Source organism: Oncorhynchus kisutch, linkage group LG2, assembly GCF_002021735.2.
Source record: "Oncorhynchus kisutch isolate 150728-3 linkage group LG2, Okis_V2, whole genome shotgun sequence".
NCBI lineage: Eukaryota > Metazoa > Chordata > Actinopteri > Salmoniformes > Salmonidae > Oncorhynchus > Oncorhynchus kisutch.
This window is the reverse complement of record NC_034175.2, coordinates 56,204,067-56,312,732: the sequence shown is the minus strand read 5'-3', so window position 1 is coordinate 56,312,732 and position 108,666 is coordinate 56,204,067. Positions and strand designations below refer to the sequence as shown.

The following is a 108,666-nucleotide window of genomic DNA, read 5'->3' as shown; positions in this document are numbered from 1 at the left end:
TTCTGGAAGAAAACCTGATGGAGTCTGCAAAAGACCTGAGACTGGGACGGAGATTTGTCTTCCAACAAGACAATGATCCAAAACATAAAGCAAAATCTACAATGGAATGGTTCAAAAATAAACATATCCAGGTGTTAGAATGGCCAAGTCAAAGTCCAGACCTGAATCCAATCGAGAATCTGTGGAAAGAACTGAAAACTGCTGTTCACAAATGCTCTCCATCCAACCTCACTGAGCTCGAGCTGTTTTGCAAGGAGGAATGGGAAAAAATGTCAGTCTCTCGATGTGCAAAACTGATAGAGACATACCCCAAGCGACTTACAGCTGTAATCGCAGCAAAAGGTGGCGCTACAAAGTATTAACTTAAGGGGGCTGAATAATTTTGCACGCCCAATTTTTCAGTTTTTGATTTGTTAAAAAAGTTTGAAATATCCAATAAATGTCGTTCCACTTCATGATTGTGTCCCACTTGTTGTTGATTCTTCACAAAAAAATACAGTTTTATCTTTATGTTTGAAGCCTGAAATGTGGCAAAAGGTCGCAAAGTTCAACAATAGACTGCAGTATGAGTGATGTCGCAGTGAAAACACAGAATGAAATGCTCTTATGTTGCAATGAAAAACCTTTCGACTGAGATGAACAAATCATAACAGCCATGTGATTCCAGAGAAATAGAATTCAACCTTGTATTACATCACCTACCTGCCTCCACCCCACACATTCCAGAATCCCACTATTACATCCCCACAGAAGTGAACCAGTCATGTGGCATGTAACATACATAATTCAATACATTTTCCCACAGTCCAGGGCCTAAGCAGCCTGGTCAAACAATACCCAGCATGTCCTATTTCTGGCAGCTAGAGGAACTGTGACGTCGCCACATTGTATAGGCAGCTGTGGCCATGAGAACTAGGGAGCCACTTTAACGATGGCAGCAAGATAAACACGGTTACAGCCTTTAGTACTGTAATGTTGATGGGACAGTTAGACTAACCTAGTTCTTCATCATCGAAGACTACTGTTATATAGTTTATACATTTTGGGCCTGTCTTAGTTGAGTCACGGGGTACATGTAGGGAACTGATCTGTGTAAAGAGCACCAGGATTTGGGACACAGGGACTGCCTGCACACTGACAATTCAGCCATTGTGAATGACATGAGAGGAGCTTGCAAAAATTCTGCTGATATCTGTTGTGGTGGAAGCAATGGGACATGATGCAGGAAAGGGGACAGAACCCAATAAAAATACCAGGGTTGACATCAGTGGTGAAATATTTATCACTGCTTCCATTTCACATGCTCTAATTAACTCATCTGACAGAGCTGGCGGTTGGCGACATTCACAATGTTACTGTGTAGCCTACAACACAGGCCTCTGAGAAAGATGGAGGGTGTTCTTGTAGGTTAATGTTGCTTGTTTTGAGAGGATGTATCGATTCAGGATGATTCAGCCGTTTAGCTCATTTACCATTGTAAATATTGTCTGCACTAAGGCGACAAGACTTCCTTTTCTGTATGACAGACTGTTTGTGTAATGAACACGATAGGAGACAGAGAACTGGTTTCAAGCGCAGGGCGCAGCAGGTGTTTATTTGTAAAGGACCACAGGGGGAGGAAGGTAGCTGGGTCCAGGGGCAGGCAGAAGGTCATACACAAGGGGTCCAAAAGGGCAACAGTACAGGCAGGGAAAAGGCTAGTAACGTAGTCAGGGAGATCAGGCAATTGGTTGCTAACAGGAAATCTGATAGGCTACAGTACAGGCAGGGAATACTCGAAAGGCGTAGTTAGTTTTTGCCTGCCTCACTATCATACACAGGAGGATTACATTACAGGGAAAAACAGCACTCCGCATAGAAGTGTGTCACAAAACAAACAACACCTTATAATAATGGGGTGCAAAGAACTGAACTAAATAGTGCGTGATAATGACATACAGGTGTGCGAACAGGTGATTGAGATCTGGAGAGTGGGCTGCATTCAGGGGATCTATGTGTTTGAGAGTGAGTTGGAAGCAGACGTTACAGTTTGTCATTGTGATAGACTGATATAAAATTGTATTGGTCACATACACATATTTAGCAGATGTTATTGTGGGTGTAGTAAAATGCCCGTGTTCCTAGCTCCAACAGTGCAGTACTATCTAACAATACACACAAATCTAAAAGTAAAGGAAGGGAATTAAGAAATATATAAATATTAGGATGAGCAATGTCAGAGTGGCATTGACCAGAATACAGTATATACATATGAAATTAGTAAAACAGTATGTAAACATTATTAAAGTGACTAGAGTTTCATTATTAAAGTGACCAGTGATGTAATATCTATGTACATAGGGCAGCAGCCTCTAAGGTGCAGGGTTGAGTAACCGGTGGTAGCTGGCTAGTGATGGCTATTTAACAGTCTGATGGCATTGACATAGAAGCTGTTTTTCAGTGTCTCGGTCCCAGCTTTGATGCACCTGTACTGACCTCGCCTTCTGGATGATAGCATGGTGAACAGGCCGTGGCTCGGGGTGGTTGATGTCCTTGATTATGTTTTTGGCCTGGCAGTGATGCGTTGGGCAGACCGCACCACCCTCTGGAGAGCTCAGTGGTTGCCATCCCAGGCGGTGATACAGCCCGGCAGGATGCTCTCAATTGTGCATCTGTAAAAGTGGTCTTAGGGGCCAAGCCGAATTTCTTCAGCCTACTGAGGTTGAAGAGGCGTTGTTACGCCGCCTTCACCACACTGTCTGTGTGGGTGGACCGTTTCAGATTGTCAAATCAAATTTTATTTGTCACATGCGCCGAATACAACAGGTGTACCACCATTTTATTACGTTTGCAATTGCAACAAATAATCTGCTCAGACCCCAACCAAGGAGCATCAAAAGTCGTGCTATAAATTCACAGACAACACAAAGATTCCTTGATGTCCTTCCAGATTCCCTCTGTCTACCCAAGGACGCCAGAGGACAAAAATCAGTTAACCACCTAACTGAGGAACTCAATTTAACCTTGCGCAATACCCTAGATGCAGTTGCACCCCTAAAAACTAAAAACATTTCTCATAAGAAACTAGCTCCCTGGTACACAGAAAATACCCGAGCTCTGAAGCAAGCTTCCAGAAAATTGGAACGGAAATGGCGCCACACCAAACTGGAAGTCTTCCGACTAGCTTGGAAAGACAGTACCGTGCAGTACCGAAGAGCCCTTACTGCTGCTCGATCATCCTATTTTTCTAACTTAATTGAGGAAAATAAGAACAATCCGAAATTCCTTTTCGGACTCTCGCAAAGCTAACTAAAAAGCAGCATTCCCCAAGAGAGGATGGCTTTCACTTTAGCAGTGATAAATTCATGAACTTCTTTGAGGAAAAGATCATGATTATTAGAAAGCAAATTACGGACTCCTCTTTAAATCTGCGTATTCCTTCAAAACTCAGTTGTCCTGAGTCTGCACAACTCTGCCAGGGCCTAGGATCAAGAGAGACGCTCAAGTGTTTTAGTACTATATCTCTTGACACAATGATGAAAATAATCATGGCCTCTAAACCTTAAAGCTGCATACTGGACCCTATTCCAACTAAACTACTGAAAGAGCTGCTTCCTGTGCTTGGCCCTCCTATGTTGAACATAATCAACGGCTCTCTATCCACCGGATGTGTACCAAACTCACTAAAAGTGGCAGTAATAAAGCCTCTCTTGAAAAAGTCAAACCTTGACCCAGAAAATATTTAAAAAACTATTGGCCTATATCGAATCTTCCATTCCTCTCAAAAATGTTAGAAAAGGCTGTTGCGCAGCAACTCACTGCCTTCCTGAAGACAAACAATGTATACGAAATCTGTCTGGTTTTAGACCCCATCATAGCACTGAGACTGCACTTGTGAAGGTGGTAAATTACCTTTTAATGACATCAGACCGAGGCTCTGCATCTGTCCTCGTGCTCCTAGACCTTAATGCTGCTTTTGATACCATCGATCACCACATTCTTTTGGAGAGATTGGAAACCCAAATTGGTCTACACGGACAAGTTCTGGCCTGGTTTAGATCTTATCTGTCGGAAAGAACATCAGTTTGTCTCTGTGAATGGTTTGTCCTCTGACAAATCAACTGTAAATTTCAGTGTTCCTCAAGGTTCCGTTTTAGGACCACTATTGTTTTCACTATATATTTTACCTCTTGGGGATGTCATTCGAAAACACAATGTTAACTTTCACTGCTATGCGGATGACACACAGCTGTACATTTCAATGAAACATGGTGAAGCCCCAAAATTGCCCTCGCTAGAAGCATGTATTTCAGACATAAGGAAGTGGATGGCTGCAAACGTTCTACTTTTAAACTCTGACAAAACAGAGATGCTTGTTCTAGGTCCCAAGAAACAAAAAGATCTTCTGTTGAATCTGACAATTAATCTTAATGGTTGTACAGTCGTCTCAAATAAAACTGTGAAGGACCTCGGCGTTACTCTGGACCCTGATCTCTCTTTTGAAGAACATATCAAGACCATTTCAAGGACAGATTTTTTCTATCTACGTAACATTGCAAAAATCAGAAACTTTCTGTCCAAAAATGATGCAGAAACATTAATCCATGCTTTTGTCACTTCTAGGTTAGACTACTGTAATGCTCTACTTTCCGGCTACCCGGATAAAGCACTAAATAAACTTCAGTTAGTGCTAAATACGGCTGCTAGAATCCTGACTAGAACCAAAAAAATTGATCATATTACTCCAGTGCTAGCCTCCCTACACTGCCTTCCTGTCAAAGCAAGGGCTGATTTCAAGGTTTTACTGCTAACCTACAAAGCATTACATGGGCTTGCTCCTACCTATCTCTCTGATTTGGTCCTGCCGTACATACCTACACGTACGCTGTGGTCACAAGACGCAGGCCTCCTAATTGTCCCTAGAATTTCTAAGCAAACAGCTGGAGGCAGGGCTTTCTCCTATAGAGCTCCATTTTTATGGAACGGTCTGCCTACCCATGTCAGAGATGCAAACTCCGTCTCAACCTTTAAGTCTTTACTGAAGACTCATCTCTTCAGTGGGTCATATGATTGAGTGTAGTCTGGCCCAGGAGAGGGAAGGTGAACGGAAAGGCTCTGGAGCAACGAACCGCCCTTGCTGTCTCTGCCTGGCCGGTTTCCCTCTATCCACTGGGATTCTCTGCCTCTAACCCTATTACAGGGGCTGAGTCACTGGCTTACTGGGGCTCTCATGCCGTCCCTGGAAGGTGTGCGTCACCTGAGTGGGTTGATTCACTGATGTGGTCATCCTGTCTGGGTTGGCGCCCCCCCTTGGGTTGTGCCATGGCAGAGATCTTTGTGGGCTATACTCAGCCTTGTCTCAGGATGGTAAGTTGGTGGTTGAAGATATCCCTCTAGTGGTGTGGGGGCTGTGCTTTGGCAAAGTGGGTGGGGTTATATCCTTCCTGTTTGGCCCTGTCCGGGGGTGTCCTCGGATGGGGCCACAGTGTCCCCTGCCCCCTCCTGTCTCAGCCTCCAGTATTTATGCTGCAGTAGTTTATGTGTCGGGGGGCTAGGGTCAGTTTGTTATATCTGGAGTACTTCTCCTGTCCTATTCGGTGTCCTGTGTGAATTTAATTCTCTCTTTCTTTCTCTCTCTCGGAGGACCTGAGCCCTAGGACCATGCCTCAGGACTACCTGACATGATGACTCCTTGCTGTCCCCAGTCCACCTGGCCATGCTGCTGCTCCAGTTTCAACTGTTCTGCCTTATTATTATTGGACCATGCTGGTCATTTATGAACATTTGAACATCTTGGCCATGTTCACTTATAATCTCCACCCAGCACAGCCAGAAGAGGACTGGCCACCCCACATAGCCTGGTTCCTCTCTAGGTTTCTTCCTAGGTTTTGGCCTTTCTAGGGAGTTTTTCCTAGCCACCGTGCTTCTACACCTGCATTGCTTGCTGTTTGGGGTTTTAGGCTGGGTTTTTGTACAGCACTTTGAGATATCAGCTGATGTACGAAGGGCTATATAAATACATTTGATTTGATTTAGACCTTACAGTGAAATGCTTAATTACAAGGCCATAACCAACCATGCAGTTTTAAGAAAATACAAAAAAAAGTAAAGTAAAAAAAAGTAAGAGTTAAATAAGAAAAACAAATAATTAAAGAGCAGCAGTAAATAACAATAGCGGGGCTATATACCTGTGCAGAGTCAATGTGTAAATGTGCAGGGGCACCAGTGTTGAGGTATTTGTGATAATTATGTACATGCAGGTACGGTTGTTAAAGAGTCTTTGAAGGCAGGTAGGGTTGGCTGGAGTCTTTGACGATTTTTAGGGCCTTCCTCTGACACCGCCTGGTATAGAGGTCCTGGATGGCAGGAAGCTTGGCCCCGGTGATGTACTGGGCCATACGCACTACCCTCTGTAGTGCCTTGCGGTCGGAGGCCGAGCAGTTTCCATACCAGGCAGTGATGCAACCCGTCTGTATGCTCTCTGGTGCAGCTGTAAAATCTTTTGAGGATCTAAGAACCCATGCAAAATCTTTTCAGTCTCATGAGGGGGAATAGGTTTTGTCGTGCCCTCTTCACAACTGTCTTGGTATGCTTAGACCATGTTAGTTTGTTGTTGATGTGGACACCAAGGAACTTGAAGCTCTCAACCTGCTCCACTACAGCCCCGTCGATGAGAATGGGGGAGTGTGATGTGTATGCCGAGTACACCGAGGATCTTGAAGCTCTTCACCTTCTCCACTGCGGTCCTGTTGATGTGGATAGGGGGGTGCTCCCTCTGCTGTCTCCTGAAGTCCACGATCAGCTTTTTGTTGACGTTAAGGGAGAGGTTATTGTCATTGTTGGCAATCAGGCCAACTACTGTTGTGTTATCTGCATTGAAGAGTCGGTGCCTGGTGATCGAGTTGGAGGTGTGGCTTGCCACGCAGTCATGTGTGAACAGGGATGACAGGAGGGGGCTGAGCATGCACCCTTGTGGGGCTCCTGTGTTGCGGATCAGTGTAGTGGAGGTGTTGTTTCCTACCTTCACCACTTGGGGGCGGCCCCTCAGGAAGTCCAAGACCCAGTTGCACAGGGCGAGGTTCAGACCCAGGAGGGCCCTGAGCTTAATGAGGAGCTTGGAGGGAACTATGGTGTTGAAGGCTGGGTTATAGTCAATGAACAGCATTCTTACATAGGTATTCCCCAGATGGGTTAGGGCAGTGTGCAGTGCGATGGTGGTTGCATGGTTTGTGCATCTATTGGGGCGGTATGCAAATTGAAGTGGGTCTAGGGTGTCAGGTAAGGTGGAGGTGAAATTATCCTTAACTAGCCTCTCAAAGCATTTCATGATGACAGAAGTGAGTGCTACAGGGTGATAGTCATTTAGTTAAGTTACCTTTGCTTTCTTGGGTACAGGAACAATGGTGGACATCTTGACGCAATAAGATAAGAGTTAACTGATAAGAGAAAACTGGCCGAAAGCCTAATCTAACAGTCAGCAGAGAGAGAAGAGAGAGAGCACATAAACATATTGTGAGTTACACCTTACCGTAATATAATAAACGGTTTATTGATACATTGTAAACAAAATATAAACACTTTGGTCCCATGTTTCATGAGCTGAAATTAAAGATCCCATACTCACAAAAAGCTTGTTTCTCTCAGATTTTGTGCACAAATGAATTTACATCCCTGTTAGTTAGTATTTCACCTTTGACAAAATAATCCATCCACCTGACAGGTGTGGAATATCAAGAAGCTGATTAAACAGCATGATCATTACACAGGTGCACCTTGTGCTGGGGACAATAAAAGGACACTCTAAAAGGCCACAGATTGACAACTGGCATGCTGACTGCAGGAATGTCCACCAGAGCTCTTGCCAGATAATTTAATGTTAATTTCTCTACCATAAACCACTTCCATCATAGTTTTAGAGAATTTAGCAGTACGTCCAAACGGCCTCACAACCACAGACCGTGTGTATGGCGCTGTGTGGGTGAGCGGTTTGCTAATGTCAACATTGTGAACAGAGTGCCCCATGTGGCGGTGGGGTTATGGTATGGGCAGGCATAAGCTACGGACAACGAACACAATTGCATTTTATCAATGGCAATTTGAATGCACAAAGATACCGTGACGAGATCCTGAGGCCAATTGTTGTGTCATTCATCAGCCGCCATCACCTCATGTTTCAGCATGATAATGCACGGCCCCATGTCGCAAGAATCTGTACACAATGGAAGCTGAAAATGTCCCAGTTCTTCCATGGTCTGCATACTCACCAGACATGTCACCCATTGAGCATGTTTGGGATGCTCTGGATTGACCTGTCCAGTTCCCGCCAATAACAGCAACTTCACACAGCCATTCAAGAGGAGTGGGACAACATTCCACAGGCCACAATCAACAGCCTGATCAGCTCTATGCAAAGGAGGTGTCATGCTCATGAGGAAAATGATAGTCTCACCAGATACTGACTGGTTTTCTGATCCATGTCCCTACATTTTTTAAAAGGTATCTGTGACCAACAAAAGCATATCTGTATTCCCAGGCATGTGAAATCTTTAGATTAAGGACCAATTTATTTATTTCCTTATATGAACTGTAACTTGGTAAAATCTTTGAAGTTGTTGCATGTTGTGTTTATATTATTGTTCATACCTAGTTTAGACCTAATTTAGGTAGGCTATATGCATGGATGGCAGGTAGCCTAGCAGTTAAGTGTGTTTGGCCAGTAACCCGAAAAAGGTCGCTGGTTTGAATCCCCAAGCCGACTAGGTGAACAATCTGGTAATGTGCCCCTGAGCAAGGCACATAACCCTAATTGCGCCTGTAAATCGCTCTGGAAAAAACGTCTGCTAAAATGTAAATGGATGTCGTTTTATGAAGACTTCAAAAAAATGCTTAAAAATACATTATTGTGAGCTAATCAGCATGGCACATAAATTCAGCATGTTTGGATTCATTTATTTTGGGGATAGGGGGAGCAGCGGCTCCCTCTATCTCTCTACTGCCCTCACTCAGGCCCTGACCGATTCAGCTTCCTCTGTTGGTGATGCTTTACAGGGGAGTGAGTGAGAGAGCGACAACAAGAGAGAGGGAGGCAGGGGGAGAATAGAGAAAGCAAGCAGCACTCTGCACTGCCAGCCGCGGTAGCTCAATATGGAGTAACCGCGTAGGCTCGACAACGACGGGAGTACAAAGAACAACCCGCTTTGGATCGAAATTACATTCACAAGGAATAAGGGATCACTTCCAATAATGAGATACGACATTGCATACACACAATCAACTTGAAGGGATTAAAATAGACTTAACAATTTATATTTATTATTGAAAAATGGCGAACGAGTCTCCAGCTAAAAGTCTAGTTGACATAGACCTTGCCTCTTTGCGGGTGAGTGCAATACATCTTATCTGAGGATGTACATTGTTTGCTGTCCAAATCCATTTATTGACGCAACCATGGGCTAAACCAGCGTAAAATGTTTTACAAATGGGATGTGTTGTTCTTGGTAGGATAGGGGGATAATAAATTCCTCTATCTTTCCTTTGTTGGCAATGCACTGGCATGTGAGGCAAATCTGGCGCTACTGCCTAATTGAACGGGTTGTAACGTTGGCCATGATACTATGAAAACCACCCATCTTTAACAAAGTTATTTGATAAATGTTAACCATTTCTTAATTTCATTTTCAGGACCCAGCTGGTATTTTCGAACTGGTGGAAGTGGTCGGCAATGGCACCTATGGACAAGTATACAAGGTTTGTTTGCGTTTCCCAATTCCATATAGGCAATATATAGCCTATTGTAGGCTGTCAGAGACCACCGAAAATAGGCGGAAACTAGCGCAAACATGTATTTTTCTCCCAGTTTGAGAGAAGTGGCAAATAGCCTATAGACGGTTGGACCAGTTGCGGACTGGATTATTACTGCGCTGAGATGTAAGGTATAGCCTAAAGATTTAGGCATGTGCATTTCCTTTTCTTAACGATTTTGTCGTGTGTTTTATTGTGTTAGGACTAACTAACTGCAACCCATCAGATTTAACAAGCCAAACCAGCTCTAATTTGTCTGGCGATCCTTATCATAGGCGCCTGACCGACTTCTCCCCGTGCGCTACTGGGTGTGCACCGTTGCGCATACTGTATTCAGATCCAATGCAGTGATGAGCTATTGACATGCCACTTACAGTCGATTAGCAAAGTATGGGATTCGATGTGGAAGCGATTGTCCCGTGTAGCCCAGTTGGTAGAGCATGGGCAGGGTTGTGGGTTCGATTCCCACGGTGGACCAGTACGAAAAAAAAAGATTAGAATGTATGCACTCACCACTTACTGTAAGTCATTCTGGATAAGCGCGTCAGCTATATGACAAAATGTAAAATTGTGCCGATAGTATCTAGCTACAGCCATCACGTCTCACCGGAGTGGATAGAGCAGACTACATCACATCCTGTTTTGAAGCTGCTGTTATCTGGTAGAACGGAAGGGAGATTGCGAGAATATGTCCAGACCTGTTGTCACCTGATTTATTGGTCACAAATGGTTGCCGATGGAAAATTATTAGACCATGGTCAAGTGTATTGCTTAACTTTTGAACTGCCAATTTGATCCTCACTTGATTTAGCTTGCCTGGCAGTCTATGCAACGGGATAATCCCAAAAGTGCAAACTCAAAGCCAAATCAATTGTACCATATTATTTTTGTTATATTAATATTTACATACGTAAAATACTTTAAAATATATAAAAGCATTTAAAATATGCATTTGATCCGTAACAAATAATCTGTTAAATGAACATTTGGGCAATTGAACCCTCTTCCGAGTGGCGCAGTCTAAGGCACTGCATCTCCGTGCTAGAGGCGTCACTACATAGGCACAGACACATGCATACAAACACATGATAACATACACACTATACACACACGCACACATGTATTTTGCCTTGTAGATATGTGGTAGTGGAGTATGGGCCTGAGGGCACACACTTAGTGTGTTGTAAGTTCTGTAATGAATGTATTGTAATTAAAAAAAAATGGTATAACTGCCTTAGTTTTGCCGGACCCCAGGAAGAGTAGCTGATAATAAATACAAATACTACAGACCCTGTCCAGGATATATCACAACCGCCCGTGATTGGGAGTCCCATAGGGTGGCGCACAATTGGCCCAGCGTTGGCCGGGTTTGGCTGGGGTAGGCCATCATTGTAAATAAGAATTTGTTCTTCATTTATTTATTTATTTGACCTTTATTTAACCAGGTAGGCAAGTTGAACAAGTTCTCACTTACAATTGCGACCTGGCCAAGATAAAGCATAGCAGTTCGACACATACAACAACACAGAGTTACACATGGAGTAAAACAAACATACAGTCAATAATACAGTAGAAAATTAAGTCTATATACAATGTGAGCCAGTGAGGTAAGATGAGGAAGGTAAAGACAAAAAAAGGCCAATGGTGTCGAAGTAAATACAATATAGCAAGTAAAACACTGGAATGGTTGATTGGCAGTGGAAGAATGTGCAAAGTAGAGATAGAAATAATGGGGTGCAAAGGAGCAAAATAAATAAATACAGTAGGGAAAGAGGTAGTTGTTTGGGCTAAATTATAGATGGGCTATGTACAGGTGCAGTAATCTGAGGGAGATAAGTGTTTCCAGTTTCAGAGATTTTTGTAGTTCGTTCCAGTCATTGGCAGCAGAGAACTGGAAGGAGAGGCGGCCAAAGGAAGAATTGGTTTTGGGGGTGACCAGAGAGCTATACCTGCTGGAGCGCGTGCTACAGGTGGGTGCTGCTATGGTGACCAGCGAGCTGAGATAAGGGGGGACTTTACCTAGCAGGGTCTTGTAGATGACCTGGAGCCAGTGGGTTTGGCGACGAGTATGAAGCGAGGGCCAGCCAACGAGATCGTACAGGTCGCAGTGGTGGGTAGTATATGGGGCTTTGGTGACAAAACGGATGGCACTGTGATAGACTGCATCCAATTTATTGAGTAGGGCATTGGAGGCTATTTTGTGAATGACATCGCCGAAGTCGAGGATCGGTTGGATGGTCAGTTTTACAAGGGTATGTTTGGCAGCATGAGTGAAGGATGCTTTGTTGCGAAATAGGAAGCCATTTTTAGATTTAACTTTGGATTGGAGATGTTTAACGTGAGTCTGGAAGGAGAGTTTACATTCTAACCAGACACCTAGGTATTTGTAGTTGTCCACATATTCTAAGTCAGAGCCATCCAGAGTAGTGATGTTGGACAGGCGGGCAGGTGCAGGCAGCGATCGGTTGAAGAGCATGCATTTAGTTTTACTTGTATTTAAGAGCAATTGGAGGCCACGGAAGGAGAGTTGTATGGCATTGAAGCTCACCTGGAGGGTTGTTAACAGTGTCCAAAGAAGGGCCAGAAGTATACAGAATGGTGTCGTCTGCGTCAATGTAAAGGACTGAGTCAATGTCCCTTGGTGGGGTTTGTTATTCACACACAGTGATCAAAGCAGACCTCCATTAGCCCTACATAGCTGTTCAGCAGCAGGGTATGATAAAAACATGTAATAATCATACCAGAGGACATTGAGAGTGGAGATACAGACCGCTCCTTCCTCAGAAGCTTCACATCAAGATGGTCAACATCAAGATGCAACCATGAGTTTTCTGTAGTGTGTCATTATCTTGATTCTGGGTCATTCCAAATGATTTCAGTCACTTTCTGACTGCACCCCTTTTGATTTGAATGAAACCTTTCATACATGTTTGTCCACCACCTTTTCTTTCTTCAAGCGTGTGCAGGCACAACAAACACCTCAGATGATGTAAATAGGGTTTAAGCTACAACATATTTGAACAGCAGATGACTCGTATTTAGATCAAATTAACCCTTTTTTTCTCAACGAAATCATGAAGCAGTTTGACAACCCTGTTTATAAGCTTTAAAATTATATCAAGCTGAAGCGATTATCTTTTTTAGTGATGAAGGGTGGGGTATTCCAAATGGGTCAACTTTGAGCACCTCTATCTCATGAATGTTTTGTCATTCAGGTCCAGAAAGTCACTTTCTGACCACTTCTACCATGGGCAACCATGTATGGAAGGCTTCATTCAAATCAAAAGGGGTGAAATCAGAAGGTGATTGAAATCATATGGAATGACCCTTCTGTCTAAAACCATCCACTTTGCATTTGGGTGTGTGCTGACAGGAAGTATTCCTTTTAGGGACAATAGTCTGGGTAGCCATTTGATTAGGGGTTCAGGAGACTTATGGCTTGGGGGTAGAAGCTGTTTAGAAGTCTCTTGGACCTAGACTTGGCTCTCATGTACCGCTTGCTGTGCAGTAGCAGAGAGAACAGTCTATGATTATGGTGGCTGGAGTCTTTGACAATTTTTCAGGCCTTCCCCTGCCACCGCCTGGTGTAGAGGTCCTGGATTGCAGGAAGCTTGGCCGCATTGATGTACTGGACCCTTTCGCACTATCCTCTGTAGTGCCTTGCGGTCGGAGGCCGAGCAGTTGCCATACAAGACAGTGATGCAACCAGTCAGGATGCTCTCGATGGTGCAGTGGTAGAACCTTTTGAGGATCTGAGGACCCATGCCAAATCTTTTCAGTCTCCTGAGTGGGGAACAGGGTTTGTCGTGCCCTCTTCAAGACTGTCTTGGTGTGCTTGGACCATATTAGTTTGTTGGTGATGTTGACACCAACGACCCAAGGAAATGTTAAATGCTTTTCGACCTGTCCCCAAATGAATATAGTTGGCTCAGAGTTTGTTTTGATATTTCAAACTGCGTGTCCTGATCGTGTCTGGTGTGGGTGAACAAAATCAAAATTAGCGCAATGGCGGTCTGGTCAGCATCTTAGCTCTGGGGAGTGGCACAAACAATTTGCATTTGAGGATGCATAGGCTATATATGTGTTTACTATATATAGCCGGGTGGAGAGAAGTCAAATCATGTTGACTTGTCTGCCAATGTCGTGAAGGCCCTTAAGGCTGCCGATGGATAAAGCCTAATCATTCCTGTGTGTGTGTTTTACTACTATGCAATGCACACTTTGAAGACTGCCTATGCACGTCTTGGTGAGCTAGTAGAGGCCATAGACTGAATAAACTGTTCTGAGTTCCCCTGGTATTGGCGTGTGTCTCTGGAAACAACACAGCATGAAGAATAACTCTATATGCTTTGGGGGTTTAAAAAGCGTAATTTTGCTCTAGCGCATGGTGGGCATGGCAGTAGTGAGACCATGTCATTAACTGGGAGCCTGGCCGTTTAGAAATGCTCTGTAACACAAATTGGCCTTGACTTTTGGAGTTTAACTTCCTTAGGTCTTAGTGAATCATCTCACATGCTGCAAGTTTGGCAGGAATAAACCAAGCTTTTCTTCCATGAACCACATGAATTTAGTGGCTAGGTGTGTGTGTTTGGAGTTTGCACATGTTTTGATCTATGGCTGTGTGTTTGTGTTAGGATCTGCATGTGTATATTCGATTCACAACCCATTTTGATTGGCCATCATACTCAGACTAGCCAATGGCAGCTGTGTGCCTTTGTCGCTGTGTGGACTGCAGCTGTTCAGATGGTAAGAAGGAGAGGGAGAGAAAGAGACATCCTTTAATCAAAGGTGCTTTTGTTTTGAGGGTAAGTCCCTGCAGGAGTTGTAATGGAAAAACAGCATGCATGTCTCACACTATCTGGTCCTAAAAACATCCTACCCACACTGCCAACAGTCAGTCAGCAAGGAAACCTGGCATTCCCTCGTGTGAACCCCTGGGTTCTTAAACGTTTTCAGCATGGGACCCATTGGAAATTCTCCGTTTTCCTGGGACCCAAGCTTACAAAACACGCATCTATACGGAATATCGGTATATTTCATTGCCCTTATGCCCATTAACAAATGCAACATAACAATGAAATGAAATACCCATATAAATAGCTACTCATGTTTCTTTCCCCATCAAAAACACTCTTGCATAGCTGTCTAGGTTGGAACTGTTGCTGTTAAAATACAATAAATCATTTTAATTCTGAACTGGACTAAACTGATTGATCACACCGATTAGACCAGAAAACACACAGTCCTAATGAGAGGTGTGTGACTGGTGGAAGTTTTCAACAAGCAGGTCTATTCTGGGCTCAGTTTTTGACAGTGTAACCCTGAGGTCATGTTCAGCATTGAGTCTGTTACTTTACTTGTTTCTTAAGTATGCCAGAGTTGCATAAAACTGGATCAGAACATCTACTGTTTTCTCAGCCAGGCAGGAGACTGCTGTAGATGAGCAACCCAGAAGTGTGTGAGTGTGTTTGCCTCAAAAAGCAGCTTGCGTCAAACAATGTATTCCAGTTCAGAATAAAAATGATTACTTGTATTTTAACAACAGTTTTTAATTATTTTCATCTTCATCTGTGTTGTTACTTAGGGTAGCACTATCAGTAGCTAGATAGCTTGCCTTGGCTAACATTAGCTAGATAGCTTGCTTTGGCTAACATTAGCTAGATAGCTTGCTTTGGCTAACATTAGCTAGATAGCTTGCTTTGGCTAACATTAGCTAGCTAGCTATTAGCTGTGTACAAGGGGATTGTCTGAAAGAGAAACTCACATTGACTACTATGAGAGATGGTATACTCCCTTATTTCTGCTTGTCATCACCTGTTTAAAATGACAAAAATGCCTTGCTAGCTGACTTACTTTTCCACTGTGGAAGCACTGTTTCCTGAAGCATTCTGCCCTGTTCTGAAAGAATTCCCTGGGTTTACCATCATACTGTGGATGTTTGGTCAGGACCTGTCGTTTTTAATTTGTTCGTTTTGAGAGACTCACTTCCCTGCACAAAACACATTGTTGGCGCTCCTTGTTATTTATCAAAGTTTGTATTAAACCAAGAGAGAGAAACTCATTGCTGTATTTGCGTTTCATGACAATTGAGCTCAGTCAGAACTGGCTAGTTTGAGTCTATTCGATGATGGCGAGTGGGAATGACAAGCCAGTGGCTGAAAGCGCTTCATCTGCTGCTGAACAACAGCACTACAGTGTGTGGGTCGCAGAGTGATCTTCAAGAAAACTGCCCAAAAAAGATCTGGTAAACCGTGAAGCACACGGGCATCTTCCACCCACTCGCGCAGCTGCCAAACTGAGCCGCTGTCAAACTGAGCCGAGACGCCGCTGTCAAACTGAGCCGAGACGCCGCTGTCAAACTGAGCCGAGACGCCGCTGTCAAACTGAGCCGAGACGCCGCTGTCAAACTGAGCCGAGACGCCGCTGTCAAACTGAGCCGAGACGCCGCTGTCAAACTGAGCCGTGACACCGCTGCCAAACTGAGCCGAGACACCACTGCTAAGCAGAGAGCGCACTGAACAGAGAATGCAGTTGCACTTGGCCAAAATCAATTCCAGTAATGAATGAAATAATTATAAATTTACCGCGACCCACCATTTAACAGGTTTGGGTCTCGACCCATACTTTAAAGGCTGGTCTAGTCCATTCTACAACTATAATGGGTTGGCAGCATTTGAATGTCTCCGTTATAATCCATTATTGGTCAACAGTTCAGTTAATTCTAGTTAGTCTGACATGGTTATTTTTAAGGAACTTAGTCATTGTCATCTTTGCTGTAGAGGATGTTGGATGTTAGTCAGACGTGAGGAAGTAGCAAAATGGTGGAAGTCATCCATGTAATGATGAGAAGTAGGCGGCTTGGCCCGCCACAGTGTATACCAGAAGGTAGTTCTCCACACTGTTTGATTCATTGTCATTCTGAGTTTCGATTTTGGACACAGAGAAAGACATCAAATGAGTCCAATTTGTGTGTAGATTATTGTATGCATCGTCAGAGATTCTTGAATTTACTATGCACATACATATGTGCCTCACCCACACCTACGCATAACACACCGTGTATGGCTGCACCTCAAGATCATATCCCGCAGCTATCATTACGTTTACAATGGAAAACTCCAGTTCACATTTTTGGATCATTGCGCAAGGAAGGTTCTGTGTCAGTCTCCATCTTTTCCATTCATTTGAAGCACTTAGGAGTAATTGGCTGAGCTTTCTAATTGAACTGTGGCTTATTTTTTTCTCCGCCTTCTCTCCTCGGGACCAAGGGCTTTTGTTGGGGTCGGGCAGCAGTGCTGTACATCACAGAGGAAATAGTGGCAGAGTAGTTGGATCACTTTACAGATGGGCCAGGGGGATGTTGGCTTGGCTCCGCAGAAGCTGTCAGCTTTAGAGATCTCACCCTCCACCTCCTCCTCCATCTCCCCTAGGTCTACAAGAGATGATAGATAAGGTTGATGAGGGAGAGAGTGAGCCAGGACTAGTAACTGGAGGAACAGGGTTAATGGTCCGTGGTGGGAGGTGTGATACGGTGCAGTACCAACTACAGACTCTTGTCCATGTAGTTTGTAGTGGACGCCTGCACTCCCTTAAAGCAGTCTAAGACTAAAGGTACTATAAACCTGGCAAGAAGCAAGGCCTGATTTTAACCTGATTTTAATTTCCACCCTCTGCTGACTCAAACTATCATCCTTGGTCGTGCCTTTAAAAAAACTGTGAGCTAAAGTGTCAATTAAACACTGGCTTGCCCCTTCTCACAGTAATCTAGTGCTCAACAGTCCATGTTGTTAGCTACAACCTAATTCACTCACTGTTTGTGGTTAACACATAGTTTCCCCTCTATTACCTGCTCAGGTGTAGGTCCTTCATGAACATACCGGCTTTCTATCCAGATGAAGTCACTGCTACTGCATACTGAACCACTGGCTCGACTCGCACTAAACAAGAGTTTAATAGAGGGACTGCTGTACTCCTTTCCGTCCCAGAGCCAGCCCACCCAAGCACAGAGGCTCTGCCTACTGCCTAGCCCCCTGACAGCCTGCTGTGAAAGGTGGAAAAAGCTGTAAACACAAAGAGGTCCACCTCTCTTCTCTTCCTCTGCTCTGGCAGTAGTGGACCATCCCTCACTGTGGAATGCAAGGCCTGGGCAGTGTCCATGAGAATGTAGAAAGGGTACAGGGGTAGAGAAGGGAGGAAAGGGGGAAGACGAAGTGAAATAGAAAGTAAATACGGGAGAACAGGAATGGAGAGAGAGGGGGACAATGAGGTGAAATGGGAGAGGTTGAGTGGAAGGTCATTGGTTTTTGGTCACTGAGCAAATCTAGCCTACTTCACAACCCAGGTTACATGACTCAGTGAGGAAGATGGGGGAAGGGATGGTGGGCATCATGGCTGCAGTAATCCCACAGCAGGTGACGCCACATGCCGAGAAAGAGGGAGATAAATAAATGGAGACAGACAGAAGATGCGGAAGAGAATAGACAAGGTTCTGGAGAGCTACTTGGTAAGGAGCAGGCTTTCAGTCCATCCAGTAACACACACTTGCATTCTAGTTTCATTTTATAGACTGTGGCCTGGCCTTTGGCCCAGCATTGACTGCCCTCAGGTCAGCTGCCTGGCTGGCTGGCCGGCCCATTATCTCGCCATTCATAGCCACATCTAATGAGCAGCTTGTTGGCCTTTTACCCCCTTATTTAGATTTTTACCCCCATCTTGTCCTTTTACCCCTCCCTCTTTTAACTTGTCCCCCTGATTATTAAGATGGCTTTGTTCCTTCCATCTACCCAGCTAGATCTCCTGGCTTACTAGCTAGTGACCCCTCCCCTCGCCCCTCCATGCACCATGCCCACCCACTCCCCCATATAAAGGTCATGATAGGATTATGAAGATGCAGTGAGGCGAGTTGCGACGTGATCAATAAGGGCCAAGCATTGATGTTCGCTCGCGTGCCTCCAACAAAAGACAATTATCTCAAGCACTAGCTGCTTGTTTGTCCTGATCGCCTTCAATGTAATTCATTTCCAAACCATAAGCATCTTTATGTCCCCTGTTCTCTGTGGGTGAGGAGACGGATTGTTACACAAAGCACTTAGTATGTTAATGCTCTGTAATAGAGCGCGCAATGGAATAATACATTCTCAAAATGAGGTAGATAGAGTGCTGTTCTAGCTCCCAGAGACAGTAACAGTACTGATCTTTTCGAGTGTGTTTCTGTGAAAACGCCATTTCCTCTGTGTGGACAGTTCACTGGATAGTTTCTTCACAGAATTAACATTGTGTCTTTAAAAATGTGGCTGCAGCTCTATCCTAGAGAGGATTAGCTAGAGTCCATAGGAAGGAGACCAGTGGATGGCTAAGTATGCTTTGAGTCATAGGTCTAAACAGGCACGCACATACGTCCAAGGGAACCCATGTCACTGTCAGTTCATCATGTCATGTGTTTTCGATGTGTCCTGATAGGCCTCCCGTGTGACACACCACTCATGTCTGTGTGGGGTGGTAGGCTTTAGCTAAGTCAGATGTCTCTCCATCTCTCTTTCTTCCACCCTCGATCTCTCTCCCTCTCTCTGAGACCAGTCTAGATTGATTCTTAATAGAGTGGTCTGTTAGACCCAGAGAGCCTGGCACATTCTGCTATCTATGTCTGACCTCCTCCTGACTGATAAGGCCTCTGTCCCACACCAAAATGGCTGCCGTGGCCGGCCGGCTGCTATCAGCTCAATGTGTAGCAGAAAGACAGAAGCTCTGGAGAAATCCCACAGGGCTACCCTCTGCCTTAGAGCCCAGCTCGGGCATGAATTTTAAGCCCGAGCCCTAGCCATGTCCGTGATGTTCAGGTCCTACCCTACCCAGCCCCGATTGCTTCTGCCAAATTGAAGGCCCTAACCCTGCCCGAAACCCCAAATAACTTCCTTGTTAGTAAATCCATTAGCTGCTTCTATCTGTCTCTCCTTCACTCTGCATGCACTCTGCTCATGGCGACATAGCAACGGCTCCACTTGGGCTTCTCGGCTGCCCTGCTTAATGGTGAGACATTAGAGAGCAGTTAGCTGTTAGCTCATTTCCGTCACTCTGACCAAACTCAAGGAACATTGTTATTTTCTGTGAAATAACCTCTCCTGTCTTATATTTGACAAGGTCAAAGCACTTCTAACAACATTTTATGATCATAGTCAGATATGACTGTACAGTGCAGCAGAGCACAAGTAAATGGCTCAGCTTCAAAATGTTGATGATCAATTTAGTGATACCCGAGCCCTGCCCGTACCCTAGTTAATGAAGAAAAAAATAAACCTTACTCTGCCTTAACCCAATGTATAATGTTTGGGGCCGGGCAGCTGAGGTGGGTTTAGACACAAGGAGATAGTATGGCTGGCCTATGTATTCGGTCCATTAGTGTTGTCAATCAATCACTGTCCGATGAATGGTGATACTAGCACTTTTAGGATGAGAAACATTGTTCTGTGGCTGCTGACTGCATGTCATTCACTAGCTCTTGGATATATATCCTCAGGATCTAGCTCTTGGATATATATATCCTCAGGATCTAGCTCTTGGATATATATCCTCAGGATCTAGCTCTTGGATTGTCAGATCCAAGATTGTCAGCATACCACCCTGCATACCACTGCTGGCTTGCTTCTGAAGCTAAGCAGGGTTGGTCCTGGTCAGTTCCTGGATGGGAGACCAGATGCTGCTGGAAGTGGTGTTGGAGGGCCAGTAGGAGGAACTCTTTCCTCTGGTCTAAAAAAATATCCCAAATCCCCAGGGCAGTGATTGGTGACACTGCCCTGTGTAGGGTGCCGTCTTTCGGATGGGATGTTAAACGGGTGTCCTGACTCTCTGAGGTCATTAAAGATCCCATGGCACTTATCGTAAAAGTAGGGGTGTTAACCCCGGTGTCCTGGCTAAATTCCCAGTCTGGCCCTCAAACCATCACGGTCACCTAATAATCCCCAGTTTACAATTAGCCCATTTATCCCCCTCCTCTCCCCTATAACTGTTCCCCAGGTCGTTGCTGCAAATGAGAACGTGTTCTCAGTCAACTTACCTGGTAAGTTAACGGATAAATAAAAAAAGATGTGTGTGTACTGGTAGCGAAGTCAGGTGCAGGAGAGCAGAGATTTGTGAACAGGCGCACACTTTATTTAGGCAAAAGCGCAAAACAGTTATTAAAAATAAACATCTTCGTAAAAACAAACCAGTCGGGCGCGTCAACAATACACATTTAACACAAACAATCTTACACAAAGACATGATGGGGAACAGCGGAATAAATACATGTAGATTGATTGGGGAATGAAAACCAGGTGTGCAGGGAACAAGACAAAACAAATGGATACATGAAAAATGGAGCGGCAATGGCTAGAAAGCCAGTGACGTCGACCGCCAAACGCCGCCCGAACAAGGAGAGGAGACGACTTTGGCGGAAGTCGTGACATGGATATATATCCTCAGGTTCTAGATCTTGGATATGTATCCTCAGGTACTAGGTCTTGGATATATATCCTCAGGTACTAGCTCTTGGAAGTGTAACTCATTTTCTTGTGTGGGGTTAATGACAGTTGTGGATTGTCTGAGGTTTTAGGGTTTAGCATTCTACTGTATGGGTGGCGATTTGCCATCTGGACTGGGTATAGGGGATATAAGGAGGGGGGTTAGAGGCTGATGCAGTCTATCTGGTCTGTGTGGGCACAAGGATTTAGGGAGATATGGATGAATGTAGCAGAACTTGAATAAAAAAAGAAGACGAATAACAACAGGTGTCCATTGGACTATATACCCCTCTCAGTATTGAGATTGTGTTGTGAATAAGGCTGTATTGCCTGTAGCAGTGTTTCCCCTATATTATAATTTAGCAGTGTTTCCCCTATATTAATGTAGCAGTGTTTCCCCTATATTAATGTAGCAGTGTTTCCTCTATATTAATTTAGCAGTGTTTCCCCTATATTAATTTAGCAGTGTTTCCCCTATAATAATTTAGCAGTGTTTCCCCTATAATAATTTAGCAGTGTTTCCTCTATAATAATTTAGCTGTGTTTCCTCTATATTAATGTAGTAGTGTTTCCCCTATATTAATTTAGCAGTGTTTCCCCTATATTCATTTAGCAGTGTTTGCCCTATATTCATTTAGTAGTGGTTGCCCTATATTAATTTAGCAGTGGTTGTCCTATATTAATTTAGCAGTGGTTGCCCTATATTAATTTAGCAGTGGTTGCCCTATATTAATTTAGCAGTGGTTGCCCTATATTAATTTAGCAGTGGTTGCCCTATATTAATTTAGCAGTGGTTGCCCTATATTAATTTAGCAGTGGTTGCCCTATATTAATGTAGCAGTGTTTCCCCTATATTAATGTAGCAGTGTTTCCCCTATATTAATGTAGCAGTGTTTCCCCTATATTAATGTAGTAATGTTTCCCCTATATTAATATAGTAGTGTTTCCCCTATATTAATGTAGTAGTGTTTCCTCCTATATTAATGTAGCAGTGGTTGCCCCTATATTAATGTAGCAGTGTTGCCCCTATATTAATGTAGCAGTGTTGCCCCTATATTAATGTAGCAGTGTTTCCCCTATATTAATGTAGCAGTGGTTGCCCCTATATTAATGTAGCAGTGGTTGCCCCTATATTAATGTAGCAGTGGTTGCCCCTATATTAATGTAGCAGTGGTTGCCCCTATATTAATGTAGCAGTGGTTGCCCCTATATTAATTTAGTAGTGGTTGCCCTATATTAATTTAGTAGTGGTTGCCCTATATTAATGTAGCAGTGGTTACCCTATATTAATTTAGCAGTGTTTCCCCTATATTAATGTATCAGAGTTTCCCCTATATTAATGTATCAGAGTTTCCCCTATATTAATGTAGCAGTGGTTGACCACTGCTGCTAAATTGTTGCCACCGCAGCAAAAAAACATTATGTAGTTATAAAATATATATATTTATTGCTGCCGAGACATTCTTTTAAATTGATAGTTATTTGGCTCAATGACTCCAAATAAATGGGAACTGCTAGCATGTCATTGCGCTAACGCTAGTAACAATACAATCCTTGACACCACTGCTGAAAAAAATCATATGGGAAACAATGCTGTAGTGTTTCACCCCACAAGTGCTTTGGTTTGTTTTATTTGCATTTTGTATTTACCTGAAAGAGAATCGTGATGGATTGCATAAAAGTTGTATCTCCTGGAAACACATTTCTGACCATGCCCCTATTGTCTTCTATTTTGTTGAACTTAAAATGGATCAGTTTATCAGGTTATTTGTAAATACAAAGTTTAATTTATATTTTATTTAGAAGTTGTCCTTCACATTACCCCCCCCCACACACACACACACACTTTAACATACTTCCATGTGATCTCCATCTGTCCTTGATTCTTATAATGGCTGTTTTCCTTTATTGGGGACAGCCTCTTCCCTTTCAGACCCTTCTCCTCCACAGTCAGGGCCAGGCAGCTGGTTGACAGCCTCTTCCCTTTCAGACCCTTCTCCTCCACAGTCAGGGCCAGGCAGCTGGTTGACAGCCTCTTCCCTTTCAGACCCTTCTCCTCCACAGTCAGGGCCAGGCAGCTGGTTGACAGCCTCTTCCCTTTCAGACCCTTCTCCTCCACAGTCAGGGCCAGGCAGCTGGTTGGACTGACTGGCTGACTGAACGGTTTGACTGACTGACTGACTGAATGACTGTGGGCCTCATTAAGTTTGTTTTCATCTGATTCACAATACTTGAGGTCACCCAGGTCCAGGTGCCCAGGTCACCTGACTAGAACCAATGCCTGTGATTTGAGCAGAGTACCAGAGCACTTCCTCCTGTAGCTGGGCAGACTCTCTAAACACCCGAGAGAACGGGGGCTTCAAACACACATATACACACAAAGATACATCCTCATAGTCTATCTAACACATATATACTCCCACACGCTCTGATCCAGATTCACAGAGTTGAATATTGACACTCTCTCACATGCACTGACTGTACACACATGCTTGTTTGGAGAGATTGACTTGCTCTCTCTCAAACACAGACACACACAGACACTCTCTCCCACACAAACACTTATACAGATAGGACCTACAGATGCACATTTAAATGATTTGAATACACAGAGTAGCACACAGATATAGACAACCAACATGTTTGCTACAGTGGAGGCGGATAGTGAAAGCCTCGTCTCATCGTAGGCGGTAGTTGTGGATGCAGCCGTGGGCATGTTGGCAGGAGAAGGGCAGCCTCTCTTGCCCTTCCTCCTCCTCTTCGCTTCTCTCCTTTGTCTGTACCAACTCTGTGCTCTTAACTGAGACTCATTAGCAAGGTGTTCTACACGCCAGCACTGCCTCTCTCTCCTCTCACCTTTCTCTCTTGCCTCTGTCTCTCTCCTCTCTGCCAGCCAGCCAGCTTGTATACAGAACTGCCTCTCTCTCCTCTCCTCTCTGCCAGCCAGCCAGCTTGTATACAGAACTGCCTCTCTCTCCTCTCCTCTCTGCCAGCCAGCCAACTTGTATACAGAACTGCCTCTCTCTCCTCTCTTCCAGCCAGCCAGCTTGTATACAGAACTGCCTCTCTCTCCTCTCTGCCAGCCAGCCAGCTTGTATACAGAACTGCCTCTCTCTCCTCTCCTCTCTGCCAGCTAGCCAGCTTGTATACAGAACTGCCTCTCTCTCCTCTCCTCTCTGCCAGCCAGCCAGCTTGTATACAGAACTGCCTCTCTCTCCTCTCCTCTCTGCCAGCCAGCCAACTTGTATACAGAACTGCCTCTCTCTCCTCTCTTCCAGCCAGCCAGCTTGTATACAGAACTGCCTCTCTCTCCTCTCTGCCAGCCAGCCAGCTTGTATACAGCACTGGGACTCCCTTCAGAAGGGTGCTGCTGAGGTATTGAACTGAATTCACAAAGACCTCCTTGCTCTCTCCACAAAAGCCTTGCAGTTCCGACTAAGTTCGGCTCAGTTGCACAGGTGGTGGGGGTGTATTGATTGAGGGGGAGTGGGTGGTAGGTTAGGGGGGGTTGTATAGTTGTCATGGCGATGAGTTGCCGTGGTTTGGCTCTGGGTTTGGGCTGAGGATGGCACTGAATTTAAACTCTGGCTTTCTGTCGTGCAGCACTGTTGTCTCTAGCGAGGGATAGTGTGTGTGCACATGATTTTTTTGTGTAAAGGGTCACCTGCTGTTTCCAGTTCCAAACAGATTTTCTATGGAGTGAAAGTCGGGTGTTAACTGACATTTAACTAAGTGGCTCTAACTACCTCTCAACCCCCAACCTCCCCTCCCCCCCAAAACATAAACACACTTTCAGCCCTCACCACATAGCCCAGGGCAGAGGCCAGACAGAGAGCTATGGAGGGCTAGCACCTGCTCCCCTCATCTCTCTGTCTGCAGGTAAGCCCATCAGATGCGTGTCTTGCTCATCCCCTATCAGTTTCATGTGGAGCAGGGCCGTACCCTGAGGACACAGGGAGGTAGAGGAGTTTAGGCAGGTTTTTAAATGCCTGTGCTCAAGGACCAGCTGGCAGAGGATGGGTGGGGAGGAGGGAGCTCTTGGTGGTGTAATAGAGAGAAGATGGACCAGGGTATCATTGGATAGTGGTGTGTTACTGATGGTGAATCCCTAGCTCATCAAGGTGTCCCAAGACTTCTGGCCTGCTGGCTGTTAGTTTTCACCTTTCCCCTCATTCTCTCTCTTATTTTCTTTCTCTTGTATTCTTTCATTTTAAATCTCCCATTTTCCTCCTCTGTTCCTTCTCTCATCCCGACATAGCGGTGGCTGTGTATTAGTTATGTGCCAGGGGGCAGACAGTGGCAGTAACAGACAGTGGTGGGTTAAGGCTGAGGGTGAGTGTCCTGCCCTAAATAACTACTTCTGCACTGTACTCATCTCCGGGGCTGAGACTGGTGTCTGTTGCGTGTGCCTGCGTGCGTGGTTGCCGTATACACACATTTATAGGGCAGACACACTGAAAAGACTGAGACTGACATAGTGCCTTCTGCATGACCAACAAGTCACCATATTATGTGTGCACATACGTTAGGTGCCTCGTGATGTCGCGTGAGAAGGTCACATTGTTTTATCTCGTTGGTACTGAAGTACTGTAAGTAAATGACATGGCCACTTTAGAGAGCTGAACAGTTGAGGCGTTACAAGAAACTGTTTCAATGACCAACTGTGCCAGCTGATGATGCTCATTAGTTCAGGTTCACGTTTTCCATACATACACACGCGCATGTAGGCACGCACAATATCCCACTTACTTATGAGGGAAAAACAGACCCATGATTGCAGAGCTTAAGGTTGGGTCAGGGTCAGAGGTGATATTCAATAACAGTAATGCATTACAGTAAATATTCTGTGCATAACTGGTGTGTGTGTATTTGTTAGAGGTCAACCGATTAATTGCCATGGCCGATTTAATTGGGACCGATTTCAGGTTTTCATAACCATCTGTAAATCGGCCTTTTTGGACACCGATTATGGCCGATTACATTGCAATCCATGAGGAAACTGCATGGCAGGCTGACCACCTGTTACGCGAGTGCAGCGTCAAAAGGACCTTGTGGCAGCAAGGAGCCACGGTAAGTTGCTAGCTAGCGTTAAACTTATCTTATAAAAAACAATCAATCTTCACATAATCACAAGTTAACTACACATGGTTGATAATATTACTAGGTTAACTAGCTTGTCCTGCGTTGCATATAATCAATGTGGTGCCTGTTAATTTATCATCGAATCACAGCCTACTTCAACTTCGCCAAACGGGTGATGATTTAACAAAAGCACAATCGTTGCACAAATGTACCTAACCATAAACATCCACGTCTTTCTTAAAATCAATACACAGAAGTACATATTTTTAAACCTGCATATTTAGTTCAAAGAAATTCATGTTAGCAGGCAATATTAACTAGGGAAATTGTCACTTCTCTTGCGTTCACTGCAAGCAGAGTCAGGGTATATGCAACAGTTTGGGCCGCCTGGCTCGTTGCGAACTGTGTGACCGTAATTGATTTTCCATAATTATGACAAAACATTGAAGGTTGTGTAATGTAACAGCAATTTTTAGATACGGAACGGTTCCGTATTTCACTGAAAGAATAAACGTTTTGGTTTTTAAATGATATTTTCCAGATTTGACCATATTAATAACCAGAGGCTCATATTTCTGTTTTTATTATATTTATTATACATATAATTAAGTCTATGATTTGATATTTGATAAAGCAGTCTGACTGAGAGGTGGTAGGCAGCAGCAGGCTCATAAGCATTCATTCAAACAGCACTTTACTGCATTTGCCAGCAGCTCTTAGCAATGCTTGATGACTTCAAGCCTATCAACTCCCGAGATTAGGCTGGCAATACTAAAGTGCCTATTAGAACATCCAATAGTCAAAGGTATATGAAATGCAAATGGTATAGAGAGAAATAGTTGACTTGTCATAATTCCTGTAATAACTACAACCTAAAACTTCTTAACTGGGAATATTGAACCACCAGGTTTCATATGTTCTGAACAAGGAACTTAAACATTAACTTTTTTACATGGCACTTTTACTTTCTTTCTTCCAACACTGTGTTTTTGCATTATTTACACAAAATTGAACATGTTTCATTATTTATTTGAGACTAAATAGATGTTATTTGTGTATTATGTTAAGTTAAAATAAGTGTTCATTGTTCATTCAGTATTGTTGTAATTGTCATTTATTACATATATATATATATATATATATATATATATAACTCGTCCAATGTAATCGGTATTGGCTTTTTTTGGTCTTCCAATTATCAGTATCGGCGTTGAAAAATCATAATCGGTCGACCTCTAGTATTTGTATTTATTATGGATCCCCACTCTTCCTGGGGTCCCGCAAAATGAAGGAAATGTATGCAATTTTAAAAACACCACATATCTACAGTATTAAATCTGTGTCTGTGTCTGTGCCAATGTTTGTGTTGCTTCACAGTCCCCGCTGTTCCATAAGGTGTATTTTTCTGTTTTATAAATCTAATTTTACTGCTTGCTTCAGTTACTTGATGTGGAATAGAGTTCCATGTAGTCATGGCTCTATGTAGTACTGTGTGCCTCCCATCTCTGTGAAGAGACCTGCATGTATGCATGGGTGTCCGAGCTGTGTGCCAGTATGCATGGGTGTCTGAGCTGTGTGCCAGTAGTTCAGACAGACAGCTCGGTGCATTCAACATGTCAATACCTCTCATAAATAAAAGTAGTGATGAAGTCAATCTCTCCTCCACTTTCAGCCAGGAGAGATTGACATGCATATGATTAATATTAGCTCTCTGTGTACATCCAATGGCCAGCCGTGCTGCCCTGTTGTGAGCTAATTGCAATTTTCCTAAATCCTTTTCTTGTGGCACCACATTATTTATTACAAGATTTAGTTGAGGTTTAGGTTTAGAGTGTTTTGTTCCAAATACAATGCTTTTAGTTTTAGAAATATTTAGGGCTAACTTATTCCTTGTGTGTATGTGTGGTTTGCCCTAGCAACAGTGAGCCCCCTCCTCCTTCCGTGTGTGTGTGTAAGCATTGGATGCATGGAAGATCTATGCACTCATAAAACACTCTCCTTCCCTACCTTTCTCTCCCTTTTTCCCTCCTCCCCTCTTCCTACTCTGTAAATCTCTGACTCTTTCTTTTATTGCCATGGCATCACTCTGCACTGTAATCATTATGTAATTGCTCCCTCTCTCCCACCTTCACCCTCCCCCTTTTTTCTAACACCCCACCAGCCCCTCCATCTGATTAAAACAAGCCATTGACAACCACTGTTGTTTAGTCCCATGGCAACTTGTGAGGCAGGCTGCGATAGCTGCTATATTTGGCGGTTCCCCTGAGTGAAACAAGAAACCGAGCTAGTGAATCCGATGATCTGTATCAGGCCCAGTAGGTAAGGGTTAAGGGCTTCAGTGGTGTTCATAGCAAAGTCTTGGCGAGCTCTGTCTCTCTGTTGTTGTGCACAGTTGCTTTGGGGCAACTTTTGAGCTCTGGCCTCGAACATACAGTGCTTTATAAGGGAGTTTGTTGTTTTTGTACCAGCACTATTCCATTGCTGAGAATCAGGTAACCCCGCTAAAAACCACAGTCATGTAAAATTCCGGTGAGGCAGGAACAGATCATGTTGTGCTGATTTGACTCCTGTCTGCCCACCTGCTGAGTAGTGGCTACTGCTGTCCTCAGAAGTGCCTTCCAACCACCACTCTGTTTTACCCCTCAGCAGTTTCCTTTCCTTCCATACCATTATAATCACATCCAAACTTCTCGCTCCTTGTGGACTGTAGCCCAGGGCAATTTTAGTTTTTTTTTAGGAAGGATTCGTTTTGTTTGTCTGCTGTCATCTCAAGCAAAGCATTCTGGGAGGATAAAGCACAGTGGATGACATCATAATGGAGGAGGGGGAATTGGGGACAGACAGGCTGATGATGAGCGTTGAATGATGATGCAAGGGCGAGGCAAGTTCACCTGAACGGATCTCTACAACAGGAGACCCTACAACATTTCATCAATGCTCAAATCTGTGTTTCTGCAGGGGATTTAATGCTGAGCCCTCAAATCATGATTACACACATATGATCTCTCATAGGCATACACACACAGGGCAGGAGGGCTAGCAGCTTGATGTACAAGTACACCCCCTGAACAGAATGCTAGTCTATCGCAGTGCCTTACCCCAAATCTATCTCCTTAATGCCAAGTAGAGATGCATCAGGTCCCATTCGTACAGCCTTTGCAATGACTCGGCCAAGGATTGAACTCACAACCTACAATCTCAGGGCAGACACTCTAACCACAAGGCCACTGAGTTGGCCACCATTACATACAATGTCATGTATTGCTTTAACACACACACACACACACACACACACACACACACACACACACACACACACACACACACACACACACACACACACACACACACACACACACACACACACACACACACACACACACACACACACACACACACACACACACACACACACACACACACACACACACACACACACACACTGAACGAACCTTTGCACTGTGTGCATGTTTATAGAAGGAAGAACCCAGGGTGGAGTTCTGTTCCAACATTAGGGGTCTGAATAGCAGTCAAAATGCAGTTTGCTATTATTAGCCTTGGAGTTATTATGGTTGGGTGTATGATTATTATGACAATACACATATACATACTTTATCTAAGACAAACAGGTTTCAGCCTTCTCCTGAGTGTATAGCTAACAAAGCACACAAGAGAGTCAGCTTGTTTTGTATGACATTGTGCTTTGACTGTATGCTGTTCTGTAAACGCCCACCTTAGTGAGTGGTACCAGTACAGGACTCTGAGGTACACCCAGGCTGAGGACTTGTTATTGGGTCACTGGCGTCAACTGGCTCTAAGCCCCTGGTCTGGAGGTGGATGTGTGTTGAATGTGTCACCCTCTCACTAAGAGGGCTGGGGTTTGACCCGGTGTCACAACAAGCATTAATATATCCGTGTTGACATGTTGGTATGTGGGGTCATTTTGGAACAGAGAGGGTGGATAAGCTTCACTACCTCCCAATGCTAAGGCTTCAATGGGTGTCACAAGGACCACAGTGCAAACTTTATTTTTTGGTAGAGGACAGGAGCCACACAATTTGGGCTCTCCATGCTATTGCCTGAGCAGAATGCTCAGTCTATTTTATCACAACATCTATGGACCATGTCACATTTGCTGTCTATGCCTGTTCAGTTCTTGGCAAAGAAAGTAAAATCAAACCATTTGGGCTGTCTATACAGCTACTCAGCTTTGGGAGAGAAGCTCTTCTCTGAAGCGGCTCATTGTCAGAAGAGCCACCATGGAGTGACGTGAGGAAGAAAATCTCTGTGAAACAACACCGGGCACTATGTTCTTCTCAAGGACTGTTATCCGATCTCCATTGTATTGTTTCTCACTCGCCACTTTTCTTTACATTTGTTTTTACTGGAGGTTAAAACAGCTCTGTCTTAATTAACTGAGCCTCACCCTTCCCTGTACCAAAGAGACACTCTTTTTGTTACAGCCTGCTGTGAATATGAAACCTCCTCATCACAAGACCTAGATTTAGCCCGGCACTTTGAGGAGGTGATAAAAATGCCTGTGTAAAAAGTTCCAGTGGTTTAGATATCGCCCCCCTCGTTCCCACAAAATGGAGGGTTATGGAGTTGTGAGGCCTGGTCGATCCAAAGGCCCCCGACAGCAGCTTCCTGTCTGGAAGATGTGGAGAAATGACAGAGCAGGATAGATCCTAGAGAGACAGAGTTTGTAATTTGGGTTTCAGAAACTCTTGACTCTCCCTGTCAAGATGCTGTCATGGACTAGGCTAGTGGAGCTCTGTGCTAGTTTTCCTATAGCATCCACTGACACAGGTCCAGAATAGCTCTTCTTTCTTTAGAACACATAGTTATCCAGGCTCCTACCCTTCCTAGCCACTCCTTTAGGAATGACAAGTCCAAAGAACTTCCATGGAGTCATGGAGGGAGGCAAGGAAGCATGAATCCTGATTCGTCATTGTCCGGAGTGTCTACCATACCACCCTCTATATACGATCCTCTGAGATTGGAGCTTGGCATGTGCATTGACATTATGGCTCAGTGCACTTAAAATGATCTGGTATGAGAGGTCTTCTAGGCCCTGGGAGGTTGGTAGTGCGTGTGTGTGCGCAGCACTCTCTCTCTTTACCTGTCCTCTTAACCTTTCCATCACATTACTGCCACTCAATAATGCAAAAACATAAATATATACGTAAGTGATTAGAAATAGTATGGATGTGACCTTCGACCTTCGACCTTCTTACAACAGAGCTAAATCAGGGTTATGAGGTTGGCTTGTTTCCACAGTGATGCAATTCTTGCACTCCGTAGTGCAACTGAAGCCTTATGTTTTATGGGAATGAGAATGTGCACATAGGTAGTCCCCCAACACCGGCGCCAGCACAACCCCAGCACTGGTGTGTGTCCAGTCAGGAAGGTCACTAACACGGCACACACACACGTGTCCAGTCACACATGAATTTACGAATTGCACTGATATTTTACACTATGCGCTCACATGAGAGCTGAATATAGGACCACACACACACACCTCCCCAATGGCTTGATTAAGAACACACATGCTTTCTGGATTAACCCCCATAACCCAATGGAATGGAATGAAAAGAGGAGAAAATACTTCTGTGTCTGCTCTCTCTCTTCAGTGGGCATGTACTGTAGCTCTATTGGATAGTCATTTGAACAGTAATCAGGCCTGTTCTTTTAGAACACAACAGAGGTTAATAATAGAATTCTGTAACAGTTAGGGCCGGCATGAGAATGAGTCAGATGGATGGGCATTTGATTTCCATGGGGGTCGGGTTTTTTCACGGGACCTCCTATGTGTCAGCGCCATCATATCAGATGGCGCCAACAGATGGTCGCCTCGCTTCGTGTTTGTCACGTTCATTGTAAGGAGGAGACCAAGGTGCAGCGTTGTATGCTTACATTCTTCTTTATTATAAGAATGAACACTGAACAAACAAAATAACAAAACGAACCGTGAAGCTAATATGAGTAGTGCAGACAGGCAACTAAACATAGAACAAAAACCCACAAACACAAAAGGGAAAATGGCCACCTAAATATAATCCCCAATCAGAGACAACGATAAACAGTTGCCTCTGATTGGGAACCATATCAGGCCACCGTAGACATATAAAGACCTAGACCTACAAAACCCCTAGACATACAAAAGCCCTAGACAATCCAAAAACTAGCATACCCACCCTCGTTACACCCTGACCTAACTAAAATATATAGAAAACAGATATTAAAGGTCAGAGCGTGACAGTACCCCCACCCCCCCAAAGGTGCGGACTCCCGGCCGCAAACCTGAACCTATAGGGGAGGTTCCAGGTGGGCATCTACCCTCGGTGGCGGCTCCGGTTCTGGATGCAGCCACCCCTCCTTACTCTGATCTCTCCGCCTTTGTAAAACCGGACCGTGGATCATCACTGGAGACCCCGGACTGGGGACCTTCGCTGGAGTGGAGGCCTGGTGCGTGGGACCAGCACTGGTGGTACCGGGCTGGAGACACGCACCTCAGGGCGAGTGCGGGGAGCAGGCACAGGACTTACTTGACTGTGGAGGCGCACTGGAGATCTGGAGCGTAGATCTGGCACAATGCGTCCTGGCTGGATGCTCACCTTAGCCCGGCATGTGCGGGGCTTTAGCACAGGATGCACTGGGCTGTGCAGACGCACCGGAGACACAGTACGTAGAGCCGGTGCAGGATATCCTGGTCCAAGGAGGTGTACTGAAGACCAGGAGTGCTGAGCCGGCACCATCCATCCTGGCTGGATGCCCATTCTAGCCCGGCAAATGCGAGGAGCCGGAATAGAGCGCACCGGGCTTTGAATAAGAACTGGAGACACTGTGCGCATCTCTGCATAACACGGTGCTTGACCAGTCACACTCTCCCCACGGTAAGCACGAGGAGTTGGCTCAGGTCTCCAACCTAACTCAGCCAATCTCCTCGTGTGTCCCCCCAAAGATTTTTTGGGGGCTGCCTCTCGTGCTTGCCTCGTTTGTATTTCTCTTCGTAATATCGCCGTTCCACTTTCGCTGCCTCTATTTCTTCATTCGGAAGGCGATACTCCCCAGCCTGCGTCCAGGGTCCTGCTCCATCCAGGATCTCCTCCCATGTCCATTTCTCCATAAAACGCTGCTCCTCCTTACCACGCTGCTTGGTACTTTTGTGGTGGGTTCTTCTGTCACGTTCGTTGTAAGGAGGAGACCAAGGTGCAGCGTGGTATGCGTACATTCTTTATTATAAGAATGAACACTGAACAAAATAACAAAACGAACTGTGAAGCTAATATGAGTAGTGCAGACAGGCAACTAAACATAGAACAAGAACCCACAAACACAAAAGGGAAAATGGCCACCTAAATATAATCCCCAATCAGAGACAACGATAAACAGCTGCCTCTGATTGGGAACCATATCAGGCCACCATAGACATATAAAGACCTAGACCTACAAAACCGATGGACATACAAAAACCCTAGACAATACAAAAACTAGCATACCCACCCTCGTCACACCCTGACCTAACCAAAATATATAGAAAACAGAGATATTGAAGGTCAGAGCGTGACAGCATTCTTAGGAAACTATGCAGTATTTTTTATTTTTTATGTATTATTTCTTAAATTGTTACCCCAGGAAATCTTAAGTCTTATTACATACAGCCAGGAAGAACTATTGGATATAAGTGCAACGTCAACTTACCAACATTACAACCAGGAATACGACTTTTCCGAAGCAGATCCTCTCTTCGGACCACCACCCAGGACAATGGATCTAATCCCAGCAGCTGACCGAAAACAACGGCGACACAGAAGGGGCAGACGGAGTGGTCTTCTGGTCAGGCTTCGAAAACGGGCACATCTCTCTCCTCTCCCGAGTATACTACAAGCCAATGTCCAGTCTCTTGACAACAAGGTAGACAAAATTCGAGCGAGGGTTGCCTTCCAGAGAGACATCAGAGATTGTAACATTCACTGTTTCACGGAAACATAGCTCTCTCTGGATATGTTGTCGGAATCCGTTCAGCCTCCATGAATCCGTTCAGCATCTCCATGCATCGTGCTGAAAGAGATAAACACCTCTCTGGGAAGATGAAGGGCGGGAGTGTATGTTTTATGATTAACAACTCTTGTTGTAATCATAACAACATACAGGAACTCAAGTCCTTCTGCTCACCCGACCTAGAATTCCTTACAATCAAATGTCGGCCATTCTACCTACCAAGAGAATTCTCATCAGCAATAGTCACAGCTGTGTACATCCCCCCCCCCTTAAGCGAACACCAAGACGGCCCTCAGGGAACTTCACTCGACTCTATGTAAACTGGAAACTATATATCCGGAGGCTGCATTTATTGTAGCTGGGTATTTTAACAAAGAAAATTTGAGAACAATGCTACCTAAATTTTATCAGCAAATTGATTGCATGACACATAGGGCTAATACTCTCGACCACTGCTACTCTAACTTCCACGATGCATACAAAGCCCTCCCCCGCCCTCCCTTCGGCAAAGCTGACCATGACGCAATCTTGCTTGTTCCAGCTTATAGGCAGAAACTCACAGGATGTACCAGTGACGAGAACCATTCAACGCTGGTCTGACCAATCGGAAGCCACGCTCCAAGATTGTTTTGATCACGCGGACTGGAATATGTTCCGATCAGCCTCAGAGGACAATATTGACCAATACGCTGACTCCGTGAGTGCGTTTATAAATAAGTGCATTGGAGACGTTGCACCCACTGTGACCATTAAAACCTAACCTAACCAGAAACCGTGGATGGTTTCACTCCGCAAGGCAATCAAACAAGTGAAATGCCATTACAGGGACAAGGTGAAGTCGCAATTCAACGGCTCAGACAAGAGACTTATGTGGCAGGGTCTACAGAAAATCACGGACTACAAAACAAAAACAGCCACGTCAAGGATACCGACGTCACGCTTCCAGACAAACTTAAACACATTCTTTGCCCGTTTTGAGGATAACACAGTGCCACCGTTGCGGATCGCTAACAAAGACTGCGGCCGCCCCTCTCCTTCTCAGTGGCTGACGTGAGTAAAACATTTAAACTTGTTAATCCTCGCAGGGCTGCTGGCCCAGATGGCATCCCTACCCGCGTCCTCAGAGCATGCGCAGACCAGCTGGCCGGTGCGTTTACAGACATATTTAATAGCTCCCTATCCCAGTCTGTTGTCCCCACATGCTTCAAGATGGCCACCATTGTTCCTGTAGAAGTCAAGAAGCCAAAGATAACTGAACTAAATGACCACCGCCCCGTAGTACTCACTTCTGTCATCATGAAATGCTTTGAGAGGCTCGTCATCACACTGCACACAATCGCCATCACACTGCACACTGCCCTATCCCATCTGGACAAAAATAATACCTACATTTGAAGTCGGAAGTTTATATACACCTTAGCCAAATACATTTAAACCCAGTTTTTCACAATTCCTGACATTTAATCCTAGTAAAAATCCCTGTTTTAGGTCAGTTAGGATCACCACTTTATTTTAAGAATGTGAAATGTCAGAATAATAGTAGAGCTTTTATTTCTTTCATCACATTCTCAGTGGGTCAGAAGTTTACATACACTCAATTAGTATTTGGTAGCATTGCCTTTAAATTGTTTAACTTGGGTCATACGTTTTCGGGTAGCCTTCCACAAGCTTCCCACAATAAGTTAGGTGAATTTTGTCCCATTCCTCCTGACAGAGCTGGTGTAACTGAGTCAGGTTTGTAGGACTCCTTGCTCGCACATGCTTTTTCAGTTCTGCCCACAAATTTTCAATAGGATTGAGGTCAGGGCTTTGTGATGGTCACTCCAATACCTTGACTTTGTTGTCCTTAAGCCATTTTGCCACAACTTTGGAAGTATGCTTGGGGTCATTGTCCATTTGGAAGACCCATTTGTGACCAAGCTTTAACTTCCGTCCTTAACTTCCTGACTGATGTCTTGAGATGTTGCTTCAAAAAATCCACATAATTTTCCTTCCTCATGATGTCATTTATTTTTTGACGTGCACCAGTCCCTCCTGCAGCAAAGCACCCTCACAACATTATCCTGCCGCCCCTGTGCTTCACGGTTGGGATGGTGTTCTTCTGCTTGCAAGCCTCCCACTTTTTCCTCCAAACATAACGATGGTCATTATGGCCAAACAGTTTTATTTTTGTTTCATCAGACCAGAGGACATTTCTCCAAAAAGTACGATCTTTGTCCCCATGTGCAGTTGCAAACTGTAGTCTGGCTTTTTTATGGCGGTTTCGGAGCAGTGGCTTCTTCCTTGCTGAGCGGCTTTTCAGGTTATGTCGATATAGGACTCGTTACTGTGGATATAGATACTTTTGTACTCGTTTCCTCCAGCATCTTCACAAGGTCCTTTGCTGTTGTTCTGGGATTGATTTGCACTTTTCGCACCAAAGTACGTTCATCTCTAGGAGACAGAACGAGTCTCCTTCCTGAGCGGTATGACGGCTGCATGGTCCCATGGTGTTTGTACTTGCGTACTATTGTTTGTGCAGATGAAAGTGGTACCTTCAGGCGTTTGGAAATTGCTCCCAAGGATGATTTTCCCATGATGTCAAGCAAAGAGGCCCCGAGATTGAAAGTAGGCCTTGAAATACATTTCCAAGCTGTTTAAAGGCACAGTAAAATTCTGACCCACTGGACTTGTGATACAGTGAATTATAAGTGAGATAATGTGTCTGTAAACAATTGTTGGAAAAATGACTTGTGTCATGCACAAAGTAGATGTCCTAACCGACTTGCCAAAACTATAATTTGTTAACAATATATTTGGGGAGTGGTTGAAAAATGAGTTTTAATGACTCCAACCTAAGTGTATGTAGACTTCCGACTTCAACTGTATGTAAGAATGCTGTTCATTGTCTACAGCTCAGCATTCAACACCAAAGTACTCTCCAAGCTCATTATCAAGCTGGAGGCCCTGGGTCTCAACCCCTCCCTGTGCAACTGGGTCCTGGAGTATCTGAGGTGGTGAATGTAGGAAACAACATCTCCACCTCTCTGACCCTCAACACTGGGACCCCACAAGGGTGTGTGCTCAGCCCTCTCTTCTACTCCCTGTTCTCCCACGTCTGCATGGCCATGCACCCCCCCAACTCAGTCATCAAGTTTGCAGACGACACAACAGTAGTGGGCTTGATCACCAACAACCACGAGACAGCCTACAGGGAGGAGGTGAGAGCACTCGGAAAGTGAGGTCAGGAAAACAACCTCTCACTCATCGTCAACAAAACAAAGGAGATGATCGTGGAAACAGCAGTGAGCACCCTCTATCCACATCGAAGGGACAGCAGTGGAGAAGGTGGAATGTTTTAAGTTCCTGGGCGTACACATCAGACAAACTGAAATGGTCCACCCACACAGACAGTATGGTGAAGAAGGTGCAACAGTGCCTCTTCAACCTCAGGAGGCTGAAGAAAGTTTCCCCGTTACCCAAAACCCTGACAAACTTTTACAGATACAGCCCGCCAGGATGCTCTAGATTGTGTATCACAGCCTGGTACGGCAACTGCACCGCTCTCAACCGCAAGGCTCTTCAGAGGGTGGTGCGGTCTACACAACGCATCACAAGGACAACAACCACCCGAGCTACTGTCTGTTCACACCGGTATCATCCAGAAGGCGAGGTCAGTACAGGTGAATCAAGGCTGGGACTGAGAGATGATAAAATAGCTATCTCAAGGCTATCAAACTGTCAAATCGTCATCACTAACTCAGTGAGACTGCTGCCTACACTGAGACCCAATCACTGAACACATGTGACTAGCCTACAAACAAATACATGTACGAACAGAGATGGATCCACAGTCCCTTCTCCGTTTTCATGAAAGGGGGGACAATAGACCTCCCCAAATGGGCACTTTTCTACATTTGCAAGCAGCAGGACAGGTACTTCTATGCATGCTCAGGTGTGCACACTCCCTCAACATTATCAAGGCAGAGAAACCTGATACATGCTCATTGATCACATGGAGCACTCCACACAAAAGACAATTAAAACATTTACTAAACTTGTTATTGATGGCTATGAAATAAACCCAAACTGTAGCAGGTTGTGAACTCTGTGAACAATGTTTCCATTCCGAGAATGAAAAAAGAAAATGACTGTCATTAATACATACATTAACAGAAATGTATGTAACCAAATGATGGGGATTAACGGTACGTTTACTACTGGTGACATATGTAATGGGGAGTTGATAAAAAGTAATCAGGGCAAACGGATAACACAATAAAACAATGAATGCACAGGGATTATAGGGAGACAGTTGAGTGCATTCTGGAGAGGGACTCGCCATATCTTAGCCACACACCCACACACCTTCTTCTTGTCTCAACATTTAAAATTATACTCAACACATTACCTTCACACATTTTAGATGCTTTTCACTGACAGCTGCAACTCAATAATCACCTAGGCCTATTGTCATGCGCGCTGCCCAAATTGTGGGCGTACCCAAATAGGCATAAGCCTATCTACAATCAACAGCTAATGATCCTCTGTGGCTAAGCCATGCTCTCTGGTGAAGTATTTTGAATGATTTTATTTAGACAGGATTTAATTTTGGCATAACATCAATTTACTTTATGGGAAGACAGCATCCGAACAGTGCACTATGCACCTGCCAACTTTCCTTTCCAATTCGCAAGTGGCTGAAACCAGAGATCTGTATATAATGATGACATGCTCATGTCTCCACTCCCTAACAATGGGAGTTGTTGTCCCAAAGGCAGAAAGGCAGGCTTATTCTGGACATATTTTTGGCAGAATGAGCCCTCTCGCTTCACCTCTTCTACTCTGCTAAAACTATCACATCTGGAGAAAGCATCCGAGCGAGCAAAACAGCGCCCCTCTGTCTTACTATATGTAACCCATATATCTGATGCTGTCTGGCCAAAAAGAGTATGACATGCCATACTCCAGACAACATCAGATACATGGTCTACACATACTGAGACAGAGGGGTGCTGTTTCACTAGCTCTGATGCTTTATCTGAGATTGATGCGTTTTTCTGTCGACACATGTCTCTGTCAAATAAATGATAAATATTTCAATATTTTATTTGGACGAAGGAGGGTACGGTAGGGCAGGCCAGGCCCCCCAAGGCTTGCCCATAACTCCAGTACTGGTAGCAGTGCTCTTCTTGCTTCACAACCCAGTCAGAGAAACTAGGCCATTGGCTTCTCACAGACAGAAACAAAAAATACCAGGCAGGCAGGCAGGATGAACAGCTGACCCCTATTGGCACACGCATGTAGTCAAACAGAGCTCTGTCAGACAACATACATGCATCAGTGTTGTTTCGTAATGGTTGCCTGTATGACTAGCTGGCTGCACTCTATCCGATGGGGCTTCTGTCCTTGAAATGGTTGATGAGACAGTATGCTCTGTTTGACTACATGCGTGTGCCAATAGTGGTCAGCTGTTCATTCTGCCTGCCTGCCTGGTATTTTTTGTTCTGGGTTGTCTTGTTCTGGGTTGTCTTGCATTTCTAAGCCTATTTATAATGGTCTGGTTTTATTCCATTCCCCCATCTGATGTTGAGGGCAATTGTCACTTCTCATAGCAATAATGCATAATAAAGTCAGAGCTTGGAGAATAAATCATACCAGAAAGCCAGACCTAGCTTCTGCTCTTATTTGCTAAGAGCTAGGCTAGCGCAGCCATTAGCACTCCCCATCAGTTTGAGGGCATAGGGGCTAATAGCTAACACAGACAGCTCCCGCTAATCAAGTTAGCGCTTTCACCTGCCCTCCCCTCTCTGATTAGCCTTTAATATTGGTTCCAGGTTTAAATTAATCTGTTTCTGGCCCCTAAGGGTACAGATTCCATTGCAAAATCAGGTTTCTCTATTCACTCAATTTTTCTCCCTTTCTGTCTTCTCCTTTCTGCTTTTTTTTGTCTCTTTCCTCTTACCTAAATACTCTGCCCCTTCACTGACCCTGACTGTGTTTACCAGTGTGACTTAAACGGTCAGCTGATCTGGTTTGATGTTGGATCAGAGGGCAGTATGGGATGGGAGGAGATAACATGCTCTTTGAGACTATTGTATCATAACCCTTTCCCAGGCACAGGATGTAAATGTTGAACACAATCTTTCTATAGGTGTCTCCAGTGACTCCATAATAGTTTGCCCCTCACTGGATGAGAAGGGGGTATCTGCATCCCAATATGGCGACCGGAGTATGGGTGGGTGTGTCGAAAGGAAAGCATTGGGCATGTGGAAAGGAGTAGGTGAGTCGAAAGTGCTCTGCTATAGGTTAGACATTTTTGTTTGAGTGGTGTTTTTTCTTTAGTTTCTTACGACACAACTCACCGTACGCTGAGCTACCGTTCCGTGAGTTAGGACTTCTGTTTTCAGCCATAGGATGAGTCTAAGTCGTATTTCACTGTTAGTTTTACTAATAATTGTAGAATTTTAGTTATAAAACTGACGATTGTTTATTTTTGATTAAAAGTGTTGATAATGGGTGTACTTGCGTTGTATGGTTGTGCAGCTGTCACCCTGATATTGGCTACTAGGTTGCTACTTTCCATACCGTTGCCGTACATTCCCTCCCCATTGAGTAGTAGACTATGTATGCATCAAGGTGACATCTAGATGGTTATCGATATTAGTTATTTGTTGCGTAGGCTGCTATCCTACTCGAAAATAAAATCATGTAAGAGAAAAAAATGGCCACGTTAGCGACACGATTGTGATACCAAGTAGGAAGCACTTCAAGCTTATCGACTCGTTGTGCAGCTCAATCAGCCACTCAAAACGGTCTTGAGTGGCAACAAATCCGCCCAATTCATTTTCCATACACCCACTCCTTTCGACACACCTACTTGCCCCATACTCTGGTCGCTGTATTGGGCTACCCATACAGGCATTGGATAACAGGAATGCCAACTAGACTCTAATTTGGGGCATAGAGAATAGAGTCAAAGGTCGTAGATTAGTAGAACAGTAGTTGGATGCCCATAGTGGTTTGGGAACGCTATTTGTTCCTTTGACAGTTTGTTGCAGTAATTAGTAAGCACTCTGGACTACGGATCTGATTTGCATCTAGCAGCCGCTTTAGTAGCCATCTTCCTCAGCTTCCAAATCCTCATTGTTTTGTTTCCCAGTGTTAATATAAGAAAGCTTTCCTTTTGAGTCCATTTGTTTTATGAATTATCTCTGATTCCTATCTCTATAATTCACTCATCCCAGATCCACACTCTCTGAATGAGTCTATGAAATAAAATCATAAACATTCCCCGTCTCTCTCTCTCTGGACGAGGTGGATCTGACTGGGCGAGGCGGCGCTCCAGACGATAGCTCTCTTTATTAACATGAATAATAGTGTTGGACAGCGCGGTAATCCTCCTGTGGGCTCAAGGCTTCACCAGGCTTTATTCAAGGGCTCAGGTCTGGCCCAGGGGGAGACTGGGGGGAGAGAGAGCAGCACTGCCCCTGCCTCTCCAGCTCCACCCTTTTGGCTGTTTTCACTGGTGATCCTCCTGCTTCAAAAGAGGAATGTGAGGAGGGGATGGGTGGATGATTGGGGGGGGGGGTCCTCTTTCTGTGTGTGTCTGTCAGTCTGTCTGTAGGCTACACACAATAGAGCAGGGAATGCATAGTGGAGCTGCAGTCTTTTCCTAGCTTCTCGCTCCTGATGGCTGGTAGATGGTTGAAGCAATGCTTCCCTATAAGGTTCTAGGCAGTACAAATAGGAAAGCAAAGCAGCAACCAGGGCCTCTGGGCCCAACATATTCACTGGGTCGAAGATACCAGTCATGCCTTTGGAAACCAAAGCAGCCATTTGAGCTGTATGTACAGTCAGCCAGTCTGTAAACTCACTACGTTATAGTGTATAATTTAAAGCTGCTGCAAAATGGATGTCCATTTCCCTGTCTCCAAACGGTCTTATGTTTAGATTTGAAGCTGTTTAGAATGTGTCTCTGCGGTACGTCTGGTGGAAGCGTGATGATTTACTTCACACTATCCAGAGTGCTGATTTTGGAACACCTTTCATGTTGTGGTCTGTCACCGCTTATAAACCGGATCCATGTCAGTGTGTGTAACTCAAACCCCAGTGTATCTAAAAATGGGCTGAGCATCCTTGGGTGATGGAAAGTTGTGCCACTGCCCAGAATTGAACTTCTTACTTACTAGTTAGTACTTGACCTGATAGCATGCGCAACACACACTTTCACCATACACAGACCGATGCACACATGCATGCACTCCCTCCTCCCATGCCTCTTTCTGGTCAATTTTTGCAATTTATTAACATGCATTTTTGTCCTCAACTAATAGATAGCCTATTTATCTCCTCACTACCTCTCCCCACCCAAGCTCATATTATAGATATTGTATGTCTGAGAGTGGTATGCTTTTGCATTCTTTAACTCCAAAGAACTTACCTGAATAGCAGAAGCAGCAGCCCAGCCGCTCTGTGGGAGTGGAACAGCAGTACTAAGAGATTTCTATCTGTTTACAGGCCAGCCGATACTCCTCTTGGCTTGTTGCAGCTGCACTGCAACGATCAATAGAGGTTTATTATTGACCTGGAGGACTCCCACACCCCTCCTTGCCTCTCTCTCATGCCTCTCTCTCCCCCAGAGCAGGACTGTTTTCTTGGCCTACTTACACAGACCTCCCTGTTCAAACATCCAAGACACAGCAGACCAGACCAGATCACTCTCTGCATCTCAAACCTCCACATTTCTACCTCTCTCTCTGTGGCTGGAAGAGCAAGCAGCATCTCTACATCTAAAACCGCCTTCATTTCAGACCATTTTCTTTAACTATCTCCATTTCAAAGCAGCATTCGTTCGCTTCGCCACATCCCTGTTTTCATCACCAGGGCCATTCAGCAGTTCACCACACACCTCTCCATCTCCCTCAATGGAGAGTGGTAGTGGAGTCTCTTGCACATGACTCTACGTGACTTTATAGACCGGTGCTGCACTAAAGTGCAGGGTGGTTGCATGTGTTTGTGTAAATCAAGTCAAATCAACATTAATTGGTCGCATACACAGATTTGCAGATATTATCGCAGGTGCAGCGAAATGCTTGTGTTTCCAGCTCCAGCAGTGTAGCAATGTTCCCTCACCTTTTTTCGATACTGAGCTCATTTCAGGTCTGCTGAGCGCAAATTTGAATGTTGTGAAAATTCTGTGCAACTTCCAGCGCCATTTACTGTGAACACTGAGGCTGTACCTGCTTTAAGTTACAGTTTTAACAATGACCATATAGGCTACTGTGGCTATTTGATCATAATGTAGGCCTACCATAGTGGCCTACCATCAAAAATAATGGAATGAATGCATCCCATATCATTTTAACATGGAAAAAGCTGTTCTATCATTCAGCCAACAGTAGCAGCCAATGTGTGGTGTTCAATGAAGGCCTACATTCCATGAGACTTTTGAAAAAAACATACAGGGCTTGACATTAACTTCTTTATGCAAGGAGGTGACTGAAAATGTTGTATTGTTTGACGCAAGAAACCACTTTACAAAATAAAATGCATTATTATTCACATACCATTATTACAGAGAATCAGACACATTTTGCTACCCTCTGCCTATTGGCTACTTAGCTTATTCAAGCCTGTCTCAAAATACAACACAGACCCTTTAAGACAAAAAAATGCTCTTTACCTGACTCTCTTTTCAAAGATGTCTATAAATGTACACATTTTGTGCTTTTGTGGGAAGCAATCACTCCCCTATTGCTGAATACAAATTATCTATAACAGGGCTAATAACTCACTAACTAGCAAAGGATATGAACAAAATGTGCACACGTGGCTACATGCAGCTCTCGCTTTGATCTCAGAACAGGCGCATGTACTCAGAACCGCTCATGCTGTAAACACAGTCCAGTTCAACGTAAATGGCACAGATCCATATAGGCCTACTGCAGCTTTGATTTGTTTATGCCACACCGGTCTGTGTAGAGTACGGGCTGAGTAGTGTGTGTCAATGCAATAGAATCCTACTCCGATGCGTTCTGCCTACAACAAAATATTTTGCATAGTTTGTTTTGTTGCGTTGAAAGTGGCTACAGTAACAGTAAATGTTGATAGTGTTAACAGAGAAAACTCTAGAACAGTGTTCACCAACCTTTTCTGAGTCAAGATCACTTTTTGAGTCAAAATGCAAGCCGAGATCTACCGCTCCGATTGTAAAAAAAAAAAAAAAATGTAAGCCTGTGCAACATTAACCAATTTAAAACAGTACTGTAACAGTGAGGTTTGTGCAGTAAGCTATGGCAATACATTATCAGCACATATTGCTTGAATTGCCGTGCCAATTCATTGTTCTTCAGGTCGTTTAAAAATATATATATTTCAAAATTTGAGGTAAGCTATGTGATGGTAGAGCTGTTGTTGTATTAAATCAAATCAAATCAAATCAAATTTTATTTGTCACATACACATGGTTAGCAGATGTTAATGCGAGTGTAGCGAAATGCTTGTGCTTCTAGTTCCGACAATGCAGTAATAACCAACAAGTAATCTAACTAACAATTCCAGAACTACTGTCTTATACACAGTGTAAGGGGATAAAGAATATGTACATAAGGATATATGAATGAGTGATGGTACAGAGCAGCATAGGCAAGATACAGTAGATGGTATCGAGTACAGTATATACATATGAGATGAGTATGTAACAAAGTGGCATAGTTAAAGTGGCTAGTGATACATGTATTACATAAGGATGCAGTCGATGATATAGTGTACAGTATATACGTATGCAAATGAGATGAATAATGTAGGGTAAGTAACATTATATAAGGTAGCATTGTTTAAAGTGGCTAGTAATATATTTACATCATTTCCCATCAATTCCCATTATTAAAGTGGCTGGAGTTGTGTCAGTGTCAGTGTGTTGGCAGCAGCCACTCAATGTTAGTGGTGGCTGTTTAACAGTCTGATGGCCTTGAGATAGAAGCTGTTTTTCAGTCTTTCGGTCCCAGCTTTGATGCACCTGTACTGACCTCGCCTTCTGGATAATAGCGGGGTGAACAGGCAGTGGCTCGGGTGGTTGATGTCCATGATGATCTTTATGGCCTTCCTGTAGCATCGGGTGGTGTAGGTGTCCTGGAGGGCAGGTAGTTTGCCCCCGGTGATGCGTTGTGCAGACCTCACTACCCTCTGGAGAGCCTTACGGTTGAGGGCGGAGCAGTTGCCGTACCAGGCGGTGATACAGCCCGCCAGGATGCTCTCGATTGTGCATCTGTAGAAGTTTGTGAGTGCTTTTGGTGACAAGCCGAATTTCTTCAGCCTTCTGAGGTTGAAGAGGCGCTGCTGCGCCTTCTTCACGATGCTGTCTGTGTGAGTGGACCAATTCAGTTTGTCTGTGATGTGTATGCCGAGGAACTTAACTTGCTACCCTCTCCACTACTGTTCCATCGATGTGGATGGGGGGGTGTTCCCTCTGCTGTTTCCTGAAGTCCACAATCATCTCCTTAGTTTTGTTGACGTTGAGTGTGAGGTTATTTTCCTGACACCACACTCCGAGGGCCCTCACCTCCTCCCTGTAGGCCGTCTCGTCATTGTTGGTAATCAGGCCTACCACTGTTGTGTCGTCCACGTAGTCGTGGGTGAACAGGGAGTACAGGAGAGGGCTCAGAACGCACCCTTGTGGGGCCCCAGTGTTGAGGATCAGCGGGGAGGAGATGTTGTTGCCTATTACTTGTGAGGCACATTTAAATAATTAGCTTTTTATTTCAATTTTACTGGGCTGATGGTGCCTGCAATGATGGTCAGTCTCAGTGGAGGGAGAACAGCAGACTGAGGGTCCGCCTCTCAACAGCCCTCCACTCTCCCTTTCCTCCACTGACACTGACCAAAAAGGGACTCTGTCTTCCAGCTGATGGCGAAACTCGAGTCGCACCGCATTATTTCTGCCTCATGCACAAATTCATGTTGTTACTCCTATGAATAGAGAAATTGAAATATTCCTTGATATTAAAAAATACCCAACTGCAGTCTTGTTGTGGCGCTGAGTGGAAATGGGAAGAACGCACATTTTATGGCTTAAAAAGGTGTTGAATACAAAGTGTTGACAGTGCTGAGTAAGAATTTAAGCATGAACTCACTCATAACAACAGCAGCTCTTTGCTCTATTTGTTGACAGTCTCTAATCATTGTTTTAAACATTTTGAAATCTCATTTGTGTGTAGATTTCTTATGCCTGCTACGTTACTGCAGACACGGTATTCTGAGGCATTCGATTGACCTGCGGGAAGCTTATAGTGCACACTTTGCTCTCAGGGCCCCCTGGGAAGACAGAGTTTGTACCTTCAGACACATGAAATGGTTCAAAATCGCAACCTTTTGCCTAACTGGCACACAGAGCAGCTGAATCGTGTACACATACCGCCAAACAGCCCAGAGGAATAAAAAGAAATAGAACACAAGGCTTTAATGTTGGGTTTTTTACATAAAGGTTTGGTGGTCGACTAGGAATGCCTTGGAGGTCGACTAATCGATCCCGATAGACCGGTTGGTTCAATCTCGTGCTTCTGTGCGGCTGCACGTGCACAGTGTAGAGGGAATATTGCAGTATAGTAATAATACCTGTCACGCCCTGGTCCTAGTATTTTGTGTTTTTTCTTCATGTATTGGGTCAGGCCAGGGTGTGGCATGGAGTTTTTGTATTGTGGTGTGTTTTGTCTTGGGGTTTTGGTGTGTAGATATTTGGGATTGTAGCTAGTGGGGTTTTCTAGCAAAGTCTATGGCTGTCTGGAGTGATTCTCAATCAGAGGCAGGTGCTATCGTTGTCTCTGATTGGGAACCGTATTTAGTTAGCCTGAGTTCGCTTTGTATTTCGTGGGTGATTGTTCCTGTCTCTGTGTAGTTTCACCAGATAGGCTGTAGTTAGGTTTCACGTTCCGTTTGTTGTTTTCGTATTTGTATAGTTATTTCATGTATCGTCATTTTTCTCATTAAACTATCATGATTAACCACCACGCTGCATTTCGGTCCGACTCTCCTTCAACAAACGAAGAACGCAGTTACAGAATCACCCACCACACTCGGACCGAGCAGCGTGTTAACAGGCAGCAGCGAAAGGAGGACGTTATGGACAGCAATGGCATGGAGTATACGACGTGGGAAGACATCGACAGGTGGGCGGCCGACCCAGAGAGAGTGCAGGAGCCCGCATGGGATTCGCTCGAGCAGTGCGAAGAAGGCTATAGGCGAATGGAGTTGGAGAAAAGAAAGACACGGCGGCGCAGAGCGAAGCCCGAAAAGCAGCCCCAAAAATGTATTGGGGGGGGGGGGCTCAGAGGGAGAGTGGCTGAGTCAGGAGATAGACCTGAGCCAACTCTCCCTGTTTATTGTGAAGAGCCAAGGAGGAGACCAGAACCAGAGCCGGTGTTGGAGGTGAGCGAAACAGAGACTGTGAAGGAGTTAATGGGGAAATTGGAGGAGAGAGAAATTAGGGAGTTGCTGTGTTGGTGCTTTTTGCATGGAATTCGCCCGACGGAACGTGTTGGGGATTTGATGGCACCTGGGTTAGCGCTCCATACTCGTCCTGAGGTGCGTGTTAGTCGGCTGGTGAAGTTGGTGCCAGCCTCACGCACCAGGCCTCCTGTACACATCCCTAGCCTTGCACGTCCTGTGCCAACACTGCTCTCAAGATCTCCAGTACGCCTTCACGGTCTAGCCCATCCTGTGCCACCTCCACACTCCAGTCCACCAGGCTTCCTGTGCGTGTCCTCGGTCCAGTAACACCAGTACCAGCACCACGCACCAGGCCTTCTGTGCGCCTCGCCTGTTCAGCGCAGCCAACGCTTTTCTCCTCTCCTGCGCTGCCGGAGTCTCCCGCCTGTTCAGCGCAGCTAGCGCTTTTCTTCCCTCCTGCGCTGTCGGAGTCTCCCGCCTGTTCAGCGCAGCCAGCGTTTTCCTCCTCTCCTGCGCTGTCGGAGTCTCCCGCCTGTTCAGCGCAGCCAGCGTTTTCCTCCTCTCCTGCGCTGCCGGAGCCCCCTGCCTGTTTGAAGCAGCCTGAGCTGCCAGTCTGCAGGGTGCTGTCAGTCTGCAAGGAGCTGCCAGTCTGCAGGGGGCTGTCAGTCTGCAAGGAGCTGCCAGTCTGCAGGGAGCTGCCAGTCTGCAAGGAGCTGCCAGTCTGCAAGGAGCTGCCAGTCTGCAAGGAGCTGCCAGTCTGCAAGGAGCTGTCAGTCTGCAAGGAGCTGTCAGCCTGCATGGAGCAGTCAGAGCTGTCAGTCTGCAAAGAGCTGCCAGTCTGCAAGGAGCTGTCAGCCTGCATGGAGCAGTCAGAGCTGTCAGTCTGCATAGAGCAGCTAGATCCGCCAGTCAACCAGAATCTTCCAGATCTGCTAGTCAACCAGAATCTTCCAGATCTGCTAGTCAACCAGAATCTTCCAGATCTGCTAGTCAACCAGAATCTTCCAGATCTGCTAGTCAACCTGAATCTTCCAGATCCGCCAGCCAGCCAGGATCTACCGGAGCCTACTACCTACCTGAGCTTCATCTCAGTACAGGGCTTCCTCTCAGTACTGGGCTTCCTCTCAGTACTGGGCTTCCCCTCAGTTCCGGGCTGCCCCTCAGTTCCGGGCTGCCCCTCAGTTCCGAGCTGTCCCTCAGTCCCGAGCTGCCCCTCAGTCCCGAGCTGCCCCTCAGTCCCGAGCTGCCCCTCAGTCCCGAGCTGTCCCTCAGTCCCGAGATGCCCCTCAGTCACGAGCTGCTCCTCAGTTCTGTGGGATTCTGGGTGAGGACTATTAGGCCATGGTTGGCGGCGAGGGTGGATTATCCCAGGACGCGAAGGGGAGGAACTATGACATTTATGGAGTGGGGTCCACGTCCCGAGCCGGAGCCGCCACCATGGACAGACGCCCACCCGGACCCTCCCTATTGTTTTTTGGTGCGTTCGGGAGTCCGCACCTTAGGGGGGGGGTTCTGTCACGCCCTGGTCCTAGTATTTTGTGTGTTTTCTTCATGTATTGGGTCAGGCCAGGGTGTGGCATGGAGTTTTTGTATTGTGGTGTGTTTTGTCTTGGGGTTTTGGTGTGTAGATATTTGGGATTGTAGCTAGTGGGGTTTTCTAGCAAAGTCTATGGCTGTCTGGAGTGATTCTCAATCAGAGGCAGGTGCTTATCGTTGTCTCTGATTGGGAACCATATTTAGGCAGCCATATTCTTTGAGTTTGTAGTGGGTGATTGTCCTATTTGTCTTGATGTCCTTGTTTATGTTAGTTGACACAAGTATAGGCTGTTTTCGGTTTTCGTTTCGTTTATTTGTTTTTGTAGTGTTCGTGTTTTACGTTTGTCTAATAAACATGGATCGAAATCGACACGCTGCAGTTTGGTCCGACTCTCCTTCATCACCACTAGAAAGCCGTAACAATACCTAAAAAAAACTCAACCATATGCACATAATCCAAAAAGAAAGAAATGTAGAAATATCACAACGAGACATGTCAGAGTCCGGAAAATAAATATATAGTACCAGTCAAAGGTTTGGACACACCTACTCATTCAAGGGTTTTCCTATATTTGTCCTATTTTATACATTGTCAAAATAATAGTGAAGACATCAAACTATGAAATAACACATATGGAATCATGTAGTAACCAAAAAAGTATTAAACAAATCAAAATATACAGTGGGGCAAAAAAGTATTTATTTAGTCAGCCACCAATTGTGCAAGTTCTCCCACTTAAAAAGATGAGAGAGGCCTGTAGTTTTCATCATAGATACACTTCAACTATGGCAGACAAAATGAGAATTTTTTTTCCAGAAAATCACATTGTAGTATATTGGTCTGATGAGCCAAATTTGAGATTTTTGGTTCCAACCGCTGAGTCTTTGTGAGACGCAGAGTAGATGAACGGATGATATCCGCATGTGTGGTTCCCACAGTGAAGCATGGAGGAGGAGGAGGTGTGATAGTGTGGAGATGCTTTGCTGGTGACACTGTCAGTGATTTTATTTAGAATTGAAGGCACACTTAACCAGCATGGCTACCATAGCATTCTGCAGTGATACGCCGTCCCATCTGGTTTCCGCTTAGTGGGACTATCATTTGTTTAAAATGTCAGGAATTGTGAAAAACTGAGTTTACTGTATATACAGTGGAAGTCGGAAGTTTACTAACACCTTAGCCAAATACATTTAAACTCACAATTCCTGACATTTAATCCGAATAAAAATTCCCCGTTTTAGGATCACCACTTTATTTTAAGTTTGTGAAATGTCAGAATAATAGTAGAGGGAATTATTTATTTAAGCTTTTATATCTTTCATCACATTCCCAGTGGGTCAGAAGTTTAAATAGACTAAATAATATTTGGTACCATTGCCTTTAAATTGTTTACCTTTGGTCAAATGTTCCAGGTAGCCTTACACAAGCTCCCCACAAGTGAATTTTGGTCCATTCCTCCTGACAGCTGATGTAACTGAGTCAGGTTTGTAGGCCTCCTTGCTCGCACATGTTTTTTCAGTTCTTCCCACAAATGTTCTATTGTATTGAGGTCAGGGCTTTGGGTTGTCCTTATTTTGCCACAACTTTGGAAGTATGCTTGGGGTCATTGTCCATTTGGAAGACCCATTTGCGACCAAGCTTTAACTTCCTGACTGACGTCTTGAGATGTTGCTTCAATATTTCTACATAATTTTCCTACGTCATGATGGCATCTATTTTGTGAAGTGCACCAGTCCCTCCTGCAGCAAAGCACCCTCACAAAATGATGCTGCCACCCCCGTGCTTCATGATTGGGATTGTGTTCTTCAGCCTGCAAGCCTTCCCCTTTTTCCTCCAAACATAACGATCGTCATTATGGCTAAATAGTTATATTTTTGTTTCATCAGACCAGAGGACATTTCTCCAAAAAGTACGATCTTTGTCCCCATGTGCAGTTGCAAACCATAGTCTGGCTTTTTATGGCGGTTTTGAAGCAGTGGCTTCTTCCTTGCTGAGCAGCCTTTCAGGTTATGTCGATATAGCACTCGTTTTACTTATTCTTCCAGCATCTTCACAAGGTCCTTTTGCTGTTGTTCTGGGATTGATTTGCACTTTTTGCACCAAATTACATTAATCTCTAGGAGACAGAATGTGTCTCCTTCCTGAGCGGTATGACGGCTGCATGGTCCCATGGTGTTTATACTTGCGTACCAGTTATACTTGCATACCGTTTGTACAGATGAACATGGTACATTCAGGCGTTTGGAAATTGCTCTCAAGGATGAACCAGACTTGTGGAGGTCTACAATTTTTTTTCTGAGGTCTTGGCTGATTTCTTTTGATTTTCCCATGATGTCAAGCAAAGATGCACTGGATTTGAAGGTATGCCTTGAAATACATCCACAGGTACACTTCCAATTGACTCAAATGATGTCAATTAGCCTATCAGAAGCTTCTAAAGCCATGAGATCATTTTCTGGAATTTTCCAAGCTGTGTAAAGGCACAGTCAACTTAGTGTATGTAAACTTCTGACCCACTGTAATTGTGATACAGTGAATTATAAGTGAAATATAATCTGTCTGTAAACAATTGTTGGAAAAATGACTTAGGACATCTACTTTGTGCATGACACAACTTGCCAAAACTATAGTTTGTTAACAAGAAATTTGTGGAGTGGTTGAAAAATGAGTTTTAATGACTCCAACCTAAGTGTATGTAAACTTCCGACTTCAACTGTGTATATGTATACATACATAAGTTTATGTCTACATGTAAGAAAAGCAACCATACCATATGGTGGGCTAATTCATAGCACTGCTTCCCAGTGAGAAAGGGTTGTGGAGATGGTGGAAGAGAATAGAGATTGGTTTGGTTCTGTTATCTGGAATGCAGTGCTTCTACATGAATTCCTCCTCTGCGCTGGTCCTCTTGTCTCTTCTCTCCCCCCTTAGTGTGTGTCTCTGGGAGTGGGCTGGAGTGGTATGCAGCTGCTGTATGTCACCCCACTGTGGGTGTGTGTGTGTGCGCACGCACTGTAGCTCGTACAGGGATGGTTATAACATCACATTCCAAAAATCATCCTGTGATGAATCGTTGTCTCTGCTAACTCAATGATTAGCATAATTAACATAAGTATCATGACATGCATTAATGGTTAAAATCAATAAAGCCTTATTGTAGATGCAATAGCATGTTAACGCTGTGGGGCTAATAATGCTAGAGATTTACTTGCTGAGATAGAGAATGAGGCAGTCTTAGTAAGCTGCATGGACAGTTAGATCTTAGTGTGTGTGTGTGTGTTTATGCCTCCAGCTTTTGGGACAAGGGGTTCTTTATTGCAACCCTCTGGGCTTGGGGGATGGGACATGGGGTCCAGGTGCATGCACCCCTAAAGAGGTCTAGGATTTTGGTCACTCGAGGACTCCATACAATTCCATGTCCAGGGCATAGGTTTGGTTAAGTTTAAGTTTTTAAACAATCTTAATGTGACTTGGATTAAAGGATAAGTGCCTAGACTGGTGCAAGAAATATGGTAAAAGGAAACTCTCTTTCCCATGTTTACACCAATCCAATGATTTTTTTGACTTTAGTAGTAGATGTAAGAAGAATCAAGTACCTCAACAAATCAAGATTTTCTGGTTTATCTTGAAGAAGACTCTGCGTTCCATAGAGGTGGTCATTTGGTATGCCAAGCCTGATGTCAAGCTTAATATTCTCTCCACGAACGCTCAGGATGCAGGGGAAGAAACCAGATACAGTGCCACAACTTTGGATAAACAGCCATCCTTGCCTTGCAGAACTGGAGCGGTGACTCTGTAAACATACCCCCCCCTTTACATCTTCCAGGTATTTCCGCAGCTCACACGGGGCGCTTAATGCCCTGCCAGGTTGAGCCTCTGGCTGGACAGTGACCTCAGACACAATCTTCGATGTGATTAAGCTATATTTCTGAAGAACTGGTCGAGATGCTTGCTGGATTCAACGTGCTGGCATCTTGCTGGTGTCCTGCTGCTCCACTGCTGTACTCTCTAATTTGCTGAAGTACAAAAGACTCTGCTTCCCTCATCAGTGGCTCCATCTCTGTTGAGACCTACTTGGGTCCATCAGGCAAGCTGCTGCAGGGTTTGGATGGAAGTTGGCTGCCAGATGATTCAGTATGCATGCAAAGCGCTCAAACAGTGACTTCAGGAGGACCTGTACCAACTGTTTTACAACAGTAGTTGACTGCAAGTGTGCCTCAAGGTTGAGAAGGCAAGGCACCACAACTGGCTGTCAGTTTGAAGTTGGTCGGTGTGGATTGCAAACGACTCCAGCAACTTCACAAGCTGCTCTAGCTTGTCCCAGTCACACTCTGTGCTCGCCCTCAGATTTTCTTACCTATTAGCTACTGATACCAAGTGATACTGATGCACTTGCTAGGCATATTTGACACACCGGCATCTACTGGCAGCATTTACCTGCCAGATTCAGAAGCTCAAAAACCCCATTAGAAAAAAAGCTTAACACCATTACATTTTTTGCCCAAAGTTTAGAATAAATAAACTAAAAACTAAACATAATTTATGATCTATTTTATTTTACATTTCTTTTTCTTTTTTGTATGTTTGCATTGGCTTATTGATATACACAGAAAAATATTAATGTATACGTGTTCGAGAGCCTTCACGCGTGTGTGTGTGTGTGTGTGCTGGGAGAGGATGACTATACTCCCCTGGTATTTCCTGAGGGAAGTGGCTCTCTGGGCTACGTCTAATCTTGCTTTCATCTTCCTCAGACACGAGACGCTGAACGACACACTTCCAATGCTCTAATACTTTTTCAACTTTGAACTCTTTTTCAGTTTTCTAGTTTGGTGTGTTCTGTACTTGATAGCACTGCTTTTGTGTTCTGTTGCGTTATTTGTTTGTATTGATTTCCTCCTATTGTGTGTTGGCTTCTGTGTGTTTCTTATAGTTCCACTCCAAGCCTAATGAGTACGTTCTATTGGCTACTACATAAACAAAAGACTGACACATTAATGCTACTTGTCATCACCATTACTGATATCATTGCATCCATGACTTTTAACGTCACTATCGTCGTCATCAGTAGCTGCACTGTCATCATTGCCAATATGACTACACTTATTTTCCATTTGTTCACCTTAACTGTCCCTTTCCTCTACTCTGGTGAAGACACACTGCTCCCCCCTCTCTACTGCTCACAGTCAGAACAAACACCCCTCCCATCCCCCATCTCTGCCTCCAGTCAAACACAACAATAGAAATCAAAAATAGTCTCACAGAACACTCATAGGTCCTCCTCTCACAGCATCTGTACTAACTAGTCCCAGTCAGTCCTGGACTGTCACGATTATTTACTGCATATCAGCATAATTCATGTTCCTCTATTTGTTGCTATTTGTAGAACAAGAGGTGAGGTAAGATAGTTGGGGATGGGGGTTGGGTTTTGGTTTGGGAGGTTGACCAGACAGGAAGCCAAATTGTGCTCTGGTCCTTTAATGAGGACTCCAGATGAACCCCATGTGTGCTGGGGTCAGAGGTCAGATTCTCATAAGTATTATCTTATGAACTGGTCCCCATAGTCCTAGAAGGCTTCATTACCACATCTCCTTCCCTTGGTGATTACTGATAGGTGAAGGGGTAAGAAGGCTGAAGGAAAAGAGGCCTTCGAGACTGTTATGGAGGAAGTCACTCCAAAATGATCTGCTTGTGGTCAAAGATGCAGGTCTTCCACAGTCAACTGAGACGGTGGATTATTTTTTTTGTCTCTAATGTCAGAAGCCAGTGTTTCCCCGATATTAATTTAGCAGCGGCTGGTAAGTAGAAAACAGTGCAAGATTTTGGCAGTTAAGCCCATCCCTTTAAGATCAGAGTGACAAGTTACAACCTATATCTTTAGCAAACAGAGTGAGCAGTGGTGCGAATGAGAGCCAGGATTGCACAACCACTGTGTGTTCCTTATCTCCCTACAGTGCAGTGGCTTGAATCAGTTATATTTCCGATGGTGTCAACATAATTTTGCCACCACTGCTGAAAACAATCCTGGGGGAAACACTGCAGAAGCCCATCTGTTATATTTGATTTGATATACTTACTATATTTGACTGTGACTAGGAAGTGAACTCATGGAAAAGATAAATACTCACAGGGCTGGGGTATTATTGTCCTTTGTGTGTGTGCGCGCCTATTTGTGTGTGCACCTGTGTGTGTTAGGCAGATAGAGGGCAGACACAAGGCTGTGTGTCTGTGGAGTAGAGGAACCTGAGCAGATGATGTCATAGGGGAGTGGGCCTCCTGTGATTGGTCTGGTGCTGCCGATATCACCTCTCTCACCTTGGAGAGAACACACACACACACACACACACACACACACACGTCCACAAACGCACACATGCAAGCACATACACAGCTCAGAGTGAAATGGTTGGGTGCCAATCACTTGTGGGTTATTCAACTTCAAAGAGGTCTGAAACAAACCTCACGATGGAGGGATGGAGTAAAAGAGAGTGAATGAGAGACAACTCATTGAGACAAGCCAAAGGCTGACACTGACATCATGACAGGAAGTGATGTATTCTGATCTCCAGTTAGGGGCACCTATACCAACCCTCCTTACCATATGCACCGAGTCACCCTCAGGCCGTGTGTGTGTGTGTGTGTGTGTGTGTGTGTGTGAATCTGAATAACCGCTAAGATCCGCAGAAATACTTGGCCCTCAGCCTCTTTCTTTCTTTGCTCCCTCTTATTCCCCATCTCCCTCTATCTCCTTCTTCTCCCACGCCACCTCTGCACGCCCACGTCTCTCTCACACACTCATGTACTTGAAATTGCTAAAAAGGGAGAAAATGTGTTCTACAAATTCTCAAAAGTGAGGAAATAAGTCAAGACTGATTAGGCAATAAGCACTGGATATTTGTGTGTGTCTTCATGCACATACTGTGAGTGTGTGCTTCATCTGTTGTACGTGTGTCTGAGTGTATGGTGTTTGCCCAGAGTGAACGGGCCCAGTGGTCAACCTCTATCAGGTTCCATTAAACGGCAGCATCCATCTTCTTCCAGCATGTGTGGCCATTACACCAGCTCTGCTGAGTCATCCATTACCCCTTGACATACACACACACACACAGGTGTGTGTCCATTACAGTCCCCAGAAAGCAACACAGCACGCTGTTAAGAGTGATAGAAGCCATTGATAGAAGTGATAGAAGAGAGTGATAGAAGCCATTTACTGGTCTTCAGCCAACCCTTCTCACACTGTGATTTAGTGATGCACCGATATGACATTTTTGCCCGTTACCGATATCCGATATTTTCCTTGCCAAAAAAACCCCAATACCGATAACCAATATTTACAATTTTAGCGGTCTTTTAAGCATTCTAGTACAGTTAAATAATTAACACACACATGGACGCAGCTGTCTAAGGCACTGCATCTTTGTACAAGAGGCGTCACTACAGTCCCTGGTTCAAATCCAGGCTGTATCACATCCAGCCGTGATTGGGAGTCCCATAGGGCTGCGCACAATTGGCCCAGCATTGTCCGGGTTTGGCCGGGGTAGGCCGTCATTGTTAAAGAAGTATTTGTTCTTAACTGACTTTCCTAGTTAAATAAAGGTTACATACACACACACACACACACACACACTGACTAAAGTTATTTTGTTTGCATTTACGTATGTCCCCATTACCAGTAAAACACAATAAAAACATTTCTTTCACTTACTTGTTGTGCTGTTTCGTTGTTAATTTGTTCAGTCATTTCATTCTCAACCAGGATTTCTATGGAACGCCGTTTGGGTCTTTGCATGTCAAAAAAGATACACGTCAATAACACTATTTGACGTGTCAAATAAGCTTGTTGACCAATCAGGACCTGAATATGACTGCATGTTCCATAATAATTTAATGCGTTCATGCATTTTTTACGTAGTCATTACACATTGATTACACTATCACTTGTACTTCATGTCACAACGATTCATCGATACGTATGCTATGGTGCTGGTAAAGTTGTCTCGCACACCTACAGTGCTGGTCATAAAAAAAGCTAGCTAGCTCATGGGAGCAAACAATGTTCTTCCCCAAAAACATAGCAGAACAACATCTGTTTCAGTAGCTATAGTTAGCTAGCTAACTATATAGCTAGGTGTCATCATTTACAATAACCCTAATTTATAAGACAGTTCTTATTTGATTAATGGTGGTCGGGCCCATCTATGTGAAGCTAGCCACAATAAGGATTAGCCACAACAGTGGACTTTGTGGTTAGCCTTCAAAACAAAAATATGTCATTGACAGCGATACAAATAGTAGAATTATGCCATAGTTTAATAGATCATGCTAAACGAGGTTGGAATGTTATATAAAATCAACAAAAGACAATCATTTGTTAATTTGACAAATCTGTTGAAATCACACTGGATGTATTATACTTTACAATTGCATTGGGGGCATACGTATTTCACTGTACATCCTTACCTATGGATTGTGGATCAATGATATGGGGTATGAGTCTACACCCAGAGAACATTAGCATCGTAGCTCTTATTGCGGGACTCTGAAACAACTGTGAATTGAGCCACATTTATTGTAAACCTATGTGTATTGAACACTATCCAGAGAAAAAACAATGCCGCGTGGATGTTTTGGAGTCTGATAACTCTGAGTAGACTGTTACCCCATTCCATTGATCTCCAATCCTTAGGTAAAGCTGTACAGTACAATATGAATACCAATTGTAACCTTCTGCATCACTTTCAAGGAGGTACTTTTTATTTTGAAGGCAGACCACAAATTCCACTATTGTGCCTAATCCTAGCTAGCTAGCTAGCTATCCCAGAAGTTGCAGTCAAACAAATAATGCTTTATTACCAACATTCGTGGCCGATGTTTGCTTGTTTGCAGACTTTTTTGTTCAGCTTTGACAGTGCTACTGATCATCTGAACAACATCTTGGTAACGTTAGTGTGTACCGGTGCTTGACCAGTCAGCGAAAGTCAACATCACCCAACGGTTGATTGTCAAGGGAAATGAATTCCATTATCTTGGCGTTAATGGATTTCGATTCAATTTTCTTACTCTTTCAAATGACTGCTCGACTTGTTGACTGCTCGATCCACACAGCAGACATTGTGGGCTAGGTTAGGAATGCTGTGTTGCAAGTGTAGTGCAACATTTTACGTGGCGTCATTACGTCATGTACCTATGTTATATAGGTATGCACGTCAGCTTTGACATTGGTTTTGCACATCAACGTTAAACTAGACTTCTGGCCGATACCAATGTTGGCATTTTTAGCTAATATCGGCCGATATATTGTGCATCCCTAACTGTGATGGTTTCATCAAGGTAATAACATTGCTGTTAGATGACCATTCTGCATTATTGTTGAAAGACCATTTCAAGGCATGAACATCATATGAATAGTATAGGAATTATAAACCTGCAATTTAGTTTTATCTAGGTACCGCTATGTAACTGTGATGGGACTTTTCCTGTTATGCTTACAGGCTGCTCTTGTGTTGTACCTATGTGTGTTTGTGTGTGAATGTGGACTGGTGAGACATTCTTTAATCCCCACAGTCATTAGACAGATCACCAGATTAGATTACCCCCTCTCCCAGACAGAATCCCTCAGGACCACAGCTGCCCTACGCCCTGCCTGGCATTAAACAGGCAAATAGGCAGTCCAGTTCTGTTTGATTGGGGGTTGTGAGGGTTTGTGAGTGTGCAGTTCATTTATGGGGCCTTACTGAGATTTCTGGTCTGGTGTATCCCTGGGCAGCCAAGGGTGGAGTGTTAAAGTCTGTCTGGTAGCTGGCAGTGTCCTCTTGGGGTGTTGTGCGGTCCTATGTTGCTGCTGCCTGGTTGAGTTCCCTGCCCTCAGTGGGGTGTCTTTGTCAGTGCCTGAGTAATTTTAAATACTCAGCACTTGGCAGGGTTGCCAAGTGCTGAGGATAGGGACACACACACTAGACCTGTCACTCCTCTTCTTCTTTCCTTCAGCCTTCTCTCATCCCTATCGTTAAAAACGTGGTAGGACACGTTGTCATGGTGACTGTTCCATGCAGGGCACTGAAAAGACTAAGCAGACTGGCGCTGGGAAACAGACACCCAAACTCAGCACTGACATATGCCCATACAACTGTCATGACTCTGGGATTCTCTGTCTTTTCATTCTCCATCTCTCTCTCTTATATCTAGCTTACTGTATTCTGTTCAGCATTTGATTCTGATTTGCAAGCAGGTTTTTTATTAAGGTTGTGAACCCATGTCTTTCTTTGCTCTAGTCATCCTTCTTGTCTGCTTGTGCTCCCAGTCAGTCCAGCAAAGCCCTGTGACCCCCTCATTAACCCCCTCCCTTACTATTCCACTACTTCCTCTATTAACAGAAAATATTATGTAATTGAAGATTGCAATGGTTAGAATGATTTACATTCTGGAGGTAACTAAAGGTCGTAAAGATGGACAGGGTTGTTACTTACGTACCTGATATCTGCCGTTATAGTTTCCATGATTGTCATGTGTAGTCTCCAGTCATGGTTAGGAATGCGCTCAAGCTCTTTCTGACTGAAACTACGTCACTTGGATACTTTGCATATCAGGGCTGAAATGTTGTTCACTCATCTCTCTCTGTCTCTCTCCCGGTCTCTCTCTCTGTCTTTGTGTCTCTTTCTCTGTCTCTCTCTGCAGGGCCGACATGTCAAGACAGGACAACTGGCGGCCATCAAGGTCATGGATGTCACAGAGGTAAGCCTTCGCTCGATTGGGAGAGTTTTGTGTGTGATATAACAGAGCGCTGGTTAGACTGACAGTTTCACTTGGCAGTCTCCACACCTTTACTTGGTAGTCCTTTGTCTCCCACATATTCACTTCCATTCATTAGGAGTTCCATGTTGGTTCCCCAGTGCTCATATGCTACTACTTCCTGAATAATCCAGTGATTTAGGACATCACTGTCTAATCCTTCCTTGGACTTATTCTAGACTTTATATTCCCTCCAATAGGCTCCTCAGAGGAACATTTCCTTTTTAAGAACCAGATGGATGTAATTTTACTCATGTCAGACCTGGTTTCAAGACCAAAGAAGAAGCTGGGATCACAGAATAGTACTTGACTCACGGTTCCAGCTATGTTTGATCATTGTTTGATACTCTATAGCCACCCACATTATAGCCCATGTAGATTTGTGACATACCCCAAGTCGATTTTATTGCATCTGATGCCCTAGATATGTCTTAAATATAACCAAAACACAAATAGCTGGATAGTAGTAGTTGCCAAGATTAACCTCCACCGCCCCCTTGCTCTCTCTCCTTTCCTCAATTCCCCTAGTCAATATTTTCCCTCCTAAAATAGCTATAATATCAGGCTTATAGGAATGTAGGGCTTCAACCTCCGTAGTATTTTTCCTCTTCATGCCACAAAGCTGAGTTTGTGTTTGGAGCTGGATGGAGTGAATCGCTAGCTTTTCATGTGGTGCTGACTGGTAAGACACTTCAGGAGATTGGTCACTTCTGCTAGCAAGACAGAGGTCTGGAGTTCGTGCCAGGTATGGACTGAATCGGGAGGAAGTGGTACTTGATAAGCAAGCAGCGTGACATCCTTTAGGGGTGTGTGTGTGTGTGTGTGTGATCCTTTTGAAAAGCCACAGGCAACAGAAAGAACCATTCGCATTGGTAAAAAAAGCCCTTCCTCTGCTACCTATATGGGTCTTGCTACAAACTAGGGTACCCGTGAGGATTTGCTACACTGGACAACTTTTTACAGCTGTTGATAAGTCATTGATAATAATCAGCTATTTTTTTCCCATGTCATTACATTAAGATAAGGGGGGGCTTCATAGCTATATTCAATACATTTCACGAGTTGATTTAAAACCTATGTTTAACCTGTTTATTATGGTTGGTGTCTGGATTTGTCCAACAATCGTGTGACAAATATGCATTTTCTGTCCTTGCATGAATGGCAGTGTAAGTTGTCGTTATATCGTATATTAAGCATTAATCAGTTAAATTAGACATTCAACTTGAACCCTGTAAAAATCCTGGATCTAGCTGTTGGACAGAATTTTCCGAATGACACTTGAACTTGAATTTGGAGCTCAGAAAGTACTGGAATAGGCCTACCTTGAACATTTGACATTTCCTCAATTTGGTGCATGAAAAGTCCTCCTGCTCCCTTTATAACTATCCGTGATTACATTTTGTGTCAGTTTTTGTGAGAGATGTGGCCACTTTCGATTGTTTCCTGCGGCTTCAAGCGTGTTGCAGTACTCTGTTTCGGTTAAATCATGTGCGTTTATTATGAGGATGACATCTGCTTGCTTCAACTTGGCTTTACCATTCAAATCCTTTCATTAAAAAAGGAACCTGGTTTTTGGACACTTTCTCAATATAAAAACAACAATGGTGAGATTCAAATAGTGAGATTAATGCTACCACTATTCATGGGTTTATTATGTGTACCTGCGTCGGCAACTGGGCTACAGAAAAATCGCCATGCATACATTCAATCTATTTAGTCAGGCAATGTCCATATTGTTCTCACATATTTTTTTATGTAATACTTTGCATATCAATGCATTGGCAAAGCCTAAAAAATGCATTATTCTTAAAGTGGTATTTTTTCTTTAATTGCATGTTTTTTGGCCATATGTAAATGATACAGTTGTATAACATTGAGGTCAGTGAAAATAACAATTAAGTGCATGAAAAAGTCCCTGAATGTCCTAGAATTTGACTTGCCAATGTCTATATGAACCCTGCTTAAATAATGTATAGTCCTAGGTCTATGTTGTTGTATAGGTGGAGTTATGGGACAATTTCCTCTAAGTACACATGTGGAACTGCATAAAAATCTTTTTTATTTTTTGTTTCAAACCATTTTGAAATGTTTATCCCAATGTCACACATTGGCCCCATTATTTATAGAAAGACCCATATACGTGACCAGTGACCCATGACCCCAACATATAGTGCCCCCTAGTGTACAAAACAAGTAGAAATAACTCTTGACAGACCACATACAATACCAGTCAAAGGTTTGGACATACCTACTCATTCCTGGCCTTTTCTGTATTTTTACTATTATCGACATATAGAATAATAGTGAAGACATCAACACGATGAAATAACACATATGGAATCATGTAGTAACCAAAAAAGTGTTAAACAAATCTAAATATATTTTCTATTTGAGATTCTTCAAAGTAGTCACCCTTTGCCTTGATGGCAGCTTTGCACACTCTTGGCATTCTCTCAACCAGTTTCACGAGGTAGTCACCTGGAATGCATTTCAATGAACAGGTGTGCCTTGTTAAAAGTAAATTTGGGGAATTTCTTTACTTCTTAATGTGTTTGAGCCAATCAGTTGTGTTGTGACAAGGTAGGGGTGGTATACAGAAGATGGCCCTATTTGGTAAAAGACCAAGTCCATATTATGGCAAGAACAGTTCAAATAAGCTAAGAGAAATGACAGTCCATCAATAGTTTAAGACATGAAGGTCAGTCAATATGGAAAATGTCAAGTGCAGTCGCAAAAAACATTAAGCGCTATGATGAAACCTGGTCTCATGAGGACTGCCACAGGAAAGGAAGACACAGAGTTACCTCTGCTGCAGAGGATAAGTTCATTAGAGTTAACTGCACCTCCAATTGCAGCCCAAATAAATGCTTCACAGAGTTCAAGTAACAGACACATTGCAACATCAACTGTTCAGAGGAGACTGCGTGAATCAGGCGTTCATGGTCAAATTGCTGCAAAGAAACCACTAGTAAAGGACACCAATAATAAGAAGACACTTGCTTGGAACAAGAAACACGAGCAATGTACATTAGACCAGTGGAAATATGTCCTTTGAGTCCAAATCTGAGATTTTTGGTTCCAACCACCATGTCTTTGTGAGACGCAGAGTAGGTGAACAGATGATCTCCATGTGTGGTTCCCACCGTGAAGCATGGGGGAGGAGGTGTGATGGTGTGGAGGTGCTTTGCTGGTGACGACACTGTCTGTGATTTTTTTAGAATTGAAGTCACACTTAACCAGCATGGCTACCACAGCATTCCGCAGCGATATGCCATCCCATCTGGTTTGCGCTTAGTCCCACTATCATTTGTTTTTCCACAGGAAAATGACACTAAACACACCTCCAGGATGTGTAAGAGCTATTTGACCAAGGAGAATGATGAGAGTTCTGCATCAGATGACCTGGCCTCCACAATCACCCGACCTCAACCCAATTGGGATGGTTTTGGATGAGTTGGACCGCAGAGGGAAGGAAAAACAGCCAACAAGTGCTCATGATATGTGGGAACTACTTTATGACTGTTAGAAAAGCATTCCTCATGAAGCTGGTTAAGAGAATGCAAAGAGAGTGCAAGCTGTCATCAAGGCAAAGGTAGGCTACTTTGAAGAATATAAAATATATTTTCATGGGCCTCCCGGGTGGCGCAGTGGTCTAGGGTACTGCATCACAGTGCTAGCTGTGCCACCAGATACTCTGGGTTCTTGCCCAGGCTCTTTCGCAGCCGGCCGTGACCGGGAGGTTGTGGGGCGACGCACAATTGGTATAGCGTCTTCCGGGTTAGGCAGTGTTTTGCCGGTAGGGATATCCTTGTCTAATCGCGCACTAGCGACTCCTGTGGCGGGCCGGGCGCAGTGCACGCTAACCAGGTCTCCAGGTGCACGGTGTTTCCTCCGACACATTGGTGCGGATGGCTTCCGGGTTGGATGCGCGCTGTGTTAAGAATCAGTGCGGCTTGGTTGGGTTGTGTTTCGGAGGACGCATGGCTTTCGACCTTTGTCTCTCCCGAGCCCGTACGGGAGTTGTAGCAATGAGACAAGATTGTAACTACTAACAATTGGATACCACGAAATTGGGGAGAAAAGGGGGTAAAAAACATCTATATTTTGATTCATTTAACTTTTTTGGTTACTACATGATATGTGTTATTTCATAGTTTTGATGTCTTTACTATTATTCTATTATTATTCTACAATGTGGAAAATAGTAAAACAATAAAGTATGAGTAGGTGTGTCCAAACTTTTGACTGGTACTGTGTATACAACACATGAAATGCCACATAAACGGGCCAAAACAGCTCCTACAGTGAGAGTGAAGGTGGTGTCAAGAATCTGAGCTCAATACAGTAATACACACTGGATGTGACTCAGCAGTTTCTTACCCTCCTTGTTGAAGAAAAACTGGTGTGTCATTGCTATTTGCGTTACACACTCCTCTTATCTTGGCATACTGCATGTAAGAAGTTTGTGTGTGTGTTTGCGTGCGTGTATACTAAGTGTGAACAGAAAGACAGACTCAGACTATTGTCACTAGGCAAATGTTACAGAGAGTATTTGCCTACATGACAAAGCATATTCCTACCCTGTTACTGATTGAGAAAAAAAAACATCCAAGCACCATCCTTTTATTTCTCATGTCAATAACGCAAAATAAAAAAACGATTAGGACAGGGAGAAGGATGGATGGAGTGAGTAGGAGGACAGAGAATGAGAGATGGATTCTGTTTGCCAGACTGTCTGAGTATTGGCGTGTGGCTTGTATTTATACAGTCCTACTGGTGATCTACACTTATTACAGATCTTTCACATATCAACTCTTTTCTGTGAAGAGTTTTCGAAAGGGGTAATTTTCTCCCTGTTCAGCTGTTTTGTAAAATAAACACTTCAGTTGGGGTTTGGGCGTTTGCCAAGAGAGGGAATTAGTTGGGTTGTGGTAGCATGTTTATTTTTGAAAATCTTGATCTTCTATCGTTGTCCTGCAGGGGGATAGGCTAGTCTAGTGGATTTACAGGATCCAGTACATATGATATGCGTCATCCAGGAACTCCTGGTCAGCAGAAAACATCTGTTTGTAGAGCATGGAAACAGTGACCCAGATTTTTCACTTGAAAATGTATTCCTAAAAAACAAACAAACAAACATACCATACACCTCTTTGTAAAAAGGCATCGTTTAACAATTTCCACGTTTACAGGAAGAACTGTGCAGATACAATGTTTGGTAACAGAATAGAACGGAGGGAGATTTTACTGCATCTGCAGAGTTTTTCCAGTAAATATGTATTTTTTTAATTTACTTTGTAAATTGTTCAAAGTCATTGTGCATATAGTTGGTTTGTTAAACTTGAAATCAATGTTTTTTTGTTTGGCATTCATTTTTCCGTTACAGTGGAATTGCCCAGTACTATTTAACTGTGTATGCAATGGTATAGTACTACTTGAGAAGCAGAGAGCCAGGTAGCATCATTGATGTATGTGTAGTGGTGGTGCACACCAGTTATAGGGTCTATGCCTAAGATGAGAACATATCCTTGTATTGTAAACCCAGATCTTCTGCCCGAGCTCCCTACCATGTATGTGTGTTCCGTGTGTTCCTGTGAATATAACATATTACAGTAGAGCTACAGACAGCTCCAGTATAGTTTTAGCTTCACTCTACTCTACAGGCTCATTTCAGCATATGTGCTCTGACCCAGATACCACTTCCTGTCCTACATACAGCATAGAGGGAGGGAGGGAGAAATAGAGAAGAGTGGAAGAGAGAGAAAGAGAGAGAGTTTGTTTTTCTTTCCTCCTCTCAGAAGGTTCATTTGAAGTGCAGTGGGATTATGGGAGGGTTTTAAGTCGCTCAGCCACCCGTCTCTCATCACCTCTCCTGCCTGCTGTCTCCTTTCTCTCTCTTGCTCTCCCCTTTTCTATTGCTCGCTTTCCCGCCCTCTTTCTGGCTCCTCCTCTCTCTTTCTTGCTCCTCCTCTCTCTGTCTTGCTCCTCCTCTCTCTGTCTTGCTCCTCCTCTCTCTTTCTTGCTCCTCCTCTCTCTGTCTTGCTCCTCCTCTCTCTGTCTTGCTCCTCCTCTCTCTGTCTTGCTCCTCCTCTCTCTGTCTTGCTCCTCCTCTCTCTGTCTTGCTCTCCTCCTCTCTCTGTCTTGCTCCTCCTCTCTCTGTCTTGCTCTCTTCCCATCACTACCCATCTCTCTTCTCTCCCTTCCTTTTGCTCTTTCTCTCCCTATCACTCCTCTCCCTGCCTCTTTGACTCTATAACCTCTAATCACATTAGGTGTACTAGAGCAGAGGACTGTAGTATCTAGAGTCCTGCTCCTCAAGCTAACCTAGCAGAGAGGCTGCTTTTGGAGGCTAATTCCCTGGGATTCAATAGGAGTCCGAAGTTATTAGCAAAAGCCCTGATTCAAACAGTCTCCATCTTTCCTCTCTCCCTCTTGTTGGCTCTCTCTTCTTTCTCTCTCTCATGCACTGTCTCTCTCAACTCATCTCTTCTCACTGTCTTGGCTCACTCTCTTAGCTGAATATCTTTATTGTAGAAAGTGAGATAATGATGGTGGGAGGTATTAAAAAGGGTGACCCATCCCCCTTATTCTTTCCACTGTGTGTGATACTATCTGTAAGATGGCCACCCTTGTTAACACCTCCCACCATCATTATCTCACTTCCTACACATGATTTAGAGTTGTGAAAATGGCATCCGGACTATGAGAGAACTGGGGGATAGAAGATGTGGTGATGAAAATATGAGGTTATGGAAAGTGCAGACTGAGAGAAGAATGGCACTGAAATGCATAGCGGATGTTTCACGTGCTCCTGACCAATTCTGCAATTTTGTGAGCTCAACTTTTTTTGTACATACATCTCCTCCTACATTTCCTATGACCGAAACCTGGCCCTGATCCGGAAGAGAAAGAGACAGCGATATAGAGGCCGATGCGCGTGCACCCTAATGAAGCTACGGCGGAAAGTAAATAATCTGCCTCTACCCTCTGTTCTATTGGCGAATGTACAACAATCACTGGAGAACAAACTGGATGAGCTCCGTTTGAAACTATCCTATTAACGGGACCTGAAAAACTGTAATATCCTATGTTTCTCAGAAACTAGGTTAAACAAGGACACGGATAATATTCTAGCTGGTTTTTCTATGGCAGGACAGAATGGCAGCGTCGGTTAAGCTCAGTGGATGTGTGTCTTATTGTTAACATCAGCTGTTGCGCAATCTCTAATATTAAGGAAGTCTCAAGGTTTTGCCTGCCCTGAGTTAGAATACCTTATGATAAGCTATGGACCATATTATTTACCGAGGGAGTTTTCATCTATGTTTTCCATAGCTGTCTATTTACCGCCACAAACCGATGCTGGCACCAAGACCACACTCAACAAGTTGTATAAGCAACAACAACAAGAATGCTCATCCAGAGGCGGCACTCCTAGTGGCCGGCGATTTTAATGCAGGAAAACTTAAATCTACCAGAAATGTCAGCTAAGCAAGTGGAGGCTACAAAAATCTAGACCACCTACCTTTACTCCACACACAGAGACGCCTACAAACCTCGCCCTCCATTTTTCAAATCTGACCGTAACGACCTCTGTCCTCCCTCATTCCTGCTTACAAGCAAAAACTCTAACTGGAAGTACCAGTGACGCGCTCAATACAGAAGTGGTCCAATGAAGTCGATGCCAAGGTACAGGACTAGAATATGATCAGGGAGTACCACATAAGTCACCGGCTTCATTAATAAGACGATGAGTAAAAAAAAAAGACAGGTCATCCCAGCAACAGGAAGACCACATGTTGAGGGAGCGTTATACAAAGTGACGCTAAATCAATGTTTTACCACTGATAAATCAATGCTTTACCAGCCAGAATGGTTTATGAGTGAATCATACACTGTGTGTGTGCGCGCCTGTGTGATAATATTGGTTTATTTGGCTCCATTATCATTTACGATATAGAACGTGCCATTTTCACTTCAATGCTCGTCAATAAATGGTGGTATTTACCAGGCTCAATTTGGTTGAATAAATAGCAGTCTGTTTCTGTTATTGTCGTCATGATTACAACAAACTTCCCCTCTGGAAATTTCATGAGGGGTAAACAACCTATGGAGTGTCAGTTCATCGACCATCATACACAAAACGAAGAGCTCGTTAGGGTGTGTGTGTGGTTGGTTGGTTTGCCACCGGGGGCTCTCAGATGAGACTGTTATCAGTTCACATGTCTCTAGGACGTGTTCCCTGGCCAGGACAAATAGAACAATGAATATTTGTTTTGTTTGTTATGATTCGCTCCATTACTTCATAAAATTACCCCCCCCCTCCAGGGCAATGGGAATTTATTAGCTCTATTAATGCTCTTTCTCTCTCTCGCTCTCTCTTTTTCTCTCTCTCTCACTCTCTGTGTGTGTGAGTCTAGGATGAAGAAGAGGAGATTAAACTGGAGATTAATATGCTGAAGAAGTACTCCCACCACAGAAACATAGCCACCTATTACGGAGCCTTCATCAAGAAGAGCCCACCAGGACATGACGACCAGCTATGGGTGAGTGTGTATTTACCTAGTCTATCCCTCAGTCCCAAATACATCTACCTAAAACTCAAGCCTGAACTACTTGGACACCTCCAGCATAAGGCCTTCATAACGGTGTCATAGGATGATATTGCTAGTTAGGTTCAATAGGAGGTACCATCCTCACTCAACCTACCTCGCCATCCAGAGTCCTCCTCACTACAACCATCTATGAATGAGTGGCTACAGATATCTCCCCTTCAAACCACCCTTCCCTCCACCTCCAACGAGATGCAACAAACACTCAAACTGGACAGTTTTATCTCTATCTCATTCAAAGACTCAAACATGGACTAACTGACAGTTGTCTGCTTTGCGTGATGTATTGTTGTATCTGCCTTCTTGCCCTTTGTGCTGTTGTCTGTGCCCAATAATGTTTCTGCCATGTTTTGTGTTGCTACCATGTTGTGTTGTCATGTGTTTCTGCCTTGCTATGTTGTCGTCTTAGGTCTCTCTGTATGTAATGTTGCGGTGTCTCTCTTGTCGTGACGTGTGTTTTGTCCTATATATATTTTTTTATCCCCGTCCCCGCAGGAGGCCTTTTGGTAGGCCGTCATTGTAAATAAGAATTTGTTCTTAACTGACTTGCCTCGTTAAATCAAGGTTCAATTTAAAAAATGAACAGTCTTCCCTAAAGGCTGGGTGGTTTGAACTCCCCCTTCCTCTCCTCCTTTCTCTCTGGGTCAACAATATCTCTCCCCTCCCTCCCTCCCTCATTCTCCGGTCAATCCCTGTGTGTTTGCCTGCTAGTGTTACCTTTAATGGTCCCTTTCAGACTCTGGGCTTTTTATCTCTCAGAGATAGAGGTGCTGCGGAGAACAAGCGACCAGCAAGATAGGGGAAGGAGGAGGGATGGAGCGAGAGAGAGGGATTTAACTATAGGTTTCTCCAGGACAGGGTTACTCCCAGTTTATTGCCATCCATCTCTGCTTTACTTAGAAAGAGAGGGAGGGAAAGGGAGTGAGGGGTTCTCTCGCTAGACTCAAGTACCATGCAGTGGTGTAAATGACTTAAGTAAAAATACTTAAAAGTAGTTAAGTAGTTTTATTTGTATAAAAACATTTTTTTACTTTACTATTTATATTTTTGACAATTTTTACTTCACTACATTCTTTTAAAAAATGATGTACTTTTCCTTCATACATTTTCCCTGACACCCAAAAGTACTCATTACATTTTGAATGCTTATCAGGACAGGAAAATTGTTCAATTCACACACTTATCAAGAGAGCATCCCTGGTCCCTACTGCCTCTGATCTGACGGACTCACTAAACAGAGAGCATCCCTGGTCATCTCTACTGCCTCTGATCTGACGGACTCACTAAATACATATGCTTTGTTTGTAAATTATGTTTGAGTGAGTAAATTATGTTTGAGTGATGGAGTGTGCACCTGGCTATCTGCAAATAACAAAAACAAGAAAATTGTGCCGCCTGGTTTGCTTAATATAAGGAATTGTAAAATATTCATACTTTTACTTTATGATACTTAAGTATATTTAACACCAAATACTTTTAGACTTTTACTCAAGTAGTATTTTACTGGGTGACTTTCACTTTTACTTGAGTCATTTTCTATTAAGGTATCTTTACTTTTACTCAAGTATGACAATTGGGTACTTTTTCCACCACTGGTACCACGACTGTTGTTTTCACAGCTGTGTCTCTAACCTTTTACATCTACACTGTTATGGCTGCATAGTGTGTGTGTGTGTGTGTGTGTGCGCGACACGCATATGTGTACATGACTAACTCGCTCCCTCTCTATTGGTCTCTAGCTGGTGATGGAGTTCTGTGGTGCAGGCTCTATCACAGACCTGGTGAAGAACACCAAGGGCAACACACTGAAGGAGGACTGGATCGCCTACATCTCCCGTGAGATCCTCAGGGTGAGTCTACTTTTACTTCCTACACGTTCCCCTTGCTGTTGCATGCTGGTATCTGTGGTCTCATGATGGTCTGTGTTTCTCATCAGGGGTTGGCTCACCTGCACGCCCACCATGTGATCCACCGTGACATCAAGGGCCAGAACGTGCTGCTGACTGAGAACGCTGAGGTCAAACTGGGTGAGTTCACTGGTTTCAACTGGTTTGAGATGATTTGATGCAAGAGGCTAGAATGGTTTAAACTGGTTCAAATGAGTCTGATTCAAACTGAGGCTGGTTTGAAACATGATACATGGGACGGAACTAGTTTCAACTGGTTCTGACTGGTCTTCTCCCCCTCCTCCAGTGGACTTTGGTGTGAGCGCCCAGCTGGACCGGACAGTGGGCCGGAGGAACACCTTCATCGGGACACCCTATTGGATGGCGCCGGAGGTCATTGCCTGCGACGAGAACCCAGACGCCACCTACGACTACAGAGTAAGATGCACTCAATAACACCATGCCACTATCTGCTAATGGCTGTCAGTGTCCAGTTGTATGTAAAGTTAGTTGAATGATAGCTGCTTGCGTTTGTGCCATTGTATGTGGCTGTGTAGGCTGATGGGACAGTACAGACAGTACAGTAGCAGGTTGGGGTAGATGTTGTCATGACCAGAGAGGGTGGTAATTACCATCCTATATAGATGCATGCACGTATATATTCATATACCCACACCCACACACACAATGGTAGCTGTGTCCATATCTCTCATAGTGTGTTTTCTCCTGCAGAGTGACTTGTGGTCCACTGGAATCACAGCTATAGAGATGGCTGAGGGAGCTCCTCGTAAGTACAGCCACTCTATTACCACACATAGGGCGGCGCACAATCGGCCCAGTGTCGTCCAGGGGGAGTCATTGAAAATAAGAATTTGTTCTTAACTGGCTTGCCTAGTTAAATGAAAAATCCCCCCAAACATTACTATTGGACTTCTACAGCACTATTTTTTTCCAGCGAGCTAACCTGGTTGAAATGGTTGGTGTTTGTTTTGTCTTGTCTTCCAGCACTGTGCGATATGCATCCAATGAGAGCGCTCTTCCTCATCCCCAGAAACCCTCCTCCTCGACTCAAGTCAAAGAAATGGTATGTAACTAATCTATGCCCTTGTGATTTCAGACATTTAAACCACCAAACTCTTTCATAGCTCATCTGATATTGCCTGGTAGATAGGCTCATAAAAGTAACAAATGGCTTCTCTCCTCTCCTCAGGTCTAAGAAGTTTTGCAGCTTCATTGAAGGTTCCCTGGTGAAGAACTATACCCAGCGCCCCCCCACCGACCAGCTGCTGAAACACCCCTTCATCAGGGACCAGCCCAATGAGAGGCAGGTCCGCATCCAGCTCAAAGACCACATCGACCGCACCAAGAAGAAGAGAGGGGAGAAGGGCGAGTCTTAGACATACTAATACACACACACACACTACTAGTCTTCTCTAAGACATCTCCAGAAGACATTTGAAACATTCTCACCCTTTCCTCTCTTCTCTAGATGATACAGAGTATGAGTACAGTGGGAGTGAAGAAGAAGAGGAGGAAGCTCAGGAGCAGGAGGGGGAGCCCAGGTAACTAACCCACATGGATCAATCCAAAAAACTAGCCAACATACTAATAGCAAATGCGTTAGCTAACATGTCTTTTCAGTCCATAGCGCTCCATATTAACATATCTCTTTGTCCCGTAGCTCTATAGTGAACCAGCCAGGGGAATCAACCCTGCGTAGGGACTTCATCCGTCTGCAGCAGGAGAACAAGGAGCGCTCGGAGGCCCTGCGCAGACAGCAGCTCTTGCAGGAGCAGCAGCTCCGGGAGCAGGAGGAGTACAAGCGCCAACTACTGGCAGAGAGGCAGAAACGCATCGAGCAGCAGAAAGAGCAAAGGAGGAGGCTGGAGGAGGTATGAGAGAGAGCGAGTGTGTCTGTGTGTGTCTAAGTTTGTGTATGTGTGTGTTCTTCCACCCTGTTTATGTAGCGACCCTGGGTTTATAAGCGCGGAAATCGACCCTGCCGCACGAGCATGCTTTTGCGGCACAGTCGACAGCGCGCCGGACCTCGGGTTCGAAGGTCGAGGGTTCGAGACCTGCTCCCCGCTGTTTCATTACATTGGTGTCAGAAGTGGGATCGGACCTCGCATCCACGACAGTGCGTGTGCTTGGCCGGTGAGCGCGTTCCTGTAAGACGTAGAGTTGCAAGCTATCGCGAGGATGCGCTCTTTGAAAGGAGGGAGTAGTGTAGCGACCCTGGGTTTATAAGCGTGGAAATCGACCCTGCCGCACGAGCATGCTTTTGCGGCACAGTCGATAGCGCGCCGGACCTCGGGTTCGAAGGTTGAGGGTTCGAGACCTGCTCCCCGCTGTTTCATTACATTTAATGGTGTGTGTGTGTGTTTGTTCCTTTTACTTTGCAGGCTGCACCCATAAATTGTTCATGTATCCATAACATGTTTGTGACCGTGCTAGAACAGTCAACACACTCCCCACAGACGTTTCCCTCCTCTGTGTTGTGTTTTCAGTAGTGATTAGTGTGTTTGTGTACAGCCTCTGGGTTGTGTTCCCTAATTGGCCTTTATCTCTTCCAGAGGAAGACCAGAGAGCTCTGTCTCTATCTTAGCCTCTCTGGGAGACCCGGGCCAGAGAGACTTTAGAACATGCTGGAGGGAGAAAGCTTCTGCTTGTCTGTTGTTTTAGTCAATTCTCTGACCTATGCCCTAAATGCAGTAGTCCCCATGATATTACCATGTCTAATGTCTCAGCTTGGAACCTCTTTAAAAGACACACAACCTGTAAAATGGAGTCAGAAAATATATCCTTCCATGTACAGTAGGTCAAAATCACACATTTTCCCATACAGTTTCACATACAACTTGACAGCCTCAAGCTTTCTTATGATTAATGAGCAAATGCATTTCTGAATTATACTGTAGGTTCAGGGAATCCTCTTGGGCTAGTTGACTAAGGGGCATGAGAATGTGTGCTCCTGTTTTAGATATCCCCATCTGCAAGTTGAAAGGTTAAAAATGGAGACATGCTACTTCATGATGCAGCCAGGGACCACCATAGTGTACTTAATAAAACTAGGGACCACACACACAGTGTCCTGCAGGTCTTACTCTACTGGCGTAGAGCTACTTACTGTACTTATAGAGATGATTTAATAAATCAATGCTAATGAGCCAATTTTTAAGAGACTGCCAGCCATACTGTCATTTAATATAGTGATGATAAGCCTACAGGTAAAACTTGGCACCTCCATAGCGTAGTTAACCAACTGTGAACCCTGGGAAGCAAGACCAGCACAACAAGAAATGGCTAGCTTATCTCATAATGGCCAGATATGGTGACCATAAACAAGACCGCTAACTAGCTCTGTGTGTTAACTGATAGTGATGTCAGTGCTCCTGATACCTGCTCTCTGTTGCCCCCTGTGGCTGTCCATAGCAACAGCGTCGCGAGCGGGAGATGAGGAGGCAGCAGGAGCGTGAACAGCGCCGCCGCGAGCAGGATGACAAGAGGCGCATGGAGGAGGTTGAACGCCGGCGTAAAGAGGAGGAGGAGCGCAGGAGGGCAGAGGAGGAGAAGAGGAGGGCTGACCGCGAGCAGGTAGGAGAACTCTCCATTGACAACACTCTCCTTCATAGTACATGTAGTCTTCCCTGACACTTGATGACCTGTGTGTCTGTGTGTGTGTTTTTATTGTCAGGAGTACATCCGTCGACAGTTGGAGGAGGAGCAGAGGCACCTGGAGATCCTGCAGCAGCAGCTTCTCCACGAACAGGCCATGCAGCTGGTGAGACCAAACTCTGTAAGCCTATCTATCTACTTCTATCCATCTAGATATCTTCCATTATCCATCTGTTCTTCTAGCCTTCTAAGTCATTGGATTGTAATTTATGCGTTTCGCTCTGTAGTAGGTTGTTGGAGAATGGCTAGCAAGTTTTAGATTTATTGAAGTCCCACTACTCTAACTGTCTCAAGAAAATCTGGTTAGAGTATGTCACAGTATGGCAGATCTGTAGGGAGCTAACTATTGAGCTTGGAGGTTATGAATTCTCTGGGCCAAGTTGTGGAAGTCAGTGTTTATTACAGTTCTTAAGTGATGATGTCACCAGGATGTGTCCTATCTACAGGAAGAGAGGGGTTTCATTGTTTCTTTCCCAATGTTCCTAATTCTGCTGAGACGGTGTGTTAGCGGATCTGCGTGGCAACGTGTTTATGTTGTGTGTGTTGTTGAAGGCCTATGTTCCTCCAGGGGTTTGAGAAGAGGACATTAGATAATGTGAGGATATGATCACTCACATCCTTCCACACCACCATTGTGTGTCATTGATTCTGTTACACGGTCTTACTGTCCCCCACCATGTCTTCTTACTCATCATCAACTTTTAGCTCAGTCATTTTTCCTTTACATCTTAAACCAATATTTGGGCTATACTGGAATAGTCAATATTCTCAAAGCATTCAAACTCTTAGAATAATTGGGCCCCGGTGAAAATACAAACCCATTAATCAGTTTCCTGGTTACATGGATACAGCTTCTTCCATTAAGACACCAGCCCTCATTCTACAGAACTCCTTAAAATAGAACAGCACACACCATGGCAAGTTAGATGATGCACCACCACACCTCCCTGCACTCAGGAGCACAAGTGGAAGGAGCTGGAGGAGCAGCGTATGGCCCAGAAGCTCCAACAGCAGGATCAGTCCTACCTACTGCTTCTCCAACAGCAGCCCAAACTCCTGCCGCCATCCACCAACAGGCCTCAGTCCCCACAGCAACTGTTGATTCAAGAGAAGACCAAGTCCCCACAGCAACTGACTTCTGACCCCAAAGGCCCCGCCACAATCGGAGAGGTGAAACCCAGCTCCGTTGCCATGACACTGCTGCTGGATGCTACCATTGCTTGTGCTGCTGCTGTCATAAACAGCTTTAAGAATACTATCTACTGTAGGGTGTGCATCTCTGTGGGTTGTGTGGCTTGATTGCTGGTGTGAGGGACTTTCACTTTATTGGTCATATTACTATTCTTGCTCAGGATGAGACAACGCTCAACAGTTCCCTGTGTGTATCAAGAATGTTCTACCACCCAAAGGACATCCAGCCAACTTGACACAACTGTGGGAAGCTTTGGACTCAACATGGGCCAGCATCGCTGTGAAACGCTTTCGAGTACATGCCCTGACGAATTGAGGCTGTTCTGAGGGTAAAATGTGGGGGGGTTGTAAGCAACTCAATATTAGGAAGATATTCTTAATGTTTTGTACACTCAGTGTAGAAACTACAGATACAGCCCTGTCTAAACTACTGACCTATATTCTTTCTACATTCAAATGGCAGTCTATTAGCATTTCACCATTCCCCAATCTGTCCAATCAAATATTCAGTGAAGAGTACTGTTTGGGATTTACATTAGCAGACACTCTTAGTGAGTTACAGTTAGTGCATTCATCTTAAGATAGATATGTGGGACAACCACATCACACACATCACAATCACTTTATTGAGGAAAAATACCTACTCTATCAGCTAAGTCAGCGCTAGTAAGGGGGGTGTTTGATGGCACAAGTGGGGAGCCCAGCCGACAGCGAGTTGCAGTAGTCCAGACGGGAGATGAGGAGTGCCTGGTTAAGGACCTGCTCCGCTTCCTGTGTGAGGTAGGGTCGTACTCTACGGATGTTTAAGAACATGAACCAGCAGGAGCGAGTCACTGCATTGATGTTTGCAGAGAACGACAGGGTGTTGTCCAGGGTCACGCCAAGGTTCTTTGCACTCTGGGAGGGGGACACCGTGGAGTTGTCAACTGTGATGGAGAGGACTTGGAGTGTGGAAGCTTTCCCCGGGTGGAAGAGCAGTTTCATCTTGTTGCGCTTGAGGTGGTGGGCCGACATCCAAGCTGAGATATCTGCCAGACACGCAGATATGCGTGCCGCCACCTGGGTGTCAGAAGGGGGAAGGAGAAAAGAAGTTGAGTGTCATCTGTATAGCAATGATAAGAGCGACCATGTGAGGATATGACGGAGCCAAGTGACTTAGTGTATAGAGAAAAGTGGAGAGGACCTAGAACCGAGCGTTTGGGGACACCAGTTGTGAGACTACGTGGCGCAGACACAGATCCTCTCGACGTCACTTGGTAGGAGCAGCCTGCCAGGTAGGATGCAATCCAAGAGTGTGCAGAGCCTGAGACCTCTCAGCCCTGAGAGGGTGGAGAGGAGGATCTGATGGTTCACCGTTTTGAAGGCAGCGGATAAATCTAGGAGGATGAGAACAGAGGAGACAGAGTCAGCTTTGGCAGTGCAGAGAGCCTCCGTGACACGGAGAAGAGACGTTTCTATTGAGTCAGCTGTCTTGAAGCCTGACTGGTTAGGGTCAAGAAAATCATTCTGAGAGAGCTAGTGAGAGATTTGGCCAGAGACAGCACGCTCAAGTGTGTTGAAAATAAAGGGATACCAGTCTGTAGTTTGACGTCAGAGAGGACGAGTGTTGGTTTCTTGAGGGGAGTGACTCTGGCCATTTTGAAGTCAGAGGGGATGCAGCCAGTGGTCAGGGATGAATTTGAGGAATGGGAGAAGGTCTCCAGAGATGGTCTGGAGAAGGGAGGATGGGATGGGGTCGAGAGGGAAGCTTGTCGGACTGCCGGACCTAACTAGTTGAAGGATTTAATCTGAAGAGAGAGGGGAGAAAGAGGTCAAGGCGAAGGGTACTTCTGTGTGAGTTGGACCATTGGACACAATCGGCTGAGTGAATGAGGAGCGGATGTCATCAACCTTATTTTCAAAGAGGTTGACAAAGTCATTAGCACATAGGGAGAGGGAGGGTGTTTTTGAGGGATTAAAATGTGTAAAATAGTTTCCTAGGGTTAGAAGCAGAAGCTTTACATTTAGAGTTATAGAAAGTGGCTTTAGCAGCGGATACAGAGGAAGAGAAGGTACAGAGGGAGTGAAATGATGATAGGTCCTCCGGAAGTTTTGTTTCCCTCCATTTAAGCTCAGTTGCCCACAGCCCTGTTCTGTAAGCTCGCAATGAGTCACTCAGCCACGGAGCAGGAGGGAAGGGCCGAGCCAGCTGGGAGGAAAGGGGACAGCGTTAGTCATAGGATACGTAAAGGGAGGAGAGGAGGTTTGAAGAGGCAGAATCAGGGGACAGGAGGTGAGAAGGATTTAGCTAAAGGAAGAGAGGACAGAGGAGGAGAGAGTAGTGAGAGAGAGAGCAAAGATTGTGATAGCGCATGACCATCTGGGTAGGGGCTGTGGCTAGGGTTGGAGTAGAGGGAGAAACAAAGTAGTGATCAGAGAGACCTGGAGGTTGGTTGCAGTGAGATTAGTAGGCGAACAGCCTCTAGTCGTGGGATGGGACTGGGAAAGGGTGGGAGGGGACTGGGAAAGGGTGGGAGGGGACTGGGAAAGGGTCCGTTCAAAAGAGGCAAGGAGGGGAAAGGAAGTTGGAAAGAAATTAATCAAAGGCAGCGATAGATGACAACAATGTTAAGCTTGGAATGGACAAGTGACAGTGACAGCATGGAATTTAAATGAGGGTGAGTGAGGCAGAAAAGAGAATCCCCACTTAGGAGAAATTAATAGCCCTGTGCCACCTCCACGATGACCAGATGCTCTTGGACTATGAGAGAAAACATAGTCAGATGAAGAGAGAGTAGCTGGAGTAACAGTGTTCTCTGGGGTGATCCATTTCTCCGTCAGGGCCAGAAAGTCAAGGGACTAAATGGCAGCATAGTTCCAAACGCTGCCAGAGTCCAGGAATTTTGTGGTTTTGTGCCCATGGTACACTAAAATAGAAGGGTTACAGCCAAGGGGTGGGGAGCGTCTGTAAAGACTAGATGGAGAGGAGCAAACAGGTATAGAAAACAAGTACATAGTTGTCAAAGCTACAAAAGACTATGCAGAACAACTCGGCAGAACCATCCTTGTTTTTTCGTTGACGCTCTTAATTTTGCAACGAGCTGCAGCTCCTTGTAGAGGTAAAGAGCACACCTCCCGGTACCTATTGCCGGTACCAAATTGGATGCAGTCTATCACAGTGCCATCCGTTTTGTCACCAAAGCCCCATATACTACCCACCACTGCGACCTATACGCTCTCGTTGGCTGGCCCTCGCTTCATACTCGTCGCCAAACCCACTGGCTCCAGGTAAAGCCCACCTTATCTCAGCTCACTGGTCACCATAGCAGCACCCACTCGTTGCACGTGCTCCAGCAGGTATCTCCATACTGGTCACCCCCAAAGCCAATTCCTCCTTTGGCCACCTTTCCTTCCAGTTCTCTGCTGCCAATGACTGGAACGAACTGCAAAAATCACTGAAGCTGGAGACTCATCTCCCTCACTAGCTTTAAGCACCAGCTGTGAGAGCAGCTCACAGATCACTGCACCTGTACAAAGCCCATCTGTGAACAGCCCATCCAACTACCTCATCCCCATACTGTATTTATTTATTTATCTTGCTCCTTTGCACCCCAGTATCTCTACTTGCACATTCATCTTCTGCACATCTACCATTCCGGTGTTTAATTGCTATATTGTAACTACTTTGCCATCATGGCCTATTTATTGCCTTAACTCCCATATCTTACCTCATTTGCACTCACTGTATATAGACTTTTTGTTTTCTTTTTTTCTACTGTATTATTGACTGTATATTTTGTTTATTCCATGTGTAACTCTGTGTTGTTGTGTGTGTCGAACTGCTATGCTTTATCTTGGCCAGATCGCAGTTGCAAATGAGAGCTTGTTCTCAACTAGCCTACCTGGTTAAATAAAGTGAAATAAAACAAGTTTAAAAATGGCTAATTGCCTAGGAGAGGAGAAACCACTCCCCCTGCAATACAGCCACTGATTACAATGGCAACAGTCACAAATTGCCCTGCTACTCTTATGGTATAGGGGACGCTTGCGTCCCACTCTGCCAAAAGCCAGGGAAAATGCAGCGCGGCAAATTCAAATAAAATGATATAAAAATCTAACTTTCATTAAATCACACATGTAAGATACTAAATTAAAGCTAAACTCGTTGTGAATCCAGCCAACATGTCAGATTTTAAAAAGGCTTTTCGGCGAAAGCATAAGAAGCTATTATCTGATGATAGCACAACAGTAAACAGGCGCTACACAAAACGCAGAAATAAAATATAAAACATGACTTACCTTTGACGAGTTTCTTTTGTTGGCACTCCAATAGGTCCCATAAACATCACAATTGGTCGTTTTGTTCGATTAATTCCGTACATATATATCCAAAATGTCCATTTATTTGGAGCGTTTGATCCAGAAAAAAACAGCTTCGAAATTGCGCAACGTCACTACAAAATATTTCAAAAGTTGCCTGTAAACTTTGCCAAAACATTTCAAACTACTTTTGTAATACAACTTTGGGTATTTTTAAACGTTAATAATCGATCAAATTGAAGACGGGTCTATCTGTGTTCAATACAGGAAGAGAACAAACCAAGCTACTTTTCAAGTCTTGCGCAACTCTCAACAGTGTTACGCAGTTCCTAGATGGCTGTACTTCTTCATTGAATAACCTCAACAAAATTCCAAAGACTGGTGACATCCAGTGGAAGCGGTAGGAACTGAAAACAAGTTCCTAAGAAATATTGTTTCCCAATGAGAACCCACTGAACAGACAGAGATCTAAAAATAAATACAAATCTGGACGGTTAGTCCTCAGGGTTTTGCCTGCTACATAAGTTCTGTTATACTCACAGACATGATTCAAACAGTTTTAGAAACTTCAGAGTGTTTTCTATCCAAATCTACTAATACAATGCATATCTTATATTCTTGGCATGAGTAGCAGGACATTGTAATTGGGCACGCTATTTATCCAAAAGTGAAAATTCTGCCCCCTATACCTTAAGAAGTTTTAATCCTGGTTAATGTGTCAACAAACAAGTTAATATCAGTCAGCAGTTCCCACACCAAGTAGGCTACTGTGAAGACAGGCAGCACTTAAAGTAGATGGCCCTAGATAGCAAACCTCTTTATATTTATATCCTCTTCAAACTAAATGATTATGAACATAAAACTTGAAGCTGTGCTTTGTCAGTCAACGCCTGCTTTGCAACTACTAAAACCTCTTATGATGTTTTAGGTTTTGAATCCATTTCCAGAAGGATCTCATGGTCTCTATTCATCATTCAATTAAACCTATGTAGATAGAGGGGGGGCAATATACTATATATCAAATGTGAAGGGTTCAGCAGTTCTAATAAGTTCTAACCTCAGCAGTTCTAATAAATGCTGCTGTTGTCGCTATCCTAGAGCTAATGACCCAGTCTGATATAGAGGCAGCTCATCAGGCCTTGTTCTGCTGTGTATCCCTGGTTCTACCCTCTACTGGACTGACCTGCTGCTTACATTATCACCTGTAGGGAAAGAGTCAGGAGGACAGGGGTCTGGAGTCTGGCTTTTGTCAGCTGAATGTTTGAAACTAACCTGTCCCTCCTATCCTCAGGTGCAATAATAAACAGGTCTTGTTTGTTGACTGTGTTCTGCCAGTAGGCCTCCTTTGATGCACTAATACATGATGAACAAGCCTCCCCAGTTATTCTTCATGTCATAATATCTCTCTCTGGTTGTCATGTTGTGGTAATGCTTTCTAGTCCCTGCTAGTGTGCCTGTCTTCATGGTGATCCTAACTGATCTTACTACTGACCCCTCCCACTGCTGCTGTGGCTCAAACCTCTTTGGCCTGACGGTAAATGACTCTGTCCCTCTCTCTGTCCTTGCTGTATGTCCCTCCAGGCCGATGAGAGGTACCGTAAGAACATCCAAGGATCTCCTCAGGCTGCCCAGGTTAAGGTCCAGCCCCCAGTTCCTCCCCGCGCCGCAGAGACCGTCGCTAATGGAAACGCCCCCGTGGCCGCCCCGCCCGCCATGCACAGACCGATGGAAGCCCAGGTAACCACGGCAACCAAGATGGCCTACCGGCAGTAGCTTATTCCTCCTTTCGCTACACTGTCCTTTTCCTTAATTATTTTTCCAATCCCTTCTTCTTTCCAAGTAGGTCTAACAGGACGGTCTCTCTCCCTCTCTCTCACTCTCTCTCCGGGTTGTGTATCAGTAGTGGTGTCTAACTAGCTACAGTAGATGACTGTTTTTGTGTTCACTATCTTTCTGTTCTCCCCCTCCCTTTGTTCTAGCCTCCGCTCTAGCTGAATTCTTTCACTGTGCGGAGAAATGTGGGCGTTGTTCTCTGTCCCTTAATGATGACATAGTTGAACTTTCTGGTCCCTTAATGGGTTCCTCCAATGTCTTTGATGCTTCCCTGGGGGACAGCCTATCCTCCACCCCTGTGTTAGTATGAAGTCCAGGCTGCTTGCTTCTGATCTGGCCAGTCACTGTTCAATACCAGCTTCACCCACTCACTCTATCTCTGACTTCCTTCTGTATTATGTGTGTATGTGAGTGTATGCATTGCCAGGTTGTTGATTGAGATGGTAAATTTTTTATAAAAGTATAGCTGTTACATTGGGACTGTGTGCTAAACAACACAAACACATCCAGAATTCATCTTTCTGTTTTCATAGTGACTCAGTATATTTCTCATCTCAACTGCTCAGGGAAAAAGACTCAACCAGCCCAGCATGAATACAGTCATTGTTACAGTTCACCATTCAGGGCAACATTCTTTTTTTGGATAATGTCATGGTGATTAGATGAAACATTGTTGAATTTGGTGGCAATGATGATGATGTAATTGATTGCTAAATTTTTTAGCAGAGCCATTTAAATGCATTAGTCACTGCACTCGTTAGTGACACGTCATTAGAGACAGATATGAAGCGTGATGACATGGGCTCGTTACAAAATACTCATTTGTTGAGGGATATGTCTCTTTCTATGGGGCTTCATGTCTGAGGGCTTCTCAGTACATATTTGAAAGTAATAGGACATTGAATAATTTCAGCTATAAACCTAGTATTGATATGTTCCTATTGGATGATACTCTTCTCAGTTACTTTTCACCAAAAAAGTATCCTTGAATATGTGCATGCCATATGTGAGTATGTGTGATTGTGTCTGTCCATGCATGATGCTAGCTCATCTGTGTATGCCTTGTTTATGTGATCCATGCTCATTCTCACAACTGGTGATGAGACTGAAGCATCATGAGCACCAAAACAGATAGAGCTGTCATTGGCTGTCTGTGATGTGAATCAATCAAATCTGTCTTCCTAAGACTTCATATTGGTTGCATGACTGCTCCACCCATTTTTATGCTTCCTGAAGCTTCCGTATCCAATCACTGTCTGCTGCCTGTGTTTGTGGTTTTGTTCTCTTGTTGTGTCTCCCTCCTCCTCCACCATTCCTCCCAATGTGTCCTTCCTCTCTGATGAACCCCGTCTGTCTATCTGTCTCTGGAAGGTCCAATGGTCCCACCTGGCCTCTCTAAAGAGCAGCATCGCCACTCCCCCTGTTGTCTCACGCTCTCATTCCTTCAGTGAGCCCATCGTCCCTGGTTTTGCACACCTCAACCTACGCTCTCAGGAGCAGCACCATCAACCTGCACCATCATCATCATCATCGCCCGCACACACTGACCTGCAGCCCCACCCGCAGCCTAGGGCCACTCCCCTCGAAAAGGCCCCCACAGACGACTCCCCTCCCAGGGTAAGAACAGGCCTATCCCCTGGCAAAGGAGAGTAGACTGTTAGTCATTTGACGACTTTACTAGGAAGTCTGAACTGTAGACAGGTAGACTGGTAGTCACTAGATGGCCATGCTGGAGAGGACAATACTGGAGTGAATGAGCAGAGTGACGTTGTCTCAGTAATAGCTAAGATGGGGCGACCTCCTCCTTGAGCTCTGCTGCCCGACCCAAGCCCGATGGGCCCCAACATTATACATCGGGTTAGGGCAGGGTAAGGCTTATTTTTTCATCAGTAACTAGGGTACGGGCAGGGCTCGGGTATCACTAAATTGATCGCTAACATTTTGAAGCTGAGCCATTTGCTCTGCTGCGCTGTACAGTCATATCTGACTAAGATCATAACATGGCATCAGAAGTGTTTCAACCTAGTAAAATATAAAACAGGAGAGATTATTTCACTGAAAATAATTGTTGCTTGAGTTTTGAGTGATGAAAGTAGCTCACAGCTAACTGCTCTCTGTCTCGTCATTGAGCAGAGCAGCCCAAGCGGAACCGTTGCTATGGATACTCTCAGACCCAGAGCCGCCATGAGAAAAGCACATGCAGAGCGAACAGAGTGCATGAGCGAGTGACGGACAGAGAGGAGCAGCTAATGGATTTGCTAATGGAGGAAGTTATTTCTGATTTTGGGTTTTGAGCAGGGCCGGGCCTTCAATTTCTCAGAATCAATCGGACCTTAACGTCGCGGACATGCCTCGGGCTCTGACTTAAAATTCAAGCCTGTGCAGGGCTCTACCACCTCCTCACCCTGGCCTGCTGAGAGGATTCAGAGAGAGCAGAACGTTATGAAAGGATTAGAGGTCCATTTTCTGTTCTCTATTCCCCCTCTATTGTCTCTCCTCACAGAACCCTCCCTCGTTCAGCCTCCCAGACCTCAGAAGGAGACTGTTTTAAAAATAGCAGAGAAAGAAAGCTGCAGCAGCAATCACTTGAATGCTGAGTGCTTTTACATCTCAGCATTTTAGAAATGCTCCCAAATGAATGGGACGCTGGAGGCTATCACAAATGAGGGGTAGGATTCCGTCTGTTCTAGGAAAATATTCATCATGTTGAAATCTAGATGTTGGCCCCTTTTTTGTCCCCCCCATCTGCACAAATTAGAGGTGGAATTATTGTCCTCTCTTCACATAGGGCCTACCTATCAAACATCACTTCCTCTTCCCTGGTGAGGTATGAGTATGTCATTTCCTGTTCTGCCCCCTCCACTTCCCAAACGAGCCTCTGTTATTGTCTCAAATCAATGTCAGTGTTAGTATTCCTTCTGAATGGAGAGGCTGTTTGTTCTGCTCTGCTTTGGATGCTGCGCCCTGTTCTTAGGCTATTTCCCCTCCTGTCCCCTGGAAACTACTACAGAGGAATGCTAACAAATCAATAATATAACCTGACAACTGTGTTTGTGTTAAGTCAGGGGTTGATAAGGGGAAGAGTGTGGATATAATGCGGTCTTTTGCTGTGTATCAGACCTAACTCTTTCAGTGGGGGGACTTTACACAGTGTGGGTATGGGGGGGAACATCATTTGGACATTGTAGAAACGTTGTCGGGACCTTGTACGGATGTCTTAAAAGTGTGTCTAGCATTTGTGCTCCTGGCACCCCTATGTCACGCTCTCTCGTGCATACACGCGCTCCGAGTGTGTGTGTCCGTAGAGTTTGTGTGAGAGCTGGCATCTGTCTGTATGGAAGGTTCCTGTGAGGACAACGTCCAGGTCTCCAGTACTGTCATGCAGGGACTCCCCTTTCCATGGCAATGCCACACCTAGCAACCCGGTGAGCCAGAGGAAAGCCAGCAGGTACCTTTTCATGTCCCTCTTTCTTTTTCTATCTGCCCTTTCTCTGTCTTTCTCCGTCCGTCTCTCTGTGTCTGTCTCCCCCTCTATTGTGCTGTTTCACCATCCCCCTCTCCTCTCCTCTTCTTTTCGAGTGTTCAGTACTGTAAGGTAAAACCTCTTCACTGTGTGTCTATCTGTTCTCTGTGGAGTCTTGGTCTTCTCTGTGTGTGGATACTGTGTGTCTGTTCTCTGTGGAGTCCTGGTCTTCTCTGTGTGTGGATACTGTGTGTCTGTCCCCTCTCTGTGGAGTCCTGGTCTTCTCTGTGTGTAGATACTGTGTGTCTGTCTGTTCTCTGTGGAGTCCTGGTCTACTCTGTGTGTGGATACTGTGTGGGAGGCTTTTATGTAACATTACTCACTGCTCTGCCCTGTGATACATATCCTTGTCTCCTATTTGTGTGTGTGTGCACACCTTTTCTCTCTTAGCAATTCTCTATAATGCTGAGCTTCATCTCCTGTGAGACTTTGTGTGCATGTCTATGAAAATGTATGCGTCTATATGTCTGCCTATTAAAATGTACCGTACCAGGCAAAAGTTTTGGACACCTACAGGTTTTTTCTTTATTTTTACCATTTTCAACATTGTAGAATAATAGTGAAGACAACAAAACTATGAAATAACACATATGGAATCATGTAGTAACCAAATAAAATATATTTGAGATTTGAGATTCTTCAAAGTAGCCACCCCTTTGCATTGATAACAGATCTGCACACTCTTGACATTCTCTCAACCAGCTTCATGAGGTAGTCACCTGGAATGCATTTCAATTAACAGGTGTGCTTTTGTTAATTGTTAATTTGTGAAATTTCTTTCCTTCTTAATGTGTTGTGTTGTGACAAGGTAGGGGTGGTATACAGAGAATAGCCCTATTTGGTTAAAGACTAAGTCCATATTATGGCAAGAACAGTTCAAATAAGCAAAGAGAAACGACAGTCCATCAATACTTTAAGACATGAAGGTCAGTAATTACGGAAAATTTGTGTGGTAGAGGACCACCACAGGAAAGGAGTTACCTCTACTGCAGAGGATAAGTTCATTAGAGTTAACTGCACCTCAGATTGCAGCCAAAATAAATCTTCAGAGAGTTCAAGTAACAGACACATCTCAACATCATCTGTTCAGAGGAGACTGTGAGGTCTTCATGGTCGAATTGCTGCAAAGAAACCACTGCTAAAGGACACCAATAATAAGAAGACGCTTGGGTCAAGAAACACGAGCAACGGACATCAGACTGGTGGAAACCTGTCCTTTGGTTTGATGAGTCCAAATGAGAGATTTTTGGTTCCAACCGCTGTGTCTTATTGAGACACAGATGAGGTGAACGGATGATCTGGTTCTGGTGATTTATTTGAATTCAAGGCATTCTGCAGCGATACGCCATCCCATCTGGTTTGTGCTTAGCCGGACTATCTACAGTGCCTTGCGAAAGTATTCGGCCCCCTTGAACTTTGCGACCTTTTGCCACATTTCAGGCTTCAAACATAAAGATATAAAACTGTATTTTTTTGTGAAGAATCAACAACAAGTGGGACACAATCATGAAGTGGAACGACATTTATTGGATATTTCAAACTTTTTTAACAAATAAAAAACTGAAAAATTGGGCGTGCAAAATTATTCAGCCGCTTTACTTTCAGTGCAGCAAACTCTCTCCAGAAGTTCAGTGAGGATCTCTGAATGATCCAATGTTGACCTAAATGACTAATGATGATAAATACAATCCACCTGTGTGTAATCAAGTCTCCGTATAAATGCACCTGCACTGTGATAGTCTGAGGTCCGTTAAAAGCGCAGAGTGCATCATGAAGAACAAGGAACACACCAGGCAGGTCCGAGATATTGTTGTGAAGAAGTTTAAAGCCGGATTTGGATACAAAAAGATTTCCCAAGCTTTAAACATCCCAAGGAGCACTGTGCAAGCGATAATATTGAAATGGAAGGAGTATCAGACCACTGCAAATCTACCAAGACCTGGCCGTCCCTCTAAACTTTCAGCTCATACAAGGAGAAGTCTGATCAGGGATGCAGCCAAGAGGCCCATGATAACTCTGGATGAACTGCAGAGATCTACAGCTGAGGTGGGAGACTCTGTCCATAGGACAACAATCAGTCGTATATTGCACAAATCTGGCCTTTATGGAAGAGTGGCAAGATGAAAGCCATTTCTTAAAGATATCCATAAAAAGTGTTGTTTAAAGTTTGCCACAAGCCACCTGGGAGACACACCAAACATGTGGAAGAAGGTGCTCTGGTCAGATGAAACCAAAATTGAACTTTTTGGCAACAATGCAAAACGTTATGTTTGGCGTAAAAGCAACACAGCCCATCACCCTGAACACACCATCCCCACTGTCAAACATGGTGGTGGCAGCATCATGGTTTGGGCCTTTCTTTGGGCTTTTCTTCAGCAGGGACAGGGAAGATGGTTAAAATTGATGGGAAGATGGATGGAGCCAAATACAGGACCATACTGGAAGAAAACCTGATGGAGTCTGCAAAAGACCTGAGACTGGGACGGAGATTTGTCTTCCAACAAGACAATGATCCAAAACATAAAGCAAAATCTACAATGGAATGGTTCAAAAATAAACATATCCAGGTGTTAGAATGGCCAAGTCAAAGTCCAGACCTGAATCCAATCGAGAATCTGTGGAAAGAACTGAAAACTGCTGTTCACAAATGCTCTCCATCCAACCTCACTGAACTCGAGCTGTTTTGCAAGGAGGAATGGGAAAGAATTTCAGTCTCTCGATGTGCAAAACTGATAGAGACATACCCCAAGCAACTTACAGCTGTAATCGCAGCAAAAGGTGGCGCTACAAAGTATTAACTTAAGGGGGCTGAATAATTTTGCATGCCCAATTTTTCAGTTTTTGATTTGTTAAAAAAGTTTGAAATATCCAATAAATGGCGTTCCACTTCATGATTGTGTCCCACTTGTTGTTGATTCTTCACAAAAAAATACAGTTTTATATCTTTATGTTTGAAGCCTGAAATGTGGCAAAAGGTCGCAAAGTTCAAGGGGGCCGAATACTTTCGCAAGGCACTGTAACTATTTGTTTTTCAACAATGAGTTGGACCGCAGAGTGACGGAAAAGCAGACAACAAGTGCTCAGTATTGGTGGGATCTCCTTCAAGACTGTTGGAAAAGCATTCCAGATGAAGCTGGTTGAGAGAATGCCAAGAGTGTGAAAGCTGTCATCAAGGCAAAGGGTGGCTACTTTCAAGAATATAAAATATAAGAGATATTTTGATTTGTTTAACACTTTTTTGGTTACTACATGATTCCAAATGTGCCATTTCATTGTTTTGACGTCTTTACCATTATACTACAATGTAGAAAATAGTACAAATAACTTAAAACCCTTGAATGAGTAGGTGTGTCCAAAGTTTTGACTGGTATTGTATATATTTTGCCTATATGTAAAGTATGTGTGTCTATAATCTCTCTCCACAGTGCTGCAGCAGAGCCGCGTCTGCTGTGGGAGCGGGTGGAGAAGCTGGTCCCCAGGCCAGGCAGTGGTAGTAGTGGTAGTACTGGCAGTTCCTCTGGCTCCAGTAACTCCAGCTCTCACAGCGGCTCAGGGGAGAGATTCAGAGCCCGCTGTGAGTCTTATGTTCCCCTGATACACACACGCGCACACACATGCATAGTCTCATGAGGAGTTCCTCACATACACACTCTCAAGACACACACACATAACTATTGTATACAAAGTACCCAATTATTGGTAATCAAATGATAATACATTTAGCACCACATTGCAGCATTGGATTACAGTATATGATTCATTAGAGTACATTAGCCATTGAATACACCACAAAAAATTCAGCACATAGCTCTTTAGTTTACTGACCGGTATACCCGCTGTCCCCCTCTCAGCGTCATCAAAGTCTGAGGGTTCTCCCCTTCAGCGCCCAGAGCATGCTGGGAAAACCCCAGAGGAGAGGAAGGAATTGGTCAGACCTAACCAACCGGTGGTGAGATCTTACCCCCGTAAAACTATTGGACTAGCTGACTAGTGTACTAGCTAGTGTACTAACTGGTGTTGAACGAGACCAAGTGTTGTGACAGTTCAAAAAGCGGTGGAAATAACAGTTTTGAGTGGGAATGATGGTTTTACAATGATCTGACATAGTTCTTTGTGTCTTTCGCCCTTTGCGCTGTGGATTACTGGTACTCATGTGAATTCTGTAGGGGGAAATGGTAAGCTAGAGTGAAATAGAGCGTGTTTGTACTGACAATCTCATTGGCTGAAGGGTTCTGTACTAATGACTTGCCTCTCTCCTGATTGGTGCTATTTTACTCATGCTCCTTTTAACGTCTCCTCCCCCATACTTCTTATATTTCTTTCTATTGGATCATTCAATCTCTCTCATGCTTACAGCCCCTTCCTTCCTTGTATGCTCGGGTCTGGTCTTGTCATCTGATGACTCACTAACCTCTTCCAGCCTTGTGGACAGATTGGAATTATGGCAGCAGTGTGTTATTACTCATGTGGCGGCAGGTACCCTAGCGGGTACCCCGAGCTGACAAGGTAAAAATCTGTTGTTTTGCCCCTGAACAAGGCAGTTAACCCACTGTTCCTAGGCCATCATTGAAAATATGGATTTGTTCTTAACTGACTTGCCTAGTTAAATACAAAAATCTCTTTTCTCATCTCCTGTTGGCTTTGCTACTCACCGGCCCACTCCTCATTGGCTGGAGCACCTGTGACTTCACTTCCTCCCCAAGCAGCTTCCTGCATCCTGTCTCCTGCATTTAACCCTGCGAATGACCCGGCAACAAATCCACAACCCGGAAAACGAGAGCTAAGAGAGAGAGAGAGAGAGAGAGACTGAAAGAGAGAGAGAAACCGAATTTGACCTCTAACCTCTGACCCCCACCCTCCTTTCTAGGACCTGACGGCACTGGCCAAAGAACTGCGTGCAGTGGAGGATGTTCCACGCCCCCACAAGGTGACGGACTACTCCTCATCCAGTGAAGAGTCGGGCACCACAGATGAGGATGATGATGAAGAGGTGGACCAGGAGGGGGGGGAGGAGTCTACCTCAGGACCAGAGGACTCTCGGGCTGTGTACGTATTGGAGGACCTGTACCTGAACCCCATCCCTATCCCTACTCACAATGACATCATATTGCAATGACATTTGAGCGTGTGAAGGCAAATGAATGTGATTAGAACAATCTCTTCCTGATTCTCTGTTTATGCCACCTCCAGCTCTTCGAGGCTGAGCAACGGGGAGACGGAGTCAGTGAAGACTATGATCGTTCACGAGGAGGGCGAGAGTGACGCTAAAACCACACCCTGTAAAGATGGCACTCTGATCGTCAGACCGGTAAGGCCAACACCCAGGCCACCCCATCCACCTCTCTTATAACAACATATCAGTCACACACTGTAAACCCTTTTAGTTATTTTATTTTGATATTTCACTCATTTGTCCTTTTATGGTTTATCCACTGTGTTTAATATTGTGTTGGAGCTTGCTTTGTTATTTGTTATCTCATTGTTTACTTTGTGTTGCTGGTGAAGCCAATGGGTCAGGGTTAGAATGGAAAGGACTTTGTTAACCTGAAGAAATGCACCCACTCCCAGTATTAACCACCGGTTCTCCCATTGGACGACAGCATAGTCCTGCAACAGATTGAACATCATAAAATGCCTCCAATAAAGTCCTAAAGTCCTAGAAATAATATAGAGTAAAATTACACTGTTGGTCTCTGTTATTGACAATTCTCTTTTACTTAATCCCCAAATGAATGTGTCTGAGGTCTCTTACAGTAGTAGACTGTAGCTTCAGTAGACTACTTCAGTAGACTAGCCTTCCCTTAACACAAGTAGCCAATAGAATCCCTCCTCCTCAGGGAAAGAAACTTAGACCCAAAGTGTGCCCCTGTTCTTACTTCCAGAGTGCAGGTGACAGCAAAAAGCGACCTGTCCCCAGCCCTGGTCAAGGCCCTGTCCTTGGCTTTGTCCCCAGCCCCGGGCTAATTCACCCTGCCCTCCAGGGCCACCCCGTTCTCCAAGGCCACCAGGAGAGAAATGGCTTTGCAGGCTGCATTCACCTCCTGCCTGACCTGATCCAGCAGAGCCACCACTCCCCCTCCTCCTCTGCCTCCTCCTCCCCCTCCTCCTCCTCCAGCCTGACCAGCCCCACCATGTCAATGTCCCCCCAGAGCCCCCTGGACAAGCTCAGCATGCTACTGGAGGTATGTCCCTCTTAGCCTCCTTCTGGCCCATGGTCCTCCCTCAGGCCTGGGTCTGTTAGGAACTGGTTGCATCTGGTGGTGCTCTCTCTGTCTCTGGCCACCTGGTGGTGTTGTCTCTCTCTCTCTGGTCACCTAGTGGTGTTCTCTCTCTGGCCACCTAGTGGTGGTGTCTCATGGTCACCTGGTGGTTGTCTCTTTCTCTCCTCTCTCTCTCTTCTCTTCTCTTCTCTTCTCTTCTCTTCTCTTCTCTTCTCTTCTCTTCTCTTCTCTTCTCTTCTCTTCTCTTCTCTTCTCTTCTCTTTTCTCTCTTCTCTCTCTCTCTCTCTCTCTCTCTCTCTCTCTCTCTCTCTCTCTCTCTCTCTCTCTCTCTCTCTTTCTCTTTCTCTTTCTCTTCTTTCTCTTCTTTCTCTTCTCTCTCTTCTCTCTCTTCTTTCTCTTTCTCTCTCTCCTCTCTCTCCTCTCTCTCTGGCCACCTAGTCATGTTATCCCTCTCTCTGGCCACCTGGTAGTGCTCTCTGGTCAGCTAGTGGTGTTCTCCTGCTCTCTGGCCACCTGGTAGTTCTCGCTCTCTCTCGCTCTCTGGCCACCTAGTGGTTATCTCTCTCTGGCCACCTTTTCTGAGTGCAACAACTACTCTAGTTTCCTCCAAGCTCTGTAGGTGTGGTGTTTCTCCCCCCTAAAAAATATTTAATTTTGACCAAGTTTATGGAATTTTACATAATTTCTTATTTTGTATACTTTTTTTTAGACTAGGTTTGTGCTGGCTTACATATCCTCAGAGGCACATTTAGATTATTATTTGTGGCTTTTAGTCACAGATGATTAAAGACATATTCCAGAAACCCTCGTTGGACTAGGCTACAACATAGCATATTTCAGGAATAAACACAGGTAATTATTTTACCATGAAAAGCCATTCCTTGAGATATGTTTTTGTTCCTCAACTTTTGTTATTACCTGAACATTCCATCAGTTTTACCCACCACCATAGATACTTCTTGTTTTTGCCTGTTTCTCTTTAATTCACTGTGTGATTTTGTGAATTGTTTTTCCTGTACCTGATTTCTCTATGCTCCTTACACCTGCCCCAGTTTCTTGGTTCTGTATTTCTATTTTTTTGTTTTGTGGTTTGTTTTTATGGAGCTATGGGAAATGGTGTTTCATGTTTATACGTACACAAACTGCTGCCATTGTAGCCTTGGTCTAGGAGTTGGCTGGTAAGTCAATGACATAATGATTCTATATGTCTATATGTTATTCTATTTACCTGCTTCTCTAGAGCCATTCTTCCAGCAACAGCATGCAGAAGCACAAGTCCTCCTCCTCCTTCACTCCCTTTATTGATCCACGCCTCCTCCAGGTCTCTCCATCCGGCGCCGCTCTCAATAACCTGGGTAAGCCCCTCCCACCAGCTCCCAGCCCTCTTATTGGGCGACCAGCAGTATCTTAGGGGTTCTCTCCAGTGTCAACAAACCTTGTGTTAGTTTCTGAGGCAACACCAGAGAACACCCGTTTATTCCAAACAAACGTTATAGAGATGTATACTAAATATAGAACATTTATAGAAACGTATACTAAATATACAGAACTGAATATATATGGTAGTAATACATAATCAGTTTGTATTTCCAACTGAATCCCTTCCTTGTCCTCTGCAGCTTCTGGGAACGACGCTAGGCTGGCAGAGGCACTGAGGGCGGACCCGTCACGTAAAGGCTCCGTGGTCAATGTGAACCCTGTCAACACACGACCACAAAGCGACACCCCAGAGATCCGCAAGTATAAGAAGAGGTTTAACTCTGAGATCCTGTGTGCAGCACTCTGGGGTGAGTGGTCACAATTATCTCTGCTATGTAGTTATCACAGTAATATTAGTCTTCACTACCAGGTGACAGCAATCTAAATGCAAAACTGTGTGTGTGTAGGAGTGAACCTCCTGGTGGGCACAGAGAGTGGTCTGATGCTGCTGGACCGTAGCGGTCAGGGGAAGGTCTACCCCCTAATCAGCCGACGCCGCTTCCAACAGATGGACGTACTAGAGGGACTCAACGTCCTGGTCACTATATCAGGTACACACACACAGTTACTATACATAGATGGGAATACAGACATTCAAACACGTGCGCGACACACACACACATTATTGTACACATTTACTACACGTACATGGCTAGGGCTGATTTCAAGGTTTTACTGCTAACCTGCAAAGCATTACATGGGCTTGCTCCTATCTTTCCGATTTGGTCCTGCCGTACATACCTACATGTACACTACTGTCACAAGACGCAGGCCTCCTAATTGTCCCAGAATTTCTAAGCAAACAGCTGGAGGCAGGGCTTTCTCCTATAGAGCTCAATTTTCATGGAATGGTCTGCCTATCCATGTGAGAGACGCAGATTTGGTCTCAACCTTTATTAAGTCTTTATTGAAGACTCATCTCTTCAGTAGGTCCTATGATTGGGTGTAGTCTGGCCCAGGGGTGCGAAGGTGAACGGAAAAGCACTGGAGCGACGAACCGCCCTTGCTGTCTCTGCCTGGCCGGCTCCCCTCTCTCCACTTGGATTCTCTTCCTCTAACCCCTATTACAGGGACTGAGTCACTGGCTTACTGGTGCTCTTCCATGCCGTCCCTAGGACGGATGCGCCACTTGAGTGGGTTGAGTCACTGACGTGATCTTCCTGTCCGTTTGTACCGTGGGGGAGATCTTCGTGGGCTGCCTTGTCTCAGGGTAGTAAGTTGGTGGTTTGCGGATATCCCTCTAGTGGTGTGGGGGCTGTGCTTCGGAAAAGTGGATGGGGTTATATCCTGCCTGGTTGGCCCTTTCCGAGGGTATCATTGGACAGGGCCACAGTGTCTCCCGACCCCTCCTGTCTCAGCCTCCAGTATCTATGCTGCAATAGTTTAGGTGTCGGGGGGGCTAGGGTCAGTCTGTTATATCTGATGTAGTAATTATCCTGTCTTATCCGGTGTCTTGTGTGAATTTAAGTATGCTCCCTTTAATTCTCTCTCTCCCCTCCCGGAGGTACCTAAGCCCTGGGACCATGCCTCAAGACTCCCTGTCCTGATGACTCTTTGCTGTCCCCCGTCCACCTGGTTGTGCTGCTGCTCCAGTTTTAACTGTTCTGCCTGCGGCTATGGAACCCTGACCTGTTCATCGGACGTGCTACCTTATTCCTGACCTGCTGTTTTCAACTCTCTCTTCCGCACCTGCTGTCTCGAACTCTGAAAAGCTCAACTATGAAAAGCCAACTGACATTTCTCCTGAGGTGCTGACCTGTTTCACCCTCTACAACCACTGTGATTATTATTATTTGATCCTGCTGGTCATCTATGAACGTTTGAACATTTTGGCCATGTTCTGTTATAATCTCCACCCGGCACAGCCAGAAGAGGACTGGCCACCCCTCATAGCCTGGTTCCTCTCTAGGTTTCATCCTAGGTTCTGGCCTTTCTAGGGAGTTTTTCCTAGCCACCCTGCTTCTATATCTGCATTGCTTGCTGTTTGGGGTTTTAGGCTGGGTTTCTGTACAGCACTTTGTGACATCTGCTGCTGTAAAAAGGGCTTTATAAATACATTTGATTGATTGATGGAAAAACAGACATGCACACAGACGTAAGGGGTCTAAGTGATCTCTCTGAGACCTTTCGTGCAAAGCAGACATAGTCTGACTGTAGGTTCCTGCTTCTCTTTCCTGTGCTGTGGTCACATAATTGACTGTAGCAACCATCCAACGCTCGCTGGTCTGTGTCACACAGTGTTGCGTCGGATGTCACAACAGAGGAAATTGAGTAAATGGCCAGTTAGTGTAGGACGTCATACACTGAGTGTCCAAAACGTTAAGTACATGTTGAGTCCAACGCTTCCCACAGCTCTGTCAAGTTGGCTGGTGGACCATTCTTGATACACACGGGAAACTGTTGAGTGTGAAAAACCCAGCAGCGTTGAAGTTGTTGATGCAAACCGGTGTGCCTTTTGTCTTGCCCAATCACCCTCTGAATGGCACATGCACAATCCATGTCTCAATTGTCTCAAGGCTTAAATCCTTCTTAAACCTGTCTCCTCCCCTTCATCTACACTGATTGAAATGGATTTAACAGGTGACATCAATAAGGGATCCTATCTTTTTCACTTGGATTCACCTGGTCAGTCTGTCATGGAAAGAGCAGGTGTTCATAATGTTTTGTCCACTCAATGTATACATGTATTGCATGTCCACTGACACACACACACACACACACACACACACAAAGATTTCCATGATGGAAACACACACCGATTGCATTCTGATTGCAGTGTCATCCGTCAGTTTGATGTCATATTGCAATGAAGGAAAGAAAGGATCCATGCTCATGAGACATGGAGACAACTTGACGTTGCTTCTTCCATTTTTAGCGTAGATAGAAATACTTACGTTTTATCCTTCAAGCCATTGTCGTTGTACTGCATCATTCTCAGTAGATGAATATGAAAGTTGTGTGTGACGACTTGTTGGTCAATTCACCGAAAATGTTATTTGTCTTTTAAAATTTCCACAACCTCAATGTACATTCACAAACACAGTTTTCCATTATGTTGCAACGTGTTGTCAAATATATACAGTACAGTTTGTGCAAAAATACAGACCCTGTCAGTGCCTCTGTCCTAGTATCCATAATGTCAATCACAATTTAAAGAAATAATTCAATTCTCTAATTCAAACATTGCTGCAGGGACTTGCATCCATTCAGCCTCGAGCATTAGTGAGGTTGGGGAACCGATGTTGGGCGATTAGGTCAGGCTCGCAGTCGGCATTCCAATTCATCCTAAAGGTGTTCGATGGGGTTGAGGTCATGGCTCTGTGCAGGCCAGGCAAGTTCTTCCACACCAATCTCAACAAAAAAATTCTGTATGGACCAAGCTTTTTGCACAGGGGCATTGTCATACTGAAACAGGAAAGGGCCTTCCACGAACTGTTGCCACAAAGTTGGAAGCACAGAACCATCAAGAATGTCACTGTATGCTGTAGTGTTAAGATTTCCTTTCACTGAAACTAAGGGGCTTAGCCCAAACCATGAAAAACAGCCCCAGACCATTATTCCTCCACTAAACTTGACAGTTGGTGCTATGCATTCGGGCAGGTAGGTAGCATTTTCCTGGCATCCGCTAAACTCAGATTCGTCTGTTGGACTGCCAGATGGTGAAGCGTGATTCATCACTCCAGGGAACACGTTTCCACTGCTCAAGAGTCCAATAGCGGCAAGATTTACACCACTCCAGCCGACGCCTGTCAATTTGACTAGTTGACTTGTTGGAAAGGTGGCATCCTATGACGGTGACACATTGAAAGTCACTGAGCTCTTCAGTAAGGCCATTCTACTGCCAATATTTGTCTATGGAGATTGCATGGCTGTGTACTCGGTTTTCTACACCTGTCAGCAACTGGTGTGGCTGAAATAGCCGAATCCACTAATTTGAAGGGGTGTCCACACAGTTTTTGTATATATTGTGTACCTCCATTCATTGCAATAAGTTTGTACAATAAAACAACCTCTCTCCACCCATTATATGGAAGTAGGATGAAGGTCCCCCTACACACTGATCTTGGGTCAGTTTGACATGGCCCACACTAATGGTAGATTTGGAGAGCGGAAGCTGATCCTAGATCTGTACCTAAGGGAAACTTCACCCCTGTGCCATTACATTTAGATACTGTATTGTAGGTTCATTGTAGGTACCCAGACCCTTCACTATTCCCCTTGTCTGACCCTGTCTCCTGCAGGCAAGAAGAACAAGCTGCGTGTTTACTATCTGTCCTGGCTGAGGAACAAGATCCTGCACAACGACCCTGAGGTGGAGAAGAAACAGGGCTGGGTCACTGTGGGAGACCTGGAGGGCGCTGTGCACTACAAAGTTGGTACGTTCCGTTTTTTCATAGAAATTGATGTTATGGTCATGTCTGCACAACATGTTTAGGAACCACCAAAGACTGTTGATTTTTCATATGACCCTCCAAATGAACCAAACAATGTTTTCTCTCAGTTGGTCTTCATCCACCATGTTAGAATCACTATCTTAAAGACAGCCAGAGTAGGGCGCATAATACACTGGCACAGCACGTCATGTCATGACTGCAACATGGAAGAGAAAGTCCAGAGTTTTGTAATGATAGGTACATGAACTTCCTGGAAGAGACGAGACCAGAATGTTCTGTCTCACGTTCTATCTCCCCAGATTAGTGATGTCACAGGGCAAAGTCCTGAATTTGCTGTTGGAAACCCTGCCTCTCTGTCAGAGCTGTCGGTCAGGCCATCTATGTTCTGCCCATGAGTTTAAGCCTTAGAATCGTATATACTTTTTTTTGTGGGAAAGTACACAAATGCTTCCTAATACGAAATACCCTCGGTCTACCCAGCGAACTCCATGTCCCAATTCGGTCACTTCTCAGTGTAAGATAATAAGACTGTAATATTATGTCAGCTAAAAGTATTTTGGTAGAATTACATTTCCTACTAATAATAGTACTGGGACTGAGAACTTAAAAACAAGTCTGCTGAACAATTAATCAAATTATCCCCCCCCCCCCTTTTAAAAAATGCAATTAAGATTGCATTGCTTGCACACATTTCACAGTAAGGTTGTATTTAGCACATGTGGCAAATTAAATTTGATTTGATTTTGATACTGTCATTTAAAAGTCTTGAGGATGCTCTGAATTAACCCTGTCAGTTGGATCCTCATCTTCCTCATGTATCCCAACTGTTTTATTTCCCAGTGAAATACGAGAGGATCAAGTTTTTGGTTCTGGCCCTGAAGAACTCGGTGGAGGTCTATGCATGGGCACCGAAGCCATACCACAAGTTCATGGCTTTCAAGGTGAACATTAAGGAAACCTAAGATGCCTATGGGAGCTAGTCACTTCCATCTATTCAATCAGTTATGCAGCTATTGTGAATTGTTATGACAATCTTACAATGACACACACTACTGTATGTGAATGACCTTTGCCCCCTGGTTGACCCCTGCAGTCGTTTGGTGACCTGGTGCACAAGCCCCTGCTGGTTGACCTGACGGTGGAGGAAGGTCAGAGATTAAAGGTCATCTATGGCTCCAGTAACGGATTTCATGCCGTTGACGTGGACTCGGGGGCAGTCTACGACATCTACCTGCCCACCCATGTAAAAGAAACACTAGTGTCTGTGTATCCTCTCCTCCCTCATCCCCTTCTCTTCTTCCTCTATTTTTCCATGGATAACTTCACTATTGAATTAACATTATTGAATTAACGTGGTTCCCCCTCTTTCTCTCTCCCTTCTCCCTCTGTCTCCCTCTGTAGATCCAGACCAGTATCCAGTCCCATGCCATCATCATCCTGCCCAACACAGATGGCATTGAGCTGCTAGTGTGTTACGAGGACGAGGGTGTCTATGTCAACACCTATGGACGCATCACCAAGGACGTGGTGCTGCAGTGGGGCGAGATGCCCACTTCTGTGGGTAGGTGGAGACACACACACGTACAAATACCCATACACACTCACACAATAGGTCCTTAAATGAAGTGTTTGAACATGTTAACTCTGTTGTCATACCAGCCACTCACCCCCCTGTCCCCTTCTTTGTCTTTCTATGTAGCCTACATACGTTCTAACCAGATTATGGGCTGGGGGGAGAAGGCCATAGAGATCAGGTCTGTGGAGACCGGACACCTGGACGGGGTCTTCATGCACAAGAGAGCCCAGAGACTCAAGTTCCTGTGTGAGAGGAATGACAAGGTTAGACCCCTAGACACATACATATACCAGTGTTTCCTTAAAACGGTAATAACCGGCTTTTGTCCGATACAAAAAAATAGGAAATCAGATAAATAAAATAAAAATGTAACTTAGACCTACTGGTTGTATGAATTTGGGATCTACCGTCCCACAACTGTCCCAGAGTCTGTTTTGAATAGGCTATTTCTTTCTCGACAAGCTGACCAATAGAATCGGTAGCCTAAACGTTTCTAGTATTGTAGATTGACATAGGCTAGTGATTTTGCTGTTCGTTACTCATCTTGTTGGCTGAGGAAAAGTAAATATGGACAGTTATTCTAACATCTTCAAAGTGCACATAAGAATTCAGTAAGGACTGCACATCGTTGCATCCTCGACTTGCATGTTCTGTTAACATGAATTACCATATTCTAAATGTGATTTCTGTCATTCTAAGCCCTGTGGGTGGACGCCCTAATCAGGTTACACACCAATGTGTATGGGTCCAGTAAATTTCTCAAATGTCCGGTAAATTAAAATGCTGCCTGTCAAATGTCCGGTGCCAAACGGAAACCCTGGCACGCACACACACACACATACATTTGGAGGTAATTACCTAGGTTGAGGGCTGTTTACGCTAATAACTCTGTCCCTCTCAGAGCTCTGTCTCCTGTTAGTGTGTCACAAAGAGCTGACTCATCCTGTGTCCCAAGCAGACTCGGGACCACATTCACTGAGTATCAATCGATCAACCATTCCATTGAAACCTAGGGTATTTTTAGACAGACAGCAATTAGGCTAAAGTGGCCATTAAAGCTAGTTTCTGACCCTTCACTCTCCTTTGTTAACTAGTGGAGTAGGCAGAGTAATGCACAGCTATACACCAACAATACCCCCTGCTTCATTAAGAATGGCAAAATAAGGTTTTTGGTGCCTTTTTTGTATTTCATGTTCGGGAACCTTTTAGCCTCTTTTGATTTCTGTTATACACACCAATTAAGAGCTGAACTAGCTAGTATGTTAGATGAATGGGACCAACCAGAAAGCAGAAGCAGCTAAACTGGTGGAGAGAGCTAGTCTAGCCGTAGTTTCCCCATTTCCTATAGTCTCTCACTGATGGGAAAGTTGTACAGACATTATGTGAGGTTGAAAAAAACTCCAAGGCACTCATTGGTTAGTTATAAAATCCCAGTATAATTTTCAGTTTCTTTATCTGGTAGAAATTAATATTTTTGTACCTTTTATTTAACTAGGCAAGTCGCACAATTCTTATTTACAATGACGGCCTACACCGGCCAAACCCAGGCAACACTGGGCCAATTGTGCACTGCCCTATGGGACAATCACAACCGGTTGTGATACAGCCTGTATTCGAACCAGGGTGTCTGTAGCCTTCGACCGCTGCGCCACTCGGGAGCCCAATATAGTGTTTCTGAGAATCACCAAATACTACACTGAACAAAAATATAAACTCAACATGTAAAGTGTTAGTCCCATGTTTCATGAGCTGAAATAAAATATCTCAGAAATATTCCACACGCACGAAAAGTGTATTTCTCTCAAATGTTGTGCACAAATTTGTTTACATTCCTGTTATGAGCATTTCTCCTTTGCCAAGATAATCCATCCACCTGACAGGTGTGGCATATCAAGAAGCTGATTAAACAGCATGATCATTACACAGGTGCATCTTGTGCTGGGGACAATAAAAGGCCACTCTAAAATGTGCAGTTTTGTCACACAACACAATGCAACAGATTTCTAAATTTTTGAGGGAATGTGCAATTGGCATGCTGACTGCAGGAATGTCTGCCAGAGCTGTTGACAGAGAATTGAATGTTCATTCCCCAACATAAGTCACCTCCAAGATAGCTTTAGAGAATTTGGCAGTACGCCCAACTGGCCTCCCAACCACAGACTATGTATATGGCGTCTTGTGGGCGAGCGGTTTGTGAACAGAGTGCCCCATGGTGGCGGTGGGGTTATGGTATGGGAAGGCATAAACTGGGGACAATGAACACACTAGCGTTTTATCTATTGGCAATTTAAATGCACAAAAATACTGCAACGAGATTGAGGCCCACTTTTTTTTTAAGGTATCTGTGACCAACAGATGCATATCTGTATGCCTAGTCATGGGAAATCCATAGATTAGGGCCTAATGAATTGATTTCACTTTATTTTAATACACTTGCAATGTTTAATTTTCCAGATGTTCCCATAACATTAATCCAGCGTTGTGGGGACATTGTAGTGATGTACAGTCCGTTTCCTGCAGGCTTGGATGTCAGTCAGGCTTGTGTGTTTTTCTCCAGTGTTTCTGCCATGCTACTCTAATTTATAGTAACAGTCAAAAGTTTTGGACACACCTACTCATTCAAGGGTTTTTCTTTATTTTTTAAATATTTTTTTCTACATTGTAGAATAATAGTGAAGACATCAAAACTATGAAATTACACACATGGAATCATGTAGTAATCAAAGAAATTGTTAAACAAATCTAAATATATTTTAGATTCTTCAAAGTAGCCACCCTTTGCCTTGATGACAGCTTTGCATACTCTCAACCAGCTTCATGAGGAATGCCTTTCCAACAGTCTAGAAGAAGTTCTCACATATACTGAGCACTTGTTGGCTACTTTTCCTTCACTCTGGGGTCCAACTCATCCAAACCATCTCAATTGTGTTGAGGTTGGGTGATTGTGGAGGCCAGGTCATCTGATGCAGCACCCTCACTCTCCTTCTTGGTCATAGCCCTTACACAACCTGGAGGTGCGTTCTGGGTCATTGTCCTGTTGAAAAACGGCGGCCCTGTTCTGTGAGTTTATGTGGCCTAACACTTTGCGACTAAGCCGTTGTTGCTCTTAGACATTTCCACTTCACAGTAACAGCACTTACAGTTGACCGTTGACTGTCAATTTGACTAGTTGACTTGTTGGAAAGGTGACATCCTATGACAGTGCCACGTTGAAAGTCACTGAGCTCTTTAGTAAGGCCATTCTACTGCCAATGTTTGTCTATGGAGATTGTGTGGCTGGGTGCTCGATTTTGTACACCTGTCAGCAATGGGTGTGGTTGAAATAGCTGAATTCCGACTCCTGTGGCGGGCCGTGCACAGTGCACGCTAACCAGGTAGCCAGGTAAAGGTGTTTCCTCCGGCATATTGGTACAGCTGGCTTCCGGGTTGGATGCGCACTGTGTTAAGAAGCAGTGCGTCTTGGTTGGGTTGTGTTTCGGAGGACGCATGGCTTTCGACCTTCGTCTCTCCCAAGCCCGTACGGGAGTTGTAGCGATGAGACAAGATAGTAACTACTAACAATTGGATACCATGAAATTGGGGAGAAAAGGGGGTAACATTTTTTTTTTAAAGCTGAATCCACTCATTTGAAGGAGTGTCCACATACCTTTGTATCATAGTGTATATACTTTTGGTAAGTTGTTAGACTTCTTGATGTTTGATATACCTAGGGCTTTACCATACATTGTTTGGGGTTGTATTACTGACTGCTTATACAGGAATTCTCTGCATGGTTGTCACTATTGTTTTCCTATGATTCATTTTTTTACCTTTCATTTATAGAGGTTTTTCTCATTGAGATAACATCTCTTTTCCAAGAGAGACCTGGTCCAATAGCAATAACTTACATACACTAACACAACATTAAACAAAACTATAAACACACATACAGTACAATTTTTAAAAACGTTAAACACACGAAAGTCTTGACTAAAAACAGCTGGCCTAAAAACAATTACACTCTTCTGTGAAAAATACATCGATCAAGTGTTTAAACTCCACCAACGGAACTAGATCATCAAATTTTTAAATGTTCAGGAGAGAATTCCAGGACCACGGAGCTAAGTAACTAAAACTATTTCTACCATGACCTGTTCTAATTTTTGGTACTGTTAGAAGCAAATGAGAATGGGACTGTAATTGATATTTTTTTAATCAACCTGACTAAAAAAAGAACAGAGATAAAAATTGTATTTTACCCAATATGGCCTTATAAATCAGTGTATACCAGTGTTTAAGCCTACGCAAGGTCAATGACGACCAGCCAACAGCGCTGTAGAGATCACAATGATGTGTTAGACATTTTTGATTTGTAATGAACTTGAGGGCTGCATGATACACTTATCATCAATCCACACACCCAAATATTACACTTTAACTTGCTCTATAGTATGTCCAGCCAATGTAGCAATGACATGATTAGTAACATGCCTGGCATTTGAAAATACCATTCAAATGGTATTCTGGATTCTGTTGTATGTTAAATGCTCTTTGAGCATTTTCAAAAGCCAAAGATAAACTACTACCACTTGAATAAAGAACAGTGTCATCTGCATAAAAACTAACATCCGCTGTTTCAATAAGATCCCCAATGTTGTTGATATACAAAATGAACAACAGTGGGCCCAAAATAGAACCTTGCGGAACACCTGAACACACCTCTATGGACTTTACAACCATCCGCCATTACACATTGTGTACGAAGTATTAACATTACGACACATGTCTTGATTTCCTTTGTTACAATGGATCAGTGATTGTAAATGACTCAATCAGAAAAACATGATGGTCGTATGCATCTCTGTGTAAAAAGTTCACCCCTACCTTTATGATGTATCACTGATGATGTGTCACTGATTAAGTGTAGTTATTTATTGACGTGTTTGTGTGTGTTTCCATCCGCAGGTGTTCTTTGCCTCGGTGCGGTCCGGAGGAGCCAGCCAGGTGTACTTTATGACCCTGGGGCGTACCTCTCTGCTCAGCTGGTAGAGAAAGACCATGCCCCCTCTACACTGGAAACCAACCAACCGCGTTTTACCCAACGTTCAGTGATGCCAACGGACAAAGGCCAACCATCTCCGTCTTAGCTACGACCTTCGACCCGGAGCATCATGTTATATTGAGGATACATACAACATCCAGATGCCGTCTCCCCAGCCGTGAATACCAGATATGAGAATTGTTCAAAATTAAGTTAATTGATTATAAAACAACAAAAATAAAGGGGGGAACGGTTTGCCCCGCTGTGGTGCTCAACTGATTGTGGACACGTCTGTGCGGGGTCGTTGCCCTGAACACCTGTGACCTCTGTGTGTGTCGTTCCTAGTTACTGACTGTGCTGTGGGCTTGAAGTTTACTAACTACTCTCTGCATCTTCTGCTCGTATTTCAGGAACCCCCTTCCACCCCACCCTTAGCGAGGGAGGAGCTGGGGTGGAGCATACAGTGTTAATGCTACAGTAGTGTATGTAAATGTATTTCTGTTTGGTACAATGATTGCTGACTGCAAGGGGGCGGAGGGGGTTGAAGCTGTCAGTCATGGAGGAGGCGGGAGTAGAGAAGCCGAGCAAGGGAGCCAATTTGTTCGATGCCATGATGACAGAAGGTGGAAGGGGCCAAGGCGTTTTACCGTAAATCTGGTAGTATCTGAGAGGACTCAGCTGGACTGTGTGTTGATAGAGTTAAGACAGCTACAGTATTTTAATGGGCGCGGTCAAAGAAAATGATTTTATCCGGATGGACTTCAGACTAGTATTTTTTATTATAAATTCCCTAAAAAAAGTGAAACTATGTGGAGTTAATATTTCTTTTACCTTATTTTCTAAAATCACATTTGCACAGTCTCCAGTTTTCTTGATTTTATTCCAACCCACAACACATTGAAGTGTTTTAGGAGTTAGAGAGAGTGGGTGGGTTAGAAAAGGAAACCATGTCTATGTATAATAAAATGTAATTTAATCTCATCCATAGTTTCAGTGGTCATGGTAGTGGATCCCTGTGTGATCCGGCTTGGACCATCAGAGGGTCCAGGATGGAGGACATGGTCCGGATGTGAATAGACAGATATAATAAAAGAGAGTGGAGGAGAAGGGTAAGGTGATAGTATTTTGTGTGTGTGTGTGTGGTTGGTTGGTTGGTTGTATAGGGGCCAATAGATGAGAGAGGAGGGGTGTTGATGTACGTTTTTGTAGCAGAAAGGTTACACATGGTCAGCACAACTCAATGGACTCCTAGTCAGTGGATAGAACAAAACTGTTTTATTGTTCTTTTGATATTTCAGCTTTTTGTTTTTCATTTGTATCTTTTCATGAATGCAGTGCACTAAGTGTCAAGAATGTAGAAAGAAGTATACTGTGTGGTAGTCGAAGGCATGAGACTTTTATTTGTGTTCCTTGTCACAAGTGATTGATTTCGATGTTCAATTTCAAAGTAACACAAGTGAATACTAAATGAAGGCTCCGCTATTAAAGATGTTGATTTTCCTTTCACAAACTCAATGTTTTAAAGTGCATCAGAGCTGGAGAGGGAGCAGCTCTGAGTTGAGACGATGCTAGGCTATAGTAGTTTTCTGTGGAGCCAGTATGCTCACAGTAGCCCAATCAACCTTATTCACCAACAGGGCTTAGTCCTTAGTGTAACTGTAAACAACATGACCACGCTTAGCTAAGTCGTCTTGAGCACGGTACGTTTGTCCAAATCAGAGGAGAGCAGTCTAGTCACCAGGAGCCAGAACACAGGTGACCTGACCATTGTGATTCTACAGCTCTCGTTTGACGGTGTTCATGACGGAAACCCACTTTGGGCAGAATCCTTTTTTTCACTGTTAAAGGCTTTAGTCTGTACATATATGTAAAGAAGACTATTCAATTAACTGCAATATCCCCTGCTACGGCTCTCCCACAACAGTGGTGTATCTAACCTTCGTTGACCATGGTGACAAACAAGAACAACATCAACAACAGGCTATTATCTTGTTTTCCCACAGAACACAACTGTGTTTTAATGGTGGTGATGGATCAAAGCTATTTCACCCAAGTGGACAGACTCTGTACACTGACTATGTGTCCGACAGTGGGTCAATGATCTCTGGATCTTTCTCATATTAACAGTCATGTCATTATGTGTGTAGAGCTGTGGGAAAGGCATTGCAAATTACATGTCACAGAATTGTTTCACGAGCCAACTTCTATATGGAAAAAGAAGCCCGTTTGAAGAGCGAACCCCAATGCTGTATGTGTGTGTTTTAATAGCCTCCCAATGCTGACCCACTATGTCTTTCTGGTTGCATCAAGGCCTTCATGAGGCATAAGTTACTTAATTAAGATTATTGTTATTGATATTCTTATTAATGGAAAAAGATGAAACATTTTTGCAATCTGAAAAGCATTCGCTTGCTGATTTAACCTTTTTTTTTTAAGTGCTAAGATGGCAACATTAAATGTTTTTCTTTAAATTACAAAAGCACTTTGTTGATCTCACTTGAAGCATTTTGTATTCTTAAGTTTTAACTTGGTTAAGAAGCTTAATAATAGTTTGTGTAAGTTTATGTACTCTGCAGTGGTTGAATATTATAATGCTCACGTTAGGTCGAGAAAATGGAAATGTTTACAGAGGCAATGTTTTGTTACACTAATGTGCATCATATTTATGTTTTTTTGTTGCTTGTTTTGTATTGAATGTTATTTTAGTCAATAATCCTAAATGATGCCATTGTTTTTCTCTCTCAAATAACCAACTCACAACACAATAAAGAATATACTTGCAATATTTAATTTTCCAGATGTTCCCATAACATTAATCCAGCGTTGTGGGGACATTGTAGTGATGTACAGTCCGTTTCCTGCAGGCTTGGATGTCAGTCAGGCTTGGGTGTTTTTCTCCAGTGTTTCTGCCATGCTACTCTAATTTATGTCCTCTCTATGTATGACAGGAAGTCCTGTATTTTCCTGAAGGTTTTTTTTCTTTGAATAAACTAAAGTAATTTAAAGACTTTCTGGAGTATATTTCTCTACATCATTTCCCCCTGTTGGTCACCCCTATGCAGCTATAACAGCCTCCACTCTTCTGGGAAGGCTTTACACTAGATGTTGGAACATTGCTGTGGGGACTTTCTTATAGCCACAAGAGCATTAGTGAGGTCAGGCACTGATGTAGGGTGATTGGGCCTGGCTCGCAGTCTGCGTTCCAATTCATCCCAAAGGTGTTTGATGGGGTTGAGGTCAGGGCTCTGTGCAGGCCAGTCAAGTTCTTCCACACCGATCTCAACAAACCATTTTTGTATGGACCAAGCTTTGTGCATGGGGGCATTGTCATGCTGAAACAGGAAAGGGCTTTCCCCAAACTGTTGCCGCAAAGTTGGAAGCACATAATCGTCTAGAATATCTTTGTATGCTGTAGCGTTAAAATGTCCCTTCACTGGAACTAAGGGGCCTAGCTCGAACCATGAAAAACAGCCCCAGAACATTATTCCTTGTCCACCAAACTTTACAGTTAGCACTATGCATTGGGGCAGGTAGCGTTCTCTTGGCATCCGCCAAACTCAGATTTGTCCGTCGGACTGCCAGATGGTGCATTTCACTACACCCGCAATAACATCTACTAAACATGTATATGTGACCAATAAAATGTGATTTGATTTGAAGCGTGATTCATCACTCCAGAGAACACATTTCCACTGCTCCAGAGTTCAATGGCTGCAAGCTTTACACCACTCCAGCCAACACTTGGCATTGCACATGGTGATCTTAGGCTTGTGTGCGGCTGCTCTGCCATGGAAACCCATTTCATGAAGCTCCCGACTAACAGTTATTGTGCTGACGTTGCTTCCAGAGGCAGTTTGGAACTCGGTAGTGAGTGTTGCAACCGAGGACAGACTATTTTTACGCACCTCAGCACTCAGAGGTCCCGTTCTGTGCGCTTGTGTGGCCTACCATTGCGGCTGATCCGTTGTTGCTCCTAGATGTTTCCACTTCACAATAACAGCACTTACAATTGACCGGGGCAGCTCACTGTTTGTCTATTGATATTATGATGGCCTTGTTCACGTAAAGAAATTCTATGTCTTTACTAATCTGTCCATAACTTCTGCAAGGAATTGGGTGGAATATAACAGACCTGCACTTATAGATTTGGTACTAGGGATGGTAGAGCCAGTGTCATGAAGGTCTGTAGCTGTTCTCTAATATACAGTATCTATGTTATTAGTATTGTGTAACGGTGTATCTCTTAAGGTTTGTTTGAGGCGAGTGTGTAGGTGGTAGACATGAATATGGATTGGTGTGTGGGTGTGAAAGCTTAGATGGAAAGGAGAAGTCACGATAATGTCATGTTTCTGAACAGAAAATGTTACTTAACTTTGACTTAGGTAAGGTAGCTTTGTCTGTTTCAGAAAAACCATTACGTCTGGAGACACATCGTCATCCTCTTTCTTTCATATATTATTCCCTCTCTATTTTCTCTAACTGCACCCGGTGACCTCCATGAATAGGAATATATAGACTTGATCTATGACATCACGGCTTCTGGGATATCAGCCCCTGCTCTTCAATAGGATTCAGTGTTAATGTTGCCGAGTCGTATCAAAACCAATCTAGTTGGAGAGTTCCCAAAACATGCAATGACGCTTAGTCAACGGTCGATACAAGTCACTGAACCCTACTGCCGTCCCTAGAGATGATGCATCACTCCCCATTGTTAACAAATATTTGTTAGATCAGATGAGTGTGTGTGACTACTATACACTGAGTTAGTTGGCATTTAGTATCAGCACAGTGGCGACGGATACCATCTTCCAACATGGTGACTAATATGAGTCTAATCTTGGTTAAT

The 108,666-nt window shown here is 44.3% G+C and overlaps 1 protein-coding gene across 15 annotated transcripts; it reads left to right on the top strand.

Annotated features, from left to right (window-relative positions):
* The first annotated feature begins 8,972 nt into the window (after window positions 1-8,972).
* LOC109868418 (mitogen-activated protein kinase kinase kinase kinase 4) lies at window positions 8,973-106,828 on the top strand. 15 transcript variants are annotated; one of them, XM_031797997.1, is made up of 32 exons: window positions 8,976-9,358; window positions 9,661-9,726; window positions 60,001-60,057; window positions 68,532-68,657; window positions 70,463-70,573; window positions 70,660-70,750; window positions 70,917-71,047; window positions 71,342-71,396; window positions 71,615-71,693; window positions 71,820-71,995; window positions 72,099-72,171; window positions 72,291-72,501; window positions 74,042-74,203; window positions 74,304-74,390; window positions 81,356-81,511; window positions 82,979-83,224; window positions 84,949-85,055; window positions 88,556-88,704; window positions 88,982-89,079; window positions 89,297-89,305; window positions 89,998-90,176; window positions 90,321-90,438; window positions 91,013-91,312; window positions 92,592-92,706; window positions 92,971-93,138; window positions 93,238-93,381; window positions 97,072-97,206; window positions 98,065-98,165; window positions 98,318-98,467; window positions 98,626-98,785; window positions 98,924-99,063; window positions 103,745-106,828. In XM_031797997.1, the coding sequence occupies exons 1-32, from the start codon at window positions 9,302-9,304 to the stop codon at window positions 103,826-103,828; spliced, it is 4,041 nt and encodes a 1,346-aa protein (XP_031653857.1). In that variant the 5' UTR covers window positions 8,976-9,301; the 3' UTR covers window positions 103,829-106,828. The 15 variants fall into 15 exon arrangements, 13 of the variants coding, with proteins under 13 accessions (XP_031653899.1, XP_031653906.1, XP_031653857.1 ...); XM_031797986.1 differs by having other exon boundaries at window positions 74,304-74,405; XM_031798000.1 differs by lacking the exon at window positions 82,979-83,224 and having other exon boundaries at window positions 74,304-74,405.
* The last annotated feature ends 1,838 nt before the right edge of the window (window positions 106,829-108,666 follow it).

What these genes read in the sequence shown, in the direction of transcription:
- LOC109868418 (XM_031797986.1), top strand. Translation starts at nt 9,302, where the DNA reads ATGGCGAACGAGTCTCCAGCTAAAAGTCTAGTTGACATAGACCTTGCC. An exon ending in CGCTGTGCACTACAAAGTTG is followed by an intron (nt 97,207 to 98,064) that starts GTACGTTCCGTT and finishes TTTATTTCCCAG; the next exon opens with TGAAATACGAGAGGATCAAG. An exon ending in TGTGTGAGAGGAATGACAAG is followed by an intron (nt 99,064 to 103,744) that starts GTTAGACCCCTA and finishes TTCCATCCGCAG; the next exon opens with GTGTTCTTTGCCTCGGTGCG.